Here is a 109,262-nt window from a genome sequence, read left to right on the forward strand (position 1 = left end):
CACAAACACACACACACAATCTGATCTATGTGTTTCTCTGCCCACGTGTGTGTCATCAGCCGACCACTGAAGTGGAAGGGCAGATGGTGTGTGTGTGTGTGTGCGTGTGTGTGTGTGTGTGTAACAAAAAGACGTGAATGAAGTCCAACAGACTCCAGAATTCCCTCAAATCAGCCACAAGATCACATGATCACTAATTTACCCACAACACTATGTATATTTATTTTATGGCTGGGACTTTAACTCTTTAACAACGATTAATTATTTACAGAAAAATAACGCACCTAAAAAACAACGCTGCTTTTTTTTTCACTCCAAACAGCGTGGAACCTTTCTCATTTCATGAGTTCCTGGTATACCCATAATACTGATGCACAGAGCACAACACAAGAAACAGGAGAACCAGAGGAGAAGTAGTTGCTGAGCTTCATGGGAGTTAATTTTAGTTTTAATAAAAACGCTGGATAGAAAACTAAAGCCAGTTGTCTGTTTGAGGATCAGCTGAGCTCTGCTAGCCTCAGCTAGCAGCTCAATTTTAACATGCAACAGCTAGCACCTCAATGCTAAATATATAGCAGCTCAATGCTTACATGTAGCAACTAGCACCTCAATCAGAATCAACTTTATTGGCCATGTAATGTATGTTATACACACGAGAATTTGACTTGGTGAACGGTGCTCTATCAATATAATGCTCATGTAACATATAACAGCTAGCTCCTCAATGCTAACATGTAGCAGCTAGCTTCTCAATGCTAACATGTAGCAGCTAGCACCTCAATGCTAACATGTAGCAGCTAGCACCTCAATGCTAAACACATAGCAGCTAGCACCTCAATGCTAAACACATAGCAGCTAGCACCTCAATGCTAAACACGTAGCAGCTAGCACTTCGATGCAAACATGTAGCAACTAGCACCTCAGTGCTAAAGACGTAGCAGCTAGCACCTCAATGCCAAACAAGTAGCAGCTAGCACTTCAATGCTAACATGTAGCAGATGACACCTCAATGCTAACATGTAGCAGCTAACACCTCAACGCTAACATGTTGCAGCTAGCACCTCAATGCTAACATGTAGCAGCTAGCACCTCAATGCTAACATGTAGCAGCTATCACCTCAATGCTAACATGTAGCAGATAGCACCTCAATGCTAACATGTAGCAGCTAACGCATCAATGCTAACATGTAGCAGCTAACGCCTCAATGCTAACATGTAGCAGCTAACACCTCAATGCTAACATGTAACAGCTAACACCTCAATGCTAACATGTAACAGCTAACACCTCAATGCTAACATGTAACAGCTAGCACCTCAATGCTAACATGTATCAGCTAACACATCAATGCTAACATGTAGCAGCTAGCAGGGACAATGGTCCTAGTGGAGCAGACAGTGTCTCCAATCCACACTGACACTCAGACAGGGTTCAGAACCAATAATAAATCCATGAGTGACAAATGAACAAAGTCAGTGATAAATGATTGTAGTGACAGTCGACCACTCTGCGGTAGAGGATGTGGGCGGGGCTAGAAACGCTGCTAAAGATAGCATTGTCTGACTCAACTGCTATGTAGAAAAACTATTCAGTACTGTTCAGTTTATATTTCTATGGAATGTTCTGGACTAAGTTATGTTTTTTATTTTAATACAAAAACATATTTGTTTTAGAAAGTTTACTAATCATACAGAAAAGCATGAATATATCTTAGTTAAATATAAGTTAGTGCTTAGTGAACAATGATATAATATTCTATATTAATATTACACATTGTGTTAGCACTCAGTGATGGAAATAATAAACACTATTTAGTTGTTTAAGATACTTTATTATTTACATTGATTCTGTCATAAATCATCAAACATTTAAATTGAAAAACATTGCTTCTCGTGTCAAATATTTTTAGGACATTTATTTAGATTAATTAATTACAAAGTCTCTAATTAATTAGATTAGATTTTAAATAAATATACTCAAAGTATAGAACTATATGTTGAGGAGTGAAACATGCAGAACAGCAGCTCTCCAGGACTCCCTCTGATTGGCTGAGCCACACTGACAGCCTTTATAAAAGGGGGCGGAGCTTTGCTGGCCGCCTCAGGAGCGCTCGTGAGACGGACTGACAGTCACAGCTCCTCTCTGGAGCTTTTTCTTTGTTTTTGTTTGTTTTTTGTTTACTCCCTCTTAGGGGACACTTCCGGTCACCACATGGAGCCTCGTGCTCGGGCTCCTTTGATGCTGTCGCCGCGCGCCGCCTGACTCACGTCACTGAGATGGAGGGCGCGCGCCGCACCGGGACCGGGACCGGGACCAGTACCGGACTAGTGCTGGTCTGTAGACTGATGCTGCTGCTCAGGTAGGAGCGAGGATGATGATGATGATGATGATCACTTTTTATCTTCATTGAAATGGTTTTTATCTCACATCAATATATACATTTACTCTGAAAAATCATATTGACAATAAAAATGATGGTACTATTATTATTATTATTATTATTATTATTATTATTATCAACAACAACAACAACAGTAGTATTATTAAAAAATAATTATGATGTTAATAATAATAATAATAATGGTCAGAAAGAGGAAAAGACACACACACACACACACACAGACACAGACACACACACGCTGGGTAAAACCTTAACCTTTAATATGAATAGTGAGAACCAAATAAACAGTAAAAGTTAAAATAAAATAAAAATATTGAATTATTGATAATTAATGATGATGTAATCATAATTTTAATTGTAATTTCAATTCAATTCAACTTTATTTATATAGCACAGAACATAAAGTCATCTCAAAGGGCTTAACAATATAAAATTCATAGAAAGAAAGAAAGAACCCAACAAGCGACAGTGGGAAGAAAAAACTCACTTATTTTGTTTTTTATTTTTATTTATTGATTTGGGGAAAAAAATGTTGCAATCATAATTGAATTGTTATTGAGTTCAAATATTTGACTTTGTAATTGTAATTGTCACGGAAATTCTATGAAAATTGTCAGTTACAAGTTAATTAAACACAAACGTGGTGAACCGGTTTTATGTCTCACACATACCTAATTAATAATTATTAAAACATGTTTCAGGTCAAGTTCACCTGTCACTTTTTTCTCCTTAGAATCATTTTACCATTTTTAATAAATAAATAAAATGTAAATCTATGGGTATAGTGACACAAAAAAGGCTCAGACGCCCACACCATAAATATTAATATCAATACATGTATTAATTAGGAAGCCTAACCAGGTAACCAAAAGATGAGAAATGAAATGATAGATAATATTTCGGACAGAGTCAGATTAATATAAATTTAAAAAAATGAAGCCATCCAGTCACATGGTATCTTTACTGTGAGTTTACAGTCACATTGTTTATTAAAAACAACACAAATGATGTGTTTTTTTCACTCAGCGTCTCATATTCAACATTGATCAATGATCATTATCTGATCTGCTCTATGGAAATCATTCATCCACTAAATATCACCTTTAGAACAGTTCATGGGTTCTCAACTCTATTTTCTTTTCTACACATTTTTCCACTTTCCAGATGTGTTCAGCACTTCTAAACCTTTTCCACCACTTTTACACCTAATGTCACATATATTGACCCATTATTGTCACTTTTAACCTCTTTTCACCATTTCTAATTATTTTTTTTGCCAATTTAACCACATTCACTATTTGTCATGACCATTATTTGCCAGTTTAAACTAATTGTTCCAATATTAACACTTTGAACCATTTTTAACCACTTTTTCTGTCTGTTTTTATCTAATTTACAACTTTTAACCAATTTCTGTGGTTTTTTAAATCCTTTTCCACCATTTTTATTCACTTTGAACCATTTTATTAGTGATTAAAACCAGGATTTCCATCTTTAAGATGACTATAATAATAATAATAAACGTTCCTGGATAACAGTGGATATTATTCAGATGAATAAATAAATGTGGTTATCACAGATTCATAGAACAATGGATCATCATCTCCACATGACTGTTCTTCAATGTTGATGTCTGTGTTCAACCACCATCATCTACAGTGGGGGTCCCCGCTCTCTGGGACCTTTATTTTGGGGGTTGTGAGCTGAAAAGGTTGAGAACCACTGGTTTAGCTCACATTAATAATAGATTTATGTTACTATGAGCTCAGATATGTAGCCTGTGCCTCTCAAAGCCTTTAAAACGACCAACAGAGGCTAACGATATTATTTAATAAGTCCATAAATGAGCAGCTTCTGGCTCCTGTTATTCAACTTTTACAAAGTCAACCTGGCAACCAACAGCATTGCTTTTAATTCCTGCAGGAAACAAAGTCAGTGTCCAAAGGTCTCAGTTGTTGTGAGTAAATATACTGTAAATGTAGCTGTTAATACTGTTGAAAAAGAACTTGTTCCTGTGTTTAAATCTGAGCTGAGTGGACATGAACTGTCAGTATGTTTTAGTGTTTCATCTGCAGTGACACTTTGTGCACTTCATAGAGGAATATATTGTTTATTTTATTTTATATTTTTTTTAATATTTTTTTAAAGGTCAAGTTAAAGTCAAATAAAAATGATAAAAACATGCTGATCTTCACAACTGACATTTTAGGTCTTTTTTTCCTTTCTAAAATATCATTATATTGTGACCTCTGTCTATCATCCCACCTCTAATATAAAATATATGAAATACACTTTATATGTATTTATATTTATGTACATATTTATGTCTGCGCCGAGAGCAGACCTGTGTGTGTGTGTGTGTGTGTGTGTGTGTGCGTGCGTGCGTGCGTGTGCGTGAAAAAGACTTGGGGCTCTGATCGAAGGTCGTTGCACACCAACGGCTCTAAATGTCAACAAACGTGTGTTTCATAGATCAGAAAACCACCTTAGACTCACCATTAACTTTACAAGAACTACAAAATGCTTTAGATAGCATGTCAACAGGCAAAGCACCAGGTCCAGATGGGTTCCCTGCTGAGTTCTTAAAACACTTCTGGTCAATGCTGGCTCCGCTCTTTTTCAGAGTAGTAACAGAGATTAAAAATAAAGGTTATGTAGGAGGTCACATGAATACAGCAAACATTAAATTACTACTTAAACCAGACAAAAACCCCATGTTACCCTCAAGTTACCGTCACATCTCACTTATTAACACAGACATAAAAATTATTTCCAAAGCACTCACTTCCAGGTTAGAGAAAGTCGTACAGTCAATTATATACCAAGACCAGACAGGATTTATTAAAAATAGACACTCCACAGACAATGTTAGAAGACTGTTTAATGTGATCAACATGGCACAGAACTCTAAAAAGAAAACAATAATCTTGTCCCTAGACGCAGAAAAAGCATTCGATAGATTCAACTGGTCGTTCCTCCTTGCTGTCCTTGGCAAATTTGGCTTTGGAGAATCATTCATACAATGGATCTCCACCCTATACTCTAAACCTAAGGCCTCAGTAACCACAAACAAAATAACATCCCAAAGCTTCACACTGCAGAGGGGAACCAGACAAGGTTGCCCACTCTCACCTTTGCTTTTTGCAATATTTGTTGAACCTCTCGCAGCAGCTGCTCGTCAGAACTCTGTTATTAAAGGAATCCACTCATCCACCTCAGAACACAAAATTAATCTTTATGTGGATGATATTTTACTCTATTTGTAAGAACCCCAATCCTCATTAGAAGAATTAATTAAACTAATAAACAGATTCTCTAAATTATCAGAGTATTCCATTAACTGGTCGTAATCATCAATCCTCCCTTTAAAGGTAGGGTAGTCGATTTTCAGAAGCTAGCATGATTTTGAATGTAGCCTCCCCGATGGCTCCGCCTTTACCCCCCTCGCCCCTCCCCTCTGTGCTCCATCTCACTCACATGCATGTTCACAGCTGCTGCAGAAGAGGAGCTCAGCTCATCACTTGTATTGTGTAGAAACTTCGTTGTCTCATGTCTCATTCATCAGTAAGTAAACGATAAACTTTACCATTATATATGTGAAAAACGTAACTAAAAACTTTTAACTCTGTCAGAGGTGACATGCTTTCAGTGGATGCGAGGAAACCACCAACGCAATCGTTCCAAAGATTAAATTCTGCAATTACAAAATTCTATGCCAGGAATAAAAACCCAAAATAAGTCTTTCAACCCTCCAAAAAAATAAAAGCGCGGGTGGTTTAGAAGCTCCTAATTTCATGCATTATTACTTAGCGAACAAATATTATATTTAACAGAATGGCTAAAACCAACATAATACCACAACACCTGGCTAGAAATAGAACAGCTAGACTGCAAACATATTAAACTCTGATCTCCCTTTTATCACTGTGACCCTCGAACGTCATAACTGCTTTAAAAACCCACTGATTGCCTCCACCCTGACTGTGTGGTGGAAAGACCTGGACATAACAAATGTTCAATTAAAAACTAGCATGTTGTCTCCAATCTGGCACAACCCTGACTTTAGAATTAAAAAAACACTGCTCTATCTGAAGACATGGGAAGAGAGCGGAATTATTCATCTCCAAGACCTCGTCAAAAATTATAAGCTCAGAACATATGACAATCTAACCCAAACATTCAATGTAAATTAAAGTAATTTTTTACAGTACTTACAAGTAACAGAGACAATCAAGAAAAACACTCCAGTAGATCTAATTACCTTACAACCTCCAGAACTGGCTATACATAGAAAAATAAAAAAATCTCAACAAATTTTAAAAAAACTCTCAAATTTATACAGCACACTCTTAAACACTAACTCTAATCACTTGCCAATCGCTAAACAGATCCCACATTGCCCAACAGAAAATGCCAAAAATGGGCTTTTCCCCAACAGACATCTGCTCTCAGTGCACCCAGAGAACAGCTGATTCATATTTACATGCCTTATGGCTTTGTTCCCCAGTTCAACAATTTTGGTTTCGAATTACCAAAAAACTGTCCTCCATTTTGGACTGCAGGATTCCTCTGGGGTCGGTGGCGGGGTGCGCTGGGTCCTTGGCTCCTTGGGGCTTTCTTGGTTGTGTATGTGGGGGGGCGGTGGCTGCCTCTCAGCTTGGGGGCGTCTGGGGGCAGCGCTTGGGTTTGCAGTAGAGGTTCTTACAAATACACTGGTCTATGATACACTGACATGTCTTAGACTGTGGATAAAACTGGTACTGGGCTTAACTTTAGACACGTTAATCCTAAATACCTGTTTTAGGTATTACTACTCACTCCTTCCCTCTGTCCACAGACACCACCATTATACCTAAGCTACACACTGGTCACCAGACTGGTTTGATTACACAACACAATAAGCACAATATACACAACTACAACTTCACATCTCACTCTAAAATAATTACCTTTTCCCACCCTTTTACATTTCCTACCTAGAGTCTCTCCTCCCTCCACTCTGATTTTAGCTCTAAGATCCAAAACCAGCCAGATTTTCACTTTAATCCTTTAAAATTTTATGCTGAAAAGCAGTGAACGGATCAAAGCACAGATCAGCTTGGTGTGTGTGTGTGTGTGTGTGTGTGTGTGTGTGTGTGTGTGTGTGTGTGTGTGTGTGTGTGTGTGTGTGTGTGTGTGTGTGTGTGTGTGTGTGTGTGTGTGTGTGTGTGTGTGTGTGTGTGTGTGTGTGTGTGTGTGTGTGTGTGTGTGTGTGTGTGTGTGTACATGTGTCTGTACGTGTGTGTGTGTGTGTGTGTGTATGTTTGTGTGTGTGTGTACGTGCGCGTGCGTGTATGTGCTCGTGTGTGAGTGTGTGTGTGTGTTTGTGATGAACCACTGACTGAATCTCAGTCTCTGTCACAGATACCACGGCACAGGGGACACACAGATACTGGGGGGTCCATTGTTCCAACGTTCTAACATTGGTCCTCAGGCTTCCTCTGATTACGGAAAATACAGAATTCACTTCAAAATATCACACATTTACACACAATCTGTTTATATAAACAGGACAGAGAGACGGACATTTTAATCTTGCACAAAATCTGTACGGCAACTATAGGAACTACAGCAACAGTGCACAAGACGTCGATCGCGATCTACCGGTTGATCATGGAGGCTTTTTGTGTTGATCGTGCACGTGGTCCACAGACCTCATAAATGGATGAGAACCAAACAGCCTCATATAACAGAAATAAAACCTAACAATTCAGTTTTTGACCTCAGTCTGACACATTTCTGTTCATATACAACCTCTAATAATCAGTAGAAGAAGAACCTCTGCAGCCCAAAGACGCTCACACTAACCTATACTTACATTTATTATTAACATCTTCAGAACAACCTATGTGTGGAAGACATTAAAGTTAATCTAAAGAACAAAATGAAATGCTCTGTGTGACTGACTGGACCTGATACATGTGGGTCTTTATGAAGTGAGTAAATATTCCTATTGATTTTTAAACATTGAATCCAGTGGCGGCTGCTGCAGTTTTCTGCAGGGGGGGCTACAACGCCAAAATAGACATACACCAAAAACAGTGTTTGTGAAAGTGCTGCTTTAAAACTAACCAAATGTATTACCACATCACCCATAAACCCATAAACAAACAAGAACAAATGCAATGAAGTGAGTAAAGCCTGATATATGGGTCTGCGTAAAATCAACACCATAGACACAAGTCACGCTCTACGTTGGCGTAGACCCCCTCCCCGTAACCTTACGTACACATCCCAGAAATTCGAACTGCGCGTCAAGGCGACGAGGAACACAAGGGCTGTGATTGGTCAGCTCCAAACCTCAGCCCCGGTCACTGCCTTTTCCAGTCACACCGCCATGTTTTAACCTTTAGCGTAGCGATACGAGTTGTTTCTACAGTGGATTGAGTCACAGAGAGAACAGAGATGGACTAAAAGTTCCAGAGTTTTAATATTTCCTTTCATGGCTGCAGCACGTGAAACATCACCTAACGGAGTCAATCAATGTGTTTACTGTTATTATCACTGTGTGTGTGTGTTTCATTAACAGTAAACAATGACAGACACACTGTAAAGGCTGATAGAGGAGCAGACATGATGTTATTTACAGAGCTCCAACTCCCCGCTTCTCATGGCCGTGGACCAGGTTACCTCGCTGCTCTCTCTCTGGTGTGACTGTGGACCGGAGTGGTCGACAGTGTGATCGATACACTTTTATACTTTGTTTATGTGTTGCATATGTTTATATTGAAAAATAAAGCGTAAACCGTTGTTTTAACGTTTGTGTCCAACTAAACACACATAGTTAGGTACAGTAGGTCAGTAATAATCTAGAAATAAATTACATTTTAAGATGCTTAAAAATCATGAAACATTGTTTTCTGTGACTAGAAGATAAACAAGAGCTTTTTAATGATCCTCTGAAACAAAAACAACCCCCTAGTGGCGCTAATCATATAGCGATGCGTTCCCTCTACTCTGAAGTCCAGTTGGCCAACCTCTGCGTCACGTTGACGGTGTAGGTCCTGGGACAGAACCGTATACCAGGCTTAAGATAAGTGTGTGTCAGAGTTATTATACTTTTTAAATTTAGTTTTTTTTTTAATTTAGTTTTTCAGATTTAAAAATAAAAATTAAGTTATTTTAACAAGTAACTAAATAAAAAAAAGGGGTGACAAAGGAAGTGGTAAATGAACATACATAATTCAAAACCTGACAAAATAGAATTTAAGACCTAGTTTAAAAAATATGGACATATTCAAGATTTGAAATCATTCCAATGTAGTTTGTTTCTAGTTTGTTCATGTTTCTTTGCCTTCTGTGAAAAATTGCTTTAAATGGGCCCAACATGTCTTTATCCATGCTGAGTCAGCAGGTAGGCAGGATGATTTAATTTCTCTTTCTTCATTTTGCTTCTCCTTCTAACGTCCCACGGCTTCACCTGTCAAAGCCACTTTATGACGGACCACTGTGACGTTAGCCCCTCCCATGGCGGGAGGAGGGTGTTGTGTAACTGAGTGGCTGCATTCAACTCTGCACAGCCGCAGAGTCACTCTGGGCGCAGGTAAACTGTGCCCCAAGACTGTCCATAGACTTCTATTGAAGAGGAGTTAATGTGCATGTACAACATTTAAGGAGAGTCTATGGCTGTAGATTAGTGCACGCTAGGGCAGAAACACGTCACCACTCAGACACAGATGAACCAAAGAACTTTACTCATCATCATTATCTATATAATAATTATTCTGATTATATATATATATATCAGACATCAGACATCTCGGTCCAGAAAAGTGCAGTTCTAGGAACAGCAAAGATACTGAAGAACCCTCAAGCTCCCAGGCCTCTGGTAGAGGACCTGAGCTTGGAGGAAAAAAGAGAGAGACCGCCCGCGGAGGGTGAGGAAGAGTTTTTATATATAGATATATATATAAATAATAGTATTTTTAATTCATTATTATTATATATATATATATTTTTTTTATGTCTTACTCAAACTAACATGTTGAGTGGTGGGGGCGGCGCTCTAGCGCCCACTATTGGCCAGACGCCTCTGATTGAATGGCTATACAAATAACATTGCCATGCCCGCCTTGCCTTAATATTATACATATAATTGTAATAGTAATAATAATATAATACTAATACTTGTAGTTGTATAAATATCTAATTATTTATAATTATAAAGCATAACAACTAAACACAGCATCACCATGGTTACTGTGAGCTCTGGGCTCTACTATCTGACCTGTGTCCATAGATCTCAGAGACCTGCTGGGTTCATACCTGACTAACATCTCACTGATGTATTCTGGACCAAACCCATTCACACATTTATAACCAGCAGCAGAACTTTACAGTCTCCTCTGAGGCTGACTGGGAGCCAGTGTAATGTGTTCTGACCTCTTTGTTCTGGTTCAGACCTGAGCTGCAGCGTTCTGAACCAGCTGTAGATGTTTGATGAAGACCATTACAATAGTCCAGTCTGCTGGAGATAAAAGCATGGACCAGTTTCTCCTGATCTTTCTGAGTCATTAAACCTTTCACTCTGGAGATGTTCTTTAGGTGGTAGAAGATGTTTTTGTGATAGATTTGATCTGATGCTGAATGTCAGATCTGAGTCAATCAGAACACCAAGGTTTTTGACTTGGTCTTTATCTTCTAAAGATCCAGACTCAGATACTTGCTGACAACAGTCCTCTTTTCCTTGTTACCAAAGACAATCACCTCCATCTTGTCATGGTTTAGTTGAAGGAAGTTTTCACTCATCCATCAGTTTACTTTTTCTAAACAGTCACACAACACCTCAATGGGACCATAGTCATCTGGGTTCAGTGATAGATATAGTTGTGTGTCATCTGCGTAGCTCTGATAATCAACCTTACAGTTGTGTAAAATGTGTCCTAAAGGAAGCATATAAAGGCTAAACAGAAGAGGTCCAAGAACAGATCCCTGAGGAACCCCACAGGACATTGGTAATCTGTCAGATTCAAAGTTTACAATGTTTACAAAATAACTGTAAAAACCAGTCTAAGTTGCTGGTTTCTGTTGTTGGGTGTTTGTTTCTGATCTTTTTTCCAAAGGTTCGTGTTGACATTGGCAGTGATTGTGTCTCTGGTTCTCATTGCTGGTCTGATTCTGTTGCTGGTGGTTTCCACTCCTGGTTGTTTGTGTGTTTGTTGACAGTAATTCTGTCGTTTGTTTTTTGGGGATTTGTTTGTGAGTTTTGTTGCTGGTTGTGTTTTCTAGTTGCAGTATTGATTGCTCTGGTCTGTCAGTGGAGGTTTGTTTTACTTTTTAGTTCTTGGTTTTATTTCATGTTTTTCTGTTGCACAGATGATCAAAACCCAGAGAGAAGTGGTTTTTACCTTCACTGGTTTTTCCTTTGACAGGAGTGATTCAGAGCTGTGGTGGTCATGTGACTTCCTGTGGTCTCTGTGTGGGGGGATCAGCTGTGAGGCAGCAGCTGATCTGTTTGATTCCATCGAGGCAGAAAAAGAACGAAGGAAACAAGTCAGTGAAGGAAAAAAGTTTGTCTCCTGAGGGTCAAAGGTCACCAAAGGCTGAGTTTAAAGGGTTCAGACTCACAAACCCATGGCTTTTATTCTGAAAAGCTGCGTCTCTTTACTTTGTTTTCTTCTTTTTCTTTTTTTTTCTTGTGAACTCTGATTTGCTGTGTTCAATTTGTTTCTGGTTTTAGTTCCAAGTTTCTGTTTGTGAGAAACACACAAAACACCTCGTCTGATACAACTATAAATATCATCTCATGTCTTATCATAACGTCTCACATCATCTGATATGGTCTCAAATTGTCTCCTCTCATCTCATTGTGTGTGTGTGTGTGTGTGCGTGTGTGTGTGCGTGTGCGTGTGCGTGTGCGTGTGCGTGTGCGTGTGCGTGTGTGTGTGTGTGTGCATATGTGCATATGTGCGTGTGTGTGTGTGTGTGCGTGTGTGTGCGTGTGTGTGTGTGTGCATGTGTGCGTGTGCGTGTGTGTGCATATGTGCGTGTGTGTGTGCATATGTGCGTGTGTGTGTGTGTGTGTGTGTGTGTGTGTGTGTGTGTGTGCATGTGTGCGTGTGCGTGTGTGCGTGTGTGCGTGTGTGTGTGTGTGTGTGTGTGTGTGTGTGTGTGTGTGTGTGTGTGTGTGCGTGAGCAAAGAAAAACTCTCCCTCTAAAATTCTGAAGTGATTTTTGTTGTTTAACTCCAAAGTTCTAAATTATTTGTTAAACTAAAACAGTGTAAACACTGAGGAGTGAAGACGAGGTCACATGTTCTTTCTCATCTCGTTTCATGTCATCATAACTTCCATCACATCGAATGATAGCATGACCATACCAGCCTCTGATTGGCTGATCTGGTTAGATCTGTGAAGATCAGCAGGTCTGGTCCTGGTCAGTAGATGATGGAGACCACTGAGAATTCCAGGGGTCACAGTGGGGGACAATCACTGCTGTGGTATCTGTCATTGTGTCCTTGGGCAAGGCACTTTACCCACATTACATAGTATGAATGTAGTGTGTGAGTGGTGGTGGTGGGAGGGGCCTATGGTTCACTATGACAGCCTCGCTTCCATCAGTCTGCCCCAGGGCAGCTGTGGCTACAATAGTAGCTTACCACCACTAAGTGTGGAGTGAAAGAATAATGCCTTAGTTCTGTAAAGCATATTTGAGTGTCCAAAAAAGTGCTATATACAATATTATTATAAACGTTTGTCGTCCTAGTTGTTGCTGTGTTTTGCGTCTGAAGGATGGTTTTCAGGGAGGACTGAGTCATGAGATGTGATGGGAGTCACTCTGTCTCTGGGGCTCAGGCCCCGTCTGTGCACGTGAAGCGCACGTCACCTGACCGAGTGGTTAGAAAGTCTGTTTGTGTCTGTGAGCGCTGACAGAAGTATTTATAACACACTGTGGGATTACGCAACGCAGCGGCTCCATGAAGCCGACACGAGGAGGCGAGCGTCCGCAGGGAGAGCAGAGCGACATTTATCCTCCGTTATGTAACCGTTGGAGGTCAGCGCTCAACGCTCAGTCTGTGCACGCCGCTCTGTCAGAGCGCGCCTCAGGGCAGGGGCACACACACACACACACACACACACACTAACAGAGACATCCAGCAGAGCAGCTCAGATGTTCATGAGCAGCAGCTGAAGATAGGACAGATGAATGTGTTAAAAAAAAAACACCAAATGTCTGTCACTGATGTATTTAAAAATCACCTCCTATAATCAGGTGTCTTTATGTTTTCCTGTAGATACTCATTTAGACTAAATCTGATCAAATATATTTAGCTTGAGTTTCTCCATTGTGACCAAATACATTGTGTAGTATGAAAAGAGAATTATCTAGTTTGATTATTACAGTTATATTCCATCTGTAATCTTCTGCCATGAGAGTTTCTAAGACATTACTAGTAGATTTATGAAACAAAAGAGACACGTGATGTGAAGTATGACAGAAACATGTTTTCTATAATTTACTGTCTGTATCACATGACTGTGTTTCTTATAATAATATCTGTTTATATCTGGATGAAGAGGAATATGGTTTTTCTATTAGTGATGTTTCTTATATTTGTCATTGAGAAAAAAAATAATAATCTTAGAACAAGATAAGAGAAAGTTCAAGTTAAAAATAAAAATCTTTGTGTAAACAAACCTAAGCTTTCAAAGTTATCAGAGACAATATGGAAAAATGTGAAAATTCTGGGCACCAGTGTTTAAACATTTACAGTTAGTGAGCAATAAGTTTAAATATTATATATTACATCATTAAATTCATTAACGAGGTTGGATGTAAAATTATCTGTGTTCAAATCAGGGGATGGATCTGATAAGCATAACGCTTTTTTCCGTCGCCCTTTACGGCATGAAAAAGGACAAAAAACAAAAAAAACCAATGATGTGGTTTTGCTCTGAATGTCTAATGAATTTCTGTGATTGCAACCATGTCGGAAATGAACTGAATAAATAAAAATAACAATAAATAAATCAGAATAAATAAACTTGTGCAACATTAACTTTAGAGGAACAAACAGGAACATTTATGATTCATAATTATGTACTTTAGAAAGAGTTTTATCTAAACATCAGGTCCACGACAAGTCCTTTTCTTTCCTTGTCCACAAGTGGTCAGAGTTTATTTCTAGTAGGTCAGATCATCTGCCAGGACAAGTTCTCCATATCTTCTGCCTGAAGGTTCTCATGGTGAATTGGATGATCACTGTACGTGGGTCATCTCTGGGCTCTAACCCAATGAACTGTGTTGATCAGAAAACCCATCTTGTTTTTCTCATCAGGTGCAATTTATCAGAAGATGTTAAAAATGTCTTTTCTCACATCTTCAGTGGTTTCATTGAGGGATTCTGGGAGGTTCAGAAGCTTCAGGTTCCAACGTCGACTGTTGCTCCAGGAGGTGTTGATTGATCACATGTATTTTATCATTAGTTGTCTTTGTCACATGTTCAATTCCTTTTTCTAAAGCAACAATATCTGAGATGTTCTTGCTATTTTTTGTTCAAGAGATATGGATCTGCTTGTTAGGATGGCGTTCAGTGTATCATCATGTGACTCATCATGTGACTCATCATGTGACTCATCTCTGCTGCTGCTTCCACATGTTATTGGGTTTAGGACGTGATGAAGGTGTTTCAACACATTGGTAAAGATGTATCATCATCAAAGTCCATCAGAATGTTTGTCTCCTTTCCTCGTTTAGTCATATTGATATGTTTGCTAGTTAGCTACTAGCTTAGCTTCGCTTGTAAGGAACGTACTTTCCTCAGAAGTAGTTTTCACAGAAGCATTGTTGCTTGTATGACATAGAAATACTGGCCTGTTTAAAACGTCAGATATCTGTTTTTGAGTAAACGGCATCAGTGCCCAAAACACTCTGGAGCTCAAGTGAAACGATGCGCACCAGACGCCATCTTGGCTTCATCCTGCCACGATCTGCCTGAGTGCTCCTAGCGCGGGGCGCGCAGTGACGTCACGCCCCCATCAAGCATCAACCAGCTGGGTGGTGCTGGGTGCATACTGCTCCGTGTGAGCGCATGATTCTCCGTGGTGCACCTCAACAGGTGAGCCAATCACATGATGAGAAAGTCGCCCTATAAACGACCTCTGTGAACAACGGAGCTGAGAACATCTGAAACGTTGACTAACAATATTTACGGGAACAGGAGTGAAACCAAAGGTGATCTCATAATAACTGGACTGTTAAAATGTCAACTCATCATTTTATAATTCATTTACTGAGTTAATGAAGTTGTTAATATGAGAAAAGGAAAATATTTCAAAATTAGCTTAAAACCTTGTTTATGTATTTAAGGGCTAAAATAATAATTAGTATTTAAAATATAGTGAATTTCTCTTTAATAAAATTCAGAGAAAATATTTCATTCATGTATGAAAATAGTATAATATAAAAGTATTTCTGTTGAGAAATTGTTAAATTAAAATTGAAATTGTAATATCTATAATTGATATAAAGAAAAGGTTTCAGGTTATTAAAGTAGACCTAGTTTTGTGTTTGATTAATGCCTTATTTTACACATTATTACCTGCATTGATTTAATAAAAAATAATAGTTTTAAATATTCTTTAACCAAATTAAATGTTCTGACCTGAAACTGTGTTTATTTGTACCTTGTTTGATGAAAAATGATGAACTTATTAACATTGTGTTTTATGTTTAAAGATTTTTACTTTTCTGTCACTGGAAAGAATAAAAGTAAGAACGAGTGAAATCCTGAGTTTGGTTTAAGTTCTTCTTTTTTCACGTGTGGGAATCCATAACGTTAACAACACACTGACACATACATTATTATTGTAATATACAACTACACAAAAATAATCGTATTTGAATTTACTACTTTATATGAACTCATTTCATAATACAGAGACAAACTCTACACCTAAAAAATATTCTTGTAAAAAAAAACAGAACGCAATATTTTGCTGTTCCCACGGTTACGCAGACTGTGACAAATTAAACATTAACATTAAAACAGAGAAACAGCGAGAAGGAAAATGAAGCACTTTCTTGTACGATCGCCTCATGATATTATACATGATATGAGTGATAACTAGGATTATGGAGGTGACTGTGTTCTTAGGAACCTTGAGTGCTGCAGAAATTCTTTTGTAACCTTGTCCAGATCCTACATGTGTCCTACACGTGTCCTACACACCATGTCCTACACGTGTCCTACACACCATGTCCTACACACCATGTCCTACACGTGTCCACTCGTTATGTGATTTGTTGAAAAATCTCACAAAATAGCAGTTAACGTTTGCAGTGTTATTTGTACAATTTTATTTTTGAAATATCAAAAAAACAAAAAAGAGCACCTTATGAGAGAGCTAGCCTAAGCTTTTATTTATGAACAGAAGTTTGTTTTTTTTGTTACTTTGAACTTATTCTTGTAGTCATAACCATATCTGTCAAGTTTTGAATTTGAAAATAAGGGAAGTTTTCTAACGTCCACTACGAGCCGTTACAATAAATCATAAATACCCACTTATTAAATACAATTATGTGATTATAATCTATAGGTCGACCTTTAATAACAATAAAATGCTGTGAACATTCCTACTAGGGCCGGTCATATGGACCAAAACTCATATCTCAATATATTTTCTCAAAATGGTGAAATATGATATAAATCTAGATAATTTTATCAAATAAAGTCTGACCAGAAAAAGAATTCTGGGTTAAATTTGCTGATGCTAAATGTTACACAGGCTCATTTATTAATAAACAGCTGATCAATATGTGACACTCATTAATCATCTAACTGAGCTTTACATGTTGTTCTGAGAAGTTAAAGCAGCGACTCCTAAAACTAGTATTTTGATTCATAATAAGCTATAATATACAGTATATATACATATGATATATGAAATAACATAGTTTTCTATATCGTCAAACAGAAAACTCAATACATCTTGAATCTCGATATATCGCCCAGCCCTAATTCCTAAATGATAAAACAACCTAAATTAAAACATAAATGTGTATATGAAGCACATGTGTTTATTTAATATACTTACAGTTTATATACAAGTCAACATGTTGCATATTTACTGTTAATTTCACATTGTTTGTCTTTAAGTTAGACATTAACATTTTATTTTATTATATATTTTATTATAATTTCTCATACTCACTCATGTGGTTCTCTGTTATTCACTAATGACTTATTAGACACATTTATTACAGACTTTACATTATTTAACACTTTATAAACAGTGTATATTTGTGGAGCTTGTGATTGGATGATTTTTCATGGTGACTTACGTGGTTCCTTCTGCTGTGGTAGACGTTATAATATCAGTTATTAATCTAACAGAACGTGTAACTGTGTCACATCCTGATGGTCTTTATGAAGATAAACTCTATGTTATATTTTATAACATATTTACACCAGTTCTTAGTTTTTATCACCAGAACGTCTTCATTATCATCTCTGTTCTGTTGGTTCTGGGTTTGTTGCTGATGTCAGCACTAATCTAATGAGAACTGTCACTAAGGTCATTTCAGGTGGAAGTTCTCACAAGGCTAGTGACGACGTTCAGTTTAGTGAGACATCTATGAATTATTATTACATTAAAATACAGGATATTTACTGGAAAATACTAGGCAAGGCAAATTTATTTATATAGCGCATTTCATACTCAAGGCAACTCAATGTGCTTTACATGATAAAACATTCAATTGTTTAAAATCAATAAGAACATTTAAATCAATAAGAACAATTAAAATCATCAGTAAAATCAATTAAAATCATCAGTAAAATCATCATTACATCAACAACATGACAAAAAATCTCTCTCTCAATCATATGCAGTAGAGAAAAAAAGTTCCTTTAACTTTGATTTAAAAATGTTCACATGTGATGCTGACTTCAGCTCTGCTGCAGTTTGTTCCACTTCTTTGCAGCATAACAACTAAAAGCAGCATCACCATGGTTACTGTGAGCTCTGGGCTCCACTATCTGACCTGTGTCCATAGATCTCAGAGACCTGCTGGGTTCATACCTGACTAACATCTCACTGATGTATTCTGGACCAAACCCATTCACACATTTATAACCAGCAGCAGAACTTTACAGTCTCCTCTGAGGCTGACTGGGAGCCAGTGTAATGTGTTCTGACCTCTTTGTTCTGGTTCAGACCTGAGCTGCAGCGTTCTGAACCAGCTGTAGATGTTTGATGAAGACCATTACAATAGTCCAGTCTGCTGGAGATAAAAGCATGGACCAGTTTCTGATCTTTCTGAGTCATTAAACCTTTCACTCTGGAGATGTTCTTTAGGTGGTAGAAGATGTTTTTGTGATAGATTTGATCTGATGCTGAATGTCAGATCTGAGTCAATCAGAACACCAAGGTTTTACAGTAACTACAGCAACTACAGTAACTAGAGCAACTACAGTAACTAGAGTAACTACAGTAACTACAGCAACTACAGTAACTAGAGCAACTACAGCAACTACAGTAACTAGAGCAACTACAGTAACTAGAGCAACTACAGTAACTAGAGTAACTACAGTAACTACAGCAACTACAGCAACTACAGTAACTAGAGCAACTACAGTAACTAGAGCAACTACAGTAACTAGAGTAACTACAGTAACTACAGCAACTACAGCAACTACAGTAACTAGAGCAACTACAGCAACTACAGTAACTAGAGCAACTACAGTAACTAGAGCAACTACAGTAACTAGAGTAACTACAGTAACTACAGCAACTACAGCAACTACAGTAACTAGAGCAACTACAGCAACTACAGTGACTACAGTAACTAGAGCAACTACAGTAACTAGAGCAACTACAGTAACTAGAGTAACTACAGTAACTACAGCAACTACAGTAACTACAGCAACTACAGTAACTACAGCAACTACAGCAACTACAGTAACTAGAGCAACTACAGCAACTACAGCAACTACAGTAACTAGAGCAACTACAGTAACTACAGTAACTCACTCCTCAGGAATGGGTTAAAAGCTTTATAAAGTGTGTGTGTGTGTGTGTGTGTGTGTGTGTGTGTGTGTGTGTGTGTGTGTGTGTGTGTGTGTGTGTGTGTGTGTGTGTGTGTGTGTGTGTGTGTGTGTGTGTGTGTGTTGCAGTGTGTGTCGTTGTAAGGAGGCAGAAAGCGCTGTGAGGAGTCGTCAGGCTCCCATGTCTCCGTCAGACTTCCTGGATAAACTGATGGGACGGACGTCAGGATACGACGCTCGCATCAGACCCAACTTTAAAGGTACACACACACACACACACACACTTCCTTTACAAAAACTCACACTTTTTTTTTACAAACACATTTCCTCTAAAGTTATACACTTCCTCCAAAAACACACACACACTTCCTCTTCCTGTACACACTTCCTTTACAAACACTCACACACTTCCTCAACAGTTACAAACTTTCTCCAAACACACACACACACACACACACTAGAGTTTAGATTCTTGGCTCAGGCCTCATTTTTCCCTTTTTTAAGTTTTTTTTCTTATTTTTATTAAATTAATATTATCTTTTATTAAACACAAAACACTTCTATATTATATATATAAATATGTATATTCTATCTAGAGCTGTTAGCGTTGGTGCCATCTGAGAATGCAAGGCATTATGGGTAATTTTCACTTTAATTTGTTTAGAGATGGACAGTCATCACACAGAAGACTGACGTTGATCTTAAATATGACCTTGAGTGAAGGTCAAGGTCACACATTGAAAGGAAATGTTGTTCAATGGTATCTGAGCACTGTATCTCAATGTGTGGCCAAGTTATAGGGACATTTTTTTTGTGAGGTCATGAACTTTGACCCCTACTCATTGTTTACTGATAGGTCGTACAGCTTTGGTCCAAAAAATAAAATCAGCTTTTCATCAATGTGAACATCAAACTTATACGATACATTTTTCTACATTTTGATTTTTGACACTTGGCGTGACCTTCACTTTGACCTTCACATTTTTGCGCCAAAAAAGGTCGACTGCACATGCTTGACATTGTCCCTATGAGATGACGTGTCATTAGTGCTGCATTAACAGAGGAGGAGGAGTTTCAGGACAAAGAAGTTATGGAAGAAAAACAAGAACTCCTACAATTACACACACACACACACACACACACACACACACATACACACACAGGATAAATATAAAGGGGACACTTATCCTTTAATGAGGGGGTAAAACAGCCTCTTCTCTCCATGTTACGCTGTGTGTGATTTATGCTGCGATGTATTTTTAAACATCACTGCTACACACCATGTTAAATAAGTCAGGACAGCCAAAGACAGCAGTCAGATGAATATTTCACACACACACACACAGACTTAGATTATCAGTTTCACAGGGAAAATATCCAGTAACACTTTTATTTCTTTTAAGTTTTAACTGGTTTTAAAATGAACATTTTAAACAGAATAAAAGGTTTTTTTGGAACTGTAAAGACATCCTGCTGCCCACGCCTTACCTTTTAGCCCCCTACCCTACGTATATAACCCGAACCCCTCTCGATCCCTCCACTTAACCCAAAAAATGCCAACATAGCTCTAAAGGTGTCATAATTTAGCAAACGACACTTAATGACCTTATTCATGCTACTGACAGTGTAATGTATAAAATTTAAAGGTCCTATATCATGCAAATCAACATTTTTCAGTTTTTAACCTTGTTACAATGTGAATTATTTATTAAAAACATCTCAACGTATTATTGGGGTTCCTTCCTGCATCTCTGAGAAATCCTCAATAATCTGCTCTCTGAGCTGATGCTCCGCCCTCTTCTAAAAAACGAATGGTTCATAATGCTAGTGATGTCACTAGCATTATGAACCGCCCCCTCCAGGAAGTGCCTGCTGCTGGTGCCACGCCTCCACAGTGAACACTGCAGTGTAGGGACAGACATCGTATCACCTTTAACTTGATCTGACGTGTTTGTGACTCAATGAGACGCAACGGTTGAAGTGATAAACAAATGATTATCACCTTAAATGAACTATTCCTGTATTTAATAAAGATGAGGAGAAGAAGAAAGTGAATTAGCAGCTTTAAACTCCTGTGAGTGTTTGAATCTGTTGCTGGATGAACACACAACGCTGAGACGAACTCACAATAGTCTCATAATAATAATTAATAATAATATCATGTGTTTTACTGTAATGTACAGTTTTTTGGCTGAAAACAATAACAACAGTGTGTGGCTAACAAGAGAAAATAGCTTTAGTGATCAATGATCTGCCTCAGAGCAAGTCAGTGTATAGACACGCCCACTCATGAATATGCATAAGCAGGCAGAAAACAGCCCGTTACTCAGAAAGTGACGTTTCAGAAGCTAAAACTCTGGAAAACAGGTGAGTTTGGGAAAATAAACCTCAAATACTATGTTTGTGAGGTTCTTACAACAAATGGAGATGATGGTGAAAAATGCATAATATTGGACCTTTAAAATAAACCATCCTTTTATTTGTGGGTGTAACACTTCAACTGGTCTCCATTATAGCAGGTGACTCTTGTAAATTTAAACCACTTGTTCGTCACAACACAATGAAAACACACGATCATCATATGTCCTTAAAATCATTCACAGAATAATACGATCACCAGACAAACTGTAACACCACTGGTACGATCGCTCACAAAGTGACCTCAGTGTTTTTTCCTGTGGAACCAGAGTGGATGTTGTTTGTGTCCCAGTCTGTTTTTACCCACAGTGCCTTGTGCTTTTGAGGCGTGGGGGGGGCGGGGGGGTTTACTCAACTGTGATGTGATTGGGAGGCTCCCGGGGGCGTCACACTGTGATGACTGACACTTTAACAAATGTGAAATGTCGCCTCACTGTGACTCACAGCTCAGCTTTGCCCCTCCCCCCCAAATAATTCTGGACATGTCACTGGTGTTTTAGTCAACATTGTGTGTGTGTGTGTGTGTGTGTGTGTGTGTGTGTGTGTGTGTGTGTTTAGGAAGATGCTGCTCAGACTATAGTGTTACAGATTCACTGGTGTCCGTGTTATCTTGTGACTGGTTTCTGAACCTTAGCACAGAAGTAGTAGATATTGTGAATGTTCTTCTATCCTTTATATTCATCATTGTTATTAGTGCCCGAGCACCAACAGTAGGAGCCTATTGTAATGCAAGTCATTTTTATTATCATTATTATTATTATTACTACAAAAAGTGATCACATTTTTGAGGGTCTAAACACGTTCAAATTCTCATGGAAATTTGTATTTTATTAGGACTGGTGAAAAATGTGATATTTTTGGGGAATAGCACATGTGAATTGCAAAATGACTCAACAGCGCCCCCTTTGTGCCTTTGTGGAGATGATTATGTCATCATCTCTACAGTGATGATGAGGTAGAACTGATGACATCACATCATCAACATATACTCCTACAGTGGGTTGCATGGACGAGACCATGTCAACAACAGATCGGACCAGAACTACCATGGATATTGCGACTTTCGTCCTAAATAAATTCTACAGGACTACACATTCCCAGAGAGCTTCTATGCAGCAGACTTTTTTAGGACACAGATAATACACTTACAGCGAGAACTGTAAACAACAAAATTACTATTACTTCAGTACACTGACGATTTCCCTGACCTGGGTAAGTACTGTTATTTCTTTCTACCACAAACACTCATTCCCAAAGATTACACAATGTAACCTTATTGTCTAATGATTTATATTGGTTTTATATTTACACAGAAACTAATCAAGTCCCTCCAACACCACCAGAGAACCCAGGAACAGAACCCATCAGTGAGCCAGACGACTAAAACTGCTTCATTTCTACACTTGCATCCAACACTGCACTGTTAAAGTACTTCACACATTCATATGTTTATTTTATTTGGTTGTGTTATATAACAATCTTGACAATAAAGTTGAATCTTTATAGATGTACGTAAATATTCCTCTTAGCAGCCTGTTCACTTGGATGATGTGCTACGCTTATGGAAGTTATTAAGAGTTTGTAGAGCTAAGTAGATGCTAATTAATTATAACAGCTTTCATTTAATGACAAAAAAATAGTTATGATTTATCCCAACCATCATTCATAGTCATAGCGCCACCTATTGGTAAAAGGAAATCATAGACATTATATTTGCACAGAACGTTGCAGGAAAGTTAGTGATATAATCCTTAAAAATGATCAGCTACGTCTCAAAACTTCAACATTTCTGCCACACCCCGACATGCCACACAGCTCAACGTGCACCACGTCCTGACATGTGTGTGGTTGTGAGGACCTGTTCATCACCGCCTGCAGCTTTAATTAGGGTCAGAAGGCCTAAAGGCCGTACGAACCTATTGTTTTTGCTCTTCTGGGGTATTATTATTCCTTTTAGGATTTTTTAGGACACCCACAATCTCACCAAAAGGTGCACACACCTCAGGCCTGCTGAAAGAATAGATATTTTGGCAAAATGAAAAAAATTGCTAAAAAAATGGCCGCATGGCGTGCATTATAAACGCCAAAAATGCGATGGAACCGCATGACTGGCAGGTTTGCCCGATTAATATGAAATTCACCACATGTATTTTTGACCCTAAGATGAGCAAAAAGTTACATTATGACCACACCCAAAACCAAACAAGAAGTCGACCATCTTTGGTCGTGGTGTGACTGGCGCCATTTAGCACGCCGTAATAGGAAAACGCATATAACTTTCAAATGCAAAGTTCAAACTACTTCATATTTGATACACATGATGACTGTCTATCCCTAAACAAGACTCAATGTGAAAATTACCCATCATACCTTGCATTCTCAGTGGGCGCCGCTTTTAGTGGCCCTCCAACGCTAACAGGTCTAGAGGAAAGCCGATATGTCGTGTTGACTTCAAAATAGTGTTGGATGAATCTTATAAGATGGGAGCAGGTCGCTGATGAAGAAAAAAACATTCTGTGATCAGTGTGAGGGGCCTATAATATTACTGGAAAATCCTTCACCATCACATTCTTATTGCTATATCTTGGCTATTTTTTAATGGATTTGAATCAAATTTACATGTATTTTTAACCCCCAAGATGAGCAAAATGTTACAGTATGACCCCGCCCAAAACCAAACAGGAAGTCGGCCATCTTGGGTTGATGGCGTTTTGATATAACTTTCAATTGCAAAGTTTTGATTAGTTTTTTGTTCTGTTTCTGTTTTTTGCACAAACTACTAAGTTAAATTCCTTGTACTGTTTAAACTGTACTTGGGGAATAAAAACCTTTCTGATTCTCCTTTTCTGATTTCAAGGGCCTCCAGTGAACGTTTCCTGCAACATTTTCATCAACAGCTTCGGCTCCATTGCAGAGACAACCATGGTGAGTGTGTGTGTGTGTTTGTGTGTGTGTGTGAGTGTGAGTGTGTGTGTGTGTGTGTGTGTGTGTGTGTGTGTGAGTGTGTGTGTGTTTGTGTTTTATGGTTCTTTTGACGTTCAGAACTCCTCTGCCTGTGATTGGTTCAGAGCTCCAAACATGTCTCAGACTTTTTGCACTTCAGGCAGGGACACAGCCATATATATACAGTATATATATATATGATAGCTCCTCCTCCTTTTATTACGTCTCCTCCTTTTTTTCTAGTTCCTCCCTTTATTATAGCCCCTCCTCTTTTTATTGTTGCTCCTCCTTTTATTACAGCTTCTACTTTTATTATAGCTCCTCCTTTTATTGTAGCTCATCCTCCCTTTATTATAGCTCCTCCTCCCTTTATGATAGCCCCTCCTCCTTTTAATACAGTTCCTCCTCCCATTATTATAGCTCCTCCTCCCTTTATGATAGTCTCTCCTCCTTTTAATACAGTTCCTCCTCCCATTATTATAGGTCCTCCTCTCTTTATGATAGCTCCTCATTTAATTATAGATCGTTCTCCTTTTATTATAGCTCCTCCTCTCTCCACCTGATTACTGATTTGAATCAGACATGTGATGTCAGCTGATATGTAGATAAAGACAGATGGTGAGGAGAGTGGAGCCTCCTAATCCCAGCCCAGCAGCATATGTATGTGGGTGGAGCCTAACGCTGGCCCCGCTCCCTGCGTGACTTTCAGTTTTCAGAGGATAAAGAAATGACAGATCAGCTTAGAGCTTCGTAATAACACCATTCATTAAGCACCAGCAGTTCCTCCTTCATCATCATCATCATCAGGTCTTTGGAACCAATCATTGGTTCATATTCAGACACATCGAGACTGAAGGTATCTCGAGTTTTCTATTTTGGCGATATAGAACATTACAATATTGCCTATATCAATAGCTATATTTTTATGGTTTATTTTGTTTTAAAACACTTGTTTTATGAGTCACTGCTTTCACTAGTTCTCAGAACAGCATTTAAAAGCACAGTTTCACTCACACATGCTGTCCTTTATAGGAGAAAAAGCCAAAAGTGGCACATTTTAGTTTGTTAATAGTATATGTATATATATGTATATGTATATGCACATTTATTATCCAGTTTTATAACGTATGTCGCCATTTTGAGGAAAAATATTGAAATATCAGTTTTGGTCCATATCTCCCAGCCCTAGTTGTGACTTGTTTCCTACATTAGCTGCTTTTAACAGTTGGTGTTGTGGTTGTAATAGTAATCATGTTATCTTGTGACTTGTTTCTTACACGTTGATGTTAGGGTTAAACTGGTGATCCTGTTATCTTATGAGTGGTTTAAGACACAAAGGGGCGGATTCACTGAAGGTTTATGGGCAGTAAAACGTGTGCAAACGTCACTCTACGCGTTAATAAAGTGTACAAACCTCAGGGAATCAGGAGTGCGCGGCTTCTGCACGTCAAAATACACCCTCTATCCACTGAGTGCGTTTCCCTCTGATGAATATGTAAAGTAGGCGGAGCTCACAAGGGGAGCAAAAAAAATGGGAGGAGGAAATGCAAATAAATTAATACAGTGGGCGCAATGCAATTCATCAAATCTGGAACTGTTTGTGGTGATTGTTTTAGCACCGGAAAATAGTACGACTGACAGGCAGGTGCAAACACACACACAGAGATCAGCTGCAATAAATGTTGACACAGAACACAGCGGAAATGGAAAATAAAGGTTCCAGGTAACCTTTTTAGTATAAGAAAATAATTTAGAACAACAGTCAATATTAACATACGTGTGTGTGTGTGTGTGTGTGGTTTCTGTCCAAATACAGCTGTTTTAGGACCTAGAGATGACCATTGAATTAGGGGGAAAGAATAGAGGTTTTAGGTTAGGTTTTACTGTTTTATTTGTTTAATAATTTTTCTACATTATTAAATGTTTGTGCAGCAGACAGAATTCAACTTGCCTCCAAATGAACTTCTTCAAATGTCATTTAGTGCTTCTGTGCATTCACGTCTCCACATTGAATGAGCAAAATGTTTATTTAAATATGACATCTATACGTGCACCTACTAGTGGTGAAATGTTAGTGAATTCACCCACAGCAGGTGATCAAACAGGAATTAGGCACACACCTGGTTTACCAGCATTTATTTCACATCGTAGTGAATCCATCCCAAAGAGTGTTTGTACTGGCTGGTGTTACTGTTGGATTAGTAATCGTGTTATCTTGTGCCTGGTTTGTGTTATTATAATGAACACTTAATCACATGTTGATGTGTCATGCTGGGCGTTGCTGGGTGCTGTTTAGTGGCCTGATGGCTTTTATTGTGATTGTGAGGAATTAGAGTTTGTGTTTGTTTTGGTGGAAAACTTTATTTTTAAACATGTGTTGCTTTGATGTTTGTTTTAACAACATTTTAAATTAAGATTAAAACCAATAAATAATTTTTCATCCTCAAATTCTCCTGTTTTACTGCTGGTGCTTTTATTTAAAAAATAAATAAACATCTTAACATCAGCCTACAGTCATGACTGACGCACGCACGCACACACAGAGTTATAAATAGTTCACGTGTGTCCATTTAATAATACACGTCACCTGAAAGCTATAGTTCACATTTGTTCATGACAGTTTGTGCTATGAGGGAAAGACACACACGCACACACGCACACACGCACACACACACACACACACACACACACACACACACACACACACACACCTCCCGGCGGAGTAAACGCACTTAGTGGCTGTCGCTTCCATAATCTGTCTCTGTCTTCAGACGACTCGGCTGTTAAGAAGTGACGATGTCAGAGAGTGAGGATACACACACACACACACACACACACACACACACACACACACACACACACACACACACACACACACGCCTAGGAGAAAAGGGTATGGCCTATGGTGACCTTTACGACTCAGACGGACAACCTCTGATGTGTGTGTGTTTAATGTAACTGAGTGTTTATGACACAAATGTCATCACGTGACTCCAGTGGTTGTTTAAAGTGTTGCTTTGAGGCAAAAATAAATGAACAAATCGAAAAATTATTATAAGAGAAACCACCTTACTGTCACTGTGTGACTTTAGAGAAGAATAGACTTGAAGCTTTGTAAAATATGTCCAATGTGGCTGTAGTTAACTTTGGTGAGCTTCAGTTAGCTTTAGTTAACTGTAGTTAGCTGTAGTTAACTCTGGTTAACCAGAGCTGCCAAGCGTCACCATTTGAGTGTGCCAGTAACGCAATGTGACCCATTCTCACACCACATGCCACATTTTTCTCACGCTTATATTTCCCCATTCAATGCCTTGATGACAGAGGCAGGAGGCTCCCACTTTAAACACTGTGGCCCAAGGCAGTGCTACCTTTACCTCAGCTCTCCTTGTCTGCAACAGAAAGGACGTCATTAAAAAGATCATCATGTAAAAAACATTCAAACATCAAGTCATTTTTCATTGAATCAATGTCTATAGAAATACACTATTACATACAATAATAATCATAAGAACAGTTCAAATGAACATTAGATTAGACATTTGTTTCATTTACTATGTATTTATGATGATATAACCTACAAGTGTAATTCAGCTACTAGCAGTGTTTATAACACACACACACACACACACACACACACACACACACACACACACACACACACACACAGAGACAGCAATATGATCAGTGAACAGGAACTTTCTTTCTTTTTGAAATCATATTGACGAGTCAGCGCATGTTGTGTGAGAAAGATACTAGTTAGAGACGGCTCGTCAAGACCCGCCTTACGTTACTTCTGATTGCTTTATTATTGCTGTGGTTGGTTAGACTTAGTTACTTAGACTTAAATCGTGTTCTACAAACATGGTAAACTATGAAACCCTGCAAATATTGGAGAGTTGAATTTAATTTTTGACAAATTCATTGAAACTCCACTTGAATAATTGTAAAGTTCTACTTTCAAATACTTGTTTCCCTGTGGCTTAAGCAGCTCATGCAATATTGAAATATAAATATAATCTAAGGGGTACAAAAAAAAAGGGTTGTCGTTTTTTAGGGGGGCGGGAAACTAAATAAATATGTCTCTGGATCTTATTGCCTGTATTTTCTATACCTGGCAAAAAAAAAGAAAAAAAAAAAGTGTATTATTTTGCATGGATGGCAATATTTATGTTTGGATATGATACAGAGATTTAAAATAGCTCTCAATTTATGCTTAATTTGAATAAATAATTCCCATGAAAAGTTTACATTTTATGAATATTGCCTAAGTTCCTGAGCTTGTAAAAGTTCCTGTGGAATTTTTGCCAGATATTTTACGCTCCTTTACAACCCTACTGATATATATTACAATGTTTACACAATGATTCATGTTTTCTCAGACATTTTGACTTTCCCCTGCGGGCCGGTTTGGATGTTTTAAAGGGCTGGAGTTTGACACATGTGATCTACATCATCACGGTCTTTATATAATATAATAATGTTTGTATTATGCTTGTAATGGTACAGACCTACTGCACACACTCACACAGGGCTTACAGCTGTATTATCTACAGCTAGCACGCTAACCCATGTTAACCTGATTACTCTTGTTAAACGGTGGCTTTTCATTTGTTGCTTGATGCTAATCCTCTGAGAGCTCTGAGCTTCAGCTACAGCTTTAAACCACTTCAATCTGAGCATCACCTGATCCTCAGGAAGGACAAACGCAACCTTTCAAAGCACCGCTGTGTGCTCGCACTGCCATGTGCTGATTAACACAAGGAGTCTTTAATTAGTCCTGGAACATTATTTCTCATTGAACCATGGAATGAGAATATGTGTAAACGTACACCACATCAGAGATGTGAAGCAGCAAGAGATGCTTGTACTCGAGTTAACCTGTCATTAAACCAGATTAGCTAATGAGATTAGGCACAGATAGTGTTAAAACCAGATTACATCAGAGAAATGTGATTATCCAGGATTAATGAGGGATTAATTCAGTGTGACTGGTTCATGGTGAGGGATCGAAAGTAAAAGCATCTGATTAGCTTGCTAGCTATTTAATCACATGATAGCCTTCACCCGGCCTCTTTGATATTCCCGCTTACCTAGCGTGCGTGACAGTCTGCTTGTGTAAATAACTGTTATTTACCTCTCCAAGGAGAGGTGTGTTGGCATTCTGCCTGTGACTTTTGTCGGGAGTGCAAGTTACTACCCACCTAAGGCTGTAGTTTGCCTCATCCAATTTTACTTGGTGAGGATATTAAGTTGGACATGCAAGTCTGGTTAGTCATGGCGTGCTCATCCTGCAATGTAACGCTTCAGATTAGTGATGGCCATGATTTTAGCCCAACATGTCTGGGGGTTAATCATCTTAAGGAGGCACTGACTGATCTATGTATAAATTGCCGTATCCTGCTACTCTCTGTGAGAGAGGACAGGCTGCGTGAAATGGAGAATATACTGTATGGGGGCGACCTCCCACCTTATAGCGTACTTGCCAGTAAACAGGTCAACTGAAAACGCGAGTCTCGTGAAATAGAATGCCTTAAGGCTATGGTGCAGCTCCCACCGCAGTGACAGAGTCACCACCTCTTTGACATCTCCCTTCTCCTGTACCCCAGGGGAATCCCTGGGAGTTGGAGGAGGAGGATGTGAATGCTATGTCAACTTGATGTCTACCTTGGTCATAACACAACATTGGAGCACAGAAAACAATCACGCCAGGCTTCAGAAACCTGTGGTCAATGTAGTAGGGGCATGGCACCTCCTGCTGCTCCAGGCACCTCAACCCCCCACTGCCTCAGCCCTGGCACCATGACCAAGTGGTTGCAGGAGGCTGGCAGCGATTGCCCACACAACCTGAAGTTTTCAGGCTGGCGGTGGGCAGATTTACACAGCGGCACCCGGAATATTGGAAAATGTATGGACACAATGCATGGGTCTTTACAACACTGTCCCAAGGTTACATGTTGCAGTTCCACCGCTGGCCCCCATCACCTTTAGGGGTCAGGGTGACATCAGAAACAGACCCCGTGAAGACCAGATGTTTGTCGTGCAAATCCATCTAGAGCACAAAAACTAACTCTGCTTAGCCTATCAGGGCCAAATTTACAAGTTTGCCGTCCTGCCATTTGGCCTGTCTCTGGCTCCTCACTTATTCACGAGATGTGCGAGGGCAGCCTTAACGACACTGTGTCTGTCAGGAGTAAAGATACTTCCTTACCTTGACGACTGGCTCATTTGCGCCCACTCAGAAAGGGAGGCAGAACAAGTGACGATAAGGGTCCTGTCTCATATCGAGGCAACCCAGCTTGTTGGGTTCTTTCTTTCTTACTATGAATTTAATATTAAATGCTTTGAGATGACTTTGTTGTATTGTGCGCTATATAAAAGTAGAATTGAATTGAATTAGGCATGTCAGTGAATTACAAGAAGATCTCTCTCCATCCAACCCAGCAGACCACCTTTATTGGCATGGCTCTGGATTCCGTGACAATGCAGGCATGACTGACTTTTCAGAGGTTGGAGAGGATCCACAGCCTCGGGCAGTCTTTCCGTCTTGGGGCAAGGCTGACAGTCCCAACATAGCTCAGATTGATGGGAATGTTGATATCATTCTCTGCGATAACACCTCTGGGGCTGCTACATCTACGCCCACTTCAGAGATGGTTCAACCGCCTTTACATCAATCCCTCTCGGCACAGGGGGGTCAAGTACATGGTACATGGGACGCGTTGTGGCAAAAGAGGTCAGCACAGGGAGTTTGGGGCTTCCAGTGGAGAAAACACCATATCAATGTGTTAGAACTGCGAACTGTATACTTGGCACTGAAGCACTTCTTACCCTTTCTCAGGCTTTTACAGACAGACAGCACCTTGACAGTGCATCACATCAATCATCGGGGGGACCAGATCCTTACAGTCCCTTGAAAGAGGCCCAGCGACTGTGGTCATGGGCTTATCCTCTGTTTACTTCAATGAGAGCGATGCACCTGCCAGGCAGAGTGAACACTGTGGTGGATTATCTCTCTTGTCAGAAGCTGCCACCGGGGGAGCGGAGATTGCACCCCCAGGTGGTACAGATGTTCTCAGAACAGTATGGGGAAGCCCAGGTAGACCTATTGTCCACTGGGGTTCTTACTACAGAGACCAGTGTCCCACTTGGGATGGATGCAGTAGCCAACCCCTTTACGCATTTCCTCCGATCCCCCTGTTGTTGCTCACACTTCACAGGGTGAGATTATTGGCTCACAGAGTTCTCTCGGTAGCACTCAAGTGGCCCTTGAGACCATGGTATTCAGTGCTTCAAAGCCTGTTGGACAGGGACCCTTGGGCACTGTCACAGACACGAAGGTGATATCCATCCACTGACGCCAGCCTGTCAGGCTGGGGTGGAGTTCTCGAGGACAGGTCACTGGAATGCGGCCCCCCAGCGCTCTCACATGAATTACTTGGAACTGTCAGCGGCATTTCTCACGCTGATCCATCTCCTCCCGTCTCTCCAGGGACATCATGTCCTGGTGAGGACGGACAACATGACGGCCGTGGCGTATATCAACCGGCAGGGCGGCCTGTGCTCCCGTCGTTTGCTTTCGTTGGCAAGTAGACTAATGTGTGTGGACGTCTCCTTTCCCTGAAGGTGACGCACATCCCGGGGATCATGAACGTGGGCGCGGATCTGCTTTCCAGGGGTGCGCCAATTTACAGTAAATGGATGTAGCACCCTAACGTGGGGCGACAGTTTTGGACGGGCCAAGGTGGATCTGTACGTGGGATGTTTTTCTCCCTGCGCAGCATTGGTGCTCCCCTTGGCGTAGACGTACTAGCGCACGCTTGGTCGTGCATGCTTCTCTACATGTTTCCCCCACTTGCTCTGATTCCTCCCACAGAAGTGTCTGTTTAGGGTTGAATGTTAAAATAAGGTGAATAAAATAAATAAGGGACATCCTGGATATGTTTTTTGCTCTTTATCTTTTTATAGTATTATAGAAGTATCGGATCGGGACTCGGTATCAGCCAATCCTCAAAATCAAAGGACTCGGACTCAAGGCAAAAAAATCTGATCGGGACATCCCTAGTCAAAGGTGGAGCAGTTTTTCACAGCTTTACCCACAGATGGCTGCAGAGATCATTTCTTCTGAGCTGTTTGTTCCTTTGTTCTTCTTCCACCTCTCCATCTTTTCCTGATTTCATTTGCCGCTCTTCTTCTTTTTCCCACAGTATTGACTTTCCCACAGAGAGACATCCATGTAGTTTATTCTACTTTAACCATTGTGTTGTTGGTGTGCACTGATGGAACTGCTGCTGATTGGTTCCCGTCTGTTGTGGGCAGGACTACCGTGTAAACATCTTCTTGCGGCAGCAGTGGAACGACCCGCGGCTGGCCTACGCCGAGTACCCGGACGACTCCCTGGACCTGGATCCATCCATGCTGGACTCCATCTGGAAACCTGACCTGTTCTTCGCCAACGAGAAGGGAGCGCACTTTCACGAGGTGACCACCGACAACAAGCTTCTGCGCATCTTCAAGAACGGCAACGTGCTCTACTCCATCAGGTCAGAGAGGGCGCCATTTGGTTTACACGTACACAAAAATACATGAGAATACGCGAGAACACAAAATAATACACGAGAATACACGAAAACACAAAACACAAGAAAACATTAGAACACACAAGAATACACAAAAACACACAGGAACACAAGAATACATGAGAACACAAAAAAATGCACAAAAACACACAAAAATACACGAGAATACAGAAGAAACACACAAGAATACACGAAAACACACTAGGACACACAACAATACATAAGAACACACGAGAATAGACAAAAACATGCAATATGCACGAGAACACACAAAAATAGACAACACACAACAATATACAAGAACACACGAGAATACATGATAACACACAAGAATACATGCGAATACATAAAAACACAAGAATACACAAAATTACATGAGTACACAAGAACACATTAGAATACACGAGAATACGCGAGAACATACAAAAACACATGAGAATAGACGAAAACATGCAACAATGCATGAGAATACACAAGAATACATGAGAACACACAAAAACACACAAAAATACACGAGAACACACAAGAATACACAAAAACACACGAGAATGCACTTGAATACACAAGAAAAAACAAAAATACATGAGAATACACATGAATAGTGTGTGTGTATGTGTGTCCCAGGCTCACGCTGACCTTGTCGTGTCCGATGGATCTGAAGAACTTCCCTATGGACGTGCAGACGTGCATCATGCAGCTGGAGAGCTGTGAGTCACTCATAAACCTTCTTTAGTTCATCACTGAGGACATGCTGGGTTTTAAACTCTCTGAGCAGACGATGTTTGTCTCCAGAGAACAGGATAGAGAACAAACACATTTCATGCTCTGAACTCGTCTGTCAACGTCACAACCACTCACTCTGACCCTGTCGAGGTCTGTATAGGTCTGTATAGGTTTGTATAGGTCTGTGTAGGTCTGTGTAGGTCTGTGTAGGTTTGTATAGGTCTGTATAGGTCTGTATAGGTTTGTGTAGGTCTGTGTAGGTCTGTGTAGGTCTGTATAGGTCTGTGTAGGTTTGTATAGGTCTGTGTAGGTCTGTATAGGTCTGTATAGGTCTGTGTAGGTCTGTGTAGGTTTGTATAGGTCTGTATAGGTTTGTGTAGGTCTGTGTAGGTCTGTGTAGGTCTGTATAGGTCTGTATAGGTCTGTATAGGTCTGTGTAGGTTTGTGTAGGTCTGTATAGGTCTGTATAGGTCTGTATAGGTTTGTGTAGGTCTGTGTAGGTCTGTATAGGTCTGTGTAGGTTTGTGTAGGTCTGTGTAGGTTTGTATAGGTCTGTATAGGTTTGTGTAGGTCTGTGTAGGTCTGTATAGATCCGTGTTGGTCTGTATAGGTTTGTATAGGTCTGTATAGGTCTGTATAGGTCTGTGTAGGTCTGTATAGATCCGTGTTGGTCTGTGTAGGTCTGTATAGATCCGTGTAGGTCTATATAGGTCTGTGTAGGTTTGTATAGGTCTGTATAGATCCGTGTAGGTCTGTATAGATCCGTGTAGGTCTGTATAGGTCTGTGTAGGTTTGTATAGGTCTGTATAGATCCGTGTAGGTCTGTATAGATCCGTGTAGGTCTATATAGGTCTGTGTAGGTCTGTATAGGTCTGTGTAGGTCTGTATAGATCCGTGTAGGTCTGTGTAGGTCTGTATAGATCTGTGTAGGTCTATATAGGTCTGTGTAGGTTTGTATAGGTCTGTGTAGGTCTGTGTAGGTTTGTGTAGGTCTGTATAGATCCGTGTTGGTCTGTATAGGTTTGTATAGGTCTGTTTAGGTCTGTATAGATCCGTGTAGGTCTGTGTAGGTCTATATAGGTCTGTGTAGGTTTGTATAGGTCTGTGTAGGTTTGTATAGGTCTGTGTAGATTTGTATAGGTCTGTGTAGGTCTGTGTAGGTCTGTGTTAGATGCTTAACAAAGTAAGAACCAACCACATCAAAGTGTTTCCAGCGAATTTCTTTTTGTCTTCTTTTTTGATATGGTATGTTAAGGTTTCATTTGTTCAGACAACTGTTCCTGAGGAAATCCACTTTGATCTCCTGACATGTTTTGATTGATAACTGCCAGTCTTCCTCAGAGGCATCTGTAGATCGCTTTGATGACTATATATTGAAATATTTTTTTTACAAAAGAGAAGACAAAAAGAATCTGGCTGGAATTACCATGTGGAAGTCAAGGGTACATCAAATGAAACATCAAAGCAATTAGCAAATGCCTCTGAGGAAGGCTGACAGTTGACAGGAGATCAAAGTGGGTTTCCTAAGGAACTGTTGTCGGAATAAATGAAACCTTAACATAATGTGTGTTAGTTTGTGTGTAGACGCACTGAGACTCTTTTCCAGCAGCCTGAGGTCATAAACACGTCGTTAGCCAAAGTTTTGTCTCACAGAGGGGTGGGTGGGGGAGGATCACAGCTGGTTAGCCCCTCCCCCATCTCCGCCTGCACCTCATTATTCATCATAACACAATGTGTGTGTTTCTGTGTGTGTGCGCGCGCTCAATAACTCGGGGATGTTCACATTACACACCACCGAACATTTAGCACAGGCTCCACCTGTGTGTGTGTGTGTGTGTGTGTGTGTGTGTGTGTGTGTGTGTGTGTGTGTGTGTGTGTGTGTGTGTGAGCACAGACGGATTCTCTAGAACAGAGACACGGGCGACTGCTCTCCTTCGGCCCCAAAGTAAACACACAATATGACTTCAAAAACACACAAAACGACAATTTACACAGAAAAATATTAGACTTTAACGCGTTAATTGCGATTAATTAATCATGTAAAAATATCACACAAAAACAAAAGTAACGCAGTTAAGCTCTTTTTTTTATATGCCAAACATTGTGGAACCTTTCTCATTTCACGAGTTCCTGGTATACCCATACCTGTTCAGTCAGGACCGCTTTAGTCAAAATAAATAATTTATTTACAATAATGTGCATTAGGATTTATATAGCGCCTTTGAGCGCTTTACATAGATATGCATGCAATCGTATATTTGGTGGTATGGGTCTGTTCCGGGACCTCCTTGCCCTTTCCGCGAGCTTACGTGGAAAGCCAGAGGTAAGGAAAGCACTCCTCCCTGACCTTCCCTGAGCCCTAGCTAAAGGCTAATGCAAGGAGAGCGGTTAGCAGAAACCCCCAAGACACCATACAACACCACGCTAGAGCAATATGAATCTGCTATGGGTTCTCCTAAACCAAGGAGACCACGCGCCCACGGGTCAGCTGCCCCTCACTGCATGCTTGCCTTCAGGTAAAGCTGTTAGTTTGTAAGTATAATTTTCTATTGGTCCTAGGGCTGTAGCCGCTTTAACATAAAAGATGTCCTGGGAAAAAGACGATGCTGTGGCGATGCCTTTCTCCAGCGCAATCCCGCTTGCGCCCTCTCCATCTGCCAACTCCAGAATATGGCTTTGCGGCTGGAAGCTTGGGTCAAACTGCACGGACCTCTCCTTGTCAGTAATGATGTGCTTCGTCGATCCAGAATCGACTATGAGGCCCTTCGCCTTCAATGCGCTGACCGGGGCGGCATCTAACTGCACCTTGAATGCAAACGTGTGGTCCTCCTCTTCCACCCCTAGCTACACTTTATCCCGCTTCCTCCACCAACAGTTTGTTTCCTTGTGCGTGGCACTTTTACAGAGGCTACACCACCGTCTCTGCTCTCTCCAGCTGACACGCACTCAGCGGCTTTGTGGCCTTTCAGACCGCAGGTGAAACAGGTGAGTTTCATGCTCCAATTGTCTCTTCCTTTCACCTTCATCACGCTGTTCTCTCCAGAGTGAGAAGCACCTAACTTTTCTGTGCTCTCATAGCTTCTTAGTTTAGTTTTAAAGTTGCCAAATGTTAGCTTTTCATTGCTCTGTGTAACGTAAACAGAGAATGGCTTAAACTTACAGTATCTGGCAGGTATTTCAAAATAATTGCGGTCAATAAACCCTCACTTTACGCAGCGCTGTGATGGCAGTCTGCACGGATGATATAGTTTGTGACGCTCTCATTGACACCTTTTTAAAGAGAAGTCCGCTTCCTGTACAAGCTTCCCCTTAACTGCATAATGATCGCCCAGGATCTGCAGCGCTTTTCTGTCATCATCGGCAGCATCTCTCAATGCAAGAGATAAACTTTCATCATCCAACAGCTGAATTAGAACTGTGTACGCCTCCTAATTTTTACTAGCGTCTTCTGCACGGCATCCGACGCACGCAGCCTCCGGTGTAGGCCGGTCCTTCTGATGTCTGCCTAGCCCCTCCTTTTTCCTCACGACGCTTCTGCTGTACCAAGCAAAGAGGACACGGCTCTTATAGACTCTGCTGCTGCCCATGACCTCAGGCTCTTCTAGTCTCGACTGTGAGGATGTGGAGAGCCTCGGACTGATTGCGGCTCACTTGTTACCATGCCAGCCGGCTCTGTCTCCCCGGAGACCCATGCTACCGATTGGAACAGACTGTCTTCAGTCGGACCTATCGGGCAGGGCGTTCGCTGTAGCGGCGCTTTCAGTGAAAGCTCTAAATGTCCTCTCATTCCCCACGGCATATCAAGCTGAACTGTGTGGGGGTTTTTACTCAATCTCAGGACCCAGCGACAGTGGAGAACATTTTAATCCGTAGCTGGTGAATGAGGAACATTCACCAGCTCTATCTGTTACGCTTTCACACGCGCATTCATGGGCTCCTGACAGCCCATCCTCCCCACCACTGAGGCACGGTCCTTGGATGGTCAGGAGAGGACATGTTTCCCGGGAAGTTCGGCTCACGCCCCCCCTTTTCATGTTCACAAGCACGCATCCATACACATGTTCAAATAAAGATGTGTACATTGCTCAAGCACACCGGCCAAAGGCCAGAGGCACAACATGTGAAAGCAAAGTCCTCTACTATGAGCAGCATAGTAACGGTGCCTGCTGTCTCCACTCGGCGGGAGGCCTTGGCCTTCTCCGTGTTGGATACGGCGGAGCTCCCGTTACCACGCTATCCCCGGAAATGAGCAGTACTGCATGTTCTTTCACCACCATGAATTCAGAAATTAATGAGATCTTTATCCAGTCAATCATTTAACAGGCAAGGGCACAGATTTCCATCTGAAATGTTCAGAAGGAAACTTCTGCACTTCCCTCATTATCTGATGTATTTAGATCGCAGACGAGCTCCCAGCTGTTGTGGCGGTTTTGAATTAAATGAGACGGAGTCAAGTTGAAGGGTTAAAGGTCCAATGTGGACACAGGGTTTGTTTGGTCAAAGGGTTTAAGAGGCAGACCGGTCTGGGATTCAGAGGTTTCCGTGTGTGTCTCATGAATCTGTAGTTGTTCTGTGCTCTCAGGGTTATGTAGCTGCTGATAGCGCTAAGTATAACAATGACAGAGTCTCTGAGAAGAGATCTCGGTAAATGTTATCAGTACAATAGTCCAATAGTACAATAGCACAGACCACAATACAAGAAACATGAGAACCAGAGGAGAAGTCCTTGCTGTGCTTCATGAACGTTAATTTTATTGAAATAAAACCCAGTTATGTGAAAATTGTTAGAGAAAGACTTCGTGGATCAGCAGAGCTGATGTTAAACATGTAGCAGCTAGTACCTCATTGCTAACATGTAGCAGCTAGCATCTCAATCCTAACATGTAACCGCTAGCACCTCAATGCTAACATATAACAGCTAGCACCTCAATGCTAACATATAGCAGCTAACACCTCAATACTAACATGTAGCAGCTAGCACCTCAATCCTAACATGTAGCAGCTAGCACCTCAATGCTAACATATAGCAGTTAACACCTCAATATTAGTATGTAGCAGCTAACACCTCAATGTTAACATGTAGCAGCTAGCACCTCAATGCTAACATATAGCAGCTAACATCTCAATGCTAACATGTATCAGCTAGCACCTCAATGCTAACATGTAGCAGCTAGCACCTCAATGCTAACATATAGCAGCTAACATCTCAATGCTAACATGTATCAGCTAGCACCTCAATGCTAACATGTAGCAGCTAGCACCTCAATGCTAACATATAACAGCTAGCACCTCAATGCTAACATGTAGCAACTAGCACCTCAATGCTAACATATAACAGCTAACACCTTAATACCAACATGAAGCAGCTAGCACCTCAATGCTAACATGTAGCAGCTAGCACCTCAATGCTAACATATAGCAGCTAACACATCAATACTAGCATGTAACAGCTAGCACATCAATGCTAACATGTAGCAGCTAGCACCTCAATGCTAACATATAGCAGCTAACACCTCAATACTAGCATGTAACAGCTAGCACATCAATGCTAACATGTAGCAGCTAGCAGGGACAATAGTCCGAGTGGAGCAGACAGTGTCTCCAATCCACACTGACACTCAGACAGGGTTCAGAACCAAAATGAAATAGATTAAAATAGTTAAATGTAAGTTAGTGCTTAGTGAACAATACAATCATAATATTATTTATTCATATCACATAATATGTTAGCACTCAGTGATGGAAATAATAAACACTTAGTTTACACTTAGTTATTGTTTTCATTGATTCACTCATTTATCATCATACATTTAAACTGCTTCTTGTGTCAAATAATGTTAGGACATTAATTTAGATTAATTAATTACAAAGTCTGTGATTAATTGGATTTTTTTTTTTTATGCAAATCCTTCCACTAAAAAATATACAAAATGACAACAACAAATACACATTTCCTTTGTTGTTTCCGGTTCAGATACAATCACGTTTGTGGCTCCGCCCCCTGTGATTTAAAAAGATTTGTGGGAAAGTTCAGATTATGATTATAGTTTTTCAGAAATATTCAAAGCATCCAAACATCTTTTCTATTATAAAACCACTGGGTCATTGCTGATGATCTGATGACTAATCACACACGCACGCACGCACAAACAGTACGTGTGTGTGCGGATTATTTTTAAGGCCCTGTAATGTCACGGAGCGAAAACACACACACAATACCCACACAATACAACACACATTACACACACATTACACACACACGTCACAGAGCCGGAAACACGGAGACACGCACATGTAGAGTGAGTGCAGGGGAGCGGGAGAATTCAGCCGTGACATGAGTCGTGTTTGAGGAACGAAAACAAGCTCCTTTATCCAACGCCACCTTCATTTCCATTTAATCACACACACACACACACACACACACACACACACACACAGGAATAATAAATGAAATTGGAGGATGCCGTGATGTGCAGATCGTCTCTTCTCAGGTGATTCCTCGTGTCTGTCTTTAGTTTATGACTCATGATCTTTTCTTAGAACATTTGTTCCTGCTAAGGCTACGTAAACCATTCATTTGGCCCAAAACAATACTGCACTGAAGTAGATTTCTACCAAATTAAAAACTGATGATTTTCTGTCCAGTAGCTAATTTTTCTCCTAAATTTACTGTTAAAACAAACCCAAACATCAGAACAGAGGAAATGGATCAGGTCAGGAGTTACTGACATAAACACAGGTAACTTAATAAATGTGTATTTAACCACAGAACAACAAAGGTGTTGTGTTGTGTAGAGCAGGGGTTCTCAACCTTGGGGTCAGGACCCCGTTTGGAGTTATGAGACACTGGGAGGGGTCAGATGCCATCAAGAAACTAAGAATATTTGTTTAACAATTTCAGCCCATTTTTGCACATTTTTACCATTTTTCTGTAACTCCACCGAACTCACCATATTTTAAGATATTTTCATCACTTTTTCTTGCCATATTTTTGCTCCTTTTAATGCATTTTGCTACATTACACACTACATTATCACATTTTAATGTCTTTTCTACTCATTTTTCCACTTTCCAGACATGTTCAGCACTTATAAACCCTTTCTACCTCTTTTCCACCTAATGTCACATATGTTGACCCATTATTGTCACTTTTAACCTCTTTTAACCATATGTCATGCTTAATTCAACCACATTTAAGATTTGTCATGCCCATTATTTGCCAGTTTAAACTAATTGTTCCAATATTGATACTTTGAACCCTTTTTACCACTTTTTCTGTCCATTTTTGCCCACTCTAATTTGCAACTTTTAATAAAAAAGGTAGGAACAATTAGTTTGAACTGGCAAATAATGGGCATGACAAATGGTGAATGTGGTCGAATTAACTCAATCAGTCCCATTGACGAGATAACTCGTCATTTGCGTTTTTTCACGAGGATTACTAGAAAACACCCTGGTGGAGGTCCCTCATTAATATCTAAGCTGTGGGGTGTTGTAGTGACCAACTGTGTCCTGAAGATGGCAGCAGTGCACCTTTAGATGTGAGATTAGCCACTGATGCTACCCAGCAAAGGAGGAAGAAGCAGGAACGAGTGAGATTATGGCGCTACAGAGTGATATTGTGACGTATCCAGCAGCTCACAGCTCCACATACTAACACAGAACATGTGTGGACTTGAGTAGATTATTGATAATGTTGCGATCGTGAGAAAAAACCATCAACTAACCGGGCCAAACTGGTCATCGCTGCATGCCGGGAGGAGGGAGGAGGGGGGAGGCGGACGGGGTGGGTACAAAATACCCCCAGCCTGTGAGCCAGATAGCAAAATAATAGGTGACACGTAGGAGGTAGCAACGCACCTTTGGATGAGAGATCATCCATGCTCAGCAGAGCTCAGAGGGAGAGAGGAAAGGAGTTTATGAGACAGAAAATGGTGCTACGTACGAGAGTTGAAGTTCCCAGCAGCGCACACACGACCAGAGCATGTGTGGAACTCATGGATAGTGTGGCGATGGTGAGATAAAACCATAAAAAGAACAGGGAACCCAGTGACACTCTGCATGTCAGGGAGGAAGAGGAAGTTGCGTGTGTGCAGACTAATGGGAGAGAAAGTTGGAGGAACGCCAAAATACAGAAAGAAATCCATTTAACTCTGACCCAGATAGATAAATAATAATAGTTTTATCATCAAAAGCCTGGTCTCAGTTTTTTTTTATATATAAGGAAACAATGTTCAGATGTTAGAGTTGTCACTAAAGCAAAAAATAGCTTTAAAGTCGCTGACAGGGTTTTTTTTAGAAAAAGGCTTTTTTCTCAGGTTTTTGCTCTGAAACTGAAGATTTGTGTAAAACTTGCTCTATTCAACGACTGATTACAAAAGAACAAAACGAGCCAGAAACAAATTATTTTTTGATGAAAGTAGAGGCTTCAATCTTTCAGAATCTAGTGTCAGATTTTAGATAGTCATAGTAGAAAATATTCTGTGGGTCTTTAAAATCAGTCCAAATGCTCAAAAATGGCTGGAACTGAGGGGGGTAGAAAATCTGAAAATGGCTGGAACTAAATGAATAAAGCATGACATACAGTGAAAAGAGGTTAAAAGTGACAATAATAGGTCAACATATGTGACATTAGGTCTAAAAGTGGTAGAAAGGGTTTAAAAGTGCTGAACATGTCTGGAAAGTGGAAAAAATGTGCAGAAAATGCACTAAAATGTGATGTAGAAGTGTCAGAAATGGGAGAAATGCAGCAAAAATACATTAAAAGGAGCAAAAATATGACAAGAAAAAGTGATGAAAATATGTTAAAATATGGTGAGTTTGGTGGAGTTGCAGAAAAAGTGTAAAAATAAGCAAAAATGCGCTGAAATTGATGAGAAAATATTCTTAGTTTCTTGAAGGCATCTGAAGACCCCCTCTCAGTGTCTTGTGAGCCTAAAGGGGGCCCTGACTCCAAGGTTGAGAACCCATGGTGTAGATCTAGTAGAGCTTAGATTGTGCAGGTGAAGGAGGAGAGACGCTGCGGGCCGACCGACTCAGACCAGCTGTTCTCACAAACACAGGCTCTGACATTGTTCTGCTTCACTGAGTGTGTGTTTAATCCGTCCTGATTTAACCTGGAAAACACACACGCACGCACACACACACACACACACACACACACACACACACACACACACACACACACACACACACACACACACACACACACACACACACACACACACACACACACACACACACACACACACACACACACACACACACACACACTCTCTCTCTCTCTCTCTTCAGGAGCAAAAAAAAACTTTGTTCCTGTGACCAAATTGAAGTCACAGTGTGAGGGCGGGGTTATGGTTTGACTAGTCATAATGTGATCTTGCGACTGGAGTGCTTGTACCTGCTGGTGTTACAGTCGGATAAGTCACCATGTTATCTCATGACTGCTTTCTAACCCAGTGGTTCCCAAACAGTGTCCCGTGGCACACTGGTGTGCAGTGAGGCAAGTCCCGGTGTGCCGTGGGATTCTGTGACAACTGTTACGGTGAAATTTACGGTTACCTCGTCTTTGACTTGAAAACACACACTGCGGTGATAAATGATGAAGACCATTCTGGAGGGATGATGAAGTAATAAAAAATGATTTTATTCTAAACTAAATAATAAAAGGTACAGACAGGATAATCAAAGGGATCTCCCCTTTGGCCAAAAGGGAGCAACACGAGACTGACCCCCGGACCACACTTCACACACGTTTATACCCAGTTCCACTTCCTACCCTCACCCCCCCGAAGAGGTGAGAAACAAAAGGCAGAGAGGCAGGGGGTTGGTTCAAAGTGTGTGTGTGTGTGTGTGTGTGTGTGTGTGTGTGTGTGTGTGTGTGTGTGTGTGTGTGTGTGTGTGTGTGTGTGTGTGTGAGTGTGAGTGTGAGTGTGAGTGTGAGTGTGAGTGTGAGTGTGAGTGTGAGTGTGAGTGTGAGTGTGTGTGTGAGTGTGTGAGTGAGTGAGTGCGTGCGTGCGTGCGTGTCTGGCCAATGTGTATTGGGAGGGTGAGTTAACCAACCTTCCAGAAAGAGGAAGACAAAAGACATGGAAAGTAAACAACTTAAGACAATATATTTGAATAAGATCAAATATATAAGTAAGCATATGAGAAAATATATGAGTAAATATAATTAATCAATTTTTCCATCACACAACCATACTGTACATTATCATTTAGGACCCTATAAAATCCATGTTAACGTAATCGACCAATGAAAACGTAATCTACTGTTGACAGAATCAGGTTGAAACGCCTTCACCGTGAGGAAAAGGACGTATTTTATGGGAAATATTTCAGGGACCTCTAATTTGATGCACCGTCCCCCCTCCCGTCCTGACCACTTCAAACACCGTCTAACCTGGTAAAAAACTACACTAATCATCACTGACTCCTAAATCAGAGCCACCAGTGCCTGTTTAACTTTAATGTGTCTGTGAACCTCCGTCTGTTCCTCATGTAGCGCTGCTGCGCTAGGTGAGAACATGACTCAGCATTAATCATCTTCACCTGCTCAGAGCGTTTAAACATCTCATCAGATCTACAGAAGATCTGTGGATAAAGTTGTTCTGTTGTTGAGGACGAGATCATCAATACCAGTGATTGTAGAGTCTGAAACATCATAGATTATTAGTAACTTCTGATACTGTAAATATTCAGACCCCTAGTGGTGAAATAACTGATGTATCCTTTATGTCCATTTATTTTTGTTTAATCATTATTGTCTGGAATGATGTCATCAGGATCATTTAAATCAGGTTCATTTAAATTAAGTTGATCCAAACTTAATCAATAAACCTGATCAGATTCAGTAAATCATTGATTCCTGAGGGAAAATATGGTGACATTAATGCTGTTCTCATACATATTTATATAACATGAATAATTAAAAATGATCAGTCAGAATAATACGTCACTACAACTTATATCTACCTTTTAATTGTAATTTACGCATTATTTAATAATACAATTTTATTTTTGACATTTTTGTTTAATTATAGTTTTCTTTTTTATTAGTAGTTATTAGTTATTTTGTTTCCTCACAAAAGGTAAAAACTAATATTTTCTGAAAAACTTGATTAATATTTCTTAAAAAAAAACGAAATTTTAAAAAATGAATCTGGAAAACAGAATTTGGGAAAAAATGAAATGGATTTTAAAGGGCCCTAATCATTGCAATATATAACTATACAAAAATAATAGTTTTTTTTTATTTACTACTGTATGCACACATTTCATAATACTTTTTTAAAAATATATTTTGTTACTAAATATTTCATGAGTAATATAGTTGTCTTTGTCACATTTTATTTGGCATTAGTAAATAATTATGCACATTTACAGATATTGTACATGATATGAGTTTTTAACACGTGTTATAAAGGCTATTTTACACAGTGGGTGTGGCTTCTGATCTGTACCATGGGCACAAAAAGTTTGGGAACCAATGCTCTAAGATTAAATGTTCCTTCACGCTGGTGTTAATTATGAATTAAATACCAGTTAGTGTTATGATTCAACTGGTGTCCATTTTAACTTATTGTCACGTTTCACTGTGGTGGATGAGATCAGGGCAGGTGTTTAGCAGCGTTTAGAAGAGTTCATTTTAATGAAAAAAACATAGATTTCTATAGATTTACAAAAACATCAGTCACTGACTAACATGATCACCAGTTGGTTTTAAACATCAATTACAGTCACAGTTGCAGAAATATAATTTAATAAAGTATAATCACTGTTTTCATTTCTTACAGAGAGAACTTTTAGAATATTATTTAAGTTTGAAATGAAGCAAAATGTGTCAGTTTTTATTGGTTTAAGGAGTTGAAAAGAATCCATGTCTGTTGTTGATGAAAACATGTATAAAGTCATTTATACTGTGATATAAACTGAATCCTACGACATTATATTGTAACTAACTTCAGTAACACACACACAAACACATCTGACCTGTTGTGTTGTTGTGTTGTTTTCAGTCGGATACACAATGAACGACCTGATCTTTGAGTGGCAGGAGAACGGACCAGTACAAGTGGCCGAAGGACTCACACTGCCTCAGTTCATCATGAAGGACGAGTCAGATCTACGCTACTGCACTAAGCACTACAACACAGGTACACAACTACTACACAACTACTACATAATAACTACACAACTACTACACAACTACTACACAACTACTACATAATAACTACACAACTACTACACAACTACTACACAACTACTGCACAACTACTAGATAATAACTACACAACTACTACATAATAACTACACAACTACTGCACTAAGCACTACAACACAGGTACACAACTACTACACAACTACTACATAATAACTACACAACTACTACATAATAACTACACAACTACTGCACTAAGCACTACAACACAGGTACACAACTACTACACAACTACTACACAACTACTACATAATAACTACACAACTACTGCACTAAGCACTACAACACAGGTACACAACTACTACATAATAACTACACAACTACTACACAACTACTACATAATAACTACACAACTACTGCACTAAGCACTACAACACAGGTACACAACTACTACACAACTACTACACAACTACTACATAATAACTACACAACTACTACATAATAACTACACAACTACTACATAATAACTACACAACTACTACACAACTACTACACTACAACACAGGTACACAACTACTACACAACTACTACACAGGTACACAACTACTACACAACTACTACACTACAACACAGGTACACAACTACTACATAATAACTACACAACTACTACACTACAACACAGGTACACAACTACTACACAACAACACGGGTACACAACTACTACACAACTACACAGGTACACAACTACTACACAACTACTACACTACAACACAGGTACACAACTACTACACAACTACTACACTACAACACAGGTACACAACTACTACACAACTACTACACAACAACACAGGTACACAACTACTACACTACAACACAGGTACACAACTACTACACAACTACTGCACTAAGCACTACAACACAGGTACACAACTACTACACAACTACAACACAGGTACACAATTACTACACAACTACAACACAGGTACACAACTACTACACAACTACAACACAGGTACAAAACTACTACACTACAACACAGGTACACAACAACTACACAACTACTACAGGTACACAACTACTACACAACTACAACACAGGTACACAACTACTACACAACTACTACACTACAACACAGGTACACAACTACTACACAACTACTACAGGTACACAACTACTACACAACTACAACACAGGTACACAACTACTACACTACAACACAGGTACACAACTACTACACAACTACAACACAGGTACACAACTACTACACAACTACAACACAGGTACACAACTACTACACAACTACAACACAGGTACACAACTACTACACAACTACAACACAGGTACACAACTACTACACAACTACAACACAGGTACACAACTACTACACAACTACTACAGGTACACAACTACTACACAACTACAACACGTACACAACTACAACACAGGTACACAACTACTACAGGTACAACACAGGTACACAACTACTACACTACAACACAGGTACACAACTACTACACAACTACTGCACTACAACACAGGTACACAACTACTACACAACTACTACACTACAACACAGGTACACAACTACTACACAACTACTACACTACAACACAGGTACACAACTACTGCACTACAACACAGGTACACAACTACTACACTACAACACAGGTACACAACTACTGCACTACAACACAGGTACACAACTACTACACAACTACTACACAGGTACACAACTACTGCACTACAACACAGGTACACAACTACTACACTACAACACAGGTACACAACTACTACACAACTACTGCACTACAACACAGGTACACAACTACTACACAACTACTGCACTACAACACAGGTACACAACTACTACACAACTACTACACTACAACACAGGTACACAACTACTACACTACAACACAGGTACACAACTACTGCACTACAACACAGGTACACAACTACTACACAACTACTACACTACAACACAGGTACACAACTACTACACTACAACACAGGTACACAACTACTACACAACTACTGCACTACAACACAGGTACACAACTACTACACTACAACACAGGTACACAACTACTACACTACAACACAGGTACACAACTACTACACAACTACTGCACTACAACACAGGTACACAACTACTACACAACTACTGCACTACAACACAGGTACACAACTACTACACAACTACTACACTACAACACAGGTACACAACTACTACACTACAACACAGGTACACAACTACTGCACTACAACACAGGTACACAACTACTACACTACAACACAGGTACACAACTACTACACTACAACACAGGTACACAACTACTACACAACTACTGCACTACAACACAGGTACACAACTACTACACTACAACACAGGTACACAACTACTACACTACAACACAGGTACACAACTACTACACAACTACTGCACTACAACACAGGTACACAACTACTACACTACAACACAGGTACACAACTACTGCACTACAACACAGGTACACAACTACTACACAACTACTACACTACAACACAGGTACACAACTACTACACAACTACTGCACTACAACACAGGTACACAACTACTACACAACTACAACAGGTACACAACTACTACACTACAACACAGGTACACAACTACTACACAACTACTGCACTACAACACAGGTACACAACTACTACACAACTACAACAGGTACACAACTACTACACTACAACACAGGTACACAACTACTACACAACTACTGCACTACAACACAGGTACACAACTACTACACAACTACAACAGGTACACAACTACTACACTACAACACAGGTACACAACTACTACACTACAACACAGGTACACAACTACTACACAACTACTACACTACAACACAGGTACACAACTACTACACTACAACACAGGTACACAACTACTGCACTACAACACAGGTACACAACTACTGCACTACAACACAGGTACACAACTACTGCACTACAACACAGGTACACAACTACTACACTACAACACAGGTACACAACTACTACACAACTACTGCACTACAACACAGGTACACAACTACTACACAACTACTGCACTACAACACAGGTACACAACTACTACACAACAACACAGGTACACAACTACTACACAACTACAACAGGTACACAACTACTACACAACTACAACACAGGTACACAACTACTACAGGTACAACACAGGTACACAACTACTACACAACTACTGCACTACAACACAGGTACACAACTACTACACAACTACTGCACTACAACACAGGTACACAACTACTACACAGGTACACAACTACTACAGGTACAACACAGGTACACAACTACTACACGTACAACACAGGTACACAACTACTACACAACTACTACACTACAACACAGGTACACAACTACTACACAACTACTGCACTACAACACAGGTACACAACTACTACACTACAACACAGGTACACAACTACTACACAACTACTACACTACAACACAGGTACACAACTACTACACTACAACACAGGTACACAACTACTACACTACAACACAGGTACACAACTACTACACAACTACTACACTACAACACAGGTACACAACTACTGCACTACAACACAGGTACACAACTACTCAGAGCTTAACTTGGCTCCTCCCACACTTTGACCGGCACTTATTTGATTGGATCCAGCGCCTAATTTTTATTTATTAATTTTTTCATTCTGAAGTATTCTATTTAGACAGTTGTGTCTTTTATTGAGTTAAAATCACTGGAAATTTCATTATAAACACAAAATGAAATGTGAAAATTGAGCACGAGTGAGGAAGAGAGGGCAAAGTCAGGCCACGCCCCTACGCTACGTCCAAAGTGTGATTTTGCACAGAAATAGTTTCTCTGTGGAAGACGGTGGAAAATGGCTAAAAAAGCGAAGCTAAACCTGGGGTCTAGAAGTCCAAGGTTGTTTCTGTGGAAATCATGGACGAGAGCAGCAGCAGTTAGCGTAGCTAGCAGCAGCACCTGTAGCGATGATGCTAATGAATTAGCAACAGACAGGACACAGGAGGAGAACTATCCAGGAGACATGAGGACGACTCAGGGGCAGAGACAAGAGTTATGATGTAGACATTAAGACAGAGGCTCAGCTCAAAGCTAAGATGATCTGCTGCTCTAGGTTTATAAAAGACAAGTGTGTAATATGTTTATGTGTGTGTGTAATATGTATATGTGTGTGTCTGTAATATGTATATGTGTGTGTCTGTAATATGTATGTGTGTGTGTAATATGTATATGTGTGTGTGTGTGTAATATGTATATGTGTGTGTGTAATATGTATGTGTGTGTGTGTAATATGTATATGTGTGTGTGTAATATGTATATGTGTGTGTGTGTAATATGTATGTGTGTGTGTGTAATATGTATATGTGTGTGTGTGTAATATGTATATGTGTGTGTGTGTAATATGTATATGTGTGTGTGCGTAATATGTATATGTGTGTGTGTAATATGTATATGTGTGTGTGTAATATGTATATGTGTGTGTGTATAGGTAAGTTCACCTGTATTGAGGTGCGGTTCCACCTGGAGCGTCAGATGGGCTACTACCTGATCCAGATGTACATTCCCTCTCTGCTCATCGTTATCCTCTCCTGGGTTTCATTCTGGATCAACATGGACGCCGCCCCAGCCAGAGTGGCCCTGGGAATCACTACGGTCCTCACCATGACCACACAGAGCTCAGGGTCCAGGACATCCCTACCTAAGGTACACACACACACACACACACACACACACACACACACACACACACACACACACACACACACACACACACACACACACACACACACACACACACACACACACACACACACACACACACACACACACCAGATATTCCTCCAACGGGAACATTTCCCAAAGATTGAGGAAACAATTAGTCAACAATAACTACACCGTCCTTTGAGACGCCATCATTCCTACTGGTTTGTAATAAACAATGAAGCAGAGAATAAGAGCTCTCCTAAGGGACCTTTACTCTCCCTTAAACAGTGCACTGACACGCTCTGGTAGCTAAAGTTAGAGACTAAATCACAGACTGTTGAAGGACTCTCACCTTAAAGTCTTTCTATCCTCAGGGTTTGTGTGTCTTCAACAGTCTGTGATTTACACTGTTTAAGGGAGAGCAAAGGTCCCTTAGGAGAGCTCTTATTCTCTGCTTCATTGTCTCCTATTAAACCTCAGAGTTGGAACTGTCGCACCCTGCGGCCATAGATTTATTTTTCAGGTCACAACAGTTTTTATCCTATTTCTGTAAACAAACTTCTACTGTTTTTAGAGCAACCAGAAGCAGCACAAGTTGTTATTGTGACTGATAAATGATTTAAATATAATAATATAATTGTAAATTATTAGATTTTTATATTTACATTACAATTATTACTCTTACAATTATTAAAGGCTTCAATATTTGTATAATATTAAGGCAAGGGAAATGTATTTGTATAGCGCTTTTCATACACAAAGCAATTCAGTGTGATTTATATGATTAAAACGTGCATCAGTTAAAATAAAAAAGAACATTACAAACGATGTAGAGAAAAAGAAAAGCCTTTAACTTGGATTTTAAAATGTTTTAAAGATCTGACTTTAGCTCTGCTGCAGTCTTAAAATACTTACACTTAAAAACTGATTTGATTCAAATATATTTCAAAAAAACCAATGAAGAAAAATATTTTTAAAATGCAAAGCACCAAACACAGCTGCTCACTTGTTCAAAGAGCCACAATAAAAAGGGGTTCCGACCCCCTGGGAGGTCACGAACCGCCGAGTGGAGGTCGTGAGATGATTTCAAGAATAGTTCTCAGGAGGCGATCATGACAGATTTACAGCACTCACGTTTACGCGTCATTTTACTGCACCACACATAGGTGTGTGTGAGGCAGTAGTGTGTGTGTGTGTGTAATACAATCTGTGTGTCTGTACATTGATCCGTGTGTGTAGAATTAAGATTGTATTACACACACACACACAATTTTTTTACAATAATGGCCCCATACTGTATTAGCTCACATTAACACACTGCATTAAGCTTGGGACACATTTTAAAAATAAAGCGTTGGTTAATAATCACAATGACTAAAGATAAAACAGAAAGGCAGTGGAGAGGGCAACGAAGGAGAAATACCACTGCAAACACACAACCCCACTAATTAATATGGTGCATAATAATGTGTTTTGTTAGGCGTAGCTCTACTAATGAAGACATTTAGAAGGTTTTAGGCCACATTTGTAAAAATAGTGGAGGATCCCTTTAATCATTGAATAAATACTTTGTAAATTAATCCATCAACGTTTCCACTAACCCTCTGACACACAGACCACATCACTGTGTGTGTGTGTGTGTGTGTGTGTGTGTGTGTGTGTGTGTGTGTGTGTGTGTCCTCAGAGACCTGAACAGCCTCACGATGAGGATGTGTTGATTACACACTCGCTGCAGAGTGAGTGAGAATCCTGGAATCTGCTATGCATGAAAGACGCTCCGACACGGAGCACACAATTACAACACACACACACACACACACACACACACACACCTTTGTCAAACTAACTTAAACAATAATAGCTCATGATCTGTCCCACAAAGACAGAAATCCTCTGCCAACAGTCATGAATTAAGAACTAAAATACTTTTTACAGATGTTAGCTGATGTCCTAATGTTAATGATAATAGCTGATAGAGGAGAGGGTAGCAGCATGTGGGCTCATGTTCTCCGACAGTTCTCGCAGGAACACATTTAACCAGAAAATGAACAGAAGCAGCATAACAGCATGTTTGTTCTTTAAAGTGTACCTGTAAGAATGGCCTAGTGGGTAGGCTCAAAAAGTAGTCCAAGGTTCCCAAAAATGCAGTCAAAGTGTATTTATTTACAGTGGTAAAAGTGCAGCAGTATTTACAGTGCAGGCCTGAAAAAAAATAGAAGACATCCAACTTGCAAAAAGAGGGGAAAAAGTGGAAACAAATGTTTGCAGCTCTGTACAAACTTTGTTATACCACCTGACAGCTCTGACTCCAAACACCAACTCCCCACCAGGCCTCCAGCCACCTCTTATATAGTACTGAGGGGGAGGAACCAAAGCACATGATCTGAGGGGAAATCAATCAACTCATCTCAGACAAATTAATGACCAAAAATGCATTTAACATTTACCAAACAATTGTATATTAACTTTAGCAATGTTAAGAGGTGAACAAATTTTGACATATACTTGAAAAATAGTTATTTGTATTTGCTAAGAAACACCCCTCCAACTCTATTACATGTGGTACCTTCCAAGAAGCACACCACTATATAAACCAATCACAGGCTTCTATTCTGTTTGCTACTTCCTGGCTTAACAAACAAAGCACATGGCGCAATGGGTGAGAAACACATACTACTAATGATGCATTTGTTTTTACATTAAAACCTTACAAACAGTTTAGAAGGCACGGGGTAGCCCCGTGACAGTACCTGTAGTGGAAATATAAACAGTAAAACAAAAAAGAATGTATTTAATGTATTACCCATAAACAAAATATCTGCACCTTTTTATTACAAATAAACCCAAAAAAACACAATAACAGGACTTTTTTTATAAGGATTTTATACCTTGGATCATAAGTTATGGAGCGCTGCCATTTTAATCAGGATATGACCAACGTTATTGAGTCCTGTTAGCTGTTGCTAGGCAACAGTGTCCCGTTCGTCTACATTTTCTGAACAATGGTGGAGTGTAAAGCCAATGGTTGCTATAACAACAAAAACATTTATTTTGCGTCCCTAAGCCAAATAACGACGCTAAGTCAGAGTTATCCAGACAGTGGCTCCATAGTATCGGTACGGGATACACACTGAAAACGTTTACGTTCACACCACATTGGGCAGTATGTGAAGTATCTGTGGGCTAAGCTAATGGGCTAGGCTAATGGGCTAAGCTACAGGGCAAGGCTAATATGCTAAGCTAACAGGCTAAGCTAATGGTCTAGGCTAACAGGCTAAGCTAATAGGTGAAGCTAATGGGTAAGGCTAATGGGCTAAGCTAAAGGGCAAGGCTAATGGGCTAGGCTAACAGGCTAAGCTAATAGGTGAAGCTAATGGGTAAGGCTGATGGGCTAGGCTATGTGGTTAAGCTAATGGTAAATGCTAATGAGCTAAGCTAATAGGCTAGGCTAATAGGTTAAGCTAAAGTCCGACAGAATTCCTTCACATAAAGTGGTTGAATGCAGCTTGTGAACGTACTTGTTCAGAGAACTACTACGTTTCTGCTCACAGAGGATACTATGGCACTAACCACACCCCCACCACATTGTTACTTACCTGTTGGATAGGGTCCATCATCATCACTTCTCTTCTGCTTCTCGTGAAGGCGCTCACATTTATCTTCTCACGCTCTCCTCCCTATCTGACCTTGCTGCTAGCTGACTGCTTGTTATGTCTGCTGTCTGTGCTATTAGGAGACTCTCTTCATATTCATCCAAAACCAAAATTATGGAATTGGTCAGCTGGTCACTTAGCGCTATTGATCAAATTATTTCAATGAAATCACCAGGCCGAAGTGAACCTGCGTACCCTGATGGAACATGTCCAGCCAGATACACAATGTATTACTGGGACCGGTGGAAGGTTGTGTACCTGTCTTTACTCTCCATGACTGGAATCATGGTAGCAGGGATGCTGCTAATTGGAGTTGGAGGCTATCTGACCTATTGTAAAATCTGTATTAGTTTATATGAATCGATCAAGGAAAGAATGGAGAGGTTGTCTCGGCCAATGACTGTTTGATCCACAATATTGAATTTACTGTGACCAAGACTCCAAGGCTACTGGAAAGAGTACTAGCCTGTAACAACAACAATTCATTATCACCGATTGGCCTCCCCCTTGTCTGCAACAGAAAGGAGGTCATTAAAAAAACAAAAATAGTTTTACAATATAAACAATAATGTGTCAGTCAGTGGAGCCACAAAGACCCTTTTATTAATCACTAGCAGCACAATAACTACATTTTGTGTCACTTTTGACTTTTTTCTTCATTAAGGCTGAAATGTGATTAAATGATGTAGCGTTGCTTTTTTCAGGGCAGCTCTGTTAGGGCTTTTCCACCAAGAGCACAGAGGTTTTTTTTGGAGCTGGGGTTGGTGCCAGAGCTACTTCAGAGCTAGACCTGTTTAGCTGAAGAACCGGTTTGGTTTTCCACCGCAGCAGCGGCAAGTTGGAGCCACGTCCTTGCGTCACCACAATACGTCAGTACGTCACTGATTACTTAACAGTTTACCCAAGAGCACTTGCGCCATAATGAAGCCCATGTTTTGACTGTTGACATCGTATGAATACTATCTTATCCTACGTAAAGATTCTGCTGCACAAATGTAACCATCTTCATTGGAGTCACAGGAATCTGCGACAACATTTGTGAACACAGGTAATTATCAAAGATGTTTTATTGCTTAACAATGACCGTGTTAGCATTTGCTAAGCTACTTAGCTTCAACTACACCTGCATAAGTACAGCAGATAAAGACAATAAGTTGATTTTGATATGTTTATCATTATAGATGCTCTTAATGCTGACTGTGCACGTCCGTGACCATGCTGTTGGTGGGACTCAATACGACCAGAATCAGAACAAGTTTGTGTCAAACTAACGAATCCTGATGTCATTTCATTCATATATATTTGGACCAAGGACTTACTGTGTGTGACTGAAGAGATGCTTTATTAAAATGTTTGTGTCCTCATCATGTTGTTCAACTTGTGTTATTAATGATCAATGACACCTTATTGACTCCAACATGTTTTATATCTATTGCTGCTGTTTGATTTGTTTCAATACATTTTGAATTGAGGAAATCTTAATTACATTCTATTTAAATGTCCTGCACATTAGGTGAGTGTTGTATGAATTTTTTAATTCTACAAATGTATCAAAATAAAAAAAATACAAACCTAATAGTGTGTTACAGCAGGTTATGTTTCTATCTTAGGGCAAAAAAGTGGATGTAAAGAGTAATTAAATGAACTGAATAGAAATAAAATACATGTGTGTGTTTACAAGTACGCAACAAACAATGAACAAAGTCCTTGTAGAATACAAAATAAATAACTTTATTTACACAAAGTCAAAATAGATTTACAAATCAACTCAATATATATTAACATTTACTTAAATGATTGTGGCTTTTCTATTAGAAAGGGCCAAAGTCTGATTTTATCTACTCCAGAATCAACACCAGTGTTGTGGAGTTCATCATGAGCTGGAGGTTATGGACCATGGACGTAGTCCTGGCCCTGGTTCTGGTCCATGAACCGTGTCGCTGACTGCTCCATGAAGAACATCTGCATTAACATCTTCCTCCTTTTTTTACTGCATAGAAGCATTAAAAATAATATTTGAATTTATTATTTCAGCATTCTCCACAATAAGAAAATACAAAAACAAACACTCAACTGTGTAATCCTTAAGCCAAAGTGTGTAGTTTGAAGAAAAATTTATACAAACCTACCTTATCACAATAAAACTAAACAAGGTTCTCTAGATAATCACACACAAAAAATATTTAGCTTATATTACTATTTTAACTATATATTCTACACAAGTTTTATATATACAGTGTATACATTCACATCAAACATATATACATAAGTACATACACATGAATGTATATATGCCATGTATATCCTCATGTACTTTCTTATATTTACTAACAATTTATGATTTAAAAAACTTTTTAAACTGATTTATGTTTTATTTCATCCCTTATGCAGTTCCATAATTTAACCCCTGATATTGTTATACACAAATTATTTTCCCCTTCTCTCTCTAAAAAATTTTTCTGCAACACTTTTGGAAGTGAACCTTTACTTGTTTTATAAATCATTTGGACAGTTTTGAGTTGGATGAGATCTGGAGTTTTAACAATAATCCATGTGTGTGTTCTCTGTATTCAGCATTATGTCTGAGTCTGATGGATCTTTTTACATTATGAATAATGGTTGGATGTTTGTCATGTATGTATTTCCCCAAACCTCTAGATAGTAACTCAAATATAGTAAAACAATTGTACAATAAAGAGTGTGCAATGCTTTTTGAATAAGAATGTGCCTGGTTTTGTCCAGGAATAGAAAACAATATTAGTTCTTAATAATAGTTTCATTTGTTCATAAACAAATGCTATTTTAGGATGGACCAACAGATCATATTGTACATGTTTGCATAGAATGAATGAATCTTACTGGATTTGTTCTGAAATGAAGACAAGCTGAGCTACAGATGAACCTTTAAATCTAACTGTGAAATGATCAGAAATGTTGTTACCACATAGTTCAGTAATATTATTACATGATCATTGTGTAACAATAAGGGAAGTTCTAAATACAGATCAATGAAATATTACTGCTGCTTTCAGGAATATTAAAGCATTGTTATGGTTTCCTAGCTAACCAGCGGCTAACTGGCTAGCCTGCACCACGTTAGACGTAATGTTCATAATATTGATGAGGGAATATTGTAGCAAGTTAATATTGGTAGTAGTTTAGCAACAGGGTGAAATCAAACTTACCAGAATTAGTAACAGTTCTACAGGACGAGCTCCTCCATGGCTGGAGTTCTGTTTGGTCCGTGGGGCTCCGTCCTCTTTCCCCTGAATCTCTTCAGACACGCACAGTACCAGGAAACAATGTTCTCCTCCACTGACCACTGCTCTATCTTCTTGAACTTACTTTGGACTCACTTTTAAATATTTTTTTGTCGGATTTGCGCTAACGTGACCAGCCACTCGCCAGCTTAAAAAAATGGCTGCTTTTCGTTTTTGGAGGACCGCAGATAACCCCGCCTACCACCCGCCCACTTCAGAGCTGGCCTGTAGCCCAGAAGCTAAATGGGACCAGCGTAGCCCCGGTTTTTGGCTCCGAGAGCTGGAGCTATGTTGGTGGAAACAAAATGGCCTGAAGCCAAAACACGAGCTAGCTCCATGTTAGCTCCAGCTCCTGCTCCTGCCTGGTGGAAAAGCCCTGTGAGTTGTTGAAAGTAGTTTTTAAAGTAAATCACATTCAGGACACTGTGTCTTTAAGAATGTCTCAGCAGCAGCTCTGCTACACAGAGAGTTAGAGAAGAAAACACATGCAGTGTTAGTTTTTTTACACAAGTAAACTAACACTATAACACACACACACACACACAGCAATAGAGTCAGTGAACAAAACTGAGTAGTTACATACCATCTCAGACAGTCTGTCCTCTAGATCTTTCTTTCTGAAAGCATGTCGATGAGTCGATGCGTGTTGTGTGAGTTGCCGTGAGACATGGCTCGTCACGGAGGCATGGGAGACATGGATTGGTTATCTGGGTCAGTCAATCAGAGTTACTGTAGCTACAGCAAGCCGTGAGAACCAAAGTTCATTATCATGATAAAAATAAATAGAGTATTGAATGGGGAAACAAATGTCAAGTGTGGCATGTGGTGTGGGAATGCGTCAAATTGCGTGACTGTCACACTCAAAGCGTGAGGCTTGGCAGATCTGCAGTTATTTAAAGCCACAGGCCATGACCATCAATTAACATGTGTTATCCTCTATATCTCCATAGTTTATGACCCAAATAAAAAGTCCTTTTAATGTTTTTTTTTTTTTTTTTTTTTTTTAAAGGTGCACATATTATGTTTATTAGTATTAAATGAAACACATTTTTTGTGTTATATACATTTATACTACAGGTACACTTTTAATTTCAAACCAAACTCAAGTGATGGAAAATAAAAATGATCAATTATGTTCTCATTTGTTAAATCGTGGCCACCCTAACCCCTTACCCCCGCCTCCATTCCCACCTTGACTACATCAAATATAAATGTTTGAGATCCAAAGACATGAAAATGTGTGACTGTAACATATAAATTAGATAACATAGATCAGCTCTATGTATAGACATCTATATATAGACACGTCAGGAGGCGTCCTGTGTTCCCACTGATGAACAGAGTTTTGCACTCGCCGCGTTACACGTGTGTGAATTAGTCATGGCCTCAGATCACGGGTCAGCACAGGCACAACGCAACGGTGCTGTGCACAAATCTGTGGCCCGTCACATTCAGTAACTGTCCCCCCCCCCCCACACACACACACACACACACACTGTGTGTGTGTGTCTTTCTCACAAATGATTTAAGGGTCACATGATCAATTCTGTCAGCATTAGAATAATCAATCAGGACATTAACACAGGAAAAAACTAAGAGTTTGTGTTTGGTTTTTTGTTATTGTTATTTTGGGTATAATTTATTGTTTTTCTTCTATATTTTTCTGTTATTTTTGTGTGTTTTTTGTTATTTAAATATATGTATGTAACCCTTTCACCATGGCCCGCCAAATAGAACACTATATTCACCAGAATATTACAGCTCCTATCTTTTTAAATTAGTGGCAAAAGTGACATCCCATTGTAAAATAACTATCTAGGGTTAAGTATGATTCTCACTCTCCTAAACATAACATATGAGGCTACCAGGAAACTCAGGTAAGTTATAATATCAATGTATTAAATTGTATTTATATAATATTAACAGAATACTATTACTATACCTCAATAGAAACCCGGGAATATGTCACTATACACCTTAAATCACACAGAAATAAACAACACAGTAGCTCAGTTTAACAAGTGTATTATCAATGTTTTTCATGACATTCTTGAACCTTATAAAAAATAACCTCCTCGCTGGAGGTTAGGAAGATATATTTTAGTCAGTTTTAAACTAGAGTAACCTGTACCGATTGTCCCAGCAAGCTTGCGTTTAGTTTCGTTGGCACGCTTTAAAGTTGAAGCTCATGAAGGAAACGGAAAGCTTTATGGAGATGTCTCCTACCATACAGAAACCACACGATGGACCACCAGGTAACTGCACACACCCGTTTAGCGAAAAAAAACGGCGTCCTTCGTCCACACCTCGAAACGGCGAATGGATCAGCAGGCCTCGTGCCTCGTTCGATGATGATGTAGTTGCTTAAGCTAGCTCCTCTGTAAGCTGAGTGCTCACCCTCCGTCGGCAGCAAACCAGTCCAAAACACACGCAAATCCCAGCGTGGTAGACAACAGTCCACAATCCAGCCTCGGAATGAAATCCAGGACAACCGAGGCAAACATGTGCTTCCTCTCACAAACTCGTCGCAGCTCTGTCGCGCACCGTTCTTCTTCGTTGTTTTCTTTTTCTTTTTACCCCCGACCTTCTTCTTCTACTACTCTTTTTTCTGTCACTATGCAGTGTCACAAACTATGTAAATATAAAGTGTCCAGAGTAGTTTTAAAGCCTTTCCAAAGTTATTTAAACATGAAATGTACATATTTTAACAATAACTTATTAATGCAGTTTACTAATATTATTTATCGTTAACTTATTAAAGTTCCCTTAGTTTTAACCTTGTTAATATGACACTGATATAATCAGGCATTTAATATAACTCCAAACAAAAGAAAACAATAATACTGACATTAACACTGATAATAATCAGGTTATTACATGTATTTTTGGGTAGTATGTTACAAAGCTAGATTACCTTTTATCGCGCTAACTTCTGGGATTTAATCAGTGTGTGGACTACGAAGCTCGCTGGAGCTAAATCTCCATGGTAACTTATGCTGAGTGGCTAGAATGCTCGCGATTAGGTTTTTCTCTGGCTAGGATCTGAGCCAGTCCCGCCTCCTGACCAATCAGATCTCTTAGAAAACCAGCTGTCCAATGAAAGGTGATGTGTGAACACGTCACTGTGTGGATCTGATCTTTCGCTGTCAGGAGAGAGAATATTTAGACATCGATGCCATCCTTTCAATTACCGATGACATCATTTAGGAAAGATATAGATTTATATCTGATGACTGATCAAATAAAATCAGTAAAATAAGTCAGCTGATAAAGTCTGCATGTTTAGGGCGCTTTCATACCGATAAAATCATTCATTTATTCATGTATTCTGGGGTGATGCAAAGAGCCTCAGTCCTGTAGATAATATAAATATATTCCACCTTATGATTTGTATGAATGCAGCATCAGGGACACAGACAAGGTAAAGGAGAAAGTAAAACTGTTTATTCTGCATTTATAATCTCACTAATTTAATCATTAACACTCTGTGGTGAGCACTTGGGGACTGTTCTCTCACCCAAGGGGTTGATGGGTAGGAGGTGTGGTTTCACGCCCTATATAATGTGTTGGCACACTTTGTATCATTATTCGTGTGATGCTGCTGAACTGATTAAAAAGCTGTACTAACCTCCACCTGAGTCGTTCTTTGTTCTGCCACATTGGTGACCCCGTGGCGAACATGTTTGAGGAAGAAGAAGGCAGTGTCTCTTCGTCGCCCCAACTCTCACAGCCGGCCATCTTTGCCGCGTCTGTGAAGCTTTCAGAGTTCTGGCAGAGCGACCCGGCTGCGTGGTTCCAGCATGTCGAAGCGCCGTTTCACCTGCAGAGGAATCATGGTGGACGACTCCAGGTACTTCTTGGTTGTTGCGGCTCTGGCTCAGCAGTCCATATGCCGTGTCATGCGGCTGCTGCGCAACCAACCGCACGTGGTATATACTCTGCGCTCAAGCAGCTGCTGCTCCGGAGATTCAGCCTGTCTGCCGTGGAGAGGGCAGATCAGTTGCTTTCCCTGCCGGGATTGGGTGATGGCTCAGCGGTTGACCTAATGGATGACATGATGATTCCTTTTCCAGCATATTTTACTCCGTCAGCTCCCGCCTCCAGTGCGCGCTGCCTTAGCCAACTCCCCAAGTTTGACAGCTGGTGATTATCGAGGGTTGACTGAAGAGGCCGATCGGGTCCTGCTGGCTACCAGACGTTTCTCTGTGCTGGGCGTGGCTTGGAACACCTGCAGCAGACCAATGTGGACGAGAGCTCGACGGTGGTGGCTAGAGTCTCCGCCCAGAGACAGTGCAGAGGCTCCTTGTGTTTTTTCCACCTGCGTTTTGGCTCTAAGGCACGGCGCTACGTGTCTTCGTGCGCTTTTGAAATGCAGGGAAACACCAAAGCCAGCACTCAGTAGCAGCTGTGGGTGTTGGCGAGCAAGAAGAGCTGCTGTTCTTGGAGAACTCCCATTCTGGGAGACGGTTCCTGGTTGACTCCGGTTCTCAGAAGAGCCTTCTTCTCCCAGCAAAGTCGGACCTGTCATTATGGAGCAGCGGCCCGCTGCAGAGCGCAGCGAACAGATCCTCTATTGAGACTTATGGCATCAGGTCTGTGACTGTTTGTTTTCATGGGCGCAGTTTTAAATGGGATTTTGTTATTGCTTCCACTACAGTTACCATCATAGATGCAGATTTCCTGTGTGCAAATGGTTTGCTAGTGATGTTACTAATTGCCGTTTGGTTGATGCTGTGTTTTTTGCCACTTTTCCGTGTCAGACTGGGGGAGACATGCTAATTTCTCTGCATCCGGCTTTTTTCCACTGTTGGTCAGAAAAGTGCATACTTAACTCATCTTGCCACGATTTTCTAATTTCATCTGTTTATTGTATATTCAAGTCCATGAGTTGCTTGTATACCACAGATATAATAGACTTTCGATTGAGTTCAAGAGACAGAAACTCTTCCCACAGATGGGCAGTTGGGAGAGAAGGATAAGATGGAAAAAGAGAAGATGAACAATGCCAAATCTGAAAGTAGCAAAACAAATGAGTGGCTGGAAGTCCTCTTGCTGAGCATAGGTCAGAGAAACTTAAAAAGGTACTATTTTTATTGAGGTCCTTAAAAGTTTTGATGCCAGCATTTTTCCACTGCATGTATGTAGCGTCGGTGAGACCGGGGGGAAACAGATGATTCTTCACGATTGACATCAATCCAGAATATAATTATCTAGCTTAGGCCTTGGTGTTTTCTAGTATTCTGTTAATTTTGTGTGTTTACTGTCATTTTGTGTGTTTTTGTTGTTATTTTGTTTTCATTTTTTTGGTGTTTTATTGAGCATAGCGTTAGTTCAGGCAGGCCGTGTAGGTCAAGCCAGCCACACCTCCAATCAACCAACAGCCCAGACTGGCCTCCTATTGGTCAAAGCATACAGGAAGCACTACTTAAACCGCGACAGATGCCTCATATCTCCTCAGCAAACATCTCGCAACCCACCTCCACCCCAACTTCTCCAGGTCACTATGTGTCCAACTGTGTGTCATTTTGTTGTCATTAACATATGCTCTGATCTGTTCCAGGGGGTTTCTGCTAACCGCTCTCCTTGCTTTAGCCTTTAGCCAGGGCTCAGGGAAGGTCAGGGAGGAGTGCTCTCCCTACCTCCGATTTTCCACAAAAGCTCGCAGAAAGGGCAAGGAGGTCCCAGAATAGACCCATACCACCAATATGCATGTATATCAATGTAAAGTGCTTGAAGGCGCTATATAAATCCTAGTGCACTATTATTGTAAATAAATAATTTATTTTGACTAAAGTGGTCCTGACTGAACTACATTTTTCTCTAAATTTTATGTATTTCTGTTGTTATTTTCTTCATATTTTTTGGTGTTTTCTGTATTTTTCTGTAAATCTTTTGTGTTTATTGTCATCTTGTGTGTTTTTGTTGTTATTTTATGTATACATGTTTTGTGTTTTTTAGTTTTCTGTTAATTTTGTGTGTTTACTTTAGGGCAGCACAAAAATAGTCCCATGTGTGAATTAACAGGACATGAGACGTGAAACATGGCGGGTAAGGAAAGGAAAAATAAACTCTGTCTAAGCTGATAGTGTCTGGTGGAGGACGTTTAGAATTAGAACAGAATATACTTTACTTTTCTCTGAGGAGCGGTGGGCAGCCACTGTTGGTGATTAACTTCCCACAGTTATGGAGCAGGTGGGATTAGAACCAACGACCCTCAGATTACAGACCATCTTTAACCACTAGACCACCTAGTGAACAGAGAGAGAAAACACACTTCATGGAGGAAAGAAATGCACTGACTATTAGTGGTGGGACTGGAGTAAAAAAATGAATTTAATAATTTGAGACTTTGTATATTTGGAAATAAATACCCAATTTAAATGTTTGATGATTTATGACAGAATCAATGTAAATAATAAAGTATCTTAAACAACTAAATAGTGTTTATTATTTCCATCACTGAGTGCTAACACAATGTGTAATATTAATATAGAATATTATATCATTGTTCACTAAGCACTAACTTATATTTAACTAAGATATATTCATGCTTTTCTGTATGATTAGTAAACTTTCTAAAACAAATATGTTTTTGTATTAAAATAAAAAACATAACTTAGTCCAGAACATTCCATAGAAATATAAACTGAACAGTACTGAATAGTTTTTCTACATAGCAGTTGAGTCAGACAATGCTATCTTTAGCAGCGTTTCTAGCCCCGCCCACATCCTCTACCACAGAGTGGTCGACTGTCACTACAATCATTTATCACTGACTTTGTTCATTTGTCACTCATGGATTTATTATTGGTTCTGAACCCTGTCTGAGTGTCAGTGTGGATTGGAGACACTGTCTGCTCCACTAGGACCATTGTCCCTGCTAGCTGCTACATGCTAGCATTGATGTGTTAGCTGATACATGTTAGCATTGAGGTGCTAGCTGTTACATGCTAGCATTGAGGTGTTAGCTGCTACATGTTAGCATTGAGGTGCTAGCTGTTACATGCTAGCATTGAGGTGTTAGCTGCTACATGTTAGCATTGAGGTGCTAGCTGCTACATGTTAGCATTGAGGTGCTAGCTGCTACATGTTAGCATTGAGGTCCTAGCTGCTAAATGTTAACATTGAGGTGCTAGCTGCTACATGTTAGCATTGAGGTGCTAGCTGTTACATGCTAGCATTGAGGTGTTAGCTGCTACATGTTAGCATTGAGGTGCTAGCTGCTACATGCTAGCATTGAGGTGCTAGCTGCTACATGTTAGCATTGAGGTGCTAGCTGCTACATGTTAACATTGAGGTGCTAACTGCTACATGTTAGCATTGAGGTGTTAGCTGCTACATGCTAGCATTGAGGTGTTAGCTGCTACATGTTAGCATTGAGGTGTTAGCTGCTACATGTTAGCATTGAGGTGTTAGCTGCTACATGTTAGCATTGAGGTGTTAGCTGCTACATGTTAGCATTGAGGTGTTAGCTGCTACATGTTAGCATTGAGGTGTTAGCTGCTACATGTTTGCATTGAGATGCTAGCTGCTACATGTTTGCATTGAGATGCTAGCTGCTACATGTTTGCATTGAGATGCTAGCTGCTACATGTTTGCATTGAGATGCTAGCTGCTACATGTTTGCATTGAGATGCTAGCTGCTACATGTTTGCATTGAGATGCTAGCTGCTACATGTTAGCATTGAGGTGCTAGCTGCTACATGTTAGCATTGAGGTGCTAGCTGCTACATGTTAGCATTGAGGTGCTAGCTGCTACATGTTAGCATTGAGGTGCTAGCTGCTACATGTTAGCATTGAGGTGCTAGCTGCTACATGTTAGCATTGAGGTGCTAGCTGCTACATGTTAGCATTGAGGTGCTAGCTGCTACATGTTAGCATTGAAGAGCTAGCTGCTACATGTTAGCATTGAAGAGCTAGCTGCTACATGTTTACATTGAGAAACCAACTGTTACATGTTAGCATTGAGGTGCTAGCTGCTACATGTTAGCATTGAGGTGCTAGCTGCTACATGTTAGCATTGAGGTGCTAGCTGCTACATGTTAGCATTGAGGTGCTAGCTGCTACATGTTAGCATTGAGGTGCTAGCTGCAACATGTTAGCATTGAGGTGTCAGCTGCTACATGTTAGCATTATGGTGTCAGCTGCTAAATGTTAACATTGAAGTGCTAGCTGCTACATGTTAGCATTGAAGTGCTAGCTGCTACTTGTTTGGCACTGAGGTGCTAGCTGCTACGTCTTTAGCACTGAGGTGCTAGCTGCTACATGTTTAGCACTGAGGTGCTAGCTGCTACGTGTTTAGCACTGAGGTGCTAGCTGCTACGTGTTTAGCACTGAGGTGCTAACTGCTACGTGTTTAGCATTGAGGTGCTAGCTTCTATGCGTTTAGCATTGAGGTGCTAGCTGCAATGCGTTTAGCATTGAGGTGCTAGCTGATGCTAGCAGAGCTCTGCTGAACAATTTTTACACAACTGGGCTTTAGTTTTCCATCCAGTGTTTTTATTTAAACTAAAATTAATGTTCATGAAGCACAGCAGTGACTTCTCCTCTGGTTCTCCTGTTTCTTGTGTTGTGGCCTGTGCATCAGTGTTATGGTATACTGAGAACTCGTGACATGAGAAAGGTTCCACGCTGTTTGGAGTGCAAATAAAAAGTGATTAACTGCGTTATTTTTTTAGGGCCAGACTTTTGACTGGTGCTCCCAGAACATCCCACATTACCCACATTCTTTCCGGTCTTCATTGTCTTTCTGTCAGTTTTCGTATCAAGTTCAAAATTTTTGTCCTGACTCTCCGTGTGATGCATGGTCAGGACCCTCAATACATCACTGACTTGTTGTACCCCTACACTTCAGGGCCACACTTTAAAACCTGGGGTGACCTGGCGTTCCAGGCGGTAGCACCAAGACTCTAGAATAACCTACACCAGTCCCTCTGTGATTTTGTCTGTGTGAACTCTTTTATAAAACATCTGAAAACCACGCTTTTCAGAAAGGTTTAAATTACTTCTAATTTTTATTAACCTTTTGTGATGTTCCTACTGTTGTTTTAGTTTCATTTTTGTTTGTACAGTACTATAGAAATTAAATTTACTTACTTAATTACTATTTTTCTGAAATTAATTAAATTGCAGTTAATGTGATAGTGCTAGTTTTTGCACATTTTCTTATACTCAAAAAAAAGAATCCTTTTATTGTCATTGCACAAATTACAACAAAATTATAATTCTGTGTGTGTGTGTCCCAGGTGTCCTATGTGAAGGCCATTGATATCTGGATGGCTGTGTGTTTGCTCTTCGTCTTCTCGGCTCTGTTGGAATATGCTGCCGTTAACTTTGTGTCACGACAACACAAAGAACTGCTGAGATTCAGACGGACACACAAGAGCAAGAGCAAGGTACACAATTACAAAACTACACACACACTCCACTTCACTGTGTGTATCAGGGTGTTGCTGCCACCTGCTGGCCATACAGAGTCATTACAGCAGATATAAAGCTAGTCTGAGGATGGCCACGCTCCCTGATGATCAGAGAGGGACAGATTGCATGTTTTCCTCACACATCACTGCATGGCTGTGCATGGGAGTCTGTGTGGGTCGCAAACACCTCCACATTCAGTCAGTGCGCGCGCACACATCCTCAAATACACACAGGGACACGCAAATACACACACATAGACATGTACACAGGGAAGAAAGACAACAACACACACAGTCCAGACACTTAACTGGACCTGGTAGATGGGCGTGGAGCCTAGTTGTTAGGGGGTGTGGTGTGATAGATAGGTTGGAGCCTGGTTGTTACAGGGTGGGGTTTGGTTGATAGGGTGGGGTCTAGTTGTTAAGAAGTGGGGTTTGGGTGATGGGGCGGGGCCTAGTTGTTAGTGGGTGGTGTTTGGTTGATAGGGTGGAGCCTTGTAGTTAGGGGGTGTGGTTTGGGTGATAGGACCCAGTTGTTAATAATACATCAATTTTACGTATATAACGCTTTATGATAGACAAAGCGCTTTACAGAACTAAGGCATTATTCTTTCACTCCACACTTAGTGGTGGTAAGCTACTATTGTAGCCACAGCTGCCCTGGGGCAGACTGATGGAAGCAAGGCTGCCATAGTGAACCATAGGCCCCTCCCACCACCACCAACTCTCACTTACACACTACATTCATACTATGTAATGTGGGTGAAGTGCCTTGCCCAAGGACACAATGACAGATACCACTGCAGTGACTGTCCCCCACTGTGACCCCTGGAATTCTCAGTGATCTCCATCATCTACTGACCAGGACCAGACCTACTTATCTTCACAGATCTAACCAGATCAGTGGATGTGATTACACAGATGTTAGTTTGAGCTCACAGAGACTCTGAATGTTGGAGGCGGCCTGTGTCTGTGTGTGTGTGTGTGTGTGTGTGTGTGTGTGTGTGTGTGTGTGTCTTTTGCTCACTGGTGTGCATGCTGTCGGTCGGTAGCCCATTGGAGCTCCCGTTGATCCAGAGGAACTTGCCGAGTCTTTGCGGCGCGTTAAAACCGACAATGGCCTGGGAGCGTCAGAGCCTCCATACGGATCCATGAGCAACATCAACGGTGCAGAGCACAGGGTAACTGTCTGTCCACATGTCTGTTGTCTGTTATCCGTCTGTTGCATGCCTCACCTGCACCACCTCCTCATTTGTTTGTAACGACAGACAATCTGTGGTTTTTGTCGATATGAACCCTGATGATCATCACATTTATTTTCACGTAATGAAAGAAAACATAGAAACACTTATGACAGAACTGTAGAGTCTATTCCTGAATGTGGGAAACTCATTCAATAAAAATAATATTTGTTTAGTACAGTAGTTCTCCACCTTTTCCGCCAGTGACCCCCAAAATAAAGATCCCAGAGAGCGGGGACCCCCACTGTAGCTGAAGGTGGTTGAACACAGACATGAACATTGAAGAACAGTCATGTGGAGACAGGACCATCTATAAGGGGGAATAAAGGAGAGATTCTTGGGGTCCATCCATAAAGTCAGTAAAATGATGGTCCATTGTTCTATGAATCTGTGATAACCACATTTATTTATTCATCTGAATAATATCCACTGTTATCCAGGAACGTTTATTATTATTATTATAGTCATCTTAAAGCAGAACTAAGTCACTTTTTCGCCTCAATAAATCCTTCAGGAAAGTGTAAAAAATTGTTAATAACTGCATGTCTTCTATTCCTGTCCACAGGAGGGCGACGCTGGCTCGCTGCCAGCTGTCACTTCCACTCCCAGCAACAGCAAAGCTTCAAAGTTCAGCACCAACAACACCATCACCGGGAGCTCCACCAACGCCCCTGCCCCAAATGCACCGGCCGTCACCACGAGCAGGGGCGGGAAAAGCACAGAGGAGATGAGAAAGCTTTTCATTGACCGAGCCAAGAAGATTGACACTGTGTCGAGGGCGGGGTTCCCCTTAGCCTTCCTCTTCTTCAACATCTTCTATTGGGTTCTCTACAAGATCCTCCGACACGAGGACGTCCACAAGCCCTAAAAACAACCAATGCTGTCATCACGTATGTCATCTATGTCGCATTCACTGGGTAGGCACATTCCAAATGGAGACCACCAATGACAATTTCATACGTTTCCGCTGGCAAGTGTTAATTCAATTCAACTTTATTTGTATAGCGCAATTTACAACAAAGTAATCTCAATGCGCTTATCAAAATATAAAATTCATAAGAAAAAAAAACCCAACAAGATCTACATGAACAAGTATTTATCCATATAACAAAATCAACATCATAAACACCATTAAAGAACCATAAACAATTATTTAATAAAGCCTCCATACTCTCCCAACAAGCGTCTTTGCCGTACCAGGAAATGGTGATGTTTAGTCATTTGGGCTAAGAAACGCACAAGATGCTGACACTTTCAAACTTATAGGTACTGTAGGAAATGGAAAAATAAATCATTTATAATTATATTGTAATTAAAACAAATAATCAAAATATCATTTCACCCTTGGGTAGGCACTGCCTACCTTGCCTGCATGTCACTGGTACTAAACAGCGTAAACCAGTACTAAACTAGTATAAACCAAACCAGTATGAACCAGTACTAATTAGTATTAACCAGCCTTGTGGTCTAGTGGTTAGGGACGCTGGGCTAGTAATCGGAGGATCATCGCTGTAGGATGTTGAGCAAGTCCCCTAACTACTCCCCAGCCGCCGCAATATGGCCGCCCACTGCTCGTCAAGGTTGGGTTAAATGCAGAGGACTAATTTCATGTATGTAATAACATACATTACCAATAAAGGCGAAGCCCCGATTTAAATATCCTCTCTCTAACTAGTAAAACCAGTATAAATCTATGTAAACCACTATAATCAGTATAAACCATCTACAGACTGGGACAGTTCATTAAAGGAGGGCCAGTCCTTCACTGTGTTCTGCTCCAACTGGTGTTCGTGTTAAGTTATGACTGACTTCTGAGCTCAACCAGCTAACACTGGACTCCAGTCATCAGTTAGCACGGTCACCAGACGTTCTCACTCATGTGTTCAATCATGACGTACCTAATGAGACGGACACTGTGGTTGTTGAAGGAGGCAAAGATTTAACTCGCTTGTGCTTTCCTCAGTGCGGAGAGAGAAGCGTGCAGTGCATGCTGTGTGTAAATACTCGTGTGTTCGTTACACTTCCTCACGCAGCGTTTTTGCTTCGTTATCTATTACTTTTTCTTTCTTTTTACTCATTATTTCTTGTTTTTTTTATTGATTTTGCTACTTTTATTACTTTTATAGCACGTGCTGGACAGCGGTGAGGTCTCGGGAACCAAACCTGGACACTGTAGCATCACGTTTTTACAATTAACCCTTCACATGCTGAAGTTTAGGTTCCGTCACCGTCTCTGAGCGAGAAACAGTGATCAGAATCCCCCCATTCACTCATTTTCATTCAAAGAGACACAAAGCAACAACTAAAACACACAAAAGAGACGAAATAAAAACATTAAGACACAACATTACATCAAAAAGACAAATGATGTGCTGCCTTGGCTCCGCCCTCTTCCCCTCACAATTTAAAGCAATATATATAATAAATGTGGGTGTGTGTGTGTATGTGGTGAGACTCCGCCCCCTGCCGAGAGGCCTCAGCCAATCAGAGAGAAGCACCGACACTCACTGTGACACTGAGCACTTCCTGTTTACCACATGGGAGAAAATACACAGATTCATCATAAAAAACAAACAAACAAACAAAGGTGTAAATACAAACAGTTCCCTTAAGTCAGAGCCTACAAACGTGACTATATTTGATCAGTGATGTTTACTAATGTGTAAAGGTCTTTTACTATTTTGGGGTATTGTTTTATTTATTTGTTCATTAATTCATTTATTTCATCATTTTGTTTGTATGTTAATTTATTTATTTTTTTCCCTTATTTTTTATTCTTGTTTATTAATTTGTTTATTGAACCAAATAAATTATATATTTGTTTTATTTATATTTGTATTCACTTTATTTTTCTTTTATTTCTTTATATTTTTTAATCAAATAATTTGTTAAATATTATGTATTTATTTCATTGAATTTGTTTGGGTTCTTTTTTAAAGGAATATTCTCCCTCTGTGACGTAATGCAGAGCGTTTACTGTGCCGCCCCCTGCTGGCACGGAGGAGTAATGCATCCATCTCACTGTTAAACACTAACACTGACTCACTGAGTTACGAACACGTTTACACTGTGAGGAAAAAAAAAAAACAGTTTTCAGTATAAAAGTCTGTCCGTTTTTAAATCCTCCATTTTTCCTCTTCATGCTTTTATTTTCAAGGACTCTGTTTCAGTATTAAAAGACAATGAAAATAAAGTGAAAATCTGAAAGTTCTCAGTCCTCCAAGAACTGCTTTTACTAGTTTAGCTAGTTAGACTAAGGAAGTTTGATCTAGTAACTGAAGGAATAGTTTAACTAGTTAACTTAGTAATGTTTTAACAAGTTAACTTGGTAATGGTTTAACAAGTTAACTTGGTAATGGTTTAACAAGTTAACTTGGTAATGGTTTAACAAGTTAACTTGGTAATGGTTTAACAAGTAATGGTTGTTATCTTGACTTTGGTGAAAGAGGTTTGTTGATTTTTAAAGTAATCCTAAATTCTGCAGAAGGATGCGTTCAGGGACCCCTGACTTTGGTTTTTTTTTTGTGTCTTATTGTGACAATGTGTTCATTTAAACAGGCTGCGTCTGAATACTCCCTCCTATCTCCTTCTCTATCCACTGTTCCCTCCTATCTCCTTCTCTATCCACTGTTCCCTCCTATCTCCTTTCCTATCCACTGTTCCTTCACCCCCGGAAGTGTTTAAGTGGTGGCCATGATAAAGAGTGTCCAAGTTCTCTTTAAGCTCAGGAAAAGATGCTCAATGCTTCCTTTATAACCTCCTTTAGCCTAGGGAACACTGATACATCCTTTACCAAAGGAGAACAGATTATGATGACCCACAATTCCTTGCGGTGACAACATTTAAAGGGACACACACACCGGAGCGCTGACAGAAACTCATGATGACCGTAACGGAGTCAGAGATCATGTAAGTTACCAATGCAATAATGTGCCTTGAACAACTTTAAATAAATAATCTAAAACCCATATATTATTATATGTAAGACATATAATCAGATTATAACTGACATAAAACAGACAGTCTGTAGTTCTAGAAAAATTGATCAGAGACATTTTTAGCCACATGATGTTTTATTCAACATATTTCATTAATCTAGGAATGCTTTGTGTTGTTCTACATGTGTATGTCTACAATGTTATGTAGACCTATATCTGGCATTAATGGAACTATTTCATAAAATCCTACTTATTTTGTATTAATGTTGATTAGTGAGTAGAAGGTGAGTGTGATCAACCATTCTCTATGTGACGTTCTTTAGTTTACCTTTAGTTCCTCTTTTCCTTTGATTTATACTCAAACCTGTGATTTATGACATTATATCAGTGGAAAGTGTTAGAAATTAGCTTTTAGTTTATTTTAGGAAATTTGTAGTTCTTTCACCACGACAGACGTCACTAACCTTCACGGCCATCAGATTATTACGTCACCTAGTGGAAGTGTGGCCTTCTCCTAACTCCACGGGGTTAAGGAAAAGTGAATAGGAAAGGAGATACGATATTCAGACGCAGCCACACACTTTGTGTTTGTGTGTTCATTGTATCCACGGTTACTTCACTGACTGTGGGAAAACTCCACTCTGTCTTTTTAAATCTGTTTTCTAAGAGTGAATCTTTGACATTCTGGTGATTTTGTTCTTCATTAAACATTGTCGTTTCTTTTTTCTGACTCTGAGTGATTAGTGTTAACACACAAACGCACAATTCCAACAATAAAAAATGTCAACATTTAGCAACAAACCACATTTAAAAAACGTGTGATTTTTTTACAATTTTGACCAGATTCACAGATTCTAATATAATGTTAAATCTAAATGTTACATATTAATCTAAATGTTACATGTTAAATATTAAAGCTAAATGATACATTTAAATATATATGTTAAATACAAATGCTAAATCTATTGTTCATGTCAATGAGCTTTTATTTTGGTACTTCCAGTGAATTTAAATATTAACTAAATATTTATTTTGGCCCATGACATTTAGATTAACATTTTGTTTTGATATGTAACATTTGAATTTAGATTTAGGATTTACATGAAACTTTTAGATACAACATTCAGCATTTAGATTTAGATTTAATGTCCCGGTCTGGTCTCTGCTAGCAGAGGAATAGATAATCCTCCTGAGAGGAAAGACACAGCAAAGCCGGACACATGTGACTCTTTCTCCGTTCAGTTGGATTATATTTATTTACACATTCAAATAAACCCTTTTCTGCATTTATTAATTATTCTTATTATTTCTGTTTGCAATGAAGCACTGTTATAACCACAGATGGTATCATTTACACAAAATGTCCATTTTACATATTTTCACAAAAATATGAAATTCAGTATAAAACATTTCTTCACAATCATGTCATCTAACCCTGTATCACCAGTCACGTATATATTGTTGTTTTGTCATAACTAAACATATTTTAAGTTTTAATTAAGTCATTGATTTACTCACACACCATTAACTAAAAAACATATTAATCAGAAATATGACTAAACCCATGAACTCTAACCACACCACAGTCTCAGTTTAAGTACAGGCCTAAACCTAGGCTACAGATGTAGCACATCTGTAGCCATACATTAGCATTAGCTTAAACAACCAAACAATGTATTGCACTCACACATCATACTTCACACATAAAGATAAAACCACAAATACAATATTGTCCCACAAAAGACCAGGAATAGAAATAGGTTTATAAAGTATACAATTACTACGGTGTCGACCGCCATTTTGTTTACTCTCCTCGTCACGTAGCATGAAACTTACATTTCTACACATATTTACACATTTTAGCTAACAGGCTACATATCACTGGAGTACCATATTATGTTATAAACACCTGTAATCACATAAAAGGTGAGAAACTAACCTGTAAATGTAGGAAAGACACAGCAACGCCGGACACACGTGACTCTTTCACGTTCAGATGAATTAAGAGGCATTGATGAGAGGCTCAGGTTAGTGTCGCCATCTAGTGTCCGTTTCACAGCATGACATGGTAAAGTAAAATGAAACATTGTAACTACAATAAACTTAAATTGGCTTTGCATGGGAAGGAAACCAAAATAAAAACATCTCAACAAAACACTCATTTTGTGAGTATCACATTAACATTATATTTTTGTGAGAAAAAAATTCACATTTCACAAATATTGCTGTAATTCTGGTCAAATGTAACATAAAAAAAATCACATTTTTAAAACGTGGTCTAAATGTTGCTGTTTATTTTAGCATGAGCAACTTTACAATCAGCTGACCATAAGGAGGTGGGGCTTAATTACTCAGATCTTATCTAGATCAAAACCCTAGCCGTACAGCATCCGTTGCCATAGTGATTTACCTGGTGAGAAGTTAACCAGCATCGTAGTACAGCACACACAGGGTTAATCTACACTACAGGCTGTTTTACATTATTTAATTCATCTTCATTTCATTTTTCAAACAGAAAAGCACATCAAACACTGACGTCATTCATTCATGTATGATTCATTGGTTTATTTAAGACTGAGAAATAGCAACGTCTCGTGTTCAGAGAAACTTCAGGTCTGAACATGTAGCGAGAAACATGTGAACATACCGGTTTAACACACACACACACACACACACAGTTATTAGTGTGTGTAACAAAGAATAAACTAGTCCAGTATTAATATTAATAATAAATGATTCATGATTGGTTGTGTGTGTGTTCTATAAACATAGATCTATATAGATGTGCATTAGTGGGAGTAGAATAGACTATTATTCTTCAATGTGCTCACTGTGATGTAGAAACACATTTCCTACTCGTGGTTATTTGAAAATAAATAAATCAGTTATTTCAAAATAAAAGACTTTCATTTGAATTCAGGAAGAAAAAAAAACTACAAAAAAGGCTTTTTAGTTTTTTATTTAAAAAGTTAGGATTGCGTGAGCGCGTGCGCCTCTGAGTGACTGATGAAGTTCAGGTGAGTGCACGAGCACAGGTGAAGGTAAAGGTAAAGTAAACAGGAAGCCCCGCCCACCCACCGTCAAGGTAAGAGGACACGCCCACCCGTGGTGAGCAGGGGGCGGGACCGAGCGCTTGTGATCATTAACCTTGGGTTACTTAAACTGTGTCAGTGTGTGAGACACACACACAAACTAACACACATTTACACACTAATCACACGCTAATCACACACTAATCACACACTAATCACACACTAATCATACACTAATCATGCTCCTGCAGGGGAAGGTCGCGGTAGTGACGGGAGGAGCTCAGGGCATCGGTAGAGCTACGGTAGAGGCTCTGCTCCGTGGACACACCAAGGTTGTGTGTGTGTGTGTGTGTGTGTGTGTGTGTGTGTGTGTGTGTGTGTGTGTGTGTGTGTGTGTGTGTGTGTGTGTGTGTGTGTGTGTGTGTGTGTGTGTGTGTGTGTGTGTGTGTGTGTGTGTGTGTGTGTGTGTGTGTGTGTTCGTTCATTTTTGACTTCTATTTTTTTTTTTATCTGAAGTGTTTCTATGGCAACACTTTGGTCCAATCAGGGCTGAGTGTTAAAGCTGCTGAATATGATCAGTATATATATATATATATATATATATATATATATATTAGTGCTGGGCTCATGGATCAATACATTAAAATAATTTTCTCAAAGTTAGTTTTGATCTCCACTGTAAACACTGTCTTATTACCATTGTTAAAGTTTGGTGCATTATGGGATGTGGAGTCCTGTATATGGATCATAACAGTGTTTACTTTATTCTAAAACAAACAACTTTTAGCACCAAATGCCTTTAAAAAAAAAAAAAAAAAAATTTACCTGATTTACAGCAATATTTGTGATTTCAGTTTTTTCTTGTAAAAATCTGATTGTTGACCTTAAATGCAAAATCTAAATGTTACAGGTGAAACTAAATATTTAACTAATATGCAAATTCATCATTTAGATCAAGCATTTGATATATTCTTATGTGAAAAAAATATATAACAATTTCACAAATTGCTGTAAATCTGCTCAAAAGTAACTAAATGCATGCGTTTAACAAAAAAAAAAAGTAGTTTGTTGCTTAAATGTTGCAAAAACAGTCGTTGTATTTTGGCGTGTGTTCTGACGTAAGAGCTGCTCTCACTGATGTTTAAACAAAGCAGCTGAACTTTGGACGCTTCGCCTCACGCTGACCTCAGATTGTAAACACACAGGCACTTCCTGTTCCTACCACAAGGGGGAGGAGTTTGCCTTCTGATTAGTTAAATATCAAAACAAGTCATTTCTCCTCCAAAAACCGTTGATTGTAAAGTTGCTTATGCTAAAATAAATGGAAACTTTGTAAGTTTTAGCAACAAACCATGTTTAGAAAATGTGTACATTTACTTTTGACCAGATTATTTACAGCAATATTTGTGGGGAAAAAACCTCGTAGAATTATAACAAATCTAAAGATAAATGTTAAATCCTTTGTTTGCATCAATTAACTTTTATTTTGGTACTTCCAGTGGATTTGAATATTGGTTAAATGCTTAGTTTCGTCTGACATTTAGATTTAACACTGACATTATATTTTCGTAAGAGACAAACTCATGGCCCGGGGGCCAAATCCGGCCCTTTAAAGATAGATAGATACTTTATTCATCTCCACAGTTCCAGCAGCTTACAGGTATGGGAACACAGGGGCATGCAGGGAAAGTACAATGTAAAAATTTAAAACAGTGCAAAAAAAGTACCAAGGTAAAATATGATGGTATAAAAACGAAATACAGTATAGTGTCTGCCAGTCCAGTTCAAGTGCAGATGTGCAGATGACAGTGAGCAAGATACAGTTGCGTAATGGTCAGCATCCAATACGGCCCGCAGGAAAAAGTGTCTGACACTTATTGCTTTGATATGTTTTTTATTTACATATTTAGTATTTCATGTATACGTAGAAGTTTACAGTAGGAACAATAATGTAGAAATGACTGGTTTTCCTGCGAAGTAAACCTGTGGCCCTCTAGAGATCAAACTGCTCCATATTTGGCCCCTGAACTAAAATGAGTTGGACACCCCTGGTTTAAATGACGTCACGCTAGCGGCACACCCCACTGACTGTTTTCTGGATCCCCGGGAGCAGCAGGTGGTCTTCGTGGACATGAACAAGGTGATGGGTGAGGAGTGCAAAGCTCAGCTGGACAAAGAGTTTGGAGAGGAGACGTCCACCTTTCTACAGTGTGACGTATCGGACGGAGACGCACTCACAGGTCACACACACACACACACACACACACACACACCAGAGTTATTCTCTAACCTGTTTCATCTTCTGACATTTGTTTTATTTTATTTTAACAAAAACCTAAAAATATCCAAAAACTGAAGAAAAATGCTTCCATGTCCAGCATAAATATTACATTAAGTTACGTTCTCAGATAATACACACAAGAAATGTAAGCATTCACTAAAGTACATTTGAAACGTTTTGTAAACCTTAAAGTTCAGAGTAACTAAATAGATTAATTATAATATAACATTTTCTTTAGTTTAATAGTTTTAAAATGTGTTGCTGTCATAATTAAATTGCAATGGAGTTTAAACAATTGACTTTGTGAATGTAATTTCCATGAGAATTCTATAAAAACTGATCAATTACAATTTAACACAAAACTAGTGAGTTGTGTTGCAGTTTGTCACATATGTAGTTCAAACTTTCCCACATTTTACCATTTACAAATCTATAAATCTAGGGTTATACTAACACACAAAAAGGCTCGGACGTCTACGCCAAAAACTATTAAAACCTATATTTTCATTGATTAAGAAGCCAAACAAGGTAACCAATAGATAGTAAATAAATATTAGTTTTTAGAGATGCTAACAGGAGATTTATTTCAGGCTCAGTAATTGTAATTGAGAACATAATTGACTTTCTGAGAATAAGAAAAAAAAAAAGTATTTTAATTGGAAAAAATGCTGTCACTGTAATCATAATTATATGTAATTGACCCAACCCTGCTTTATACCCTAACAAACATATTCCTACTGCTTTAAATTGCTTTCTAAAATAGATTGTTTTTAAAACGTTTCAGTCTTTATCAACATTATTCCATAACGTAACCCCTAAAACACACAGTTCTAATATTTACCTTTGGTGACATAAATGCACATAAATCCCTGACACTGTATTTGCTGCTGTGTAGAGATAATTTAATGAAGCTTTGAACATTGTTTGTTGAATATCTGAAGTTTTGCTTTAACCAATTTTTCTTTGTGTGGTTAAATATCCTGCTTTGTTTATCAATCATGTTGCCTTTTTTTGTTTTTTGCAATAAAATAACAATGGTCTTAAAAATGGTTCCCAGAGTTCTACACAGTACGTCATATATAGGTGTATCAAAGTACAATAAAATAAAATGACGTCTTTAACATCAAGTGTGTTTGAGATTTTTGTCTTTATGTCATTTATGTGTTGTCTCAAGGATCATTAAAATCATTTCTAAATGTGTCTCAGATATTTTCCAGCAGATCGTAGAGAAGTTTGGTCGTCTGGACATCGTCATCAATAACGCAGGAATAAACAACGAGAAGCACTGGGAGAAAACCATCAACATTAACCTGGTAACGTTAACCAGCGTTGAACTGGTTTCACTGCTGCTTTTACGCCCAATAACGTGTGTGTGTGTGTGTGTGTGTGTGTGTGTGTGTGTGTGTGTGTGTGTGTGTGTGTGTGTGTGTGTGTGTGTGTGTGGGGTGTGTGTGTGTGTGTGTGTGTGTGTGTGTGTGTGTGTGTGTGTGTGTGTGTGTGTGTGTGTGTGTGTGTGTGTGTGTGTGTGTGTGTGTGTGTGTGTGTGTGTGTGTGTGTGTGTGTGTGTGTGTGTGTGTGTGTGTGTGTGTGTTGTGTGTGTGTGTGTGTGTGTGTGTGTGTGTGTGTGTGTGTGTGTGTGTGTGTGTGTGTGTGTGTGTGTGTGTGTCAGACGTCTCTGATTAAAGGAACGTATCTGGGTCTGGAACATATGAGCAAAGAGCATGGAAAGGAGGGCGGGACCATCATCAATGTGTCCTCAATGGCAGGTAGAAAACACACACACACACACTATCATACACGCAGTGACTCGTGTGTGTGTTCTTCAGCGTTCATTCATTCGCCTCATCAGCCCGTTTACACCGCCACGAAATACGGAGTGATCGGATTCACCAGAGCATTAGCAGTAAGTCTCACACACACACACACACACACACACACACACTGACCTGTGACCCCTGCAGGACGCCTCGGCCCTGTGTGGTTATGGCGTGCGGATCAACGCCGTGTGTCCAGCCTTCGTGGACACGGCGCTGCTGAAGTCTGTGGAACATGAGGAGAACATGGGGAAGTTTGTTCAGTTTAAAGACGACTTCAAACTCAGCATGAGCAAGTTTGGAGTTTTACAGTAAGTTTCTCTAAGGCACTGGTTCTCAACCTCAGGGTCCCTAAATGCCTTCAAGAAACTAAGAATATTTTCTCAATTTCAGCCCATTTTTTTGCTTATTTTTACCCTTTTTCTTTAACTACACCAAACATTTCATATTTTAACCTGTTTTCATCACTTTTTCTTACCACATTTTTGCTTCTTTACTGACACTTTTTTCATATATTTTCAGCACTTATAAACCTTTTCCACCTAATGTCACATATGTTGACCCATTATTGTCACTTTTAACCTCTTTTTACCATATTTTATTTTTGCCAATTTAACTACCTTCACCATTTATCTTGCCCATTATTTGCCAGTTTAAACTAATCTTTTTCTCTCTGTTTTTGTCTACTCTAAGCAGTATTTGTAGTTTTTAAAATCCCATTTCACCACCTTTTTTCCATTTTTGGTCACTTTGAACTAGGGATGTAACGATTCACTCGACTCCGATACGATTCTCTCACGAATTATTTTACAAAATGGGACTGTAGAAAAATTATGACTGAAAAATATTCATTTATTTTTTTGGGGGAAAAAACTAGAAAATACTGTATTTGCCTTTATTTTTCATTGTCAAAAGAATCCCTTGATACAGTAAACTATTCAAAACAATGCAATTTAACTAAAAATAAATAAAGGAATAATACAAATGAAGAAACCTATTAATTTAAGTTCTGGTTCTATAGTAAACAATGCAAAACTGCATAATAGTTTTTCTTTTTAAAAGTGCAATGGGAAATGTATTTTGTGCCTTAACAATTGGACTTAAAAAAAAAAAAAAAAAGTCATTTCACTGTATTTACGTCATATTTGTTTGGACCAGCAGAGGACGCTGGTAAGTAAGTGATCGGTTGGCATGCAGCTAATCTAGCAGTGAAGAAGAGATGCTATGCTAGCAGACAGAGCTAATAGAAAAACGTGACTTTTACAGATATTCACGTAATATTACAGATATTTTTTCGGTGCTAAAGGTGTAAGTAATCATTTATGAACATATTTAAGTAGAAGGCGGCCAGAAAGAAAATAGTGGCAGATTCCGCCCGCCGCCTACACTGCTGGACAAGAGAAGGGATAAATATATAGCTCCCTCTGCTGTTTAAAAAAGGTACTGCGCTTCAGTTTTCAAATTATCGAAGTCAATCGTGATACCTATGAATCGATTTTTAACTGCCTTACGATTAGTCGTTACATCCCTATTTTGAACCATTTTATTAGTGACTAAAACCAGGATTTCCATCTTTAAGATGACTATAATAATAATAATAAACGTTCCTGGATAACAGTGGATATTATTCAGATGAATAAATAAATAAATGTGGTTATCACAGATTCATAGAACAATGGACCATCATTTTACTGACTTTATGGATGGGCCCCAAAAATCTCTCCCCTTTATTCCCCCTTATAGATGGTCCTGTCTACACATGACTGTTCTTCAATGTTCATGTCTGTGTGTGCAGGCCGTCTCTAATCGCTGAGGGGATGCTGAAACTGATCGATGATGAGAGTCTGAACGGTGCTGTGATGAAGATCACCCACTCCAAAGGAATCCACTTCCACTCATACTGTTAATGACCCGTACCTACTGTCACAACTGTTTGTTTTGTTATTTAAATAATAAATGTTCACTATATTCATCAGCTGACTGTTTTTACTTCCAGTTACATCTACAGTTATTTATATAATCTAACAAAGAACAAATGTAAGAACTAAAAAAATAATAAAACATATACAGTTATGGACTAAAGTAATGGCACCCCTGGTATTTTTCCGGAAAATAAACCATTTCTCCCAGAAATTGTTGAAATAACTAATGTTTTTGGTATGTGTATTAATTTTCAATGCACAAAGGAAATGACATGTTTTCCAAAAACATTTGTAATTTCAACGATTTCTAGGAGAAATAGTTTATTTTCTAAAAAAAATTCCAGAAGTGTCATCATGTCTCATTAATGAAGTACTCCAGCTTATATAGAACATTACCAATAATAAAACTGTTAAACTCCTCTAATTACTGCTTTCTTTCTCAGTCTGGTTTAAATTTAATTTCTAGCTTTAGTGTTGGATTAATTTAGTTAAAGCACTTCCCAAAGATCTGCACCTGTTCTGTCTGAAACAGAAGATAGCGTTGATTTAAATCACGTTCCAAACACCAGCCATTGATCACGTTAACTTTTTATTACAGACTAGAGTCGATCCTATAGCAGGAAACTCATTTTCATCACATTCACATCACTGGAAACTACCAATGAAAAGAGAACTTCCTGGTCACATGACAAGTTAACGACTATAAAAGCTGTTAGAACGGGTCGATCCTCACTCCGGTTCCCAAAGGAGAGAACGGGTTGACTTTAGCCCACATCAGAGCGTCGTTCAGAGAGATGGAGGATTTTCTGTCCTCCAGCACAAACACTGGACCCTGAAGGCAGCACAAAAAGAGGGAGGGGGGGGATCAGTGACAGGAGAGGGCGGTTCAGGGTGACGACTTCTTTGTTTGTAGTTAGCAGCAGCTCTCGCAATGAGGCCAATTATCCTTCACTTCTAATCCAGCGAGTTATGGAAGTCTAAGCTGCCATGACTACAAATAAAGAGGTGTCAGAACTACAAAGATGGTGGTGAGAACACACACACACACACACACACACACACACACCTGTATTCTGTGCCCAGTGAAGCAGGACAGCTGCAGCTCAGAGTGACTCGGGAGGTTTGATCCTGTGACGTAGTCGGAGCCTTCAAGAACCAACGAGTCTGAAAAATCATCACCACCTTTATCATCCTCATCATCACTTCAATCTTCATCATCTCACCATTATCTGTAGTCTTTAGTTTTCTCTGTAAACGGTTGAATTCATCCCTCTGAGCCTCTGACGGAGGACTACACACACACACACACACACACACACAGATCAGTTTATAGGTAATCATTAGTAGCTACTTTAGTAACGTGTGTGTGTGTGTGACGTACGTGTTGTGGTTCTGTGTAACGGCCCTCCAGGCGTCCAGCTCCACTGACAGCTGTTCAATCTTCAGAGGAACACACACCTTCCTCCTCTTCAACAGCTGACTGACACACACACACACACACACACACACACACACACACACACACAGTTAAAAAAACATCAAAGGAAATCCTTTAATATATTTGATCCTATAACAAATGAAATGCTAGTTATTAATTACCTGGTGTATTCATAGAGCGCAGGAACGATGCTGCTGTAATGTCGTCTGATGGCAACAAGAGCTCCAACATAACCACACAAGATCAACAGCTCACTGCGAGCTCTACACACACACACACACACACACACACACACACACACACACACACACACACACATTAAACTCTTAAAATTCAACAAAGAAAAAATGAAAAAAACATGATTCTGTGGCAGTGATAACACTACAAATATGGCGTTGTTTTGTGATAAATTGAGTGTAAGTTACTCTGTCATTTTGGTGGTGATTAGTCGATCTGTTCTGATGTAACTCATCAGGTCCAGGATTGGCTGAATGCTGTCCACCGTCCAATCAGATTCAGCTAGCTGCTCTGAGGGCGGGAGGACAGTGTCATGTGACTCACCCCAAAAGGCCTGCTCAGCCAATCCCTGCCCTCCATACCTTTAACGTGAGCGATCCCCACTTCCAGGCCGTTCTCTGGCTCCTCACTCAGCAGGTGGAACTTCACCGCTGACAGGAAGTCGCCCCCACACGCTGCGGCCTCAGCCAATGAAGAACAGTCCTCCATCAGTGGTAGACCGCACTGCAACCACATATTAACCAATCACAGGCTCAGACTCTAACTAGCCCCGCCCACCCACCATGTTCTTGTTCTTATATACTCACCTTCTGATGTAATTGGTTGACTTCTGCATCACTTCCTGTGTAGAAGGCACATAGCTTGGCCAATAGGACGTGATTATCAGGAATCAGTGTGAGCAGGTCAGCTGACAGCTCCCTGACAGACCACACCCAGGGTTTAACAACACACACGCCTTCACTCACTTCTCTGACTGGACGACGTCTTCCTACCATGATGGCGTCTTCATGTGTTTACGAGCCAGAAGTTCAAGGCAGTAAGCTGTGCTCTGATTGGCCACCTCTCCCAGGACCACGCCCACACACGCAGCCAACTCCAGCTCATTCCCTCGAATCAGACTACACATCGCTGACTACACACACACACACATATCACATACATGCACACTGTCATCACATGTCACAGAGTCATCATCTTTGTCGATGACTTTGTGACACTGAACTCAAACTGCTGCTGAGTGGCTCCAGTGGTGTTAGAAATCAACTGGTGACCATGTTAAGTGATGTCCATACCTGGACATCGTCCACAGCGAGGTAACAACACGCTGCCAATACTGAACATCCGTCCTGGAAATACCACTCAGCTAGTTCCTGACTGACCTGCCGGAGCACACTGAGGAAAGGCGGAGCTTCACTACAGGTGTGTGTGTGTGCGTGTGTGTGTGTGTGTGTGTGTGTGTGTGTGTACCTTTGGTATTGTTGTCTGTTGTCTGTGTCTTTGTGTGTGTGGTTCACAGGTGAGGTCTGTGGCGTCCGTATGTTGCCTTCACAGGCTCCCTGTAAACCAGAGGGATTCTGTTGTTGGTTCTGATGGTCAGTGCCCCACCCCCTGTGGCAGCACCCCTTGCTAACCTGAGCGATGAGTAAGGCCTCGGTCAGCTGACCTCGTGCTGAGAAGAAGCCCACCAGCTTCTTGATGTCTCCGGTGGCGACGCAGTATGGGATGGCGTCATCATTGTCCTCCGCCATCAGCTGCTCCGCCCTCCTGCACCACGTAACACGTAAATAACGTTTACTGCTGCTGAGGGACTCCACTGGTGCTCTGAACCAGCTGGTGATTGTGTTAATTGGTGACTGAGCCTGAGTGTTAGCTGGCCATCAGTTAACACGGACACCAGTTTGAGCAGAACAGCAGTGAAGATGGACCTGCTGATGTGTCATTAATAGTATGATTATTTATTGTGTGTATTTGTTTGTTTATTATTATTATCATTGTTGTTGTTTACCTCTGCATGAGTTTCTTCCAGTATTTCATGGAAACGCCTGGAGCCACAGACAGAGCTTTCTCCCACTGAGACACAGCAGGAGGTCAACACACACGCACACGCACACGCACACGCACACGCACGCACACACACACACACACACACACACACACACACACACACACACACACACACACACACACACACACACACGGGGTGTATTCCATAAAGGAAGGTAATAACCTCTGAGTCTACCCCCTCCATGGTAAACTCTGTGTATCTGATTCATTACAGCTGGTATGAAGTGGATCAATCAACCCTGAGTATGTAAACCTTGGGTTACTGACGTGATAAAAGGCCATCATCAATTGAGCAAAGATAACACGTTGCCATGGCAACCACCCGGAAGAGAGCGATTTATTCACCCTGATGGTGAAATAATCAGGTGTTTATAAAACAATATGAGTCTGTTCTAAAGGTGTTCACACAGAACGCCACTTCAACAGCTATAGTTGCTTAAATCACCGTAATTAGTCATACTTTTTGGTTGCTTCATCGCTTCAGTGACGTGACAATCAGAGAATAATATGAATATTATGTGTCTGTGGGGGCGGGGCATCATCGCTGAGAGGGCTGATCACTGTAGGGTTACAGCTCTTTTCATAAACAGCTCCACCTGTACTTACGTCTTAAATGATAAAACATAAAGCAACACAATATTAGTAATGATGTGAGCACGTATCTTCGTTAATTTGCTCTCCACTTCTTAACACATCCACAGCTAAACATTCAGCGAACTGTGTGTGTCTATATTAATGTTTGTATTAATTCTAGTATCTTCTTATTTCCTGTGGTACTGCTGATAGGAGCTTTTTCTGATCAGCTGAAGGGAATCCTCGATGCTGACCTCATTTCAATACTATTTACATATGGAAATACGGGCATGGACAGGTGCGTTGATTCAGATGCTAAAATGATAGGTGCGTGGATCCAGTTCTACGCACAGATTTAAACATCTGTCTCTGGATTGAAAAGTACGCTTTTTGGCTTTAAAAAAAAAAAAAAAAGAACTGAAGCTCGTGGCGCGGGCGGCATCAGTGAAGGGTGATCTGGGGCGCCGTGGGGGGCTAGGTTGGGGTGCCTGGGGGCCGGCGGGGAGACTCCCAGCGGCCCCCTGGTGCCTTATGCGGCTTGGGGTGTGGTCGTCCTCCCTGGGCGGGCTGCTCCTGGTGCTGCATCCGTTCCGGGTCCTTCTGGCCTGGGGTCGGGCCCCTGCTGGCTCTGGGCTCGCCGGCGGGTGCCCACTGGCTGCCTGTTCGGCGCGGTTCTGGTCGTCTGCTGGGTGTGGGCTTCGGCTCCTCCGCTGGGGCCTCGGGCAGGGAGTTCTCTGGGCCCTCCCCTCGGGGGGTTAGGCGCGGGGGTGGGGTGGGGGGGTGGGGGGGGTCGATGGGGTGGGGGGTCTGGGGGTTGGGGGTGGGATCGGTGGCGTGGTGCGCTGGGTCCTTGGCTCCTTGGGGCTTTCTCGGGTGTGTATGGGGGGGCGATGGCTGCCTCTCGGCTTGGGATCTTGGGGGCGTTCGGGGGACTGCTTGGCCGTGGGGTGGTCGCCGGGGGCCCTTAGGCTGCCTGCTCTTGCTGCTGGCCTGACTGCTTCTTCGGGCCCGGGGGCGGCTCTTGGGTTTTGCAGTGGCGGTACTTGGAAATACATTTGTCATGGATGCACTGGCCTTGGGCTGTGGGATAACACTCATACTGGGCTCAACCTTAGACACGTTGTTCCCAAATACCTGTTTTATGGAATTTCCACTCACCTCTTCCTCTGTTCACAGCCACCACCATTATTCCTAAACCACACACTGGTCACCAAACTGGCTTGACAACACAACAATAAACACAATATACACAACCACAATTTCACATCGCATCACTTAAAACTATTCCTCACCCATTCCATATCCTATCTTGTATCCCTCTTCCCTGCTAACTTCCCCACCCCCCTCCAACCCCTCACCTTGGTGTAACACTGCCCTCTCTTTTTTACATCCTCCCTTTAATAAAGTATTTCTTACCCTTCCCTAGGGAGGGCTGGTGACGGTCACAATTATGCAATGAAATAAATAAATTTATTTAATTGCAATAATAAAATATGCATTGCTGTCAAAAGATTGCACTTCTTGTAGTGTTAACCTTCGAAAGCATGTGCAGACAAGGTAGAAAAAAAAAAAAAAAAAAAAAAAAAAAAAAAAAAAAAAAAAGAAAAGTACGCTTTTTTCACACCATTATATACGCAAGTCTCTGTACATGAGGCCCCGGCATATTTCATCATCAGGGTGAATAAATCACTCTCTTCCAGCTCGTTGTCATGGCAGCTCGTGTAATCTTTGCTCCAATGACGATGGCTTTTTATTGCTTGCGTCACGTCAGTAACCCAAGGTTTACATACTCAGGGTTGATTGATCCACTTCATACCAGCTGTAATCAATCAGATACACAGAGTTTCCAATCGTGGGGTATGTTGACCCAGAGTTTATGGATAGACTCAGAGTTTGTTAACCCTCCTTTATGGAACACACCTCTGGAGGTCACCACACACACCTGTCCCAGTTCCACCATCAGCTCACAGTATCGTTGAGTCTGTCCCAGTCTCAGGTGAATATCTGCCGCCTCCTTCAGTCGCTCCTCTTTACTGGGAGCTCCGATCCCTCCTCCAAACTTAGACATCTTCACGATGGTCAACTCCTGAGCCTCAGACTGACCCAGAGTGGGAGGGGCCACAGAGGGGGCGGGATTAGAGAGAATTCAAATTACCACACTGAGGGATGTATTAACAAAGATCTGAAGTAAAGGGTGGTAATTCAGTTGCGTCCCTAAATCCTTTAGTGACACAGTTTCCTCAACCACTGCACAAAATTCACTAAGATTGCAGCAATAATTGGTGCATGAGCAGAACTGGTGCAGACCGCCCCTATTTAAATGAGCGGTTTGCTCGTTCAATGTGGAGTTGAGAGGTGATTGCACAAAAGCACACAATGACATTTAAGGAAGTTAAATTTGAGGCAGATGGACTTCTCTGTCTGCTGCACAAACATTAAAAATGTATAAAACTAAATAAACAAGCTTATTTTTTTTTTTATTTTTTTTTTTAAACAACTTTAAAACCTAATGATATTTTTCCCCCTCATTTAATGTGGGTGCTCCATCAGGTCCTGTAACTTTGCTCTGATTAGTGCATGAAAAATAGTCAGATTAGAACGGAATCCGTCCGATTGATCTACTATTGATCTGAGTTAATACAGCTACACAGTCTGTCAATCAGTCTGCATTATTTGAAGATTTTATGTTATTTGAAGATGATCTACTGACCATCATCCAGTAGGTCTGAGCAGCAATGTGTCACACACACTCTAATGTCACCGTTGTGCCATCAGTGATGATGCGTAAATTACACATCTGATCTGCTGATTCTGGCCTGACATCATAACGACACGAGACTTTGATGATTAAAACATGGACTGAAGGAGATCAGTGGAGTGAGTCTGAAGAGTTATAGATCTATGGTCACACGCACACTCACACACGCACAAGCACACAACTGGAGCCTTTTTTTCCATCTCTGCTGTGTTTTCTTTCCACATTTACTGCAGTGATGATCTCTGTGTGTGTGTCTGCACCTCCTTCTCACTCATGGTATTTTCTGGTACTAAAACTATCACCACAAATAGTTCCAGATTTCATGAATCGCATTAATTAATTAGCATTTCTTTTTTTTTGATCCCTACTTTACATATTCATCAGAGGAAAACGCGCTAAATGGAATGAGGGCACATTCTGACAACCTGAAGACGCGTCAATTTAATGTCTGTTACGCTGAAAAAATACAAGGACTGGATCGACAGAAACATTAATCAGCCATAATGTATTTGTGTTATTTTTGTTTGTTTTATGTGATTATTATACATTTCCTATGTTTCCGGTGGTTTTGTTCAGGCATCTAAACGGACAGCTATGGTTTTTTACACCGTTGTGTTTGGCCGCTAAGGGGTCCTGACCGCAGAATGTACGGGTGATAATATTCTCTGTCACCGTAACTGCTGCTAAACAGCAACACAGCTGATAGGTTTACATTAAAGTCAATGTGTCAATTTCCACTGCATGGTAATCTGCTCTAGCGCAGCACCGTAACTGCTGAGTCATGCTGCTGAGTCATGCTGCTGCCCTCTGCAGAAAATACGCTGCACTTCTATTTCTACTGGACGCTGGAGCTGTGCTGCAGTAAGTTAACAAACATAAGCCCGTGCGGGACAGGAAGTAGTACAAAGACACAATAAAATACCCAAATTATTTTCAAAATAAAATACTACGTGTTCAAGGGGGAAAACACCGACCTTCCTGGACCTCCAACGGGCTCATTTCAGACTCTGGAGAATAAAACCTGTCCGCTAATACCACATTTTAGAAAACATAAACACTTTTTTTTTGGATGTTGGGCGTTCATGAGGAAAATATCATGTGATCACATGGTTTCTCCTTTCCATCAGTGAACTAATGAACAGTTGTTGTGATGCTGTAGCTGTGTGCTCTCTGACCACAGCTACTGTGTGGATGAGGTGTCCCAGCAATCACACACTTTCATACACAGGAGAAGATCTACAGGGAATGTTTCAAACATCTACCATCGATCGCCATCAACAGGTTGGACAACTGGTCTACAGGACTGAGGCTCTTTGCAACACCACAGAATACATGAATTAATTAATGAATTTATCGGTATGAAAGCGCCCGATGCACGTAGGCTTTTACTGATTTCATATGATCAGTCATCAGATATAAATCTATGTTTAGTAAATGATGTCATAAGTCAATGAAAAGATTGCATCAATGTCAAAACATTTTCTCTCCTGTCAGCAATACATCAGAGCCACACAGTGACGTGTTCACACATCACCTTTCATTGGACAGCTCATTTTCTAAGAGACCTGATTGGTCAGGGGGCGGGACTTTAGCGCTCACTCAGATCATTGCTCGAGAAAAACCTTAAAAAATAGTGAAGCGTTAACATTGGTGTTATTTAGTCAATTTATCATAGCAAACAACTGATCATGTGATCACACATAAGTTTTTAACACCTGTCAGCGTTTCATAAAAGAGATGATGTAATTCATAATTAAATAATATATAATTAATGAGACTAGTGAGTGTTTGATGAATAGTTTGATGAACTCAGCACTAAACTGCTGCTACTACTGCTCTTATCAAGTGATCAATGACATAAGGTTGAACACTGATTCAGGAAAAGTATCTGTTCTCATTCTATTGGATCTAAGTCTGCATTTGACACTGTAGATCATACAATTTTGTTGCACAGATTGCAAACATGGGTTGAACTAAATGGAAAAGTAATGCAATGGTTTAAGTTCTACTTGGAGGAGCGAAGCTATTTTGTAAGCATTGTAAACTTTGAATCTGACAGATTACCAATGTCCTGTGGGGTTCCTCAGGGATCTGTTCTTGGACCTCTTCTGTTTAGCCTTTATATGCTTCCTTTAGGACACATTTTACACAACTGTAAGGTTGATTATCAGAGCTACGCAGATGACACACAACTATATCTATCACTGAGCCCAGATGACTATGGTCCCATTGAGGTGTTGTGTGACTGTTTAGAAAAAGTAAACTGATGGATGAGTGAAAACTTCCTTCAACTAAACCATGACAAGATGGAGGTGATTGTCTTTGGTAACAAGGAAAAGAGGACTGCTGTCAGCAAGTATCTGAGTCTGGATCTTTAGAAGATAAAGACCAAGTCAAAAACCTTGGTGTTCTGATTGACTCAGATCTGACATTCAGCATCAGATCAAATCTATCACAAAAACATCTTCTACCACCTAAAGAACATCTCCAGAGTGAAAGGTTTAATGACTCAGAAAGATCAGGAGAAACTGGTCCATGCTTTTATCTCCAGCAGACTGGACTATTGTAATGGTCTTCTGACAGGAATCCCCCAAAAGAGCATCAAACAGCTACAGCTGGTTCAGAACGCTGCAGCTCGGGTCTTAACCAGAACAAAGAGGTCAGAACACATTACACTGGCTCCCAGTCAGCCTCAGAGGAGACTGTAAAGTTCTGCTGCTGGTTATAAATGTGTGAATGGGTTTGGTCCAGAATACATCAGTGAGATGTTAGTCAGGTATGAACCCAGCAGGTCTCTGAGATCTATGGACACAGGTCAGATAGTGGAGCCCAGAGCTCACAGTAACCATGGTGATGCTGTGTTTAGTTGTTATGCTGCAAAGAAGTGGAACAAACTGCAGCAGAGCTGAAGTCAGCATCACATGTGAACATTTTTAAATCAAAGTTAAAGGAACTTTTTTCTCTACTGCATATGATTGAGAGAGAGATTTTTTGATTTTACTGATGATTTTAAATGTTCTTATTGATTTAAATGTTCTTATTGATTTTAAACAATTGAATGTTTTATCATGTAAAGCACATTGAGTTGCCTTGAGTATGAAATGCGCTATATAAATAAATTTGCCTTGCCTTGCCTAAATGAACAGCAGGAGCAGCAGTGGTGCTGTTGGATGCTGTTGGATGTCACATCCAACACTGTAGACACTGCAGGTACAGGTGAGCTGAGCACGGAGGTACGTGCACTGTGTGCACATCTCTTAAAGTGATAGTGTATCTTTGTCATTGGGAGCCTTAGTGCTCCGCCCTGTCCCTGAAGCCCCTCCCTCTCTGTATATCCACAGCTTTCTCATTATTAATCTCTTATCAATAAATAAACACATTTATACCGTGTGGTAAACAGAGGTGATGATACACACGTATATATTATTATTAATGATGGTTTAAACACATGGAGACTGTGATATTAATAACAATATGCTACACATTAAACATGGAATAATGATTATATCATTTGTATGGATTTATAATATTAAAACATTTACATGATTCTGTTTAATTTCTTTTTAAAACACCGTATTAAAGTGGTATTTTTTTGTTCTTTTTTAACAAAAAAGTATAACAGAAGTTTTTTTGACTCCTTTTTCCTTTTATAGATCTATATTAAGTGTTTTAAAGCATCACTAAATGACTTCTTTAATAATGATGACATGGTTTCATGAGAGTGACTCAGCAGATTAAGTCAAGCCTGCTGATTAAACCTGGTTAGGAGCAGGTTTGACCCACGGACTGTGTTACTATGGTAACCAAGGTGTTTTCTTGCTGATGAAACAGCTGTTCCAGTTAAAACCTGGCTTTACGGAGCCGGACTCTCAGACTAAACCTGGACTTAAGCCTGAGCTGGTTTTGATCAAATACCCCTCTGCTCTCGAGCAGGCTAGTCGTGCAGCATAAGTTTCCATGGTGATTTAGCTCCGTCAGATGTTAGCAAGCTTCATAGTCCAGCACACACTGATTAAATACTGGAAGTTAGCGCGAGAAGAGCAAATCTAGCTTTGTAACATAGACCCATTGATGTATTTGTTCTGTTTGTTTGATTGTTTGTCTGTGGTGCAGACTCACAGTCTTAAACTTGAGCAGGTGTTTCATGTGCATCACTCCTTTACTGTATCTGTTTGGTAGCAACGAGTCGTCCTGACCTTTGATCACAGACACCAAGTCCCACAGGTTACTGCTGCCCCCTGGTGGCTAACAAACAAACAAACACAAGTCCCACAGGTTACTGCTGCCCCCTGGTGGCTAACAAACAAACAAACACAAGTCCCACAGGTTACTGCTGCCCCCTGGTGGCTAACAAACAAACAAACACAAGTCCCACAGGTTACTGCTGCCCCCTGGTGGCTAACAAACAAACAAACACAAGTCCCACAGGTTACTGCTGCCCCCTGGGAGGTGTTGTACAAGACCAGGATAGGTGATACGGCCTGGAAAAACTGTCTATCCTGGATAAACTTATCCCGAGTCATTTAAAAGAAAGCTGGCCAAGGTCCTGAATAAACTTGGCTGGCTTTCGTTCAACCAACTCAGGCATAAGTTTATCCCGGATCAGTGATTTTTCCAGGCTTTATCACCTATCCTGGTTTTGTGCAACACCCCCTGGTGGCTAACAAACAAACAAAAAAACACTTACTGAGAAACACTCTGAGAACCAACGCAGTTTCTTGGCGTGAACGTCTGAGCTCAGCTTGTCCAGCTCCTGCTTCACGTCTCTCGACACTTTCCCACAGAGCAGTGGCGCCGCCCCGGCAACCATGGCCATGTCTGCAGACGCACACGAGCCCAGCGCTCAGAACTCTAGACTCAAAACGCCCAACCCCAACCCGGGACATTCTCACCTGTGTTCCCAATCACCTTCTCCCACGGCTGTTCCGTCACCACGTTCAGCAGTAGCGGTGCCACCAGTGGCGACAGCGACCACAGCCTCACCGTGCTGTCCCTGCTGCAGCTCGCCATGGTGAACGGACGACTGTGGTGACACGTCAGACCTGCCACGCCCACACGTAAACAGACGGTCAGCTTAGTGTGTGTGTGTGTGTGTGTGTGTGTGTGTGTGTGTACATCTGACCATAGACGTCGGCGCCATGGTCGTAGACAGTGTCCAAACAAGTTCCGTCCCTCGTGTCCCAAACTCTGATAGTGTAATCCCAGGACCCTACAAACACACACACACACACACACACACACACACCATATGTTGAATTCTACTTTTCAAGTTCAATTTATTTGCCATTCGCCGTGAAAAGAAACCACAATGGAATATTTGTGCAAAAATCCACCAGAGACAGCAACAACAAACACCAACATAGATAAAATAAATGAACACAGTAAAAGTTCAAAGGGAAACGTTTGACACTATGAAGCGTGGTAATAAAAACACAACCTACTTAAAACAATAACAACAATAAATCAATGCACCGATAAAAGTACAAGAACAGCCTTCAAAGTGCTTTGTTCAGCCTAATAACAGTTTGTGGGAAGAAGTTGTTAACGTGGTGAGATGTCCTGCATCTCAATGAATGATATCTTCTCCTGGAGGGAAGGAGCTGGAACATGGCTTTACCAGGGTGACCAGTACCAGAAGAGTTATTGATGATTATCAGAGCTTGATTAAAGAGTCTGTAACCATAGAGATCCTCCAGAACAGACAGCTCACAGAGCTTTTTACAGAGAGAACCACCTTGTTCAGAGTTCTCCTTTCTTTAGCTGTGATGTTACCAAACCACACAGTCATAGAGCTCACAAACACACTTTCTATGGTGCAGCCATAGAAGTTAAGTAAAGGACCGAGGTGATTGACAAGACACGCTGAACTTCCTGCTGCGTCGTTGTAAAGCACCCTGCTCAATGCATTCAGGGAAGCCAAGAGGGATCAACAGATTCAAAGCGACAGTAAAAGTTGTTGAGCTTTATCAACAGGAACAGTTCTTTCTGTACTTGGTTTCCAGGACGTAATGGTTTTTATTCCTTTCCACATGCGTTGAGGGTCGTCCTCTTCAAAGCAGCGCTCTAACCGATCCCCATAAGAACGTTTTGTGTAATGGGACAGCTTGTAAGCAACCGCATCATCAGATTGAAACGCTTGTGCGTTCTCGTGTATTTTCAATTTTACGTCAGAGTTCATCTATGGATTCTGACTGCAGTGTTCTTTGATTACTTTTTGTGGGACACAGCAGTCAATGCAAAAGTTTATGTATGCAGTGTCACAGAATTCATCCACATTGTCAGACTGGAAAACGAACCAGTCAGTGGCATCAAAGCAGCCCTGGAGCTTGATATTAGCCTCTTCAGACCAGCACTGTACCGAGCGAGAAGTTGGTTTATGTTGTCTTCTCCTCTGTGTATAAGGAGGAAGCAGGAGAACAGAGGAGTGATCAGACTTCCTAAAAGCAGGTCTGAGACAGGACATGTATGCTCCAGAATACGTGCACCTCTCGTTGGCTGAGTCACATGTTGATAGTAGTTGGGAAGGACAGACCTTAAGTTACATTATGGATTATGATAAATGTGGAGACAAACCTTCTTCAGCTACATTTCACTTGTTGAAACCAGATACCTTAGTTTAGCTCAGCTGTAGCTGAGTCAGCAGCAGCAACAGAACAACTGATGGATTCCACCTAAATTAAAGGTCCATATTCTGCTATGTTTCACCATCTCCATTTGTTCAAAGAACCCCAACAACATAGTATTTAAGCTTTATTTTACCAAACCCACCTGTTTTCTGGAGTTTTAGCCTCTGAAAAGTCACTTTCTGACCAATTCTAAAACGGGGCTGTGTGAGTGGGCGTGTCTATAGACGATGACTTCACACAACAGCTGATCACTAGCAACTTTCTTTTGCTATTCACACTCTTGTTATTGTTTTCAGCTAAAAAACTGCTCATTACAGTAAAACACGTGGATATTTAAGTGGATATTGTGATTGTGAGTCAGAAAAACACTGTTTGATGAAGTGTATGCACCGTGCAGCAACAGCAACTTCAACTGCAAAAACAGCTGAGTCAGCAGCTTCAAACACTTAGCGGAGCTGCTACGTTGCTTTATTGTTATATTGTTATCTAATGTAGAGATTACAGGAATAATCCATTCATGGTGATAGTCAGAACTGCTGAGTCACACTGTGTCACAAACACACTGTTGCCAGATTCATGGTTTGTGTTTGGGTTCAAAGATGTGATTGGGCTGGAAATTGTTCATCTGATGTGGCAACACTGATTCCTGATTTAACATGTGACGTCACAAATGAAGAAAATTTGAAATGGAGCAATTTTCTCTGTGTTATCAGATTTACACAGACCACAAACACACGACTGGATGGTTTATTTTACATTCTGTGTGTTGGTGGACACACACAAATAAAACATTAGATGGAAAATAAAAAAATGCGATGTGATGTACAATTAGGCCGGGTCTGGCCCGTGGGCCGTAACCATGGCACCCCTAATCTAGTACCTGTTAGACAGAGATGATCCTGATCATCCTGTAAGGGTTAAACACACACACACACACACACACTCTTACCAGACACGAGGAGAAATGGCAGCTCTGTGTTCCACATCAGACCTCTGACAGGAGCTGTGTGACCGCTGAGCACGTTAATACACACATCTTGTGTGTAGTCCCAGATACGTACAGTGCTACACACACACACACACACACACACACACACACACACACACACACACACACACACACACACACACACACACTGTCTTCAGCTTTGTTTTTGCATTTCTGTTTTCATGATTTTTAGATGTTGTGTTATTGTGTTGTGTGTGTATGTGTGTGTGTCTCACCCGTCGTCCGACCCGGAGCACAGGATTCCCTCTCTGAGTGGGGACCAGCGCACGTGGAACACTTTGGCCGAGTGTCCACTGAACACTTTGAGCGGCTGGTCTGAGCTCGTCGCCAAATAATAAACACGCACATTGGCGTCCTCACAGCCTGTAGCTATCATGTCCCTGAGACACACACACACACACACACACACACACACACACACACACACACACACACACACACACACACACACACACACACACACACACACACACACACACACACAGTGAGCTGCAGTACCCATTCCATCTTCCAGGCGTCCTCACTGAGCTGCTCTCACTTGTTGTTCTGACTCCAGTCACACCCGAACACGGCCGCTGGGTGTTTGTACTTGTGCAGGATTTTTCCGTCGATGGTTCTGACGATACTGTGGAGACAGAGACATGTGACTCACTCCGGACCAATGAGACGAGGCGGAGCACCGTACGCACCAGAACCCATCTCCGCTGCACGTGGCGATCCTCTTAGAATCCTTATGACTCCACGAGATGCAGAAGATCCCACTTTTCCCGTGCTGAGGGTCAGAGGTCACCACGCATTCCTTTACTGAGTTTAGCTGGTCATGTGTGAGGCTAACCAGGTGATCTAAGTCTAACCAGGTGATATAATAATAATAATAATAATAATCCATTTTATTTATAAGCGCCTTTCAGGCCACCTAAGGACACCTTACAATAAAAACAGAATAATAAAAACAGTGCAATACATAAAAAACAGTAAATACAGAGAAAAGAAAAGCATGTAGGTGACATTAGGGATGAGACTTTACAAAGAGTTAAATTATTAGGGCTGATTGGAAGAGGGGTAAGGTCTCAGTGTTTCTGATGTTCGGGGGAAGGGAGTTCCAAAGTTTGGGAACAGAGCAACTGTAAGCTCTGCTCCCTATGGTACAGAGGTGGGCAGTGGGTACAGTGAGATGGATGGAGATGAAGAACTGAGGGAGTGACAATATGAAGAAGGTCAGACAGTTGTGGGGGGGTTGTGGATGACCTTGAAAGTGTACTGGATGTTTTTGAAGTTGATTCTGGATTTGATGGTGAGTCAGTGGAGCTGTTGGAGGACAGGGGAGATGTGGTCAGAGGATTGGGTTCTACAGAGTTCTGAGGGGCACCGAAAAGTAGTGAGTTACAAAAATGGATCCGGGAAATGATGACGCTGTGAACCAAGATGGCAGTGGAGTGAGAAGTGAGAGAGGGGCGTAGGTGGAAGTATGGAGACCAGGTTATGTTATTAATGTGGGAGTGAAATGATAGGGAGCTGTCGAGGATGACACCCTGACCCAAGAGTTAGCTTTGGAAAGGATGGGTTTAGTCCCAATGAGGAGGAGTTCTGTTTTATTGAAATTAAGTTTGAGGAAGTTGGAGATGAACCAGTTTTTAATTTCTGAAAAGCAGTGAGTAAGGAGGGGGGGGGGTGGAGTCAGGTTTACTAGGCAGATAGAGCTGGGTGTCAGCAGTGAAGCAGTGAAAATGAATGCCCAATTTTCTGAAAATATTGCAGAGTGGAAGAAGATAGATGATAAAGAGAAGGTGGCCCAAGACGGAGCCCTGGGGAACACCAGAAGTGACGGGGGAGGGCTGGGAAGTGAAGGGGCAGTTTCAGGGCTGTGGAGGGGATGGAAACCGGATTTGAATTTTTTGTAGAGGCCATTTTGAGTGAGGTGGTAATGAAGTTGGGAAGCAACTATTTTTTCTAAAAGTTCAGAAATGAAGGGAAGGTAGAAAATGGGGCGGAGGTTATTGAAGTCAATGGGGTCTGTACCCGGTTTTTTCAGAATGGGGGTGATGACTGCAGATTTAAAGAGAGAGGAGACGATTCCAGTGGACCAGGAGGAGAGCATGATGGGTGAGATGAACTGAAGCAGAGCAGAGACTGTGGGGATGAGATCAAGCTGACATGAAGAGGGTTTGGATTTTTTAATGAGGTTTAAGATTTCTGATGGGGGAGATTTTAAAGGAGGAAAAGGGCTGCGTGGGCTGAAGAGGTTCAGGGGAGGTCATGGGTGAAGTGCTGGTGGTTTATATTCACTTAATCAATAAAGAAACAGAGGAAGTTACAGGCATCAGAGGAGTAGAAGTGGGAGAGAAAGGTGTCAGGGGTTTGAGTGACGCTACTAAAAACAGAGAAAAGTGTCCTGATAAAGCCACGTTTGTAATATTGAGATTTAGCGTGTGAGATGGAGTCCTTGTAATGATATAAATGAGCTGTATATACGTCTTTGTGGATGGTGAGACTGGATTTCCTGGAAAGCCTGTTGAGCTGACGACATTTAGATTTTAGGGTGCGTAATTTGGGCGTAAACCAGGGGGAGGAACGGGTAAAGAAAACAGAATCAGATCTGAGTCTAACCAGGTGATCTAACCCACCTCGTTGAAGCGGGTGATGATCTTGCCCTTCCTCACATCCCAGATGAAGGCTCCGTTACGTGACGTGGCTCCTGCGATGCAGTTCAGGTCTCCTTCAAAGCACAGACAGGTGAGACGGGCCGACCAATCAGAGAGCAGCTCTGTGTCAGGTGAGCCTACCAGGAGCCCAGGACAGGGAGTAGACCACGCCCTCGTTGCCAGGCGACGTGGAGACGGCCGTCAGCGTGTTGGTGTCCCAGATCTTGATGGTACCGTCGAAGCTGGCGGTGGCAAGAAGGTTTGGGTCGTCGGGTTTGAATTTGCAGTCAAAGATGGTCTCCACGTGTCCCTGAAACATGACGAATAAAGTTTGATTCAATGACAAAACCAAGTAGGAACCAGCTGCTAATTGTTGTGGAGTCAGATAGATTGGACACCAGTTTGAGCAGAGCAGCAGGAGGCGGAGCTCCGTACCAGGTCTCGGAGGAAGTCCCACTTCTTGGCCCCCATGTCGTAGAGGCCGACGCCCCCGTCCATGAAGCAGCAGACGGCGTGACCCGGGGGGAGGGAGAAGGAGCAGTTCTGGGACAGAGTGGGTGGGGGGACGGCCTCACTGGTGGAACTGGTGTGTTGATTTCTACTGGGAGAACTGGAACTCTGAGCTAGAGGAGGACACACAGGGTTAGCCTGTAGAGTGCTGCTAACCAGCTAACTACTGCTAACAGTCAGGCTAGTGAGCCCACCTGCTCACAAACTAACAATATCGCCTGCATATTATTTGTATATCGCCTGTATATCGTTTTAAGGCGTTACCTTTCTTGGCGAGTGGCGTGCTGAGGACGTGCAGAGCGTGAAACCCGGTCTTCTTCAGTTTGAAGCTGTCTAGTGGCGTGGAACGGGACACGTTCCACACTCTGAGCACGCCCACCTGTGAGTCTGAGCCACACAAACGCAGCAGTCAGAAGATAACACAATCACCAGTGGAGCTGTAACATCTGTAGAATGTAGAAAGGGGTGGGGGTATAGAGAGCGGTACCTCCGGTGATGAACATGCCTGGGGCAGATGCCACCCAGGCCAGACACTGGACGGAGGCGGCGGCCGAGGGGAAACAGAACGATGTGATGCAGGTCAGGGCCTCGCTGTCCACCAGCCTCACGCCGTTATGGAGGTTAGACACTGTGGACACACGCACACACCACACACACACTCAGCGCTCACCCAGTGTGTGGGGGGGGGGGGGGGGGGGCTTCCTGTGTGCTCTGACCTAGGAGGTAATCGGAGGACAGTGGGTCCCACTCCAGGGCGCTGACCGGGTCCTCCTCGTCCGTCCCCTCCAACGACTCCGGACGCAACACGTGCTTCAGGCTCTTGGTCCCTGAGCACATGCAAACTCCTCTCAGAAATGATATTTATCTACGTTATACATCAGCACATTATCATCATACATGCAATATTCATATTTCCTTTTTTTTTCTTTTATTGTGACCATCACCAGCCTTCCCTAAGGACGAGTAAGAAACACTTTATTAAAGGGAGAATATAAAAGAGAGAGCAGTGTTACGCCTAGGTGAGGGGGTGGGTGGGAAAGATTGCAGGGAAGAGAAGGGAAGAGTTGATTACTGTAAAGTGAGAGTGAGATGTGAAGTTGTAGACATGAGGCTTAACTATAATGGTGGTGTCTGTGGGCAGAGGGAAGGAGTGAGTGGTAATACCTGGAACAGGTATTTTGGATCAACGTGTCTAAAGTTAAGCCCACTACAAGTTTTATCCCACATTCCAAGGCATGCTCGTGCATCATAGACCGACGTATGTGTAAGAAACTGCCACTGCAAACTCAAGCACCGCACCGGACTCGAGGACACAGCTAGAATAGCAGAAAGAGCAGGGGCCAGGGAGGCCAGGCAACCCCAATATTCATATTTCCGACATATGTCAAACAGCTTTTATTTTGAAAGGGATTTCAAAATAACCGCCACCTTAACGTGGTGGAGGGGTTTGAGTACCCGAATGATCCTGGGAGCTATGTTGTCGGGGGCTTAATGTCCCTGGTAGGGTCTCCAAAGCCAAACAGGTCCCAGGTGACGGGTCCGACTAAGAGCGGTTCAATAGCCATATACTGTATGTATATGAAAAAACAAAGGCAGTTCACGTCGCCCGGATTGGCGCTACCGGGGCCCCACCTTGGAGCCAGGCCCGGGGGTTGGGGCTCGAGTGCGAGCGCTTGGTGGCCGGGGCTTGGCCCACAGGCCCCGGCCGGGCAGAGCCCGAAAGGATGACTTGGGCCCGCCCTCCTGTAGGCCCACCACCCGCAGGAGGGATCATATGAGGCCGGTGCAATGTGGATCGGGCAGTCGTCCAGGGCGGGGGCCTTGGCGATCTGATCCCCGGCTACAGAAGCTAGCGTTAGGGATGTGGAACGTCACCTCTCCGGCGGGGAAGGAGCCTGAGCTTGTGTGCGAGGTGGAGAAGTTCGGACTAGATATAGTCGGTCTCACCTCGACACATAACAAGGGCTCTGGAACCAGCCTTCTCGACAGGGGTTGGACTCTCTTCTACTCTGGAGTCGCCAATGGTGAGAGGCGCCGGGCTATACTTCTTGCCCCCCGACTTAGTGCCTGTACGTTGGAGTTTACCCCGGTAGAAGAGAGGGTAGCCTCCCTCCGCCTTCGGGTGGGGGGACGGATCCTGACTGTTGTTTGTGCCTATGGGCCAAACAGCAGCTCGGAGTATCCACCCTTCTTGGATTCCTTGGAGGGAGTACTGGAGAGTGCTCCTTCTGGGGATTCCCTCGTTCTGCTGGGGGACTTCAACGCTCACGTTGGCAGCAACAGTAAGACCTGGAGGGGCGTGATTGGGAGGAACGGCCCCCCTGATCGGAACCCGGGCGGTGTTTTGTTGTTGGACTTCTGTGCTCGTCACAGATTGTTCATAACAAACACCATGTTCAAGCATAAGGGTGTCCATATGTGCACTTGGCACCAGGACACCCTAGGCCGCAGTTCGATGATCGACTTCGTAGTCGTGTCATCGGACTTGCGGCCGCATGTCTTGGACACTCGGGTAAAGAGAGGGGCGGAGCTGTCAACTGATCACCACCTGGTGGTGAGTTGGCTCCGATGGCGGGGGAGGATGCCGGTTAGACGTGGCAGACCCAAACATATAGTGACCCAAACATATAGTGAGGGTCTGCTGGGAACGCCTGGCAGAGTCTCCCGTCAGAAGGACTTCAACCATGTCTCGGAGGAGGCGGGGGACATTGAGTCCGAGTGGGCCATGTTCAGTGCCTCTGTTGCTGAGCCGGCTGATCGGTGCTGTGGCCGCAAGGTAGTCGGTGCCTGTCATGGCGGCAATACCCAAACCCGTTGGTGGACACCCCCGGTGTCCACCAACGGTATTTATTTTTCCATTTCCAATAGCCTACAGTACCTATAAGTTTGAAAGTGTCAGCATTTTGTGCGTTTCATAGCCCAAATTACTAAACAGCGCTATTTCCTGCAACAGCTGCACAGTCTTTTTTTTTTCACTCCACTGTAAGGCAGAGGGAGGCCACGCCCCCTCCCAAAAGCACATTGCTGCTCTGTCTCTGTTCCCATAGCGTGTTTTTACGTGTTTGCGGATGCGCAGTCAGGTCCCCAAGATGACAACCATTTACGTCCAAAGGCAGCGTAGAGATCTGCCTTTGGACGTAGCCATGCTATGCTAAATGTTATACTTAAGTTCACAGTACTTTAGTGAATTGATCCCATGTGACCACTGCTGTTACGTTCTCTAGCTAGTGGGCGGGATAACACTACAGTCAGGACGACAGCGCTAGAGATGGTAAAAAAACTTTGTTTTGAGGAAAAACAACAGCTTTTAAAAGATGGAGACCAACACCTGAGCTACCAGACCTTCAGCTAAGATAAGGTCAGAACATTGTTGGTACTTTTTACAGTGAATGGAACAAACGGAAGGAGTGACTTTGTGGATGCTCCTCACTGAGGATGTTCTAAGTTGTCATTTTCTCCATGTTTCTGTGTTTCCAACACAAACAACAGATGTGCTGTCGTGTCATGAGATATATGTTGTTGGAGAGTATGGAGGCTATATTACATAATGTTTATGTTTCTTTAATGGTGTTTATGATATTGATTTTGTTAGATGATAAATACTTGTTCATGTGGATCTTATTGGGTTTTTTCTTTCTTATTATGAATTTTATATTTTGATAAGTGCATTGAGATGACTTTGTTGTAAATTGCTTTATACAAATAAAATTGATTTGAATTGAATTAAAACTTGACAGCAGAAACATATGAAATTGACATTGGTGGTCTGGATTTGCAACGTGCCTACCCAACCCTAGTGGTCACGGCACGTCACTGATTGTAAGACATAAAAATAGAAACATTTTTGAAAAAAATATTTACTAAACTAATTAAATTATAGAGAATATTTATTAGTGTATTTTAAGCTGATTTAAGACATGTGTTAAACTGACCCATTAGCATTAGAGATGCTAACAGAAAGCTAACACAAGAGGACGGTTATATTTTATGGGCTTATTTATTAAAGGCTCTGTAATTATTAATAATTGAATTTGAACTTTATTTAGAAACATAATTGTAATTGACTTTCAGGGGAATAATAATAATTGTAATTTAAATTGTAATTGGAAAAAATGCTGGTCGATGTAATCATAATTGAGTTGTAATTGAACATGGATAATTGAGCTTTCACAAAAACCCTGCCCCCCTTGTTTACTCTGTGATGTCAGTCCTGTTCCTGAGCTGGTCTCGTCTGTAATGGCTGGGAGAAGTCTACCGGTTCTTTTTGGAGGGACGAGGCAGAAAATGCCACTACGAGAGAATATTGTGAAGCTCACAGCAGCTCACACTCTAGCACAGGATGTGTGGAACTAAGTGGACTATTGAGAGTGTCCCGAGCGTGAGATAAAACGATCAAGAAACCGGGGCAAGCGGTGAGACTTGGCATGTCAGGAGGAGGAGGAAGTTGCATGTGTAGAGACTGGGGGGGGACTTGTACTTGGTTTCAGATTTCAGATTGCCATAGTACAAAATATTCTGTGGGTCTTTAAAAATCAGGAAAAATGCTCTGAAATAGCTGGCAGTGAATGAGTTAAATTAAACAACAAGGGGACATTACAACTATCGAAGCTAAAACATGGCGGACCAGTCGTGCTCCTTTACTGCCGGGTAAGTTTTCTTATATTATATTGTTCGCATTCTCCTTAAGTTGTAAGAGCGTTACTGTAGTGTATTAATGTACTTAACATTTTGATATTAAAAGGTTCATACTGTTCTGAAATAAGGTTAACAGTTTAAACACATGTGTGTCCTCAGCACACCTTCATTTTTTAGTAAGTGTATCATGGGATTCCAGAGAATGAGCCCAGTGTGTCATATCAATAATGTCTGTAGTAACATCCTTATGTTTCATATGTCTTCTGTACAGTGAACCCAACTACAATAGAGGAAACTGTTCAGCAGCTGAATCCATCAACGTGTTGCCTTGACACAAAACCCTCAAACTTCTTTAAAACTGTTGTAAAGTCAATTGTCACTGATTAGTGTCAGATAATTAACTGATCATTCCAATCAGGCACCGTACCAAAATCCCTGAAAGTAGCTGCTGTTAAACCTCTGTTAAAAAGAGAACACTGGATGCCTCTATACTGGCTAACTATAGACCAATCAGAACCTTCCATTCATGGCCAAGATCATTGAGAAGGTGGTCTTCAACCAACTGAGTCAATTCTTAACATTCAACAAAATATTTGATAAATTTCAGTCAGGTTTTGGTTCTCATCACAGCACAGAAACTGCTCTTATCAAAGTGATCAATGACATAAGGTTGAACACTGATTCAGGAAAAGTATCTGTTCTCATTCTGTTGGATCTAAGTCTGCATTTGACACTGTAGATCATACAATTTTGTTGCACAGATTGTAAACATGGGTTGGACTAAATGTTAAAGTAATGGTTTAAGTTCTACTTGGAGGATCAAAGTTCTTTTGTAAGCATTGGATACTTTGAATCTGACAGATTACCAATGTCCTGTGGGGTTCCTCAGGGATCTGTTCTTGGACCTCTTCTGTTTAGCCTTTATATGCTTCCTTTAGGACACATTTTACAGAACTGTAAGGTTGATTATCAGAGCTACGCAGATGACACACAACTATATCTATCACTGAACCCAGATGACTATGGTCCCATTGAGGTGTTGTGTGACTGTTTAGAAAAAGTAAACTGATGGATGAGTGAAAACTTCCTTCAACTAAACCATGACAAGATGGAGGTGATTGTCTTTGGTAACAATGAAAAGAGGACTGCTGTCAGCAAGTATCTGAGTCTGGATCTTTAGAAGATAAAGACCAAGTCAAAAACCTTGGTGTTCTGATTGACTCAGATCTGACATTCAGCATCAGATCAAATCTATCACAAAACATCTTCTACCACCTAAAGAACATCTCCAGAGTGAAAGGTTTAATGACTCAGAAAGATCAGGAGAAACTGGTCCATGCTTTTATCTCCAGCAGACTGGACTATTGTAATGGTCTTCATCAAACATCTACAGCTGGTTCAGAACGCTGCAGCTCAGGTCTGAACCAGAACAAAGAGGTCAGAACACATTACACTGGCTCCCAGTCAGCCTCAGAGGAGACTGTAAAGTTCTGCTGCTGGTTATAAATGTGTGAATGGGTTTGGTCCAGAATACATCAGTGAGATGTTAGTCAGGTATGAACCCAGCAGGTCTCTGAGATCTATGGACACAGGTCAGATAGTGGAGCCCAGAGCTCACAGTAACCATGGTGATGCTGTGTTTAGTTGTTATGCTGCAAAGAAGTGGAACAAACTGCAGCAGAGCTGAAGTCAGCATCACATGTGAACATTTTTAAATCAAACTTTTTCTCTACTGCGTATGATTGATAGAGATTTATGGTCATGTTGATGATGTCATGATGATTTTACTGATGATTTTAATTGATTTTTACTGATTTTAAATGTTCTTATTGATTTTAAACAATTGAATGTTTTATCATGTAAAGCACATTGAGTTGCCTTGTGTATAAAATGCGCTATACAAATAAATTTGCCTTGCCTTGTACCATCTGTTTTACATTTCAGCTGTTTTATATTTAAGTCTGAGGGGCACCAGGCACAGAGGGCCCCGTTACCAAATGATTGATAGGTTGTCTTTCTCCAATCTATTGCAAAGACAGTAGAACCATTATTTTCTGATGGATGAGTTAATTTTAAAGATGAAAAGCAGATGACGTATCACTGACGTATAAAAGCAGATGCTGCTCAGAGGAGCTTCAGAGCTGCTTTCGACCTCGCACTCTCCAGACAGCCATCGGACATTTTCATCACGTAATAATAAATGTTATATTTATATCATGGAGCTGTCAGATGAGAATTCTTCAACCTCTTCACATCAACATTTAGATAAAGTGAAATCCACAACAGTACCACAGCTAATGGGAAGTGTTACATTAGCTAGCTAGCTAACCCAAGGCTAATAAGATAGCAGCTATTATTAAATGCACATTAAACACATTAGTGCAGACAAGATGAGATAAAGTTAAAAACATACAAATCTCCCATACCACACACACACACACACACACACACACACACACACACATCCCTGACATGTTTTTATAGTTTTATAGTAAAGTGTAGACATCGCTCAAGTTGTGTTTTTAGCTTTGGGAACAGAAAAACACGCCTCTCCAGGCCAAACTCTTGAGGTACCTGTGGTATCCGACCTGCACAAGCCATGAGCACATTAGCATGTTGGACCCTGTTTACATAGTAACGGTTGCTCAGATGTATGATTGGACAATGACTGTTTGTGGGCGGGGTTTTGCGAAAGGTCTATTGACCCCAACCCTGGTGTGTGTGTGTGTGTGTGTGTGTGTGTGTGTGTGTGTGCGTGCGTGTGCGTGTACCAGGCTGAAAGATGGACAAACTTCCGTCCGTGTGACCAAACACCAGCTTCCCTCTCCTGATTGGATGCCATCTGAAGAGGCAGATGTCAGACAGGAAGTTGTGCGCTTCTTTGTGCATCGTCACCCCGGGGTCATGACCCTGGTAAGCCCACACGTAGAGCGGCCCGCGCTGACTCACAAACGCCACGCCGTCCGCCGCGTTCCAGCACCAGCTGACCGACACGGGGACGCCTGATTGGACGAGAGACAGGGAGGGAGGAGTCACTGTGTGAAGATACTAACGATAACAATCAATAATTCTTCTTCTGTATCATCTCAATATAAAGAAACGACAACAGATGGTGATCAGTGACACACACGTCGTTTTGTGTTCATTGTCGGTCCCTGATGAGTACGTAGAACACAACGTGTGTTTCCAACCTTTGGTGCTGTCCAGACGTGCGGCCGCTCGTTTCTCGGCCACGTTCCAAACGATGATCAGATTATCTGCTGAGGCTGAGGCGAACAGGTCTGAGTCGGAAGGATTCCAGCTGATGGACGTGATGGTTTTCTTATGTTCCGACATGATGGAGTGTAGCGTGAACTTATTATACTGGAGGTCCAACTACACACACCAACGTTACGCACACACAGAGAGATATTCATTCTACATTTTGTAGAAACTATAAATGTATTTGCATCACATGGTTATTGAAGCTGCTGCTTAGTTTTACTTTGAAAAGACACTGAACTTCCTGTTCAATCTGAGCTCGACTGTAACTGAAACTAAAGCACAGGAAACACACAAAGACGTTCCACAGCAGATCTATAACCATAGATCTGTAAATATAAATCAGTAAATACATATCTATGAATATAGATTTGGGATTTACAGATCTGAAATTATAGATATATAACAATAAACAATAAAGTCTGTCTATTCTATCTATTCTAGAGATCTGTAACTAACTATTGTTCTGTAACTGTAGATATGTAACTATAGATATGTAACTGTAGATTTGTAAACATAGATATGTAACTCTATTGATATGTAACTGTAGATCTGTAACTATAGATATGTAAATATAGATATGTATAGGTCTGTAACTTTATATCCATAACTATAGTAAATCTAAACCTATAGATCTATAACTATAGATCCGTGTTGTGCTGTAGATCTATGACCTGGTAGATGTAAATAGCCAGCGTGGCGCAGTAGGCAAATCGATCTTTGCTGGCAGCGCAAACGTCTTTGTTCCATGGTTGACATCCAGCAGCCAGTAGACCCACCTGTTTAACCTTAGACATCTACACACACACACACACACACACACACACACACACACACACACACACACACACACACACACACACACATTACAGGTAGTAATCACAGGTCCTAACAGGCAATAATCACAGGTCCTAACAGGTAATAATCACAGGTCCTAACAGGTAATAATCACAGGTCCTAACAGGTAATAATCACAGGTCCTAACAGGTAATAATCACAGGTCCTAACAGGCAATAATCACAGGTCCTAACAGGTAATAATCACAGGTCCTAACAGGTAATAATCACAGGTCCTAACAGGCAATAATCACAGGTCCTAACAGGTAATAATCACAGGTCCTAACAGGTAATAATCACAGGTCCTAACAGGCAATAATCACAGGTCCTAACAGGTAATAATCACAGGTCCTAACAGGTAATAATCACAGGTCCTAACAGGCAATAATCACAGGTCCTAACAGGTAATAATCACAGGTCCTAACAGGTAATAATCACAGGTCCTAACAGGTAATAATCACAGGTCCTAACAGGTAATAATCACAGGTCCTAACAGGTAATAATCACAGGTCCTAACAGGTAATAATCACAGGTCCTAACAGGTAATAATCACAGGTCCTAACAGGTAAGCTGCCTCTAGTACGCACGCACGCGCACAAATTCAACAGGTCTTCCGTGCGTGTGACGCATCACCGCGCCCACCCCCTGCAGTGATAATGTGTGCGTGTACTTACCGTAGGAGCTCGTGCTCGTGTTCCACGGACAGCTCCCGGTGCTGAAATGTTCTCCTCTCCGCATTACCGTCAGCTGGGCTGTAACGGAGGCTCTGATTGGCTCACTGAAGGAATGAAGCAGCCTGCTGATTGGCTGCTTAAATCACTTTAACCCCGATCTGGTTATTACCCAATTCCCTTTTAATTTATATCACGTAATAGATTTAAAAACAAAATAAGTGAAAAGAAATAAATACATGTATTATGGTCAATAGAAAAATAGTCAACACGTGTTTATGCATATATTAATCTAGCAAGAGAGATAAACAAGTGTAATATAGCACTAAATATACATAAATATTAGAAATGTTATAGACATGGTCATTATTCTGTTTGTCCTGAGCCAAACTATTAAATTCACTTACCATTGTTTAGAGTCATAAAGACTTAATCAGAAAGGCAAATTTTAATTTTTTTAAGTCTCCAAAGCTCACCTTACATAATTAAATACTGACATGAAAAGATGTCTTTTTAGGGAATAATTACCAACCAAATTATTATTGATCTTATTCAACTCAGGTTTGATTGACACTGAAATTCTGGCCCTAAAAACTATTTGAATAAATTACATTAGAGAATTCTTAACTTCACAGCCATGAAACTGGA

At 40.8% G+C, this 109,262-nt stretch overlaps 3 protein-coding genes and 1 long non-coding RNA gene across 12 annotated transcripts; 3 read left to right on the top strand and 1 right to left on the bottom strand.

The window, feature by feature from the left end:
- Positions 1 to 2,120: 2,120 nt before the first annotated feature.
- glra3 (glycine receptor, alpha 3) lies at positions 2,121 to 69,626 on the top strand. 6 transcript variants are annotated; one of them, XM_028455854.1, is made up of 11 exons: positions 2,121 to 2,357; positions 19,555 to 19,685; positions 23,157 to 23,210; positions 24,701 to 24,768; positions 33,103 to 33,326; positions 33,987 to 34,069; positions 46,103 to 46,240; positions 50,799 to 51,013; positions 67,172 to 67,321; positions 68,398 to 68,526; positions 69,152 to 69,626. In XM_028455854.1, the coding sequence occupies exons 1-11, from the start codon at positions 2,275 to 2,277 to the stop codon at positions 69,452 to 69,454; spliced, it is 1,578 nt and encodes a 525-aa protein (XP_028311655.1). In that variant the 5' UTR covers positions 2,121 to 2,274; the 3' UTR covers positions 69,455 to 69,626. The 6 variants fall into 6 exon arrangements, with proteins under 6 accessions (XP_028311655.1, XP_028311671.1, XP_028311663.1 ...); XM_028455870.1 differs by lacking the exon at positions 68,398 to 68,526; XM_028455862.1 differs by lacking the exon at positions 23,157 to 23,210.
- LOC114468809 (uncharacterized) lies at positions 55,575 to 55,916 on the top strand. The gene is made up of 2 exons (XR_003674679.1): positions 55,575 to 55,714; positions 55,848 to 55,916. It is a non-coding gene; the product is annotated as an uncharacterized LOC114468809 (long non-coding RNA).
- Positions 69,627 to 75,656: 6,030 nt separating the features above from the next.
- On the top strand, positions 75,657 to 81,626 carry hpgd (15-hydroxyprostaglandin dehydrogenase). 2 transcript variants are annotated; one of them, XM_028449394.1, is made up of 7 exons: positions 75,657 to 75,888; positions 77,670 to 77,796; positions 79,044 to 79,150; positions 79,507 to 79,603; positions 79,664 to 79,740; positions 79,799 to 79,962; positions 81,447 to 81,626. In XM_028449394.1, the coding sequence occupies exons 1-7, from the start codon at positions 75,796 to 75,798 to the stop codon at positions 81,556 to 81,558; spliced, it is 777 nt and encodes a 258-aa protein (XP_028305195.1). In that variant the 5' UTR covers positions 75,657 to 75,795; the 3' UTR covers positions 81,559 to 81,626. The 2 variants fall into 2 exon arrangements, with proteins under 2 accessions (XP_028305195.1, XP_028305186.1); XM_028449385.1 differs by having other exon boundaries at positions 79,507 to 79,740.
- A 600-nt stretch (positions 81,627 to 82,226) lies between these two features.
- On the bottom strand, positions 82,227 to 108,706 carry wdr17 (WD repeat domain 17). Of its 3 annotated transcripts, none has more exons than XM_028449369.1 (32): positions 108,618 to 108,706; positions 107,782 to 107,904; positions 107,038 to 107,221; positions 106,618 to 106,848; positions 99,928 to 100,038; positions 99,699 to 99,839; positions 99,476 to 99,598; positions 99,137 to 99,324; positions 98,843 to 99,011; positions 98,684 to 98,775; positions 96,749 to 96,831; positions 96,598 to 96,684; positions 96,275 to 96,439; positions 96,000 to 96,115; positions 93,547 to 93,633; positions 93,317 to 93,466; positions 93,112 to 93,242; positions 92,544 to 92,669; positions 87,609 to 87,764; positions 85,035 to 85,099; positions 84,661 to 84,793; positions 84,497 to 84,585; positions 84,322 to 84,421; positions 84,022 to 84,161; positions 83,836 to 83,947; positions 83,611 to 83,752; positions 83,437 to 83,539; positions 83,173 to 83,274; positions 82,955 to 83,053; positions 82,797 to 82,864; positions 82,640 to 82,737; positions 82,227 to 82,405 (listed from the first exon to the last, which is right to left on the bottom strand). In XM_028449369.1, exons 2-32 carry the CDS (start codon positions 107,902 to 107,904, stop codon positions 82,286 to 82,288), a joined length of 3,834 nt encoding a protein of 1,277 aa, XP_028305170.1. In that variant the 5' UTR covers positions 108,618 to 108,706; the 3' UTR covers positions 82,227 to 82,285. The 3 variants fall into 3 exon arrangements, 2 of the variants coding, with proteins under 2 accessions (XP_028305170.1, XP_028305161.1); XM_028449360.1 differs by having other exon boundaries at positions 82,640 to 82,755; XR_003674260.1 differs by lacking the exons at positions 82,227 to 82,405; positions 82,640 to 82,737 and having other exon boundaries at positions 82,829 to 82,864; positions 82,955 to 83,049.
- Between the last annotated feature and the right edge of the window lie 556 nt (positions 108,707 to 109,262).

This window comes from Gouania willdenowi, chromosome 1 (genome assembly GCF_900634775.1).
Source record: "Gouania willdenowi chromosome 1, fGouWil2.1, whole genome shotgun sequence".
Taxonomy (NCBI): domain Eukaryota; kingdom Metazoa; phylum Chordata; class Actinopteri; order Blenniiformes; family Gobiesocidae; genus Gouania; species Gouania willdenowi.

Coding starts and splice junctions, on each gene's coding strand:
- glra3 (XM_028455854.1), top strand. CDS start 2,275: ATGGAGGGCGCGCGCCGCACCGGGACCGGGACCGGGACCAGTACCGGA. Junction 51,014..67,171: donor CCAGGACATCCCTACCTAAG/GTACACACACAC, acceptor TGTGTGTCCCAG/GTGTCCTATGTGAAGGCCAT. Junction 68,527..69,151: donor TCAACGGTGCAGAGCACAGG/GTAACTGTCTGT, acceptor TCCTGTCCACAG/GAGGGCGACGCTGGCTCGCT.
- hpgd (XM_028449385.1), top strand. CDS start 75,796: ATGCTCCTGCAGGGGAAGGTCGCGGTAGTGACGGGAGGAGCTCAGGGC. Junction 77,797..79,043: donor GGACGGAGACGCACTCACAG/GTCACACACACA, acceptor AATGTGTCTCAG/ATATTTTCCAGCAGATCGTA. Junction 79,151..79,506: donor AAACCATCAACATTAACCTG/GTAACGTTAACC, acceptor TGTGTGTGTCAG/ACGTCTCTGATTAAAGGAAC.
- wdr17 (XM_028449360.1), bottom strand. CDS start 107,904: ATGTCTAAGGTTAAACAGGTGGGTCTACTGGCTGCTGGATGTCAACCA. Junction 106,849..107,037: donor ACGTCTGGACAGCACCAAAG/GTTGGAAACACA, acceptor TCGTCCAATCAG/GCGTCCCCGTGTCGGTCAGC. Junction 96,832..98,683: donor TCATCACCCGCTTCAACGAG/GTGGGTTAGATC, acceptor TCTGACCCTCAG/CACGGGAAAAGTGGGATCTT.